We start from the raw sequence: 112441 nt of genomic DNA, 5'->3' as shown, positions 1-112441 counted from the left end.
CAGGAAGTGAACTGACCAGCGTGACCTGTCAAATCAAAATTACATTTCAACTGTGTTTAGTTAGCCCAATGGGCATGCATATATAAATACCTTGCACTAAAGTAATGGTTTTGTCTACACAGAAAGCTGTTTTTTTGCCCTTGCTTATAGTGGCATAAAAGCGGTATGTATTCTGTTAAAGACACAGTCTTATCTTATAAAACGATACAGATGCAAAAGAATGACCCCAGCAAATTTTGAGCGGTCACATGTCTCCTGTACTATTTAAGTACACAAAGAAAACAACATTTTGTTTGGGACACATTGTTGGTTGCTAGGGAGCCGCCTGGCATCTCTGGCAGGGAAGTGACCCTGACATTTTATTTTGATTAATATATATCCAATTACTTTTAATTTTAAACTGTGTTAATAATGAAGTCACAGTAGAAAATTCAGTTGTATGATCTCTCTATTGATAGTAACACAATTAAGTCTGTAACTTCTAAGATTAAAAGTAAAAAGTAAAAGTCCTACATTGTCCAAGTAAAAGTTTGTGTTATTATCCAAATGTATGTATAGTATCAAAAGTTTTATTTTTACTCATGCATTAATGTGCAAGTTGCATTTTACTGTTTTATTTGCTTTTGAGCTAATTTTAGAGATATATAAAGGGCTCATTGCTTCTTTATGTCAACGGACACACCGATATCAGCACTCTGCACTCAGCAGAGGAGAGAACAAATGGACATAAAAACCCACAACGTGTCATATACGGCCAATTTGTATCAGAATGAAATATGATGTTTACATGAAATATTGTTTTGTTTTAGAAATGTCCTGCATATTATACCTAGATTTTTTTTCTCAATAGTCCAATCGACAAAACTATTCAGTTTTAGACAAGGAAGAGCAGTGTAATCCTCACATTTAAGAAGCTGGAATCATTCAGGTCTAATTAACTGTTGGGTAATTTCATCTATAACAGTCCTCATATTTTATAAGCTCATCACAAATTTCATGTAAATATGTATGTATTAAAATAAAGTTTAAGTTTAAATTCCATGGAACTTATAACTGTAGCTGTCAAATAACTTGCTTGTTGATTGTGCTGCATTAAGGATAATATAAAAATCATGAATTTACAGAAGAGCATAGATCATAGGCAGACATGCTGTTCAACAAATGGATTTTGCGGCTAAATGTGAATCATAGTATCTTTTTATTTGTTTGAAAAAAAAATTAGACATACAGTATATGAACTAACCACCACAGACCCAAGAAAACCTCAAAATGTCCGCCAGGGTTCTCTCTGGCTTGATCTGACAACATTATCCTGCCACCAAAATCCCATATCCATCTGTGAATCACACGGGTTAAAGAGAAATTTATGGAAATCAAAAAGGTGATGATGAAAGATGGTGAAATCTCATGTGTCTTAATGTGTGTCACATGCAGAAGGTTCCTATGGCCATCGGTGAAATTGCAGCTTTACTGTCGTCCGCTGGGGGATCAACAGCTGACTGAAGAGAGAAGTGGTCGGCAGCCATGCTTAAACTGTTCTCCCCTCTCGGCTGTTTTTAGCAAACATCCTCCTGATGACTACGGCCTCAGTCTCCCCACATAAGAGCTGCACATCTTCAGACGTGTGTGTGCGCTTGTTCATACGCAGCCTCACCCCCCTACCCCCACATTACAGACCTCATCCACTTAAGCACATTTCTGATTCAAAGCACTGTACAAGCTTTTTGCACACTGCACACTACACACACACACACACCTGATATAAGTAAAACATTTACAGATCACATGCAAGCACACACAAACATGAATACACACAGGAGCATAGTTACATCCACCGAGGCGCACACACACACACACACACACACACACACACACACACACACACACACACACACACACACACACACATCACATGCGGCAGACACACACCACAGAGACTTCCAGTCCCCTCCCCCCAACTGAATAGTCTGTTCTGACAATCCACAGGACAGCCGGAGCATTGACGTCAGAGGCAGGCCCATGAAAATACAGGGTCCCTGGGGGGCTGAGCGAGTTATGCACATCTTCACAGCTTGGCTTGCAACTAGTTCAACAACCAATGAGCATATTACTGTCTTTGTTTACTCTTATTTGTTGAAAAATTAAATCATAAAAAAAGGATTCCACATTTACACAAAGCCTGGCATGCACACATTTGCATGCGACTGCAATGCGGATCATCTGAAATGTGACGTCAATGGACGTCATTGCACTGTGATCCATTAGGACAAATGTGAGATAGGTGCATAATTTAGGTTAATGGAAACACAACTCACCGCACATCATTGCCTGCCCTCTGTTGTCTTAATAGTTGCCATTTTGAATAACTGCTGTTAGATTGTTGTATATTAGACCTACCCAGAGGAAAGGTTTGTTGCTCCCTCAAACGTCCTCACAGTCCCAAGAGAGAAGATGACATCTTTGTTTACCACTCAATGTTCTGAACCTTTTTTTCTTCCGAGACATCATTAGGACATCAGAGCCATTAATCTCATTGTTTTCTCTCGTTCTCTTCCTTGCACCTTTTCTGAGATTGACTCTGTCACATTATGTAACATAGTTTATTGTTTTTTGTCTGTAACCACATACAGTATGTGCTACTGTGGTCTTCGATGTGTGCTTTTAAAAATAAAAGATTCTACACAAATCAAATAAAAAATGCTTGTGTCTAATTAATCTTGGTCTGCACAGATAAAAAGCCCTTTGGATAATTTAAGGCAATGTTAGTGATGAAGGGGGTCACTACATTAAAGGTGCATGTATATTTAGGTGTGTGTTTCACATGGGATGTATACATTTAATATAGTTACATTTTGAATAAACTCATCATAAATGAAAGTACACAAATTAGTTAATGTTGCAAAACACACTGGGGTCATCTATTGAACATACTTAATTTCAGTTTCATTAGTGTTAATCTTTTATTTCATCTTCATTTTTACTCCAAAGTAAATACATTTTCCACATGAGATTATCCAAAAATTCTAAAAATTTTAATTTCTCATTTCATGATCGCTCTTATTAAGAAAATACAATTGGCCTTATAGTTGCAGCAATTAACCTATTTATTTTAAAAAATTGATCAGCATCATCATTACATTGCTGTGACATAAATAAATTATATCAAACAATAATAACCAACAAACATAAATACCAGACATAACTTGTGCTGTGCTACTTGTGTATGTACTGTTTATGTGCATGAAATGTGGTGAGCAGAAAAAAGTGCATCTTGTCCTACTTCACTTATTCACACTTGTCACATCTATTTAGCGCTCACTATTTTTATGCTGCCAGTGCTCTTAAATTATTCTGTCATTAGCTTGTAGTAGCTTGTTGCAGCTTGTTGCTGCTGTTTCTCGCAAAAATGGCAACAAAGACCAAAAGGGAGAATACGAGAAGGCATGAATGCAATAGAGGAGAAGCTTTTCTCTGCACTACATGAGCTTATTCCTCACTCAGCCGGCCTGGGTGTATTACATGAATTGTTGTAATGTCACCACAATGCAACAAAGTCCACACAGAGGGTGTTGGATTATCAGAACCACGACCATGATCTTTATTGCCTGGTCAATGGGATCAAGTGGGTCCACTGTGAATATACAAGAAGAGAGAGGAAGGTGAGTAGAGAAAATAAAGGTTGGTCTCAGTTGACTTAACCTGTGTTTCTTATGGCCCTCTAAAGTGTGGTTCAATTGTTGGGTTAAACCAGATGATACTTGGAATGTTTCGATTGCCCAACAGATTCTTTGATGGTTTCCTCCTTGTTGCAATTAAGTCAAATCTGGATCCAAGCTCTCAATGAGATCCAAATGTACACGTTTAAGACAAAGGCATTTATAAGTGATGCTCAACCTTTTTACAGTGCTTCAGAAATTGGCCAAAATAACCCATTCTGTAGTGGTTTCTTTGAGTTTGGTAGCTGGTAGGAATCCATCTGAGCTTGAGACATGAGCATCTTCTCAGTGGAAATATATGTGGCCTGTCACATGTACTGACTCAGCTGTATCTTTGAGGACTTCCTTAAACATAGAGACAGGAAATTAAGAGCCCAGTGCAATAGAACTGTTAAAGATGATTTTGGGTCAGAATTGTCTCATCAGTGAACGCACTGTGTAATTTACACAGCACAGATTACATTTTGTGTCCCCAAGGGCCCAAGGGCAAGTGTTCACTAATAAAACTTGGCTCTTCAGTTTCCTGCATGTCCCTCCAGAAGAGGTGCAGCACTGGCTTGTCAACAGGAAACAGGCTGATCTGGTAAAGTTTCCTTTTATGGACTCCCTGACAGTAACAGCATGTTCAGGGAACCTGAGGAGGATGATGGGCCTAACTTTTTATGGATGGATCTGATTAAATAACTATTGATTTTATCAAAACATAGTCCTGTTGCTTCCATTATGGTGTATTTATACACTGTTAGCAGACAACGTGGACAACTTTGCTTTAACTGAGGCTAAATGGTATCATTCTAAATGGCTTGTACAGTATTAAAGCACACATCTTTAGACCGAAACTTGCTATGACCTTTGAGTAATTACAGCTAAGGGGGTTTCTTCTTATTAAGGAGAGACTGATACAAAATGTAAAATGTGTTTTTCAGTTTCCCTTCCCAAATTCCCTTCGAAATTAGATTATATGCTTTTAAATTATCTCTTAATTTACCTATTTTTGTTTATTTGTAAATGTGTCAATATATTTACTGTAAATGAGACCAAGAAGGATTGATTTGATGGGGGTTTTTTCCTGGCCAAATGAACAAAAGGTGCTCCAAAAGTCTGTTTATTTAAAGCTTGTTCACTACATTATTGTGTTTAACAAAAATACGCTGTGCAACTACACTGTGCAGTTGGTGGACTAAATATAATGACGTTATCCATGATGAACATATTTCATTGCACATTTTAACAGTTTAAATGCAGCAGTTGACTGAAACAGTGGAAGCCGTCGCCTGCTCTTGTGCCACATGCTGACTAATTTAATGTGGCCATATAACACCTCTTAAGCTCTCAGTGGCTCACCGTGATTTAGACCTTCACTGCACAATTAAATTCAAAAGGAAATAGGATTAGCGTGGGTAATATGGCGAGAATTGAAAGACATGTTGATAAGGTTTCTATCAATGCATGAGAGAAAACGAAGAAAGCACGGTCAACGGACAGGTGGTGCAGATTTGTAATGTGGAGCAGAGTGGAGCGCTGCAGTGGAGGGAACTGCAGAAAGCACATGAATCAAACAAAAAAAAAAACGTTTAAATGGGTGTAAAAAAAAAGAAAATGTGATGAAAGAAATGTACAGGGAGGGAGGGAGGATGGTGGTGGTGCGTGTATGTGCGTCAGAGCTGGAGCCAATGAAGTCAGAGATGGGGCCGGCTCGAGCAGGAGATGCTGTTACTGCCACTCAGAGCACCCACCTCGGCCTCATGTCGTCTACGTCACAGAGCTGGCACAAATTATGCCTGCCTGAGCGTTTGTCACACACACACACACACAAGGTAAGATGTAATTCATGTGCATTAAACACATACAGTGTACTGCACCATTCTAGGACATTTAAAATGCACCAGCAGAAGTGTATTTTATTCCCCTTCAAAACAATACAGTGCTGAAAAGGAAGGAAGCTTTTTACATTTTCTCACAAAGTGACAGTATCACATACGTTAATCTAACATCAAGTTGTTCTCCATCAAGCTAATGTTTATGTAAAGTAAATTCAGCATACGGCAAGATTGCCGTTGCCACTGCCGATATTTCCAGAGTAACCAAATGGCTTTCTTACATCAGTATCAAAGGATGCATTGCTAATCAAGCAACCAGTCCAGAATTATATTATATGTTCTATTTATGCTATACTGTTATAGCATTAAATAGTATTTCTAAGGATTAGCTCTGCAGTGTACTTAAACATGAACTGATTAATTAGGGATTTTGCTCTTTTCTTTTTTTTTTGGTATAAAATCCTAAAAAAATAAAGTGCAGTTTTAAAAAAGCCTTCACAAATTCAGAAATAAATTTATAAAACCATATATTTCCATTTTTTTTCTCTCTTATACACAATATTTACACACACACTCTCATGCATCTCTCACATTCAAATCCTGGTTATTTACATTAGCAGGCAGTTTGCAAAAATTCTGACCTAGATGATCACTTCCGTAATTCTAGAGAATGATTATGATGATGAGAATGTGGTCAGATGTCTGTGCTTAGGGAACTAAAATACAACAACAAAACAAACAGTGCTCATACGCTTTGCTGACATCACTCAGCCATGTGAAACGCTTCACTGTGCAATCTTGTAAAACATGCATAACAGGGGGTCAAATGTGTCTCCTCAGATGTGCACATGAGAGCGGGCACGTGTGATGACGTGTGGAGCTCACTCATGTATATAAAACACACAGACAGCTGCAAATATTGTCCTAAACTGAAATGAGAAGGAACAAATATGAATGCTATTGTTTTAGCTTATGATCCATTTTCTTCATCATTAAAATGTTGTATCCACAGCAGGTCTGCTGGCTGGCGTGATGATTTTTATCAACATAACAGCCAAAGCATTATTCAGATTTAGTTTTTTTGTTGCCTCTGATGCTGGAACAGTGAGAGCAGCAGCTGAAGCTCTGCTGGCAGGAGTCACATCGTATAGGTGATGACGCAAGCAGGAGACATGAGCCATGACCTCATCAGCTCCCCATCAAACCAGTTGTAGGATGTAGCTTAAGACACTCACCCAAGTGCTGTACATGAGTACTATTCTGAGGTCCTTTACAAGGGCATTTCCAGTTAATACTACTTTAGACTTCTGCTACACTACAGTTTTGCGGGAAATGTATTTTCACTCCACAACATTTATTTACTGCATGTTACTTTGCAGATTTAGATATAATCTATATTAAATCGTGTTTAGCTCCCAAGAAGTTTAAATGTTGAAATTACACCACCTTTACCAGCTGCAACATTAGTCACACATATTAATGCATCACTAATTATTATCTGTATATTATATTTAATGTGTATATTATATATAATTAGCTTTTTTTTTGGCATTTTAATCATATCTTGATGCTAATACTTATGCACTTCTACTTAATCAAGATTAAATGCCAGATTTTTTACTTATAACGGAATATATTTAAACTGCGCTATTACTACTTTTACTTAAGTAAAGGATCTTAATACTTCTCACCCGCTACATGAAGCCAGCTCTCTGCTCTCTCTCCCTCACACACACACACACACACACACACTCACTCACACACACACACACACACGATGATTTCTACTGGCTTTACAAAAGGCAAACACCTTCCCTCAGTGCTATCTGATGCTGCCACATGTATGTTGATTTCTTAGCCTAGAAGCCAACAACGTCCTGGTCGAGCGTAAGCCTTTTAACCACCAAATACACAGATCGGGTCATTACTTACAGCTGAGTGATGTCACACAGCCTGTCAGTGTATATTTCTTGTGTGACGCTGTACGGTGTGTATACAGTGACAAGCTGCTGACTGACTCCTTGTACAAGCAATATACACGGACACACCAAGAGGAAATTATCTTTAAAACAACAACACAGCTCACAACATATATAAATTATTTTTTACATTTTATAATTTTTATTCACCCTGTTTAATTTAGTCACAACCTGCCTGATGTGCCTTTTTGTCATCAGGAAAAAAGAGAATTATCACCCTAATTGCATTGTCATACAAAATGCAAGAACATCGTGATGCCCATGTAAAAATAATGATCAAATGCTTGAATTGTTATTTTTGTTCAGTTTTATTCAGTGTTAACAGAAGCTAGTTGGGAAAAAAGGCACGGTGACTGACGCAAGTATGAACTTTAATTTAATTATTGTAAATTTGAATGACATAAATAAATGTATTGCCTTAGAAAAAAAATGCTTCTAAAAGAGAGAAAGAAAGAGAGGTCCGTATTAAGCAATAAGAATCTGGGGAGTGGCTGGGGGGACGAGCGGTAGCTGGCTGCCTGCAGCCCTCATCAGAAGCCAAACAAAGTTAGTGTGATCATAGGTGAGAAATATGGGTGCTGACGTACAGGCCTGTCAATCTCTCTGCACAGCAGACTTCAGAACAGGCCAAGACGGCCGAGTAGCCAGACTTCAGGTCTGCCTGTTTACTGATAACATATGGACACAATCCATTCATGAACTTAACACACTTAAGCACGCACACACACATACACACACACACACACACACACACTCTAGCCTTGTCTAGCCCTTACTCACGAGTCGATTTGAATCTACATCATTGTTTTTCTGATTTAGAATACAAACTTGTAACAAAAAGATTTAAAGTTGTACAACACTGCCAACAAATTGGAAACCCAATAACATCAGTGTATGTACAACAATTACTCTATTGATAAAATATTTATAGGATAGATTTTATTTTTCATTATTCAGCCTTCTTCTAGTTGACATAAAAACTGTGCCAGTAAAACCTCTTTTGACAATAAAGGATAATATTAGTCTATTTTGTGGAACCTTTCAGCAGTGATTACTAAGTCTGTAAATAATTATAATAATTTGAAAGAAAATAAATATGTTAATCCAATGTTACTGGTGTTCTGCTCCGTGGTGAATTGTTCTGACACCGCTCCCTCCATGTCATCTTAATTCTTTAGCTCCACCTAGTGTCCAACTGTCTGAGGACAATGATGTAGACATCTATTAACTGCTGTCAAATAACAGAGGGCAAAGGTCAACACTTCATATTAATGTAAAAAATGTATACAATTTTAGACGTTTTGATTCTATCCTAATGCAAATCTTTGTGTGCACTACTGTGACCTGCAATACACATTATGGCCACTAAGTGGTATTCTTGCACAAATTGAGCTTGTTCCCAACCTTCTGCAGCTACGGCCCTCATATTTCAGAGAAGAACATGGATAAGAATATTCATGAGGATGTGTGAGCGTTTTGAATGTGTGTGAGTTTGCGTGCGGTTTGTACACTAAGTGCTCTGTGGCGTCACGATGGTGGCGTACAGCCCTGCTGCACTTTCAGCATCGTGGGCACAGAGCCAAGCTAAAGAGACACACATGGTACACTGCTGGAAAGCCTGGACAGTGTATGACGTCGAGCTGTTCCTCAGTTTAATCCATGAGGACAAACCAATCCACAAGATCTGGAACTATTCTCTCAACACTCTGAATTCAAAGAGAAAGAGAAATTCTAACTGGCCACAACCACGCTGATCTTCTGTCTCACAGGAACAGGGCCTTTTTGTTCCTGTGAGCCGAGGCCATTTTCTAATGTTGTTCCTGATGTACTGTCAATAATGTGGGAGCACTACTATTGTTACAATGGAGAAGAGGTATGGCAACTATTTGTTTTAAAGGATCTGTTAGAGGAAAACAAAGATTACACAGTTAAATTGTTATCCGCCTACCCATCATATAAACTTCCTTTTTAAAAGGTTTTATTGACCCAGATCAATAGAGCAATATATAAAGTTTCAAGATTTTAAAGCAACACATGGACTTTTGTGGGTTTTGGTAAAACTTGTATCATGCTCAGATCATTTTTTTATATTTATAATGGATGAAATGTCTGTCTTTAATGTGAAAGGTGTCTCTCGCAGCTCTATGAAGAGGTTTAGCGTCTTTTTGTCTGAGTTATCAACCCACAACTTTAAAGTTAAGGTTCGATTCAGGGCTCTCTTCAGAGTTCTTTTCTTTTCATTCATGTCTTTTTCTGATATAATAATTATCTTATTGTAACGTAAAGTTAAACCTGATAACTTATTGTTATAACATACAGCGGTTCATGTTATAACCAGATAAGTTGGTCTTGGCAGAGGTGGACTCTCTGTGATATGTACTCTGGTTGTGAACCTGCAGGTGGTCTTTTGCAGTGAACTGGCATCACCATGGCCCAAAACAAAATACCTTTAAGAATCTGACAATATCATCCACAGTGTTCAACAACAACCCAAAATTGCCATGTCTCAACGCAAGCATAAGGTAGAATTTAATCAAATCGTGAAAATAAGCCATTTCCCTTGCTTTATCCATTCTCTGCATTTAATTAGTCAGGCAGTTTAGTTCAGAACAAATACATAAGTTACCGCGCATCATATTATTATTTGTAGGACGGCTTTATAAAAAAAAAAACTACTGGAAATCCCCAATATTTGTAATATTTGAGGTGTAATGGTGTGCATAGAGGCAGAGCGTCCAGTCCATATTCTATGTACATTCTATATTACTTAATGCTCGTTACAGCTCTATTATCTCACATTGCCATTCCCCAGGAGCAACAACAAAAAAAAATACTACAATTAGCAATGTATTCAGACATCAAGGTTCATGCCAAGCCTTGCACGGGTATCTTCCTATAATAGAAGAGAGCTGGTCATTTGCACAGCTGAAGGCCTGCTGACCAGCTGTGGTGGTGGTTGGTGGTCAGGGGCCTGGAGGGGGCACCCAGGAGCGGCCCCGGTAATGGACAGGTCCATGCTGCAAGCCAAGAGGCAAGACAAAAAAAAGCTTTGTGGCCCTGATATGAATCTCAATGCTCCTGTTTCTATGTCTCCCCTCCTGGCCTCACCGGGGATATCTGAGCAAACAAAAACGATCTCCATGAGAAAAAAGGAGCGTGAGCCCTCAGAGGCAGTGAATGGAGTAGCGACAGAAGCAGCGACAGAAGCAGCACCATAGTGACCGGTGCTAGTTTTCAGTTCATGATGCAAAAATATATCACAGCTTTATTATATTTGTCTGCTTTTTGTACCAGCAGCAAATTAGTTTGGTCAAAAGATTGTATCACAAAAGTGTTCAAGTTGAATTTAAATATAATTTTAAGAGGTAATGATAATGGTAATGATTATGCAACGACTGCCTGATTTTTTTATTAAAAAGTTCTCCATTCTTCACAATTTACTACTTAGTTTGTATGAAAGGTTGAGTGTTCTGCTCAAAATCTACATTCGCTATGACAGTGTACTGTGTACAATGCAGTGCTGCCATCCTGCATCAAAGCATGCAGAATCTTGAGCAGGAGGGGTTCAGTGGGTGTGAACCCCCTAAGTAGTCACAGATGCCAGTCACAGTCGGAGAAGGAAGCGCCCGGCTCTCCTTCCGTGTTAGCCAAGGGAAACTCTCATTTGGGCATGGATCCAAAAAGATACAGAGCCAAAGACTGCGATGCAAACAGGTCACGTCTTCAGTGCAAACAAACAAGTGTGTGGGCCAGAGGAAGCCATAATATTTACTTTATTGCTTGCGGTGCATCTTTGAGTTCATAGTGAACTCTTAAAGGGTCAATTCACTCAAATGGAGGTGGACAAAATTCTATTTGGGATGCTCACAGCGTTGAAAAATGTAATTTAAAAATCAACTGCAATATCTCTTTCCATAATAAATGTTTTTTAGGATAATCCACAGACCTCACTGCTACAGTTTTTAATTTAACCTTCTTTGTACTAAAGAACTAGTTCTGATGAAAGCTTTTGTTCAATGCTTTTAGCACAACAGACTAAATCCCATTCACCGTTATTTTTTTGGGAAAGTGGGTGAACAGATCTTCTTTAAAAGAGATTAAAAGTAAAAGACAAGCTGAGATGAAAGGATTTGTACATGCTTAATTAAGTATTTCCCAAATCTAAACAAGACCAACACGGCTTTAAACTTGAATAATGTGATGCAAATGTGTGTTAAACGCGTCTAACACACGCACAAGCCGTTTCCGTTGCTACAGCACTATTCATGCAGGTAGGCACTACTCTCTGCTTCAAGGTGATGCTGTTCTTGGCCTTGAACTTACAACTCATGTCATGTGTTTGCCAGCATAATAGCAGCCACACTGCCCATCAAAGCATTTCAAAAGGCACCTCTTGTAAACGGGGAATGCTTGAATTTGAAAGTAAAGGATGTGCTCAACCAATGTTTTCAATGACACGGGGCACAGATCACAAGCACTTTGGGGAAGTAAGACATAACCTAAGAACGGGACTGGATTTTGTTTGTACTGGCTTATGTTTACCACCTGATTTATATTTTTCACTAAATCAATGGGATCATCCCCATGACACGATTAAGTACATTAAGTGTGTAGAGACTTTTTTTGTGTCTGCTGTTAATTGCAGAGAGCAGTAAGTAAGTAAGCAGCAGTGGAAAATAACCGTCTTCTACTCAATGCAGGATCAGAAGGTAGTGACTTGTTACTATGGATTACTGAACAGGCCTATTGATGGACTAGAGCTTCTGTATGAAGTGCGATATACGTTAGACTCCTATTATTAAAAGAAAGTAAAATTGTTGTTTTATTTTGTTTAATTTACCAATGGAAATGTTCATGGAGTACGTGGTCTGTGCTACTGGTTGCTATTTGTATCCACAACAGTTTATTATTATTTTCTCTGTACACGTAGAAGAGCGTGCTAGGAAGCCGGACCCCTGGGTGCACTCACCAGGGACACGATGATGGTTAGATCTGGCTGTTATTGTCCCTCAGAACTCACACACTGCAACACAAATAATCAACCCCACGTTTACAACTGAACTGGAAATAATAATCTAGGTAAACCACCATTCATATAATGCAGTTTCAGAATCAACAGGTCGTTCTTTGCCTGAGTGATACTGTGGCAACAACTCTGATGCCACAGTTGCCTTTTATTCCTTCTGTAGCTGCAACCAAACCTGATGAAACACAATGTGACTCCACTAAGGATTGATGAAAGATTATAAAAAAGTAATCCGCAGCAACACACAAGATTGTTTTCTGGGGATAAAAGACTTATTTTAGTGGCGAGGTGATGGCAGGGCAACAAAGTCATGTCTCTGTACAGCCAGGTTGAATACTGTATGGAGTTTATACAGCAGCTATAGTGGCTGTGAATGATGAGGATTTGACAAAGTCCTGGTGCCTTTGACTTTGTAATAAACCTGTAGTTCCAACCAAGAAATGCTCCGTAGTTTCATCAAGCAGACCCTGAAGACATCACATGCCTGCACTCTTGCAACAGCTCAACTTTCACTCGTTTCTGACCATGACTCCTACCTTGGTCGCTGCATCCTGCTGGCGGGGATTCCTCAAAGTCCTGATCGTCAGGACTTTTCCGTTTCTTCGACATTTGCTGCTCCCTGTCCGAGTGATGGATCTATCCACCGCTGAATCGATATCTGCTGATAACGTGAGACACCTTCAACCGGCAGGATATACAACACAAACAACAGTCTGGGGGGGGAAGCGAAAAGAGAAATGCGAATAAATCTCAGTCCCATTCATTCAGATGCCTTCTCATTATGTCCTCTTTTCAGCGTGCTGTGTGCGCAAAGTTACCATGTGGTGGCCAGCCGAGCACCTGGAGACGCATCGAGGCATGGAGCCGGTCAGTGTCTGCAGGGACAGTCTGGAGCTTAGATGTCTTGACATATGAGAAATACTTGCAGATGAGGTGATCTGTCGACCCCGTGTCTCGCAGGGTTTGATGCTCGGACTCTGCTCAGATGGAAGTTACGCACTGGAGGCAACTTGTTGATCCGCGTCTTAAGGTGGGTTGCGAGGTGGTGGTGTTCGTCATTTCGGACGTCTCCTGTCTTTATGAATGTCAATTTAGATTCTCAACGTTGTATGAGGTGTTTAGTTTGAATGGTGCTCGGCGACGTCAGACTGCCAGTCTAATCAGCCGTAGATGACGCACAGCCGGCACGACGGGAACGCTTGGGTATCTCGCAGCGTGTAGGCCAATGTAAACGGAGATTATCTGGACGTGTCTGAAGCACGCCAGAGCGCGTCTCCCTTTGGCAGCATTTCAGCTGCGCACTAAGTTGCTGGTAGAAAAAAAGAAAAAAAGACTCTCTGGGCAACATCTGTGACGAATGAGAGGATTCCTTCCCAGCGAAAAGAAATTGGAGACACTACAAAAGTGGGGGTGCACGCTGTACAGCAGACTCCCTTCTCTTGTACAACACCATCAGTCCAGAGTAGAGTAGAAAACACTCTGTTTGTCTGCGTTTCTTTGGCAAAACCTCCTAATCCATGTGCCAGAGTAACATCAGTCGAGCTAACACGCATTGTGTTGGTGTTGGTGCTTTCACATCAGTGAGGCCACAGAGCAACTTGAGAATAACGCTGTGAATACATGCAGCAGGAGAGTGGATGTGTTGAGCGTATAGGCCACCATAGAGGAGGCAGTGACGCCACCGGGCTGGCTTTTACAAACTGCTTGATGGTAGTGTCCCCCCCCTCCTGCGCTCCTCTTTCAACACGCAACAATGGACTGTGCGTGCAGTCAAATATCCACTTGGATAAAAAAAAACTGCACAGACCTTGTCACATTTCTTCTACTTTCACAAATTCATTTTCCCCTTCAGGAGAGTCACATATGTGTGTGTGCCTGCCACCAGTTTAGTAACACTCCTCCTCTCTTCATTTTCTCATATGCTTATTTATTTATGAACTCCCGGGTCAGGGGATCATATTCCATTCACTACATCTGGTTTAGATTTCCAGAGCAGCACCTAATACTGTTTCTGCAAAATGTGTCATTTGGATGTCAGGGCAAATAGTTTTTAAATTAAAAAGCTGGGTGTGTTTTTTGTTGTTGTTGTTGTTGTTGTTGTTGTTGTTGTTGTTGCTGGTGCGTCTATGTGCGCACATCCGCGGCGGGTTTCTTGCAAAGAGCTACAGTTGCATTCATGCCAATGACGCTGGTATTTCGTGGTATTTTCTGAAGGCAAACACGCCTCTCTCTCTTTCTCTCTCTCCCTCGCTCTCTGGCTCTCCCCCTCCCATCCCTCATTCACTGCAGCTACTGACGTCAAGACATGCTTGCGTCAATGCTCCCTGCTTTGACAGAGAGCTTTTTTTCATCGGGATCATAATGGGATTATTAGGCTTAGAGAAATACCCTGCCTTCATGGCTTTTTAGATTTTTTTTTTTGATAGATGTCCCATTATCTTTTCTCGCTTTAAACATTATTCCTTATAAGGACATAATGGCTCTTAGAGCAAATCACAAGAATGTAATGATTGTATATCATTCTACAATATGCTTTTTACTTCAGTTCTTCTATTCAATTTGCAATAGTTAACAACAGCAATTTACATGAACCTTTATAGATTTGCTGTGCATTTATTTATATAAAAGTGCACAAAAAATAAGAAATTAGACCCCTTCTTTGTTTGATATTATCTTGATTTGATATGTATTACTCCTCAGTTTACATATTTCTGTACACAGACAAACAGCCATTGGACACACACACTAGTATATGCACATGGTGACTTGTTAACTATACAGACGGAGACCATTTCATCCACTAGTTAGATTTCGCGGATTAGACATCTGTCTCTTCCTGTCATTCTGTGGTTGCTACTTGTACGAGGGGGAGGATGTCATGATGTCCTCATACACTGACCTTGATCTTCTGGGCTGAATGGGCTCTTGTGCCTGTTGACTGGCATCGTCTCACTTTGTCCATAATGCCTGTCTTTACGCTGTCTCTGCTCTTTGAGTCGCTCTATGTCTTAATATTCAAACACCTTACAGTATACTCTAAACATATTACTTTTGTTTAGTGTTCCCTATAAGTGCTCTGCTGTAAAACACACCGATATGCAGCTTAATTAAGTGCAAACCACACAAAAAGATGACACCAAAGGTCATAATGTCACAATAAAATCTCCTGTTGCACATATAGAGGTGATGAAATACTGCTTGGAGGACAAAGATTGTTCTGTACTTCATAACCAGTCGGGACTTAAAACAAGACTCAGATTGTCATCCTGACCTTGAGTGCGACACTTTAATAACATGCATGCTACTTTGCAATCTATACTATAGAGGTCATCCACAGCCAAAACAGGTTTAGTAACAATACGTCAGCAAGGTCTGATAAAATACATACACTAATTTAAAGTTGATGCTTCATTCCTACATCTTACATCAACTGAAGTATGATGCAATCAACAGCTGCTCAGCTGTATATAAAAAAATACCAACCTCATGCTCCCCCTCCTACCTGTCAATAAAGGTGGATAAATATCAGTATTACAGCATCCTGGTCGGCTTCATCGTTAGTACAATTGAGTCTACAAACAGAAAGAAGACTACCTTGTGTGCTGCCAACAAATTGGAGCCGGATTACTTGCAAATAACTGAGGTCATGGAGTCACTTCTCTAGAAATTTACTGTACCTGATGCTCACCCCTTAAAGGTCCGCTGTCAGCAACACCGTGACACATGAATATCTCCGGCATGATGCCCTTCCTTTGGCAATAGAAGTTGTCTGTGGAGACAATACAGCAGTTAACAGCAAATGAGGAATTGTGCACAATGTATCAGTCTTTATTTTGTGAATTTTATTCAGTTTTCTATACAAATCTCTATAAGGAGTATGCTTGTGGAACAGAAGACTAACTGGAAATATGGGAAGCTGGTCTGATGGACTGGTCTGAAGTTTCCCATTTTATATTGCAGGTGTGGAGGCCCACATCCAAAGTGGTGGTCCATGAAGGAAAAAGGTGAGTTTTCTTCAGGTGTATCTTGTTGGTTTTGGTCTATGATGCAGTTGAAGTCAAGCTAAGTGTGATCTGTTATCTTGCTGACAGCAGTTTTACATATTGTGCAGTCTACCTTTACAGTTAAAAATACAGTAGTATGAAAAAAACGTCATTCCATTTTGAGTTAAAATATGCTATGGGTCACCAATTATTATAAGTTACTATAGTTTTTAGTAAAATTATGTGAGATATTCCTTTGAAACTATTTAAATTTAGAAGCTTTCAGTTCAATAATGTTGCTCAAACATTAAAAAAAACCACACTGTAGTATGTGGCAAGATAATATGCATCTCATGCCAGTTCTAACAAGACTTTATACATTTTCTCACCTAATTAACACAATGCATGTTTAGGCTCGCACTATGACAGGATGGTGCTAAAAAGCTCTGTGCCTACTTAAAGGGGGATAAAACAGAGTGCCATTCTCTAGTTTTAATAAACAGTTTGTTGTTTAGCAAATTAAAATTCATCTAAGTTATCCTTGATGGAAGGCTTCAAGAAGTGATGGTCAAATTACAAGCATGCTAAAACTATCAGCAGTATTTCATATGACGTAGATAATACATAAAAAAAATAAAATAATAGTTGATTTGAATATGGGATTCAGTAAGATATAGCTCTACTGAATCACTGGATCATGCAGATACTATTTAAATGTGAAAAAAAGATGCATTATCCAACTTTACAGGTGGAAGTATATAAAAAAAATTGTGTTTAACCAAGTGGTTAAACTGAGTATGATTTAAGTTGGTCCCTTTCTGAGTAAATGCACTTTCACAACCATCACCAGATCCATGACTCAGGAAATGATGTTGTGTCACCAATATCTTTTCAGAGATTTCTGCCCTCATGTCAGGGAGATCTGAATGGAAACAGAGTGAGAGGGCTAAAGCGGAGTGTGGATCTCTCGGGTTTCTCAACCCGACATTCGTAGACCACCTATACAGTCCCAGCAGTCAAATCCTCTCCTTCAGATGTACATGGGTGTAATTCCTCACCCATGTGTGAAAAATGTTCCTTCTCTACTTCTCTACTTCCAAAACGGGACCAGGAGGGCTCGAGTTTTTAAGCTACCGTCACACTATACAGAAATTGTAATACCGATGTTGAAATGACAAATAAAAACACCAAACAACCCCAATAAAATGTTTCCTTGTCATATTCAAGTATGCCTAATATCATGATCATACAGGATGCAGCAATGTGTTGTTTTTGGAAAATCAAGTTTAGTTTAGTTTGCATTTACTATTGTTTCCTTCTATTTCAAAGCTGCTGCACCAGTACAGCTCATTTGGTCATAAACAGCTGCCTGAATGTTAATCACGAACAGAGACAAAACTAACAAACGTGCATAGGAAGTCTATTGGGATTTTAAGGGATTGGGTTTTGGGGATGTGTTTTGGAAGATCTGGTATTTTGGAGTGGGGCTTAACATGTTTAGGGAGGTAGGTTCATTATTTGATTAAACCGGTGCTCCTGTGATTTCTGTAGAAATAAAGCAAAGCTTATCAAGAAACGCTAATGAGATTTGAATTAGACCACTGACCCAATTTTACTTCCCAAGGAATCAAAGAACACTTCAAATCAAACTGTCCCTTATTTATGTGGGGACCTCCATTAATCTAAAGCAACCCTGGAGGTCCCTGGACCTGACTTTGTGAACCGACCGTGTAGATTATAATTAAAAAAAATGCTCACTGGAGGATAGTCTATAGCCAGATACTGTATATATGATGATGAAATAAATGGGCCAGAAATCTGGTTGCATCCCATTTTTCAGTGAATTAAATCCCATGGTGGGTTGTGGAATCACAATGACACAGAAAACGAAAAGGATACTTCGACCAAGTTAGATGAGTTTGGACAATTTAAGCAACAACGTAAAGCGCAGTGTAGTAAAGCACATTCAAGTTTTTATTGTCATGTAGCTAGCCTCAAAAACAGCAATTTGAGAGACCTTGACATGTTTTTAATGTTATGGTAAAGTGTGTATCGTCTGCATAGCAGAATATTGACATTAGATCCCCCTTTTCATTTCATTTTAAAAATAATCTGAAACATAATATCTCCAACGGGATCATTGCGGTACAAAGCCATTGTCTATTTACATTGTAAACCTCAAATACTTTCTCATTTACACTATAAACAATGTTTTTATATTTTTCAACTGTACATTGTTTTTACCTACTGCTTTGTTTCCATGAAGCTATGCTTAATATAAGCAGATTAAATGGATTTTGGTTTACAAACATTAAAATTTATCCTGCTTTGCTGAACAAAAACATTTGCTGAATTTAAGGGAAATCTACCAGAAATATAGGCAAACATATACATTTTGTTTCTTGAGTTGATAACACATACAACACTTGCTGATTTATTGAGACCAAAGCCCATTTTTAAAGGGTTACTTCAAAACTCAAAGCCTCTGTAGCACTTATTAGTACCAATTAAGAGGTGATGAAATCTTTGTTAATTAATTCAGGATTAGTTCAAGCGCCCCAAAAAGTACTTTGCCTGTAAAACTTGATTCAGAAACAAATAAAACCTACTTAATTTGGAATTGATTCTCTCTTTAAATCCCAGCATATCAAACAGCCTGCATACATTATTTCATGGCCGTCTCTCCAAGCTTGCAGAGACGCTTCCATCAGAGCGACGGAGGTGTCACAGGAGTCCAGGCTGAAGGCAGTCGCCCGTGTGGGGTAGTGTCATACTGAGCTGTGTCATGCACTTCTGCTGCCGTGCCGCTGTCGTACATGGGAGAGCCAGAGGAGGGCACTGTGACTGAGTGAGACAGGCTTGGATAGTGGCTGCTGGAGCCTCGAAGGAACTGGGAGCTCAGGCTGTTGTTAATCCCCCCATTCTGGGACACGGGAGTCAGGGGCGAGTTACTCGCAGACCACAGGCTGGTGTACTGACTGTAAAGAGACATAGATAGAACAGGTCTTACTCAGCTCTTCTTAGGGCGTTTTAGAAGTGCAACTCATGTAAAAGGTTAAAGGTGCAATGTGTAAGATCTGGCAAGAATTTCAGTTAAAACATTCCAAAAAATAAACATTTTCAACAGAATGTGAAGAGGTTACGGTGCACAGAATATTGCTCAAATGGATTTCTTAACCAACTCTGCCTCAAAACAAGAAATGCATAAAATAACTGGACTCATGTAGTTATTTTTCTCCATCAACGTCTGATATACTATATGCAAGCTTTATTTCATATTTTGTCTTTTCTTTTCTCAGCATAACTATTGAGTTTACTGTTCGTATGTTTATCTTATTATCTGTTTTAATATTACTTGAAAATCCATAATCCTTATTACCTGTAACTTTGCACAGTTGTCCTGCTCTGATTACTTTGCAAATTAGTTCTTCTTTCGGTCTATGTCATCTTCTTTGTGGTTGTGAGTTGTATGGTTAAGAGTTAATTTAGTGCAATGAAATAAACACAACACAAACCTAGAGGTGGTACCAGAGGTGGAGTTGTGGGACATGGGCATCATGCTGGAGTGTGTTGGCATCTGTAGACCGGACCAGTTATCGTGGCTTGAGAGCATCGACAGACAGGCGGGCGAGTTATCAGAGTAACTGACTGCAACACACGACAGAAGCACTGGGGTTTAAAAGGTTCAAAGGTCGCTGGTGATTTCAAATATATTTGTCAGAAATCATATTATATATATATATAACCCGTTGCTTTACCCAGTATGATTCAAGACTTCCTGTCCCCCTGATATCAGTATGACAGTTTAGGTGTGAATATTCTCTCCATACATTCCTCGTTTAAAGCCCAACCATTTACAGCTTTGTGGCTCCACTCACACAAAAGCCAGAGGAATGCAAGACATTCTGTGCTCAGCAACATTTGTTTGTGGTTTCTTGTTAATAGCCGGAGAGGAAGTGGTGTAATTCCTGGATGTGTATCGGTAAAAGCTGGAAGAGAACACTCACTGGGCGAGTTGGTCCGATGGGCGTACGGACTGGTGTAGGGGGAAGAGCGGTGGTTTCTCAGGGTGGAGTAGTGCTCACAGCCGTGGGACGGCGAGAGGGAGATGGGACTCCCAAACTGGCTGTGAGGACTGGCAGGAGGGCAGAGAGAGCCTGTGCCTGGAATAAACCAACCACCCACTGGTTCCAGAGATGAGAAGAGACATGATGAAACCATAAGAGCACCACATAGCTTCCAAAGTGTAACATGAAATCAGAAAGAAATAACACAATACTCACATTGAGAATAAGTCGACTGCTGATTTTCAATTGCATCTTCTCTTATGTCTTTGTGATCACTTCTAATAAAAGAAAGAAATGATTGATGATATACTTTAAATAAATACAACTAAACTTTTACACATCTTAAATTACATATTGTTGTGAGAACAATGCAGATTCTTACCTGTCTTTCGCATCCAGGAAGGCCTTTGCAAAAGGGTTATGCTTTATTTTAAGAGAAGTTATCTAAAAATCCAAACATAAATGACAAAAACCAAAGAAAGATCGTAAACGACACAAAATGCTGTGCGTAAATGTTGTGCGTAAATTACGCGCACATTTTGCGCGCATACAAGAAACATTATTGATGCTTTCGTTTGAATAATATTTGTTTTGAATCCGCTTTTAAAATACATATATTTTATTGCCAACCTCTTCGTTTTGGTATGCTGTTACTGCTATGAACTGTGTCTCTGGGAAAGAGTGGCTGGTGATCATCCTCCTCGGGCCTCCAACCCGAACTATATGGATACGTGGCTCGTACTTGTGCAAGGAATTTAACATTATCTGAAGAAAAAAAAACAGTTCAACACGAAAATGGTTATTTAATATGTCCAGAGTTATATTTTTCACGTGTATTTTATTTTGAAATTTGGGGATTTTTAAGAAAAAAATGGAAAAGACTGAAAAGATAAGTACAATTTGCGCATTTTCTCTTCTACTGACCTGACCTCCTCCGTTGAGTTTGTTTGTGAGTTTGACTTTACTAAAGCAGACGGGAGCTTTCATCCAGTGCGCCCCAAAGTTTGGAGAGTCCGGGTGGATGTACACACAGCTGGGGGTTTGAGGTTCAGGTTTGCCACCCGGGACCCACTCCCCGTTCACGTATTTCCACCTGTGATTGTCCGCAGATACGAAGTCCAGCAAGAGAGAATACATGGCGTTCGGGTCCAATCCAGACACGTTTACTCTCATTACCGGAAACATGCGCCTTGATAAAAAAAGAGATAATGATAAAAAAATAGTTAATATTTAGAATTCATATTTTATCTGATCTGGTGTTGCGTACTGTGTGTTTGTATTTAGACTCACCTGCCATTCTTTGTAACTATCATTTCATTTGTAAGATCCTTAAATTTCTGCCAAAGCTCGTTCTCATCCAGGGATAATGTCAGCTCCTTCTCCGTTGGGTCGCCCTTCTCGCTGCCGGCCTTCAGCTCACTCTCCACGGCACTGAGGAGGTGGTCCACCCGGCTCTGACTGGCCTTCCCGGGACTCTCGCTGGCGCTTGTGGCCATCCTGTCCAGCAGCTCCAGGGCTGAATAGTTTTAATCAGTGTTCAGATTGAAAACAAAACAAAACCTCTTTCCTCTTCTCGTGTCTCCACAAAGAGAAGCAGTTATCTCAGTACGCTGGACGTCACGAACAGCTCCCAAATATATAGGCCGAAGAGGAGCTCCTTCTCAGGACGGGTGTTTGGAGCAGAGATGGTTGGCTCATCTCCTCTTTGATCTTTGCGGGCTTGCCACCGATTGGCTGGGAGCAGCCATGTCATTGAAGTCCACAGGATGACAGCTTTTTGAATAACGCAGTTCAACCCATTTTATTACATCAACCTGTCAGTATTGACACTTAGATCAAAGCGACACCTGCAGAAACCAAACCACTGTGGGTGGGTGGGTGAGCATGGTAGGTCTTCAGTCCCTGAAGTCTCAGATTTAGATCCAGTATGGTTTCTTGAACTCCTATGAGAAATATTGCCTAATTTTATGATGAAATATTGTCAAAATTGCTTTATACCAGGACAGATTTGGTAAGCCAGTTGAGGCCATTTTCAATAAACCAGGGAGTTTTTTAGTTCTGTGTTTGTGGTTTAACACTGTATCCTTAAGGTGATAAAAGAAGCTCCCTAAAATGAATGAATTAGTACAGAAATTACTTTCTAAATAGACGCTAGCAAATAGATGAAAATTGCATTCAAGTGCAACAACCACATCCTTAACAGTTGTATTACAAATTTGTCCCCTTATAGATCAAACTACTGGCTTTATATCTGTATTATCACCAATTCTGATCACAGCTCAAATAGTTAAATGTTATTAAAGTATAACTTTTATTTCAGAAAATCTACACATCTATAAGGACTGTACCGTATACAGGTATATGATTAAAATCAACAATTGACAGATATTTAAAAATAATTTGATAAAGTATAAAAATGTTATTATATGACACTATAAAAGTAAGCAACAAGTGTGACAATAAACACGTTTATAAAGTAAAATTTGTAAAATGTACATTTCTCATATGTGAGACATCAATGCATCAATAAACTGTACATTGCGGATAATAAGAGATGCTATGGTGGTGATATCTTCACTCAGATGTGTTTTCTGTATAGTTTCTCCACACCTTGAACCCACGATCAATTATCTAAAGATAGAACAATAAAAAAAAGGACATTTTAAAACAAACAATGCATCTTTTTAAAAAAATGAATAAAATCAGAGAAACATTTTTACCTCTACATGCTTTTGTTGACACACATCTTCAAAGGATAAAGGATCAGGTGTTTTACGGCAGCACAACTCTGTGTCCCGAACCGGAGTCTCAAAAGATTGGTGGCTGCCAAGAAAACAGCCACACACATGCACAATGCCAAGTGACAATCAGAATTTTGTCTCCAACAAACAAAGTAAATAAATATGATTCATCTATGTCTCTGTGCACCTGGCCGAGGTCACTCTGCTCGGCTGCCGGGGACATGAAGGCCTGTCATTCCAGACACTTCTTGACTGTTTCTGAGGGCAGAGAGGCGTCTGTTTGGTTTGGCTTGTAATCCGTTGTTTGGAGTCAATGCCGGGAAGCATCTATGGAAGAGCGAGGATGGTAATAACTCAATTCATGAAACACATGATTTACATCCAGACGTGTAGTACCGCAGTGTCATGCTCACAAATAACTACTGTATTCTGGTAATTACATTCGGTGTGACCTGTTGCCATGGTTGCTTCCAGAGGAAAGACAAACAAAGGTTAAAGGCATGTAGTGTGTAGCAGCTACGTGTTAGCTTCCATAGCGCTCTGTAGTGTTGTGTTGTGTTGTGTTGTGGCTGGTATGTGTTACTAACCAAATCTTGGTTGCCTCGCTCCTCCTGCCAGCTCAGTGAGTCTATCTCCCCGTCCAGCAGTCTGGACCAGAGTTCACAGAAAGCAGAGAAAAATAAACCTCACTCAGTTTAAGGAGCAGTTGAAAGACTCCCTCAATGTTCTTCTGATCTCCTGTCTCTCCATTGGTTCTGACTTTTACTAAAAACTAAACTTATAGGAAAATTAGTGAAATTATCCATGTCAGTGCATCATTTCCTTTATGTTTCTGCCTTATTGCTGAATTACCAACCTTTTAGAGCAAGCCATGTTTGTTAAACAAAGATCATGCATTCGTCTCAGCCGTCTCAAGTAAATCTCCGCTTTCCTGCTCTTCTTGGGAATCTCAGGGATAATCTGTGATAGAGACACAGTAGTAAACATGAGCGTTTCCCTCTGTGGTGGGATACCACACACTGTAAATAAAAGATGGCTGACTTACCAAATCAGGCATCGTGTCCCGGAAACTCCTCATGAAGTGAGGCTGTAGGGTTGCAAATGTGGGAGCTTTCATCTGTGGGTGGCACATATTACATTAATCTATCATTTCCTTGTCCATCACTCATTTTGTAAATTAAAAAGGGACGTCCCCTTGTATACGAACTGAGGTTACTATGGTGTGAAAGTCATAGGTGTCATAGCCAGTGTCATTTCCCACAGTCCTAGCGTCCCGTTTGGCGCCTCACTCTCCCCCTCCAACACCCCACCCAGCGCTAAGTGTCACACTAGGCCACTTCCTGATGTGGGCCTGCAGCACTGTGATTCAATGTTATTGATCTCTATGGTGCTATATAGATCCCCCAGCCCATTCATAAAATGCAGGTGCAACTCAAATAAACTTCAGAGAAAGCCATCAAGTCTGTATTCAGTTTGCTTTGCTTTGCTAAAGCTTAAAGGACCATCAGAGTGTTTTTTTCATCTTTGCACCCATTTACTTCAAAGCACTTAAAGTTACTGCTAATCATTTTCATAAAATGTTGTCTAGTGGATTTAAACATTTTTGCATTCTCCTTCCAGGTCACTACTGATTTCCATTTCACCAAGTGGGGAATGAAAATCAACTTTATGAGACACAAAACTTGCTAAAGTTGTGATGTTACTGTCAACATCTGCTTTGATTTTACCTAAAGTTTGCCATTGCTGCATGGTAGTTTATCTGTGTAATAGATACAAAATTAAAACTTAGTATTCAATTAGTTTTGCTGCTAGCCGATTATCATAATAAAATAAAAGGAAGCCATATGGTAAACTTTAAATATCTATAGCCCTTATGGTAGTCAAATAAACTATATAATTTGAGTAAATGGGATAAAAGATGGTGAAACACTGCTATTGTCCTTTAATACGTTCTCATTAACTTATCACATACATGTAGTGGTTTAAATAATTGAAGAACATGACTGTATAATGCAATATCATTCAATTAAAACAAAACATGACCTCAAAATTACCCCAGAGTTGATCACTGGCTCCCTGATGCTGTATTATAAGGTTCATATATTATGATATCTTATATTATTCTGAGGTAAAGTAAAGTGGTGGTGGTTCCCACACATTTCTACTGTAGGTGCCTCACAGACACTCAAAGCCTGAACCCTGGATTGACTCCTTAAGGATGACATTAGGTGTGACAGGCCTCTCCGGCAGCGGAGGATCTGAGACGTCAGCACCGAGCTGCGGTGAGTAATGCTCCTGCATGCCTGCTGGCTTTCACCGGTCTCGTCTGACCGATGTTTGCCTTTCCCTGCTCTCCCTCCAGCCAGGCTCATCCTCTGTTTGCTCAGGGCCGTTTTGACACAGAGGTGAGAGAGAAATGAGTCCTACGTGCTTGTCCGTATATGCTCATCTCAGCACCTGAGCATAACCTCAGCTTCAATGTTACCAGTCTCTATCCTGATCTCTGATATCCCTGTAAAGATTTGAAATAATACTCTCTATGCCTCTATCGCCAGTTGTTTCTCAAGTTTCATGATTTAAATATTGATATATATTTAAACAATAAACTCTTCTCATCGCTTTTGCGTCATCGGCATGGTGAGCCTTTTCCTTGACAACTGCTCTGGCGCAGTATCAATATTCTCATCTAAATCTCTGCACGAAAGCAAATAAGTGTTTTGTTTGTTAAAAATATGATGTGTTAGCCACATGCACCAAACAAATGAGGGGCAGCATTTCACCCCTACAACTGGGTCCATACAATCAAAATTTGCAGTTATCGTGAAATAAAATGTTTTAAAAAGCCAACTTCTAACTAACAGCAGGGCAAGAATACTCAGAATTTGTCCAAACTGCTGAAACTTCGAAAGATGGTCAAAATAAAACTGACTATATTGTGTTTAGTGTGCCACCAACCAGGAGCTGTACGGACTGTGTAATTTATGTTAGTTTGTTTATCTGATTGAATCCAAAGTGTCAGAAATTGGATCCATTACCCTCCCTTCTCCCAGCGAAGTAGTCTCCTTGGGGATAAAAATGATAATACTAGCTATTTCGGTCACTTTGAATTTAATCCAATAAACAACTATCAAAACGCACACGGACCCTTGCGGTATTATTGACAAGCCCTCAGGGCAGCTCTTCTTCTTGGTTCTCTCATCTTTGGACTGAGGGCAAAGTGGATGCTACAGTGACTCACTATCGCCTCTCAAGGTACAAGTGGTTTTACGAGACTGGACAGGCCTGGGCTAGCTGGTTAGCATGCTCATTTATGTCATTGACATTTCTGCAATACAGTACATAGCCATCTTTGACATAACAACACTGCAACCTCTTCACATTCTGTTAGTTCCAGATGTTAGTTTATGCAACTTACACATGGTGGGAGAAAATAGACGAACTGAAAAGGAAAGGTAAGATGGACGCAAAGGGAAAGAAAAAGATATTATCAAGTCCTCAGTAATGTGTGTTGGTTTGAGGAGGCAGTGGTTGATCACTGCTCCAGGTGTATTGGCCTCTCGCTGCCCTTGTTGAGTGAGATTACTGCCCCTGTGGTTTTGTCACTAACCTTGGGAAACATTTGCTCAATTTCCTCCTTCTCCTGGGTGCCACCCAATATCTCCTCTGGAGCAGACCCTTGCTCTGATAACCTACACTCACACAGACACAGCCAGACAGACAAACAATTAGTAAATTCTACAGTTTGAAGAAAAAAAGGCCATTAACACGATATTTAACCTAATTGCTAATGATTGAGTAAAACGGCGTGAACACAGTTCTCGTCCTCACTGCTGTGATGTCTGACCTGCACACAAAATGTCGAGTTGTTAATATATTCCTAATGGTGTGCTACTTTTCAAGAGTAGCCATAGTGTGGTGCAGCTCGCACCCAATAACACTGCGCACTCAGGTGACAACACACTTTGTCTGCTGGGTGTAAACTGGCTCCAGGGAGGACTCCTGAGCAAGGCAGCGTTTACTCACAGGACAGTGAAGCAGGTAACAGATCTATACAAACACCAGGAGCTGCACTGGGGGCAGGTGGATGAATGAGGATGAGGACCTGTGCAGTCTTATATGTACAATACTAGTGCTTACACGATGACACTGCAGAAGCTTGATTATGAAAAACTCTGATAACTCATTAAATTGTTGCCTAGCGAGATCCTACAAAATAAGAGGCAACTGCACCCGCCCTGTCTTACATGCAAGTTCCACTCATTGAAGTTGATTTATAGTAATACACATGGTATGTTCTGGTGAATCTAATTTTGTAGACCTGTAATGCATACTCGTGAAATTCAACATGTTGAAGAGACCATGACCAGATGGCCACAACGATTGCAAATTAATGCCTCAACTGTCCAATAAATCATAACAGCTAATAATAAGCATATAAATAGCCACAAAGCAGAACAGATTGGATGGATTGGCTCATTACTTAAAAGCATAAACAAGGACTTTGCCGACTCCATATTTTGGCTTCAGCTCTAATTGCTTATATTTTGGGTATTTCTTATGGATGTGGGGAATGTGCCTGTGGCAGAGTGCTTGGGTTGGGGGCTGTCTCGCCATGTTTGTCTGTGGAGCGGTGAGATTTCACACTGATGGAGGACTTGTCGGCACAAGGCTTCACTCGCCCTCTTACCAAGCTCCTAATGTCCCCAAGCCAATGTGCTGTTTCACCGTGGCAGCCTTGTGTTAACATCATACATGCTCTTACTAAAGAGAGCTCGGCCCTAATTAACAACAAGGGTGACAGGGGCCGACACTGTTCCGTTATACATTCACAACATGTAAACACAAAGGACACTGACAGGGTGGTATAAACAGGTGCAAAAATGTAAAGCGGATCTGAATGACATGCCTTGGAGATGATTTTCTTTAGATTAACAGTGATACGTTACGTTAATCGCCAGTGTAATGATACAAAGAGACAATTGCAGAAAGCCCAACCAACCATGGTTAAAGTGAAGCTTTTCTTATGGTGTAAAATACTTTAATGGGCTCTCAAGATAATATTTTTTGCTCATCATCAATTACAAATACTTCAAACACTGTACTTGGAATTTATAATTTGAAATACACATAAAGCTTTAATTAAAAGGGAACTCTCCAAACAGTTCAACATCTGCTCGCAGTGCTGGCATGAAGTGACACCACTTGCCCAATTGCTATATCTCTTTTGTAGCGGACATAATTACGACATTTTACCCCCGGACGATGTTTGTCAGAGGCAAAGCAACCGTCCGAGGAGGGGGAGGCTCCACAACAGCGGGGTCAGCTTGTGTTTGGTCATCTCACTTCTACGTGAGTAATCAGCTCTGTCCTCCAGGAGGGTCCATGCTAAACAAGGCTGCAGTGGAGTCTGTGTTTGTTCTTAAAAGCAGTGCAAACAGGGATCCAGTAGACCAGAGGCCTCAACAGCTGAGTACCAAGTCTCTGCCAGCCCTCCACCAACAACAGCTGCATCTTTGACACATAAAACCTAAGACATGTAGATTCTCAAATATCCTGAATATACCTTCTTCAGTATAATTTTCCAAATTTATTCATTTATAAATAATTGGTGCCAACATTTTATGCTGCTGCATAATATTATGTTAAAAAAAACTTCTAAGTTTCAGTTTAAAGCAGAAGTGCAACATTTTGGGGAAAATGACAAACTATTGCTTTAAAAGTAATGAATTCTGCAGGCTTTATAATCAGGGCGGCCGAGATAAGGATGTTTTGAAAGTAATAATTAGTTAGGGGTTCAAGCGTACGCATACATGGCCAATAAAGCTGATTCTGATTCTGATTCTGATGCCCAGAAGAATCTAAAACAAATGCAGACTTATTACAGTGCTGGTTGTCTCCACTTGGATTGGTCCTCATCTTCAGCAGTGCAGTGATGTTCTTCTGAGATCGTGTGTTGAGACATCGAATCAGCTGCAGGTCTTCTTTCCAGCACTGTTACCGTTACATCAATACACATGCAAAGTCACATCTACTGTTTTTTCAATTATAAATCTAGTAAGCTGTTTTTTTCTTTTGATACATCAAAGTGTTACTCAACTCCTTTTCCTGACATCCTCCAGACTCTTGTGAAGTTGAGATGGCTGACAGTTATATCTGATGCACCTATAAAAGTCCTCCAAGTCATGGTGGGTCTTCAGATGTCCACGCTCAGCTAACTGTTTCTGGAGGTCAAAGATCTCAGAAAAAAAAAAAAAAACAGCGTCAGAACACTTCTATGGATATCACACAGAGAGATTAAACATCAATCAATGATTGATTAAAGTCATGTGTCATTGTGTGTCAGCGCTGGGACAAAAACCTACCAGGTAGTAGCTGGTTTTGGGGAGGGACTTCAGGTATGAGTCATTGTGCTGCAGCTTGGAGAAGGACAACTTCTTTTGTCTCTGAAGAATAAAAGAGAAAGAGGCAGACAGACAGTCGGAGCACTGAGACAGAGAGTTGTGGGTATAGAGACTTGAGGTGAACCTCCCTTCTTTTAGGGGCTGGGAAACAGAGTACACAGAACAAATGAGAAGTAAACACGCAGCCACAGGAAGCCATTAACAGCAGCAAGGACCAATTAGGCCCCAGCAGGTGTTCTTGCCTTTGCCTGCTTTGGTCCTGCCTTACCTCCGTGTCTGTGACAGAGCCTCTCGATCTGAGCTGAGGAAACAACTGGGAGTTTCATATGCTCAGCAATTTGAAGCAAAGGATTCCTACTTGAGGGCCTCTATAGGTCTTTTATTGTGCTCTTTTTGTTTCTCCCCCACCAAGAGCAAGTCATTAGAGAGAACAATTACATCCTCCTGAAGAAGCTCTGCTTTTACAGGAGGGGCAGATAAGACAGGAACTCTCTCATGTTAGACCCCCTCTATGCAGCCGCTCTCTAAAGCTTATTGCTCTTTTCACACCCTGTCAGCAGAGAGAAGAGACAGTCAAAATCAAAGCCAACCACAGCAGCTACTGCAGAGGAGGAATTATACGCAAGAACAGGTAACTACATTTGCTAAAAACAAACTAAAACAAAAGGAGAAAGAAGTGAAAAAAGTTTGGTAGTGAAAAAAGGCAGAGTCTTATAAACAACTTAATACCCAAGTGTTACATTTTACCTTTGCTTAAACCTCATTGTTGAAGTTTAAATACCATTGAATTCATAGCGTTAACATATTTTACTCTGAAAATCATATCTGAATTTTTGGTAAGAATTCCCCTCTTTCAAATTTCCACTCTCAAGTGGTGCAATTTCCAAACCTGATTTTAAGTGTTCTCAAGGGTTAACCGATTAAGAAAGAAAAATAAAGTGAGTATAATATTTTTTTGAATAATGAGAATGTATCAAATGAAAATGTGAGCAGAATGTGATGTGATTACATTTCACTATTAGGCATTCTGTTGTTTATAAGATTCAAAATGTTAAGACCTGTCTTTGCTTCCATAGAATGGAGTAACAGGCCAAAAATCACTTGCAAATGATGCGTTTCATCTGCAGCACACTAACATTTAATTAAAGCAGGTTCATACAATAGAAGTCTCATTCATCAACAGTGTTAGCAGGCTATAGTGTGCAGGATTTAAAGAATCACAGGATTGAGGTTGTAAACAGCGGCTGCAATTGTTTTCAATGATATGCATGTCACTTGAGAAGTAAGAGAGAAAGTGGAGGTGTTGTAGTGAAAACCGAGAGGCTTTGATTTGCAGGGTTGTGTATTTGAGCCCAGACAAAGTGTAGCACAGTGGTACGCAAATAGCAGCCTGTAGGCCACATCAGGCCTGCCGACACAAGTACAATCTTGACTTAAATATTTTACATTAAAACTTTTCCTCCTGTAGCTACAAATGTAAATACAAGGCTCATGTAAATCCCAATGAATATATAATTGTTAGTTATAATACTGCCCTCAATTCCACCATGTGAAAAGTGGCATGCAAACCAACTGCCCCGGGCTATTTGAACACAGCATATCCTGAGATAAAGTCCCAAAACCATCACGTTTATAAAAAAATAAACAAACAAAATAATCTGTGCCCTAATCTCCCACAATGAAAAAAAGAAAAAAAAAAAAAGATAATTTAATCGCTTAACTTTATATTTTTTCTCTCTGCACTACATACGTATGTAGTGAGAAAAATAATTTCATATATTTTTGCCCCCACAAATTGAGGCATGTAGTAATGGTGTGACGACACTCTGCAGGTAACTAGTTGAAATGGAAAAAGTTCAACACGATATCATGAACACCAATGATTAAGATATTGAATATCATGAGTTTACTATATCAAAGAATATAATCTGTAATAAATTGTAGGAAAAACTACAAGGAAAAACTTTCATTTGAAACCATTAAAAGTGAATGTCAGACAGATTTGAACATCTCACCTATACACACACATGACTCAGATAAAGCCCTCATTTTTGTCAACATTAAGATTCAATGATTTACCTGCTTAGTTTCATTCTCTGACTTTGCTCTGGCTGTCCCATCTCTCTGCTGCAGTAATTCTCTCTGTGAGTGAACCTTGTCTTTGAGCAGCGCGGCATAGCGGCGACAGAGAGCATCTTTGAGACGGTGCATGTTCCTGTAGGCCTCTAGATGGCGCTAGAGGACAATCAAAGAAACGGAAGGACACTAGTGAAAGGAAAGGAAATGACCTAAAAGTGAGCACCACCTGAATATATAGAGGTAGTGCTTCAGTATTGACTATAAATATAAGGATATGATAAAGTTATTGATTACTGATCATTGAGCAGTGGGTATTTTTTCATATAAACATCTCTCATTGCATAAGTGTGTCTTTGTATTTATCAACCTGCTCAAGCTGAGCCTGACGCTGGGCCTTGGCCTCTTGGTCCAGTTCTGGAGCGCTGTCATGCATTGCCTTCCTCCTCCTCCGGAGCTCAGCTCTGACTTCATCCCCTGCCTATCAACAGTAGAAACCCAGTTTAGATGCTGTGGGAGTGAGTCAGTCAGCTTGCCTGAAGATTAAAAAAAGAATGCATTTTTGGTAATCCCTCTCATCTGCCAAAAGCAACCTCCCACACGTCAGCTTCACATTGTGTTCTTGCAATACCCAGAAGAAAAAAAAGAAAAATACGCAGGAGGAATATGCCCACCTCCTCTCCCACAAAGCCCTCACCTTATTTCCTGCATGTCTCTAGGAAACAATTTTGTAAGGCTGTGATCAGCCCTAAACATATCATGGGCCATAGTGTCCTTATTTAATCCTGCTAAAGACGGATACCCAACAGATGTTGCAGAGGAAGGTTTTAGAGGCAGATTTAAACTACTACATCTTGAAGCAAATGTTGTCCTGCCCCAGATTATAAAGAGAAAATATAAAATGGAAAATAATGCAAAATGTGAAGCATGTTACCAAAGAATGCAAGGCTAATGGGAGTAACAGCATGAAAGTCAGAGCAGATTAACTACACAGGAAAATCATAGAGCTACATGCTCCCTTTTACAAGCTTTAAATGAAGAATGTAACAGGCTTGAAGTTTTATGGGAGGACTGTACTTTCTGATCCAAGGCTTCTCTCTGAGGTCGCCCTGTCTCTGGGAAATGCCTTGTTCTTAACAGGCTGCCACTGAATGACCACATTACTGAAGTTTATTGGCTGAGTCTGTTCAGGAAGTGTCTGTTTTGTCCTTTCTCACAAAAGCTGCTGGAAACGCGGGATTTATCTGTTCCGTTGCCACAGTAATGCTGTCGTGGCAGAGCAAAGGGACCAGCAGTTCTTTTACTCTAACTGCTGTGTGCAAAGTGTAAGTGACGGGGCGAAGGCGGCATCCATCTGCGCTCCCTGCCACTATAAATCAGAGGAGGATAATGCAGCTGTCCTGCTGAACCGCGTCACTCTGCCAGACAGTGATCATGATACTGCAGTGAGGTGGACAGAAGCCTGCAGCCATTTCTTCTTTTTTTAGTCCTGATCAATAAAGAGCAGGACAGAGACTGAGACATTGCAGATAAAAATAGAAAATAAAGACATAAGATGCTTGAGGTGTGAACAGAAGCAGTTTGTGGCAGAATGAAAAGAGGCAGAGCTGAAAAAAAAGAGGGAGTTAACAACTCCAAATGATAAAGACCTTGAGTTTGGAAAAAGTGTTTCCACTTGTAACCAAGCCAACCATCTCAACTTGTTGCCAGCTTCTTCTTCTTTAAATTCTACTTTTCCTATTGAATACAAGTATTTGAGCTACTTCAGACATAATAATGCAGCTCTCACCCCCAGGACAGACACAGTCATGAACAGCTCGGCTTCAGGCCTGAACCGGACCACGGTGAATACCAGAGAGAGGCACATAAACAAGGACACGATTGAAATGACACAATAGAGCAGGATTACACAACTTTCAGACACAGAGCCAGTGGATAATATCATCACAGGAGGCATGGAGAACCAAACGGGTCCTGGTACACACTGTGCTGGCTCAGCCATGATCTCAGTCTGCAACATGTGACAATAAAAACACTTTGTGACCCTTAACAGGAACAATTTGTCTTACTCTGGCAGTTTGTTTGTTTACTCACATTGCATAAATAAGAAATCTGTAATGTTATGTACTTGACCACATAAAAACTTTTACTAGGACAAATATTTAACACCTGATCTGTTTATCCATTTTTGTATAAAATGTCAATTAACAGGATAACAGCAGGATAAAATAGGAAACTCTCATGAGTTGATGAGTGGTTTATTTAAAATACCTTCCGGACACCAACAGGTAATAAGTGTGCAGTCAAAATAGAGGGCAGAGTGCTTGATCGGTGAAGGTCTTTGCTCTCAGATCTCATGGCAAATCCTCTATTGACCTTTAGAGAAAAGATTATTGGCATCAAACTCCAAAATATATATATATATAATATCAAACAACAATATTACCGGAGTTATGAATCATTTTTCAAAAATAGCTTACCAGTTGTTGGCGTGTGGGCTTTTCAAACACACTGTTATGTCTTAAACGTCAGTCTTCTGTCCAACTTGTGCCTTTAAAGTGTACCACACTCTGTGTAAAACTCTGGTTACCAAGTTACAGAGAACAATGGAGTTAAACCTTATTGTGGGGAACCTTCACACGCATTTCAAATATGTTTGTGACTCTGCATGAAGATTTAATTTGTGTCCAAGGCTATTGTTAGTTTTCCTTCAAAGTTTCCCTTGACTGGTTTTATGGTCAATACAGTAAAGTGAAAGGCAGCCGAAGAGAACCAACAAAGCCTTCATTTCTCTTTATTTAGTTTTTCATACTGGTTTGTTTCGAAGCCCTAAACTGGTCCCTGGCCTGCTGTTTCTCCCTGAGCAGTCCATGAAGTTTAATACCACATATAGAATTAAAACATGGTTCTTTGTAGCTCAGCGAGTACCACAAGAGAATGGGAAATCAGGATTAATCCTAAATTCAAACTTTGAATACCTTTGCTGCAAACCATGTTGTTCTGCCACTTTTCAGTGAAACTGTCCCCCAGATATTTGGTATATCAACACTGTTTATCTCTGGTAGCTACATGCATTGTTTTGTTTGATATGACAAAAGTAAAGCAGACTGGAGGTAATTTCCTGAAGGGATCATGCACCTGGGCCCCTCAGTACACTGATCAACCCCGCTTAACAGGAAATCTAAGAGGCTTAGAGCAATAATGCCCAAATGGCCTCAGGTAGCCACAGTAGCAACAAAAGATCCTTTACATAAAAAGATCCGGTAACTGGCCACAAGTCTAAATGACTGCAAATCAGCATCATGTAACAGAATTATTCAAGAGTGACAACACAAATCAGCTTTTAAAAGATTTCAAAAGGGTCATTGACACTTGCATAATTTAAAAAAAAAAAAAAGGTTTTTACTTCATATGGCATAAAGTCATCAGCTGAGAAAACGTTTGACAGTACAAATATTTAGTAAATATTAAATACTGTACATCACTGATAAATCCCTACAAAGGGATAATATCCTCTTATTAGAGGAAAACATAAACAGTCCAGTTTGGTTTCAGCAGCAGGCGCATATAAAGCCCCGTTGTTGACAGAGTATTGTTCTCCAGCACAAAGGAAGCTCTCACGTCATCCCACTGGAAACAACAACCATGTGCAAAGGACGACAATATTAAGGTATTCAGTTCAAACTGTAACAAAACACTGAACAGGCATCACATTAGCAAAGCAACGTCCCTGTGAACCATAAGAAGCACTGTCGGTTGCAATTAAGCTTTAATATCTTGTTTCTTCTGAATGCCAAAAGTCCAATGCAGTTAACTTATTTTCATTTTCTTCAATAAGTGTCGTTTTTTTGTGTGACATCTATCTTAGCAAATTACTCATGACACAAATTGGCATTCCTCTGGAGTGTTTTTTTTTTTTTTTTTTTTTGTTCCTCATTTGCGAACGTTTAATTTACACTTCGCAGCGGGCCCACATCTGTGCACAATGAGTCCTTCATTCCTTCAGTCTGCAGTAGTAAAAAAAAAAAAAAAAAAAAAAGATCAAAAGTCAGGTGTCAGCAGCCTTTAAGGTGCGGGAGTACAGAAAGTTTGTCGACTTTTCCCAAAGCAGAGGCATTTTCGACCCCTTTGAGCCACTCTTTACATTTCCTTACGACAGTCTCGTCCACGTCTCCATCCTCTTCTTCATACTCCACATCGTCGTACTTGTATTGATCGTTCAACAGAGATATCTTCACGATGGTGGTGATGTCCTGCTCGTCGCTCTCCACCTTGTTGACGGGAGTGCAGCCCTTGGTCGCTCCGTGCGGCTTTTTGGATGGAAAAACTCGTCTGTGGCGAAAGTCCGCGGAGGCGCAACACTTCTGCTGCTTTGCCATCATCTGCTTTTCTAGATTACGCTTTTGGATGACAAGAATGGCTTCAGGGGTGAGACTGAGGGTAAACTGGATCTCCTTCTTCACTTCGTCCTTACCGTTGAGGTGTCTGGCGGAGTCCATGGAGCTGGAGCGCCTGATCCTCTCGGATGAGTCCTGAGGTTTGGGGATCGTCAGCCAGGAGCTCTTTTCCTGGGTCTCCTGACCGGCACCTGCCTTCTGAGTTGAGCTTTTACGCTTCTCTTGTTGGGTTTTTCGCCCCAAATTCCTTAAATTCGCCGACGTCCAGGAAGAGGACTGCTTCTCCTTATCGGACCCCCTTTCTCTCCGCCCGGTTTGCTGGTGAGCTCAGTGTGAGGAGGCACTCCGATGGCTTTCTTTTTCCCGAATAGATCCCTGCCCGGAGAGGAGATCCGCTGGTGGAGGCTGATGGGCGGAAAAGGCATTTTGTTGTGTTGTGTTGGAAGAGATCAGGATACAAAAACATGCAAATCTTCAAGGTGCAGATGATGAGGAAGCCCTGCGCAAAGCGACGAGCTGCGGTCTGCGGGCATTATCCAGCACCGGCCGGAGGGAGGCTGTGTAGTGCACCTGTTGTCCGCAAAGACTGGAGTTCAACTGGTGCACGCACACACGGCCTGGCTGCTTTATGGTGGGGCCGGTGGGAAGGCGTGGTCACGAGAAGCACCAAACAAAGCCAGGCAAAAACTGTGGTGATGTCATTTCATAATTCCCAATTACTTCCTGAAGCGATGAAGCGACATCCACATCACGGTCCCCTCGTCTGCTTCCTCACAGCGCCTCTCTGCTGTTCCACTGGAGACCCACAGGCTCAGATTGTTCTAAAAATATGATCAGCCTGAAAAATATGACTCATCTGCGAAGAATTGTGATTTGGAGTGGATGGATACAGTTTAAAAGTGACCACATGTGAATATATATATATAGGTGGCTCTTGAATGGAACTTATATTTTGTCTAAAACAGGTAATTCAATTGTAACTTTAAAAGGAAATGAAGCAAAAAATACTGCATCTTCTTAAAACACTACTTAATGTAGCCTATATCTTTTTTTTCCTGAATTATTCCTCAACATCGAGACACTTGGTAAGACAGCTTGTTAACATGTAAAGAAGTTAAGAAACACACACACTGTGCATTCTTCAGTTTAAGCATTCCTATAGCTGTGACTATACCTCCCCAGACATACCATGTACTGTACAAGGCCATAAAGATACCGTTTGGTCCTTGTTGCTGTAAGATAACCCCGTCTGTCCTTGAAATAACAAAACATGTCATTGGCTCAATGCTTTCAGTCAGTCGATATCTAAAATATCAATTAACTGATGTATGTAGATGGTCTTTTGTTGTTCTTTCAACCATGCAGCCAATGAAAGACATCCAGAGGAATACACAGATAGTCTACAATATTGATTTCTCCTCCCTTTTGCTGTTATCTGCACTTTCACGCAGACAGTTACACAATTGATTCAATGTGATTTTGTTTCCCTCGGTGTACGGTGTAAGAGAAAAATCCATACTTCCTTCAAAATCTATAGTTTTTAGACTGTTTATTTGATATTGCCGGAGGATGTTGAGCTTTTACAGTTTGTGAAACATTTTGCCATTTATTATTTAGCTGCTCTGGTGATTACTATATCAATATGAGGGATTTAAGGGAAAGAAATCATTTACATTATAGTGTACAAATAAATTGGTTTAAAGACAGGGAATACATTGGGCCCATGATGGTTCATTACTTCAAACATTTTTTTGTGATACTTGGGTTTTGATTCTGTGGCAAAATATTTACCAACAAAATCCAAAAATCTATTTAGGTCAACTGCCAAGACTCACTATTGGAATAAAAAATAAGGCATGGAGAGTTTTTTACCAGATGAGCAGGACCATTAAGCTGAAGGGGACACAGGCTTGTTTTTAAAACCAGTGGTTGTTGTGGTTGCATGGGATCCCTCTCCTCTCTGACATAACAATGGATTAGATGTAATAAAAAGGAAACAGTTGGGAGACTAACAGATTGCTGAGGTTGCTTTCAATCCCCAAACTTCCCTGTAATCCAAAAATAGCAGGCAAAGACAACCGATCACAAAAACAACCACACTCCCTTCACTCAACAGAGTTATTTTATCCCTATGATTAATTGCTCAAGGATTTGCTGGGTCCTGGCCAAGTTGGTTGAACAAGCAGTACTGAGGGGTGATTTTGTCCCTGCTAATCCACCACCAACACGTAACATTATACCAGCGTCTAATGAAACTATGTGGGGGCTGCACAACAGGAAGTGCAGTGCTGTAATTCAGTTGCATCAAGCGGAAAGAGGAGGAGGCCTGGAGGCATGTTTGTTATACCTTGGGCAAATCCTGCAGCTAACACAAAGGAAAACGGGGAGCCCCGGGACTTTCTATAAGTAGCTATTGATGCATAAAACTAAAATATATATTTTTTCTTAATCTACAAAGAGGTCCATGAATGACTACCGGTCCAAGGTCTACTATAAAAGAAAAGAAAAAGCACACCTCCTCATCAGGATAATGTGAACATCTGCACCACAGATGGGGAGAGGGCTGAGGTTTTATGAATTTTCTGGAGGAGGTTGTCATGACAACCACATTCTCAAAGGCTATGCCATCATGCCGAAGCAATATAGGGTACTAGATGCAAGCTATTCTGGGTTATTGGGTCACATCAAAATCACAATGCTCAGAAAAGCATTATTAACGGGGTCATTGCTACATCTGGCAGGAAATCAACTTTAAGACGCAATGTTAATGTAATTTGATGAGCTAAGGGGGGCAGGTGCACACACACGCACACACAAGACAGGAGTTGCTTTTTTAATCTCTTCAGCTGGGGAAAAAAAAGACTTAAAAAAGTGGATAACATATTCCAGTGAAGCAGTGTCTTAATTTGTCTAGGGGAAAATAATCATATATATATATATATATAAATATATATATATATATATATATATATGGAATAGCATCTGAGAGCCTCATACATCAGTGCCTCACACAGAAAACTGAAAGACAATGTGTTTTAATAGTGTGTGTGTGTGTGTGTGTGTGTGTGTGTGTGTGTGTGTGTGTGTGTGTGTATATATATATATATATGAATAATGTAAAGGCACACAAAATAATTTCCCTGCACTTAAATGTATTTAAAATCATCAAACATAGGGATATGTTTAAATATATTAAGCATAAATGCACTCATTTATTCCACATAAGCAAAAGCAAAAGATGTTCTAAACTAATTATAGTTAAAGACCTTCAGCTGGACTTAAAAAGCTAGGATTCACAGTATGAAACAAGCCATAGTAAAAATCTGGAGATATAGCGTATAAACAACAAAGATGTATATTTTACAGAGATACTGTTCTTACAGTTTGCATTTTAGGACAAGTCTTCACAAATTGTGGACTAAGGCGTCCTAACTGCCCACACAGGTTGTGAAGCATTTCATCACAGCATCCCTGCAAAAAACAAACAAAAAAAACAGCCAGCATTATAAACAATGCAAAAAAGACAAGAAATAGGAGAAAAGCAATGAAAGAATGTCGCTTGAGGGATGTTCAAAAATAATAATAACACAGTGCCAAAATGTTGTCATGCGTACAAAATTAAAAGCGACATTAAAAGCACTTCCACCCTTTGTTGAGATGATTTGGGTGGGGCTCGCCATGAATAAGTGAGTGTGTTTTGGCGGGGAAGCACCACATGCTCAGAGTGATGGGGGCTCCCTTTCTCCAGGTACAATGCATTGAGGGATGATGCAATATGAGCGATCGCCATGGTAACCACAGATAGTCGTTGCCTGCTTCATTTCCCCTCACAACGTTTGCTCTTGCCATCGGTGTGTTGCTATGCAGACTTTGCCCATAGCCATCGTCAAATTTCAGAGGAGGAGGTGTGGGACCAGTCAAGGTTAAAGGGAGAAGGGGGGATCATAAGCAGTCTGAGAGGGAGGAGGGGAGGTCGGGGGACAGACAGGAGACCTGCTCCTTTAAATGCTTTGGTTCGTCCCTCTGATGTATAAACAAAAAAACGTTCAACAGCAGAATCCTTATCTTCTTCCTCCCATACAGCCGGAGGTTTCTTTTTTATATATTTACTTCAGGCTTGATGCTATTTTTTCTTCCCTAAAAAGAGCATGAATAAATGATCAGTTGAAGGGGCTTCTCCCCCCCCCCCCCATTTCTGATTAAACAGTAGCCTTAAAGCACTGTGGGAAGTGCACATGCAGCAGGTTTCAGTACCTTGGTCTTAGAGGTTATAAATAGGCAACAACGTAAAATACATTAAAGGATCAAGTTCATTGGCCATGTGGTGTTGTGGTTAGCCAGGTATCACGGTTTGTTTGACCACACGCTAGAATAGGGAAAGACTGCAGTCTAATGCTTTCTAATAATTCACTGGAGATCTGTGATCAAAATATGCTGCTTCGTTATAACATGGCAAACAATAAAGAGATTCAAGATCAAATCTAAATTAAATGAAAAATGGATTAGAGTAAGAAGCTTTAAAGAGAGAGGACAATAATGTGTTGACCCAAAAAGAACTAATATAACAACAAAGGACAGACATATAAATAGATGATCATCAGGATGTAAATATTCGGCTAAAGGTCTGGCTGTCAAATTTGCATTTCTCTGAAGGAATTTGGTTTTGGAACGGTGGCACGGCAAATGGTCTTTGTCCCAGCTTCGTATTGCTATTAGCATTTTGGTTGGGGGAGGGGGAACTCTGGGTGGTTATGGGACGTCTCTCAGTTGTCAGCATGGATTATAGGGTCGACCAAATACACAAGGCACTTGGGGTGGGAGCGGTGGGGGGGCTTTGGACCCCTCACCAAATGAGACATAACCCTTCATACAGCTGGACTGACAAAACAACATCACACCTTGTGTTTGGTTTGGGGTGGAACACCATATGGGACAATTTGAGAAGTGAACATTTGAGTACATGGGGGGTATTTTGTTTCAATTCAAATTCTTCACTGTGTCGTACTCTGAACAAATTACAAAATAAAATCGCTATAAAATGTCGATGCCGTTGGGCTCTTTATTTCACTTTATCTACAATAAAGACAAAGCAAGTGAGTAGGTGAGAAAGACTATTATGTGAGTTTTTGATCCTCTTCTCTTATGCAGGACTGGCTATTTGGGTCTTGATCTAATCAAAATGTAACATTGTGCTTTAACCCTATGGAGCTTAACATAAGCTCATCACAAGCTACATTTGGGAGAAAAATATTTATGTAAATCTGGCTGAAAGGGCATTATTGCACAATAAATGATTTCATTTAGATATTATGGATAAAGCAAATAGCATCACAGGGCTAAAGCACAGAGGAGCGTGAAACAACAAGCTGCCATTTGCTTGACACTAAGTGCCTGCACTAGTCGTTGGGGGGGATTACGGCCATATGGTGGAGGCAAAACAGTGTTTAGAGATAAATGAAAACATGTTTTCAGTGAAGGGTCACACAGAGTATTCTCTCCAGTTAGTTTGCAGCAGTATGGTGTCGTTTGTAGACAGGACGTTGTTGAGATATGTATGGTAGCTCTTAAAGACTGACTGAATTCAATAAGCAACACTTATTACTGGACATAAGATAAAACCATAAATCATATAATCAAGTTGTCTTACCTGGCAAATGGAATGTAAGAGATGCTATACCTAAGAGAGAAAAATAGAAAAAAGTCAGGATGAGGCGACAATGATGAGTTACTGCCTGTAGAAGAAGACATTATTTAGATAGATGAACATATTATAAGACTGAGCATGTCAAACTACACAGAAAGATGAGCAGAAAGATATCCTTAAATTATTATTATTATTAAAGTATTTATTTCACATATTATGTGATGAATGTGTACATTTTCCCTTAGATGGCTACAAAGTTAGATTTACAAACTAAATCTAATGTCATTTTTCAAAAGCTTCGTCATAGATGTGGATGACGGTCAACACATTTTCCATGTTTAATTCAACATGTCATCACTGGAAATCCCAGGATCCTAACTTAACATGTTTTAATAATGCTCTTCTGAATGACGTCATGTGTTTGTAATGATGTGATGTCAAAGAGATTAGAGATTAAAAGTATAAAACAACAACACAAAGAATGCAGGACTTGAAGTAGAGTTCGGTTTTATTAGCAGCATGTACGGCTTCCTTATGAGAAGAACACCAAATTATAAATTTATGTTAAATTAAAGCAGTAATCATTGGACCCAAGGGTCTTTGATGTCGCTCAGCAAGGGGATTAACAAAACATGATTGTGAATGAATTGGATCAACTGTAATCTTTGCACTAACGATTTCAGACAGATTGGTAGCCAAACACTCGGCATCACAAAAACACTATACCATGTACTGGAAATAATTACAGCTGAAGTTAAGCACAAAAAAGCCCCTGATCAAACACCTAATATATTTGAAATATGTGAGGAATCTGGTACGGTAGTTGAATGATTAACTCCAGCCCAAGCCAGAGCACGACCACCATCTTATTTTACTGCCAGTGAGCAGGAAACCTTTATCTGTGAGCTTTAATAATTGTTGTAAGTGCTTTAAGCATCTCTCACATGAATGTTCAGAATATCTAAACTAAATAGGTAAGCTAAACAAGGAAGTTAATTAAAAGCCATCAGTGCAGACTTTTTTTATTAACTTCCAACTGCCTGCCATGCTTTGTGTTGAGTCAGTGTAAGTCAGTAGTGCTTTAGTGTCATATAGTCACTTCACAGAACTCAGCCTGAGGACTGGACTTTACCTCCCTGTGTGTGTGTGTGTGTGTGTGTGTGTGTGTGTGTGTGTGTGTGTGTGTGTGTGTGTGTGTGTGTCAGTGTGTGGACTGTGGCGACTACTTATTACAGAACCACCTTCACACAGACGTCTGACTGCCTGCGTGGGAGTGCACTATGCCCCCCACCCCGTCTGTTAAGAATGAGCTTGAGATGTGTGACTCTTGGTTACCATGGCGATGCCTCTGAGAAAGCAGGCAGAGCGGAAGTGAATGGACAACGTGTAGGTGCAAAAGCAGCTTAGTTATGAGGCTGACACAGTCCTGCTCAGTGATGCAATGTAATTGTCCATCCCCCTCCTCCTGAGTTGCTGGGGGTTTGTGTGTGTTTCTATGCACATTCACAAACTGTAAAAGTATTTTGTTACTGCTGTGCAAATATGTTTAAACTAAATGAACATACAAGTGCTGACATGCCCATACACATCACTCACAGGTCTTATTATTCACTGCTATGTCTGAGCTGACCAACCCTGTTGGTCTTATTACTCTTTACTCCCAGTTATCTGCGGATTCAGAAAGCCATATTTAAAACTAGTGTGAACACTAGCAACTAAAAATGATTTAAGTTAATATTTAAGATCTTTACGGTTAATCGATTGAATTCTTAGTCTGAAAAAATATTTAAAAAACAGGGAATAAAAGGTCCAATTACGTTTTCCAACAGCCAAAGGTTATGTCGTGTTTTGTCCGACCAGTTGTTCAAAAAACCAGAAGAAATTTTACGTACAGTGTTACAAAACTGAAAAAAGGCAACAAATTCTCACAAGTTGAGAGGCAGACAAAAGATAGTGTTTTAGTATCTTTCGTCATAAATGACTTATTAATCAAAATCATTGTGGATCAAAACAATGTTGGTTTTTTTCAACTTGGTTGTTCAGTAAAGCAAAAAATGTAATATTGTGAATTATTTTTGAATAGAAGTTAAGTGCTAACATCATTAAAAAATACTATATCCTTATATACTATATCCTTACATATTATACATTAGAAAAGTTTAGGTTTTTTTTTAACGTACTTAAACATATCAAACCCATTGAGGAACCAAGGGTGCCATGTATTCTCATTGAACCTGTGACTTTAGCAGTAGTAATGACCACAGAGACAGCTGCCAGCAACTTTGTGTGTAAACAACACAGGCGGTTACAGGCGGTAAATCCACACTGGCACTACAGCTTCCTTAACAGGCCCAAAATATACTGACCTACTGTACCACAATGCCTGGCAACCTACCTACCAGTCTTCTTACAACGTGACAAGCAGATGTCACCTCAGGGAAACTAGGGCAACCAATGTGGTCAGAGGTTTTCTAGTATTTTATGACACTTCCATGGTATGATATTTACGCTTTATAGTCAAGTGAAAAAAGCTTGATACCCTGAAAATATATGTTGCTTGTGCATGTGCCAATTGCAGCAAGTCAGTTTTTAGTAGTACTCAACTCACAGATATTTCTTGTTAGGCAAAGCAGCTGGAGCAAAGTTCTCTGCCACAGAGACAGCTTCAACTGAGTAGGTGTGAGTGATGAGTAAATTAATGGCCAACTGTGCCACAGTGGAGAGATGGCTGGTCACACTTACCATGTCATTGCCAAAAACTGCAGAATACAGAAGATGATAGCAAGCCCCTTTTTATGCCACTGTAAAAGAAAGCAAAAAACGGTAATTTTAATATTGAAAACACGGCACTTAAACAATAAAGACTGTAACTGGCTTTAAAAACATGTGTTATTCACTTACCCAAAACACTGCACAAAGAGTTAAGACAAGGCAGAGCTAAAGGAAGAAGAAAGGACAGGTTATCTTCTTGTCCACTTGCAAAATGACGTTTAGTATCGACACTTGATTTTGATTTTCTTTCAGTATTTCACAGAAAATATTAAGTTCTTACAACAACAACAACAACAACAACAACAACAACAAGAAAAGGCACTTCATTTTCCAATATAAAAAATCTGTGTCGAGCAGGTGAAAGCAGATACAATGCTTTGTTGTTATGTCAACGAGGAATCGGAGAGAAAACAGCATTTTACACCTACTATAATAAGGCAAGAACTACTCTCCAATACACAGCAACATAAAACATGAGGATCAAGTAAAGCATCTGGCTCAACTTAGGGTTCAAAGTAAAGCACATGGTATTTACCAGCATGACAATGGTGGCTATCAGTCTTTTTGGATCAAACATGCGCTTCAGCTGTTTTAGTGGTCCCATTAGGAAGCAGGTGCTTTAGAGGAAACAAACAAAGAAACAAAATAATTATACTTTTTATACATCAGCAAAAAGGTACATTGACCTGTTGTGTAAAAGGTTAATCCATGCTTTTGCTTTCATGTTTTGTTTTCATTTATTTTCATGGCTCTTTCCAGAGAGTACCCAGTGCAGCCCAGACTGTGTATGTGTTTATAAGTTTCTTAAAGTGTCATATTCTTTTTTTTGTCCGTACTGCATGGTGGATGATGTGATAATTCTAGCTACCAAGGTAATGTGTTAAAAATAGCTTTTTGGATTTTTCAGTAGCACTTTTGAAAGTGATGTACTTTACAAATATCATCTGGGTGGTCAGCTGTGACAGACAAAATACACACATATCATTACCCCTCCATATATATTCCATATACAGCGGGTAAAATAAGTATTGAACACGTCACCATTTTTCTCAGTAAATATATTTCTAAAAGGTGCTATTGACATGAAATGTTCACCAGATGTTGGTAACAACCCAAGTAATCCATACATACAAAGAAAACCAACCAAATAAGTTCAGAAATTAAGTTATGTGTAATAAAATGGAATGACACAGGGAAAAAGTATTGAACACGCTTACTGAAATTTATTTAATACTTGGTACAAAAGCCTTTGTTGGTAATGACAGCTTCAAGACGCCTCCTGTATGGAGAAACTAGTCACATGCATTGCTCAGGTGTGATTTTGGGCCATTCTTCAACACAAACAGTCTTCAAATCTTGAAGGTTCCGTGGGCCTCTTCTATGAACTCTGATCTTTAGTTCTTTCCATAGATTTTCTATTGGATTCAAGTCAGGTGATTGGCTGGGCCATTCTAGCAGCTTTATTTTCTTTCTCTGAAACCAATTGAGAGTTTCCTTGGCTGTGTGTTTGGGATCATTGTCTTGCTGAAATGTCCACCCTCGTTTCATCTTCATCATCCTGGTAGATGGCAGCAGATTTTTATCCTTCCTTCAATTATATGAAGTTTGCCATTGCCGTATGCTGAAAAACAGCCCTGCACCATGATGTTCCCACCTCCAAACTTCTCTGTTGGTATGGTGTTTTTGGGGTGATGTGCAGTGCCATTTAACCTCCAAACATGGTGTGTATTATGGCATCCAAAGAGTTCAATTTTGGTCTCATCTGACCAGACTATATTCTCCCAGTATTTCACAGGCTTGTCTAAATGTTGTGCAGCAAACTTTAAACGAGCTTCAACATGCTTTTTCTTCAGTGATGGAGTCTTGCGTGGTGAGCGTGCATACAGGCCACGGCGGTTGAGTGCATTACTTATTGTTTTCTTTGAAACAATTGTACCTGCTAATTCCAGGTCTTTCTGAAGCTCTCCACAAGTGGTCCTTGGCTCTTGGACAACTCTTCTGATAATTATTTTCACTCCTCTGTCAGAAATCTTGCGAGGAGCACCTGGTCGTGGCCGGTTTATGGTGAAATGATGTTCTTTCCACTTCCGGATTATGACCCCAACAGTGCTCACTGGAACATTCAGAAGTTTAGAAATCCTTCTGTAACCAATGCCATCAGTATGTTTTGCAACAATAAGGTTGCGAAGGTCTTGAGAGAGCTCTTTGCTTTTACCCATCATGAGATGTTTCATGTGTGACACCTTGGTAATGAAACACCTTTTTATAGGCCATCAGTTGTGACTGAACCCGCTGATATTAATTTGCACTGACAAGGGGCAGGATTGCTTTCTAATCACTGATAGATTTCAGCTGGTGTCTTGGCTTTCCATGCCTTTTTGCACCTCCCTTTCTTCATGTGTTCAATACTTTTCCGTTTTTTTTTGTTTGGTTTTCTTTGTATGTATGGATTACTTGGGTTGTTACCGACATCTGGTGAAAATTTCATGTCAATAGCACCTTTAGAAATATATTTACTGAGAAAAATGGTGACGTGTTCAATACTTATTTTACCCGCTGTATATTCAACATTAAGGGTAGAAAATCTGATTTTATTCCATAAATCTTATAATATAAACTTTTGGTCGAGGTGGAATTCAGAATAGTAATCATACTGGATGTGCATACACAAACAAACAAATCTCTTCCGACTGACAGAATAGTGCCACCACCAAAATCAAATTTACACTACATGCTGCAATTAACTATATTTACTGGGGGTAAATATTTGATGCCCAACACCACAGTGACACATTTCAAACCTCCTACATGATGCATGTGTGACGTCAGTGAATGTAGCAAGACAAAGGCTATCCCTGCTGACGAGTCACGCAGCTCTGGGCTCAGCAGAGCTGAGTGCAGGGAGCCTGTGTAGCGTCACATCTGTTAGATGAGACATCAGAGTAGTCTGTGTTGACGCAGTCCCTTTAACTGGTCTGCTGAGAGGGATGGATGCTTTTTATCAACTGCTCATAAGGACGGACACTAATGATAATGCACATATTGCTACCGCTGTAGAGGGAGCAGTGTGACAGCAATGTCTTTACCAATATGAAACCAATGCTGTAGTGTTTAATGTCTAGAGAATCTGTCTATAAATGTAGCTTTGATAAACAGTCTGGTTAATGTATAAATTATTTTTGGATACAAAAGAAAACAAAACTAGGAAAGACACCCTTTTCCAGCCTGCAGTGGTAGAAATATGTTCCAAACGAAATTTATCTTATTTATTTAAGGCCAAACAATTGTATTGCTTGTCCTTATATCATGACAGAAAAAAAAAAAAAAAAAAAAACATTAGAAAATTAGTTTAACCTTTTTTTTATAACATTTGAGTCCTTGTGTTTTTTAAAATAACCTTCCACTGTGGGTGAAATGAGGTAACCGTGTAATCTTATTGCAGTCAAAGTGACATATAGATGAAAATTGCAATAGGCTCCTTCAAATATGACACTGTCTTGCTTTGAGTCGGTACCCTTGACTATGAAAGCAGAAGGTGACCCAGTTTCTTGACGCATCCTAACCCTCTGGACATATGATACCTGAAAATAGAGACTGCTCTGTCTGAAAAAAGTCCCCTCATCAATGCTTCACTGTCAAAGAAGTCAAAGACATCTTGATTAGATTTAGCCTGTGGCTTATCTAGACTAAATAATCCATAATGTTGTAAAATCCAAAAGGCTGCTGATATCTACCGATGGAAAATGTAATTCTAATATTACTTAACCCTGACGTTAAATGATAAACAATAAGGATATGTCACTAGAGCACACAGTCAGATCCTACAAATGTTGGCTGAATAAATGTCACACTATAAAAGGAAACTTTTAGACTTTTAAAGTGCTCAGCTACAAATTTAGTTTTCTGTAAATAAGAATAGTGTACAATTAAAGATCAGATATTGGTTGTGTACTGTGATGGCACTGTGATGACATATTTGAGAGCATGGCCTGTCACTGGGCTGGAATTAACCTTGTATGTAATGCTCCTATCCAAATAATAATATGAGAACAAACACTAGTGCATGGTCTGCTTGTAGAGACAGGTTGCAAAACCTCTTGCTGTTGCCACTGACTATTATCTTTCTCTAATAATCTCTCACTGACTTTCAAGAATATACAAATAAGATGCAGGGCATAATTGAGATCACAATTAAATGAACTTAATCAGAGTGCTTGTTCTGATCAATCATTTTTGGTTATGCATGTAGTGATTACAGGTGTCTGCGTCCCAAACAAAGTTGCAGCTGCAGGCTACACATACTAACCACACTTTTTATGAAGGAGATTTAAATGTTTAAGTTTACTAAGTGCCACGTGACTGCAAAGGCAGTTCTCTTTTCATTTAGACTGTAACAATACTTAAAATGTACAATTATACTAATGCTGATCTGATTAAATAATAGAGATTATCATTTTAGCTATAATCCTATAGTCTGGTGCAGAACCAGAAGTCACCACTGTTTATCAAATAAATATATCATATAAATCAACATCTCATGGTTCCTCAGGCACGGTGCTCCAAATTCAGGTGATGAGTTCACAAAGGGTAGATTACTGGCATGTTAACAGTACTTGATGTGTCTTCTTTATAAACAGCTTTCAAGCAAAAAGTTTGTAGCTGTGCCAAGGATGACCGTTACGGAGTAGTGTATCAGTCATCAAGGCAAAACAGTTTGAGAGTTTATGAGCCTGATGCTCATCATTTATTGTATTCCTGGCAGTGAGCCATACTCGTGAGAGAAGTGTATCAAGTCATTACAATTCTCTGACCTGCCAGTTTGAGCTGGACTTACCTGGAAAGTGCTGCGACGTTCCCTAGTGTGTAGAAGACGGCGAAAAGCTTGAGTCCATTTGGAAGGAACAGCAGTGCTGAACCCTGACAAAACAGCAAAAAAGTCGCTGTCAGCTACACAAAATAATGTCAACAAATGTGATATAGGGATGAATGCCAAGTATCTAAATGAATCATGGACTTTGATATGATTGAGGATTACATCTATTATCATTTTTCCTTGGAACAAACAAAAAGCATCAAGGACTTCTGTGAGCTGTCCTTTGGTTTTACTGACACATGATGGCCTCCCCCTAGTGTCAAAATACTATATGAGGCTTTGTTTGAGATTCACTGCCTGTGTGACATACATGCCCACTATCTGGACCACTTTCAGTGAAGAAGACTAATCTCACACTCATGACTGTAAACAGAATATGCGTTCCACCATGGGAGGAATAGACCCTTTTACAGCCAACGTCATCAAATAGTTGCGTGCGCAGGCCGGCAACAGAAGTGGTGTTGTTTCCCAGTCGTTCTGACTCACACACGAGGTAGCAACTGGCTAGCAAGAGTTTAAAAGTGGATAAAAAACAGTTTCCAGCATTCAAAATGTCTGGTTGTTGCGTATATGGTTGTCAGAATCGATATTCCACCGGCGGACTAAAGTTTTATAGGATTCCGACAGGATCACAACCATTTAAGAGCAACCGGCGGCGTCTGTGGCTGCAGGCGATTAAACGTGTTGACTGGAATGAGGACATAATAAAAAATGCTCGGGTCTGTAGCGCCCACTTTATATCAGGTAAGGTTATCTATCTACTCTTTGATTTTACAGAAAAGCTTGGTTTACATTAGTGATTGTATTTACAATGTAGAATAATAATCAAATGCAGCTAAAGTTTGATAAGCTGGCGTTAGATTTGCTGTTTGCATGTCCCTTGCTGTAAACTCGTGGTCATTGTAAGTGAGGGAAACTACAATGCCCTACTAGTGTAAATAAAGTTTTGAAACTAGATTAAAAGGTGTTTTATTTGCAGGTGAGGCGTCATTGGACTCTAGTAGCCCCGATTTTGTGCCTTCTGTGTTTGTGTACACAAAACAAAGCCAGAACCCCGATGCAAAGATGGACAGGTACGATTTGAGTTGCCCTCCTCTTAGTCGTTTTTTAGTTTATTTTCCTCTTGCATAAGCTTTGGTGCATACAGCTGCTGTTTGGAGATATGGATCAGTCTAACTATAATTTTTATACTGTAGGTACCATAGGAAAAGGAGGAGAGAGAGACCTAACAGACCTAACACTGCAGCAAATCCTCCGGTTCCATCTGAAACTCCAGAACAAGAATCTATGTCATGGTATTTGACGTTCTGTACATGACCACAGACAACGTATTCATAAGCATCCAGTGACTTATAGGCTCGTAATTTCTCTCTGGTGTACACGCTCGGTTTCTCTATTAAGTACGTATATATATCTGGCCACTGTATATTCGGCCACTTGTTGACGTCTTCAACCCACTCAGTAATAGTACACGGATCTGGAAGTCGGACACCATTTGTCAAAGTCAACTTGTTAAAGTAAAATTTGCGATCTTTTGTTGATAATTCCCTTGCATAGCTTGACAAGCTGTTGATCTCTGCCATACTTCTGTTGCCAGACTGCGCGCGCATGCGTTCTACGTCATCATTGTATACAAACAGTAAAAGGGTCTATAACATTTAGAGGACACATCTATGAATAAAGCTTTTGAGAAGAAGCAGCCACTTACATTTTACGTAAGTGTTGTAATTTATTGGTCGTAAGGACATTCAAATAATATTATTAATATTTCTATAGAAAAAGGAGCATGTGGCTCTGTGGTTTAGATATGTGTTTTAAAATGAATGAAAAGAGGAACAATAAGATTATGAAATTGTCATTAACAAAGATATCCCAACCTGGTGACAGTCACCACCCAGGCCTACACTGGTTCTGTTGGGGCTCTTTCAGTTTGATGCACAATGTGGTGGCTTCAAAGTGTTATCAGCAAGTGCTGCCAGTGACAAGACTTCCTGTAATTTGAACTGCAAACTACACTCAACAAACTGAAACTTTCAGCTCTTTCCAGACAGCAGGCAACCTTTATATGTTGTTCAACTACAAGTGACCTGTGTCAATCAATGTAATATAACAGCGCAAGAACACAGGAATTTCTCTTCATGGTATTAGCGCCGAGCCATGTTAATCTGATAAAATAACTTGGACCACTCCTAACAACAGTAATAGTGTTATGTATGCTCTGCATTCCTAAAGTCAGAGAGAACATATAAAAGATAACTTTTCAACATGACAGGCAGAGACACTCACGAGTATTGAACACAGGATGCCTCCAGCAAAGCATATGACAAACCATTTCACCCTGGTGCTGTAGCTGAGAGTGCTGGCATCAAGGACCTGGTGAGAACAATGGGAGGATGTCACAAGACAAGTCTAATGACCCGCAGAAAGACCCACAGGCTTTCTACTGATGATTTCACCATGTTGGCTAGAGCCAAACAGATAACACCCATGTACATTTTTATCTTAAAACACACAAACACACACACAGCACAGGTCTAGGTTATGGACAGGCAAAACAACCACACCTCAGAGTCTACCTGGTGTCACATGGTAGAAAAACCCCACCATGTGACCCAAACTGTACAGCAGAATCTGCAAGAAAATGCAGAATTGCAAACCTGGCAGATCATTGTGTGCCAGGGTGAAACTTTAACTTTAACCAAGTTACAATCACGCAATAAGTCAGCATCTTACCCAGTTTCCTCCTCATCGGGAAAGCGTGTAAAAAAAAGTGTAAATAAACAAACAATACAACTTATTGAATGCTGCACAAAACAATATCATAATTAAAGTTGGCATTAAAGCAAGCTCAAACAGACTCCGAAAAGAAACATGATAATGAAACTGCTACGTTAGCTCACTTGACAATGCTAATGCTTATCCAGTCAACGTTACACGATGTTAGCATTAGCAGCGTACACACTGTCACACAGTTAGCTGACTAGCTGACGTTACCTGATCAGTGAGACCCAACTCTTCATTGTCCTCATGGCCGCTTAACACACGACGAAGCTTGTCCATCGCTAGAAGCTGTACGCTATTAAATGTGCAGGAGAAGTCACAAAGTCTGTACTGCCGACTGTACGTCTGCTATTTATGTTTGAAAGTTTTGATCGCAGTCGCGACTTCGACTTCCTGCCTTACTGAACTGCGCTTTCCGTAACTGCTGACTTAGGATCGGTTTGATCGCAGCCAGTGCCGGCCACCGTCCACGGGGAGTTGTTTAAATAACAGACTGCAGATCAGCTCGTGAAGGCAACGCCAACAAACAGTTCGCGGAACTGTTGCTGCCTTTCCGTACTGTTGGAAATAAGGGTGTTGTACGATGAACGGGGTACAAACATAATTAACATAAATATTGTGCTTTTTTAAAACTGTATTAATAATAATAATAATAACTTTATTTATATAGCACCTTTTAAAAACAAGGTTTACAAAGTGCTTCGACAGACAAGGCAGCAAAACAGTGCAATAGAAGAAACATTAAGAACAGTCGTTAGGATAAAACTAAACTAAGAAACAAAATGAAATAACAAGTGACAATCAAATAAACGACAAAATAAATAAAATCAAGTAAAATAGGTAAACATAAAATAGTATAGTAGTAATAGTATTGATAATGTGCTGCCGCTTCGGTTTTGATTGGCTGTTGGTGCCTTGCACTATTTAGTTCAAAGTATTAGTTGAGAGAAAAGCCTTTTTATTAAACCAAAATAGGTTCACTTAATGAAATATTTGACTTTAAGTTCAATCATTTTAGGCTTAAACAGACAAATAAATATAAACTGTATAAGGGTTTTGAAAATTACCCTTTAAAATATCGTTTGCTTGGTTTGGTTTATTTATTTTTTAGTGAAAGTGAAAGCCCATAAACACTGTGTTATGCTCCTCGCTGTTCCTTATTTCTCGCTTTGTCGCCATCCAGTGGAAGTACAACAACAAGGAAAGAAACAGTTGGCACTATCAGTACTTTGAGCTGCTACTATGTCCTCCTCCTGTCAAGCCCATGCTTGATAGTTTTACTAGCTCATCTCGTACAGACTGCAGACAGTGTTATGTCTAACTCAATGCTTGTGTCTTAAGATTTAACTATCTGGCATGTTTGCTAAAAGGAAATGACACAAAGATTTGTTAATGCCTTGTTTTACCTGAGGTTTCCATAAATCGTGTAGGCTTATGTGCCATTTTTTTTAATTTTTAAAATGAAATATAGTCTTCAGCATTACGTATATGTTAAAAACATCATACTGTGTCTCAAGGCTTGCCTTGCATTTATCAACAACACAACCGGCACCAAATGACTGAAGCTTTTGACTAAGGGTCACAGTGCCCTCCTGAGGGACATAGTCATCATTGACATGACTTTTTATGTGTATGCCAGCAGATATCTTTATTGTAATTATCCTTAAATGCATTGCAATTACAGACACAAGAGCATAATCAGGAGGAAAGGGTGGCACCAAAAACACAACAAATACACATTATTCTCACAACTCTGTATTTAGGGGGATTGGAATTCACACATTTTATAGCTTTTAAAGGATTGCTGTGTATTGGAAGACTTAAACAGCTATTGCAGACACAAAACACTATTAAAACTAAACCATTAAGCATCTTACAGCTGGTGCATTTACAGAAAATGTGAAATATGTAAATACATAACCAAAATGGAAAACATCCTCAACACTGCAGTCACCTCATATATCACCTTTGTAACTGTTCACGTATGTTTCTTGTTTCTTGTAGAACCCAATCTAGAGCTTGTTCTTTGGGTAGAAACCTTCAACTTATTGATATGAAAAGTAGAAGCTAAAATCGAAATATTTACGTACCACGTACATACCAGTAATATTCAACAACCAAATGACAAAAAACAGATGTTCACAACGTCTGACACTGTTATCAGGTGTAACCGGCTACTTTGCACTCTGTTTTGAATGCAAAGCTCAGTCGACACTTTGCGAGACACGAGCCACTTGATATGTCTCTGTACTGGTAAAGGATGACGATCTGCTGCGGCAAAAAAGAGTCTTTAAGGAAGGGCCAAATATCTTAATGCGCAAAGTTCAGTAGTCAAAGTACCACAGCACATCTCCATCTGCGTGTGTGCAAATGAATAATGAGAAAAATGTTGAGTTAACGGTCAAGTACGCAGTCAGTCCTCGCAGTCTAAAGGGCTCCGTTTTACCAGACTGTCACAAACCTTGAAGGTGCAGGGGATCTTCAAATTAGGATATAACCAGCATAAAGAAGTGCTTCATTTGGTTCATCATACTGTATTAACTGAACCTGGAGTCAGGGGGTGATCAATTGAAACAGTTGATGATTTGAAGGATGCAAAACTTACTGTGTATATTACAGGCAGTGTGAAGGAGCCACAGCTTGAATGCCATTATACATCCATAGGGTGAAAAATGACCAGTGTGACTGAATATGCTTAAACTTAACCTGGAAGTCTTAGTTTTTGTTAAAGTGAATATAGTCCAACAAAGACTAACCTATTTTAAAAATGTAAGCTACAATTTCAGAATTAAAAGTTTCTTCTGAAATATTCACCATGCAGGATCTTTTAATGCTGTGTCATAAGGAAGTTCTTCAGGTTTCTCTATCACTTGTCTTTGCACACACTTTTAAGCCATTCTTTTGAGGGTTTGAAACGAGTCCAGAGGGTGTAAGTATCAATTTCCCACCAATGACAAAATCTTATTTAAATAATCTGACATTTTGTCATTTTACTGCAATGAAAGATAGTATTCTTAAATGAGTTCCAGTGTTCAGTTTGTGCTTTTTCTTCCCTCAGTTTTCAGGGAATTAGTCAACTAAGCATTGATGATAACCAATAAAGTAGGAATAAATATCTGTATATCTCTGCATATGTATACCATAGAATAGAGGAAGAACATGACTGTGCATATTATCATATAAAATACACAAACATGTGTCATGAAGTTTGACACTGCAAACAACAATCCGTCTTTTCTTTCAGTGTCACATGTATTCTGGATGAACTTAACAGCTATGTTTCTGCTCTATACTCAGTGATACCCATTGAAGCGTTGGCGTTCAATAACCTATTCAACCTCTCTGAAATGTGAGTCCTTTCTGTCATTCTTTAAATCAATAAAAACAATGTTCAAGTGAAGATTCAACTTGTGTTTTATATCCCTTTGCAGCTCAATCCAGAACGCCAGGAGTCTGATGCACATTGGCAGAAAGACATTTCATAACCTCCCCAAACTACGTTATTTGTGAGAGAACTCAAACGATACAATTCATATGTATATATTTGTTTAGTTTAAGATATATCTATTATTCTTAGATATTTTGAATCCATCATCAGATACCCACTAACTTAAACTGCACTGCCCAGAAGCCATGGATTTACATCAGGTTTACATTAAAAGTCAGAAAACATATCACAAAAGGCCACGTGATTGTTTTTGCATTAACAGGAGCATCTCAAATACTGGGATAACAACTCTTCCTGACATTACATCTATCAATTCTCTTGAATCAGAGTTTGTCTTGTAAGTATATCTGTTGCTCAAGTCTTGGCAAATGAAAACAATAAGCACCATCACATTGCATTGCTTTAAACTGTGATGCTATTGCAGGGATATCTGTGACAACCCGTATCTACTGGAAATACCTCCAAATGCCATCACTGGAATGACAAAAGAATACATCACTATGTAAGTGATGCAAGGAATTTATTTAATTGCTTTATACTTTCAGTTAGTTGGGACATTTTAAGCAAAGTAGTAATTTCTCACCTTTACTCATAAAAATTGTGACTGATTACAGGAACCTGTACAACAATGGCATCAGAGAAATACACTACCATGCCTTCAACGGGACAAGGATAAACTGTATTTTCCCATACATCCGTTTTTTCTCATAGAATGATGTAAGTAAAGTTTTCTGTTCCCACAGCATTAAGCTTTTGCTCCACAACCTCGCGTTTTATAATTCTCAGGGTGTTAAAGAATAATCGAAACCTCAGAGTGATCCATAGAGATGCTTTCAAAGGAGCCAAGGGCCCTGGAGTCTTGTAAGTGATATTTTTAAGCCTTCTGAAAGTCACTTAATGCAACAGGTATTTGTTTGGCTTTATGTGGGATTGACAGAGAGAAGAGGATATTTGTCAAAGTAATCGTTTAAATTGAAGACTAGCTTTTTATGTCTTGATAGATTAATTGCTTGAATTATGTATCCAGACTTGAGGGATGGTAACCAACATAATGCCTTGTGCCGTGCACCTCTGAGTAGTTTTTACTTCCATCATTGAGATAAATTACTCCCTATGCGTAATAAAGTATAGATTTTGATTGACCTGCCCTGAGGAAGTGCACAACCAGCACAATGGTCACAAAGAGGCCTTCACCACGCCATGCAGTCCCCGTCGTTGTCTGCGTTATTTCACAGGGACGTGTCTGCGACAGCTATCGCGAAGTTACCACCACAGGGTCTGGATACAGTTCTGGTGTTGTTAGCTCAGTCAGCGTACAACCTGAAGAGTCTGCCACCGCTGCAAGGACGAGAGGCCCATCTCACCTAATTACACTTTGACCGTTACAGGCTGATCAATGACCAAACTGCTGCTCCAGTGTACACCAAAAATAAAATCTTTATTATAAACAGTACAATATACAACTTGAGCACTAGTTTTCACAGATGTGTTTGTGTGTCTCATATGTGTTAATATTGAAGCAAAGAGCCTTTACTTCCTTTTCCTTCCTTTTCTGCAGGGACATTGCTATCAATCCTGCATGGAATAATGTCTCAGCATATTGTGATGAGAGTGACCCATCAGCAAGGTGAAGCGTTGTTATGCTTTCCAGTCTGTAATCTGCTTCTGCACTAGTTAAATCAAACTCTGTGGGTTGTTAATGAAAGGCTTTAGTGGCAGCGTTGCTGATTTCAAATGACACACCAATCTATCAGTCAGCCTGGAGTGCAATGAAAAGATATTTCTGCTGGAAAAAAAAGTGTGACATCTGATGAACAAACCAGAACCATTTCCTAGTTTTTTTTCTGTATTTTTTATAAACAGGGTTCAGCATGTGATTGGAGGTTCAGCAGACACGACTCTAGTGAAGGACTTGCCATTTTTCTCAGATGTTGATCCGCTTGTTGAGGACGAAGGCTTTGGAAACGTGAATTTCCATCCAACCTTGGTTTGCACACCTGAAGCAGATGCTTTCAATCCCTGTGAGGACATAGCAGGCTTCAGTTTTCTCAGAGTTGCCATTTGGTTCATCAACATACTGGCCATCACAGGTAACCTGACGGTGCTCCTGGTCTTCTTCACCAACCGGATCAAGCTGACAGTGCCCCGCTTCCTCATGTGCCACCTGGCTTTTGCAGACCTCTGCATTGGGATCTATCTACCTTCTGATGATAGCTACTGTAGACTTGCGCACACAAGGTCACTACAGTCACCACGCTATTGAATGGCAGACAGGACCTGGCTGTAGTGCTGCAGGCTTCCTGTCTGTGTTTGGTGGGGAGCTGTCAGTCTACACACTTTCCAGCAACACCCTGGAGCGCTGGCACACCATCACCAACGCTCTGCAGATAGAGCGCCGTCTGGCACTCACACACGCAGCGAGTATAATGGCAGCAGGCTGGCTCATCTGTCTGGGGATGGGGATGCTGCCCCTGGTCGGTGTGAGCAGTTACACCAAAGTCAGCATGTGCTTACCCATGGACATTGAGACGCCTCTGGCTCAGGCCTTCATCATAGTTATCCTGCTCTTCAACGTGGCTGCCTTCGTTGTTGTGTGCATTTGTTACGTGCTGATCTATCTGGCAGTGAAGAACCCGGAGATCCCTGGAAGAAGTGCTGACACCGAGATCGCAAAGCGCATGGCTGTGCTCATCTTCACAGATTTTCTCTGCATGGCGCCCACCTCCTTCTTTGCCATCTGTGCTGCGTTCAAGGTTCCCCTCATCACAGTTACTTACTCCAAGATTCTGCTGGTCCTCTTCTTCCCCATCAACTCGCATGCCAACCCCCTCCTTTACGCCATCTTTACCAAGGCTTTCAGGAAGGACGCATATCAGCTCATGAGCGCCATGGGGCTGCTGTAAAAGCAAGGCCAGTGTTTATCGCATAAAGGCTTACTGCTGCAAAAATAATATCAAGAGCAACCTGAGATCCAATCATTAAGGATCCCACACAGGACTGAGGCTGGCCGACATGCAACAACGGAGCCCACCCCTGAAAGAGGAGGTAGAGCTCACCTGAAAAATATATTTTTGACTGTTAGGTTAAAAATGTTTTCTCAACCTCCCTAAATACTGAATTTTCAAACTCAACATTTAAATGGATAAGCTAAATAGACAAGAAGTCCTTAAAGTGCTCCAAAATAAACTGAACATTTATCACTTGAGTGATCAGAGGGGTTACCTTCATCTCCAAGTGGTTGTTATTATCATGGCTGCCCCTGTCAATTAATCTCAATCCTGTTATTTATATGCAAGATAAATTGTTTGGTTTATTCTGAGGTTGGCCATGTATGAGATTAGCTAAATGTATTGAAATGAAGAATAGCCTATCTACAGCCATGTATGATGTGGAATGCTTAATTATACAGTAATTGACCACATGGTGGAGATGTTGGGCAGAAAACTTAAGTATGCCACTAGATTGTTTTTCTTTTCTAATGGTTTTTGAGAACATGCTATTGAAAATAAAATCTATCACATACCTTGCTATTTTATGTGTTGTTATAGGCTAACCACTTGTGTTTAATGCTTGTTGTAATATACTATGGGGATATTTGTACGGTAGCATAATCTTTCTGCCTTAAAGAAAGAGAATTAAAAAAAAGACATGGAAAAAAATGTGTGAAATTGCAATAGTTTCGTTGAGTGTCTGTTGCTCCATTGATCTGCTGTTACTTTTTTTGGTATTTTGGTGGGTTTTAGTATTTCTGTGCATCAGTCCCGCCTTCATGGGATCCCTCCTGTGACGTGGAGAAAAGTAAACTTTTTTTTTCCTCTATCCAGCTGGATGTGGGCTCGGGTCAACACATCTCCGCACAAGCTGCGTTAAAGCCACGCTAGCGGGTGATGTTGGTTATTGTCGGATACACAGTGCCTGGTCCCGCACAATCCGCCTAGGATAAAAATACGATTTCAGTCTATTGCGGGACAGAAAGCAGCAGTGAAGAGCTCAGACAGGTCATGGCAAAGAAGTCAACTCCAGGCTGGGTTGGAGTATTCCTCTCTACCACGACCATAGCCATTATTGTGGGGAGTCCGGTCAGCGGTGAGTTGTTTACTTTCTTGGAGGTTTTCATGCAGTAACTTCATGCGTCTCTCAGTGGCATCACAGTCTCAGCTGGAATAGATGTAAATACTCACCTACAGAGCTGTATATCCGCCGTTAAAAGCGTTAAAGCTCTTCATTATAGACCTGCATGCAAAGTTCCTATAACCTCCTAAAGAACATAGGCCACATTCCTGAGTTGGTTTCGTAGCGATACATGTGGAGGCTGCTGGCGCTTCTTTTTAAGTATACTCTGAGGATTATTCGGTTGTGGACTGGAATGGTGACAGTGATCACACATCAAAATAGCAATGTGTTAAAGAGCCATAGCCTACTTCATAAATGTTAAAAAGCAGTTGAAAACATTCACAAAAACGTTTTTTATTATTTTATTTTGTGGCTTAATTTCATCATTTTTTATGAATTTTTATATATATATATATATATATATATATATATATAATATATATATATATATATATATACAGTACCAGTCAAAAGTTTGGACACACCTTCTCATTCAATGTTTTTTTATTTTGTTCTACATTGTAGATTAATATTGAAGACATTCAAACTATGAAGGAACACATATGGAATTATGTGGTAAACAAACAAATGCTCAACAAACCAGAATATGTTTTATATTTTAGATTCTTCAAAGTAGTTGAATGAGAAGGTGTTACCAAACTTTTGACTGGTACTGTATATATATATCAATATATATATATATATATGTGTGTGTGTGTGTGTGTGTGTGTGTGTGTGTGTGTGTGTGTATATGTATATCAATATACAGTATATTGATTGATTGATTGATTGATTGATTGATTGATTGATTGATTGATAAAGTTATATAAAAAATATACTTTTTTAAAATTGAAAACTGCCTACTGAACTAGAGGTCAGCTTCCCTACTATCTCTGAAAAACAGTCCCAAAGAATCAACAAGGCAGGAAAAGTAATTTACCAGAAGTGCCTTTTTTTAGATACACTCTCACAGTTTATCTTAATAACAACTTATTTTGTATCAAGAAAGTTGATTGCCACCACATCTCTTTAAATAAGGTACTCATCATTTAATTTATTTTTAGCCCACAAAGTCCAAAAATGTATAAGTTTCTCAAATGCTGCCCCAACATTGTTGAGTTTCCACGACGTTTTATAATGATAAATTGATTATTAAAAAAAAAAATTGACAGATAAATCTAGTATGAAAGTTATAATTTGATGCACCCCTAAAACTGTAACACACTCATCATGTTTAAATTCAACTTGATGGTGGTTTTGTGAGCATTTTGGGTGTAACACATGCCCAGTTCTGTCACTATGGGTGTCAAATCTTTAATGGGTATCATGTCGGACCCATGCAGGTAGAACATTGTGCTGACGTAACATCTCTGTCTGTAAACAGCTCAGCATTTTAAGGGCCGGTTCCACCGTCCCACCAGGACCTCTGATCCTCTGGTGATACCGGGCCGATTTTCAAGGGTTTATCTGAGCCCGGATCAGCTCAGACAGCTGTACTTTAAGCACACCAGCAGCTCCATCCAGCTGTCAGAGGGCCATGAGGCTAAATTCAACTGCTCCATCGACATCCCCGATGCCAGGCTGGAGCCCACCATCCTCTGGGTGAAGAACGGCCAGGACCTGGCGGCAAACACACAGGTGGTGATCAACGAGCTCCAGACCATCACAGACGGGGTCATAACTCTCCTCTCCACTGTCAAGTAGGTAACACATGGAGGTGAAAAGTAGTGTGAGGGGCTGATTACACAGGTTGATAACTGTCTTCATGTACTGTGTTACAGCATTAACTCCGTGCAGCGAATGGATGCTGGAGAGTATCGCTGTAGACTAATCATCAGCAACACACTGGTAGAGTCTCAGCCCATCACCATTGAGGTGGAAGGTGAGTTTCAACATGGTGCCAGAATTGGGGGCTTCTCAGGGCGTCCACATTTTTCATGACACATCTTTAATCTGTCTATAGGTCTGCCAACATTTATCCATCAACCGGAGGACAGGAACGTAACAAGAAACGCATCTTTCACACTGTCATGTGATGCCATCGGACCTCCGGACCCTGTTCATATCCGCTGGCTCCGTGATGGATTACCTGATAGTGACTTTCATAACTCTCCCAGCAATTTCTCTTTGTCAGGTGAGACAACCAACCACAAAGTCTCTGTCTCTTTCTCACACATACCGAGAATATGAGTTTCACAGTGATCTACTTAGTAACAACTATACTCATTCCTTCTTGTTGCCTTTTCCTGTTGAGACTAAAGAGAGGTGTAATATCTTGCTGTTCCTCTTACACCAGTGAATGATCAGAATATGACTTGACATAAATCTGTATGACACCTCAAATTATACAGAAAGAAGTTGAACATAAGATTCGTACTTTATTCCCCCTATCTGTCTGACATGTGTTGAGGAGCTGAAGAAGTAAGAAGTAATATATTTGTTTAATTTAAAAGTGCTCCTTAAAAATCAGTTTCAGCTGCATCAAAGTATTGAAAGTGCCTTTTGATCAAGCTTTAGTTGTGTTTTATTCCTCTGAATTTCAAAAGGACCATTGTTTTTTTTACTATAATAACTTCTAGCTTGTATAAAAAGGTTGTAAAAGTAGTTATTAGGAAGAACACACAAGTTACAGCTTATCAAAGCAATTAATTAGTTTCACTTTGGTTAACTTGCTGCTGTGATTAAATGTGGGAACATTCAAAGGGACATTTGGCTCTGATGATGGTGACACAACGTGGTCTTACTCTGCTTGTATCACTTTGTATGTAGTTTCTACTCTGCCCTGTTTCTGCTGCCTCAGCACCTATAGCCTGCTTACTGCAATGAGATTTATCACCAGGGTCAGTGTCACTAGGGCCTCCTGCAGCACTGCTGAATGGTTAACAGCGGTCATTCATGCATGGCCAGAGCTTTCAGGCTAGTTCCACACTAAAGACAATGTGACACGTAGAAAATAACTCAAATGTAGAAATGCAACACTTGCTTTCTAATTACAGCCTTAGATTGACATTTTAGGAAATATGCTTATTCACTTTCTTGCCGAGAGTTAGATGAAAAGTTTGATATATTACTCTATGTGATATATGGTTATTTTTAATGAATATAATTACTATACTGTTTGTTGGAACATGTACATACAATTTTCTTTAAACTATATGACTGCCTTTTCAACTTGGACTCCCCTTTATGGCCTTAGCTGCCCTCTTCTAAAAACAAAACATTTGTTATTAGAAGCTTAACCTTTCCTTTCTATATATTCTAACCCTTCATTTTCAGCGCGCCGCAGGCTAAGCACTGCTGCAGTAGTCAGCCCGAAGCTGAGGGGTTAAAGGTTCAGAGCTGTACTTTGGTCCAGCATGTGCAAGGGCCTGGGCGGTAAGGGGATGGGGGGGATGCATAGGGAGTGTGTTCGGGGGTTGGCTCCGCGGACAAAGACTTCATTCACTGGACGGCCCACCAACCAGCAGGGAGGGGCTGGACTCAGAGGCTGGCAGGCTGCAAACTGCCCAAGCTCTTTGCAGGACCAAATATTGGCACAACAGAACAGTGTAAACCCACTCGTATGCACTTCATGCATGCTATGAGTCTAGGGCCCCTTTTACCACGACAGCTTGGATCCCATGGTATTATCAATGTACTGTTTTGATGTAAAGTGGTGCAGGATTGTTAGCATACACTCATTCAGATTGCTAGAAAACAGGGCACAATTCCTTCTTGGAGAGATAAGAAGTCGATAGGGATTTAATTTGGGTTAATGAAAGCCTGCTTATCCACATTAAGTTATTTAAGCAATCTCAGGTCAGCAGAGAACACAGGTTTGGCTCTTTAGCTTTGAGAAGACAAACTTTGCTGATGAACCAAATGTTGTGCACAGTAATGAGGGGTGAAAAGTAATGGGCTTACTTGTAACCTGACGGAGTAGTTTGACTCAATTTGCTGAAATAAATTACGGGCTGCTCAGTAAATTGAAGAGCTTCCCTCCATAATTTGTGATGTTTCCATTATAGTTGCCAAGCCTTCTATTTTTACAGCAGTGTTGTATCTTTTTGTTTTCATTTACTTGCCAAGTACAGTGAAAGCAGAAAAGTAGGATCAACCTTTACTCATTTCCTTTTCCAAAAGTGATATGACTTAAAATGAATTTGTTTCTTTAATGAGCCATGGGCTGATATGATTGACGCTCTACTGTAGATGCTGGATGGAGAAGCAATTTATGAAACCACTCCTTCTGCATAATCCACTTCTTTGTTGTCATATATTAGCAGAGTATTTTGGACACACTCAATTGTTTAACTAAAATACTGCTAAATACATGCAAACACAGGCTTCCACACTCCTCAAAGTTCTTTAATTTGGAACATATGTCCATATGTATGGAGCTGCAAGGAATTGGGTTATGCTAAATGTGTAATTAAAGAAGATTTTGGACCTTGTGATTATTCTTTCACCATAAAAACGTGTCACCATTGGAATCCATAGTGCTTGGCATCATTTTAACATGACCATAGCCACAAAAAACAAAGGACTGACTAAATGCAGCAATGTTTCAACCCGACACGGTCTGCTGAGTTTTTAGGACTCAAAAGATGAGTTTTGGGAATATCACTTAAAAGTAAAGGGTGATGTGACTTCCTAAACTGGTGTTTCTTGTTGTCCCTTTGCTTGCCATGCAGTTTAAAATGAAGCATGTGGTAGCAACATTTGCACAGGAAACATTTGGCTGGATGAAATGCGCTGATGTAATTGCACATTTCTCTCAGAATTTAAACATCAGTTTTGATCCATGTGATACCAAATTTGTCATGTGAATGAAAATATGAATGATTCAATCAGACCTATATTAAGTCCGGCTCTATCTTTGTGCAAACCAGCGGATTGCAGTCAGTGTTTGTGTGGAAAGTGAAGCACTCTTTACCCTGGCGCTCCAGAGCAGACACAGGCAAACTTAAGAGGACATGATATTCTGCAGAAGTAAACAAAACATCCAAAGTTGGTTCCAGTCGTCTCTCACAGGCAGTTCTGTGATAAGCTTTGTGGAAAGGTTTCCGAGATAGAGACGCTGGAAAACAGAGCACAAAAGGGACATTATTTAGCAGCTGTCCCGGTCCTATTCTAACTGAGCAGCTCTGTGGCTGTTGAAAGACAATAATTGTGCATCCAGGAAAAGGGACCCAGCAAAAGCATTGTTACCACAGTACATCACACTGGAGAGGCTCAATTTGAGCTTACTGCATGAGGTGCTACTGTGTGAACTTTGGAGGTATAATAAAGGAGTGAGTCATTCCCAAATGTGTTTTTTGTATCCGTTTCATTGCAGCTTCTCTATCGAGGCTGACATGGCACTTTTACCCCAGATTGGCCTTTGACACAGATAGTTTGTTCAAACACAGAACCAGACAGTTTCTGGCTGGCTTGTTCAGGTTTTTACCCCCAGTATTGAATTACAAAAACACCATTATCAAAATATTCAGCTCTGTATTGACCTTGATGATTGATTGCTTTAAATTCATGCAGTATTGGAGTACTACATTGTCCCCTTAAAATGTGTCAATTGCAGGTATGGACAAGTACACTCAGTTCAGCTGCGAAGCTTACAACTCGAAGGGTGTCTCCACTTCCAGAGAAGCAAATATCAACATCAAAGGTAAAACTGGGTCTTTTGGGGAGCTGTTAGACATCCCAAAAGGATTTCATACTCTACAAGCTGACCATGTGCCTCCATGTTCGAGTGTAAATATATATTTTTATGGTCTTTGTAGTGCTTCCCGGCCCTGTGTCTAATTTAACTGTGACGGAGAGGCAGTCCAATAAGTTATTGTTGAGCTGGAGCCCCGGACATGATGGTTTCTCTCCACTGACTAAATGCAACATCAGGGTAAGCTCCATATCTGCACAAGTAGTGCTGTCGCTAAATGTCTTCAGATTGATCCTCACACATTCTTTGTTCCATCCAAGGTTAAAGAGGTGAGCCGGAGGAAAGGGGAAGTGATGACTACCAGGTTTGTCAACGTCACAGTGCCGCCTTTTCTGTGCGTAGTCCCGGGCTGCAGGCCATGACGTGGTACAACGTGAGCGTTTCCTGCAGCAATGAGGTGGGAGCCTCTCCTGTCACCATGTGGATCCAGAGCAACACCACAGAGGGAGGTGTGTTACACGTTGAATCTTGTTGCAAGTTGGTGGTACACCAGCAGATTTTGGGGTGCAGGCGATACGCAACACAGTAAATGAACCAAAATCTAATTCAATCCATCCCAGCACATACACACGTTTTTGGCTGTTTGAATTCCCAATGCTGAGACTGTATTTGCTTTAAGAACCACAATGCCTATTTACTAAGGACCTCTGTGTTTTGCTCCTGCCTCCTTCTCCTCATAGCAGCTTTTCTGTTTAGGTTTAAAGAACATGGCACTGTGTAATTAGCCTACTTTCCCATCCAAAAATGTGCTTAGTATAAGCCTCCCTGCAGTAGCAGCTTGTTATACCTGGAATTTACGGAAGTTGCCAACTAGCTGCTCTGCTAGTGGCAAGTCCCCTTCTGAAAAAATGTCCTATCCTTAAAATCGCAGTTGTTTTCCTGAAAGGTCACATAGGAAATAGGAATGGTCACACAAAGTTCCTACTGGGTGGAGCTGCTTTCAATTTCCTTCCTAAAGCCACCACAGGGGATATTTTAGTTGAAAGATGTGATCTGCTGTGCCAGGAAGTGACCACATACCAAACTGTAATCAAAGATTTCAATAGAGGGGCAGTCTTACTTTCCCTTTGCCATTTTTGTTTTATAAGTTGCCATTATGTTAGTCTTTTACCACTCTTTACAGTGTCTTAAACCCTCTGTTTCCCATTTCTTTTCACTATCTCAGTGCCATCAGTTTATCCCCGAAATGTCACCGCACAGCTGAATGAGTCTTGGCTGGTGATCAAGTGGAATCCTCCTCCGGATGATAAGATAAATGGCATCCTGCGTGGTTATGATATTATTGTCAGACATGGCACACATGTGAACAAGGTAAGCTTTCCGACAACATGGTAATTAAATATTTAGCCCTTTTTGTGATTAATGTTTTTGGTTAATCCTGGTTTATGTAGCTTTAATAATAACTTTTTAAGATTATTTACAAAATAGAAATTGGAAATGGGAAGAAAAACATAGAAAGTTAGTAGCAACTTATAGAGCCTTTCCCTTTCTTTATAGATATACATTAGCACATACAAAGGCTACACGTATGCATAGTTCTCTTTTCTTTGTGAATGCTGATGTTATTTTAACATTTCTGATAACAATGACTCATTTATGACAAATATGAAAAGAATGAGTCTCGCATATTGGGAATATTTGATCCTCCCTTTGTCCTGCCTACTGAACTAGAGGTCAGCTTCCCTACTATCTCTGAAAAACAGTCCCAAAGAATCAACAAGGCAGGAAAAGTAATTTACCAGAAGTGCCTTTTTTTAGATACACTCTCACAGTTTATCTTAATAACAACTTATTTTGTATACATCAGTTATCCGGTGCTTTATTCCATGATGCCTGTTTGTGGGTGGTACCTCTTTTGTTACTGCATAAGTGCTCTCTGGTAAAATAGTGTGTTTCCCGTCATTCCTGTCTCTGTCGTGGTTAAAGGAAGCTGTTGGTGTGAAAACTGTGTTTTTCTTTGTTCGGCATGTGGCTTTGAGTCACGTTAGAGTGAATGGATAATGAATACAACGGGATGTGTAATATAGGTCCAAATATCCTCATGCGTTGTCCAGACAGTTGGTGATGTCATATTACACATAGGCTTTGTAATAGTGGCATTGACTGTAAATGAGAGCAAACGCAGCTTTATTAATCACCAATCCCACCTGCCCCTAAAACCGCCGTCTAAATTAGAAAAATAACTATTTCTTGCTCATAATTGTGTGTTTTTTGGTGCATCATATTCCTTTGAATCTGATTTTGAGTCCAGATTTGTTGAGGATTTGCATTTTTAATTAAACCATATGATGCCCTCTGTTTGGTGCCACAGACATGAATTAATTACTACACCATTAATCATGGGTTCAGTGTTCCCAGTCTGGCCGTCAGCACATTGGTAAAGAGAGGAACCCCACCGTGTGGTGTTGTGAAATACAGCACTATGTCTGTCACATGTTCCCTCCCATTACAGCACGAGCCCATCCAGAAAGTTGGTCTGCTTCCCTTTTTTGTGGGCAGTTTCATTATATATGATACTCACTCTCTGGGATTTTCCAAAAAGCTTTCATACTTCAACAGGCTAAAGGGACTCTTTTTTGTGTCATTTCTTGTTTTTCAAAGTGCTCTAAGTTGAAACGAGATAATCGAAGGTTAGAGAAAGGACATGACATGCAGCAAAGTTGTTGACCCGTATTTGAGATGTTGCACAAATGTACAAGATGTTCCTTAGCATGCTGTTCCCCAAAATATTATCTCTTTTTAAGTAGAATCGGCTTCTCTCTCAGTTTAAAGACTTACCTTACTGTATCATTAAAACCTGGTTTAGCTTGTGACCTACAGTATGTTCTTCTAACAACAGGTTGAACTCCACAGAGATAATGATTCATCTTTGAAATCTGTTTTTAAGAGGAATCGTATTATGACCCTAGACACATTTAAATTACCTCTGTTGTTATGCTGTGTGTTATTTCAGATCCACAGTTACAACACCGTGGCCTTTGTAGATGTGCAGGAATTCAACACAACCTACAGTGTGGAGGTGGCTGCATGCACGCAGGCAGGGAGCGGCATGGTCAGCCCACGAGTCTGGCTGTTTGTGCCGGAGGACAGTAAGCTGCTCTATTGATTGATCTTATTAAGTTCAGCTGATGTATTTTATTATACTAGAACAATTAGCATACTAACTAATTATTGGTATCTACTGAAGTATTTTAAACCACCGTTATTTCAGGCATCTAACCAAAAATCCATTAAAATAACACATCTACTTTGAGAAGAGGGAACCGGAAGTTCTTAAATGCTGACTAATTTCCGGCTTTTAGGACCTGCATCACTCTATTTACTGTTAAACAGTTATGGCAGAAAATTAAAAAGACTGAAGCTGCTGTCAGTTACACAATGGGATCAATCACATATCCTCATCGATTCACAGCATAACAACATATCTCTTGACTTGTTTTTTATAATCTTAATTTTAAACATGAGCTGACATATTGTAACATTGCAACAATGCTACCATTAGGTATGTAATTCAGGTAACTAATCCTGAATATTGGATTTTTTTGTTTGTCCCATTGGCTGAATGTTGTCTTCCTAAAGATTTGATCATGCATATCATTTCTTCTTCCCATCTCAGAATCAGTGGTGTCCCCATCGTCCAGCCCTGAGACCAGGGGGGTAGATTCTGTCCATGTTGTGCTGGCCGTGGTGTGTGTCTTCTGTCTTCTGCTGCTTGTCGTCTGGTTGGCTATCTTTGTACACAACAGGACTTCTTTGTTTGGGTATGCTGACAATCTTCAGTGTAAACAAAGTGTTGATTTAATTACCAACCAGTGTGATTGTCTTGCTACAGATCACTGTATTTGTGACCTATTTGTCTACATAGTTTGACTTTGCTTTGAAAATATAAAATAGTAGATGTTGTAGTTTATTATCTTGCCTGGGGAGTTGAGTAATATTCTACAATAGCACAACGTAGTAATACTTGAAAAACAGGACATTTCCGGACTCTGTTAATAAACTGCCTTTGCTTCCTATTAATCACCATTGTCTGCACCTGAGTCCTGTAATAACTGTGCAGCTGGTGAAATGGACAACAAGCAACTGCTGATTCTCTGGAATTCATTATTATGAAGTCCGTGACTCAGGATTGCCATTCAGGATACTGATAGGAATGTGTCACAGGCTGCCACTCAGATAGGAAAACAGTATGTGACCTCAAAGTCAGGAAAGCAACAACTCAGAGGGTTTCCTCGCTATGACCACCTCTTCAGTTGAATGTCAGCCTTTGTTTGCATGATTACAGCTGTCATGACGTTAGTGAGAGAGTTAGCTCACTGTTCAGCATTCCCTGTTTCCCCCTGCAGGCGTCTGTTTGGAGGCGGAGAAAAGCAGCAGCCTTGTGTGCAGTACACACCCCAGAGGTCCTACAATCGATCAGCCATAGGAATCACACGTATGTTCTTGAATATTATTCTGGAAAATTAACATGTATGCAGAGATTTATGTTGTCCTGCTAAAGACACATTTTTAGATATGCAATAACTTGAGGGGGTATTGTCTGCAGTTGTGAACCTTTGTGTTAGTGATGAACTCCAGGCCAAACTTCAGGACGTGATGGTCCTGAGGAACTTGCTCTCCATAGGGAAAGTTCTTGGAGAGGGTGAGTGAGTAATTGTGCAGCCATTATCTCTAGGTTAATACAGATAACAACACATACTGAGCAGAGTATGTATGTAAGTATTTCTGATTTCCTTTGATCAGGTGAATTTGGCTCCGTGATGGAAGGACATTTACGACAACCAGACGGAACATCAGAGAAAGTTGCTGTGAAGACGATGAAACGTGAGCTTGTTATTACTAAAGGGCATCTTTTGGTCATCTATAAACTATGAAACAGGTAGAAACAGCTAATAATTTTCATTTCTTTCTTCAAACAGTGGATAGCTTCTCTCAAAGGGAGATTGAAGAGTTCCTGAATGAGGCGGCCTGCATGAAGGATTTTAACCATCTTAATGTCATCAAACTGCGCGGTACGAGTGACGTATTATTACCTCTTATAAGTATTGTAGATTCCCACCACTCTGTTACCTGCTCCATTTTCACTTGCCCGTACTTACATTATTTCTGTGTATTGACTTGTTTACTTTAGGTGTGTGCTTGGAAGTAGGCCCAGGAAATTTTCCCAAGCCGATGGTCATCCTGCCTTTCATGAAATATGGAGATCTTCATAGCTTCCTGCTGCGCTCACGTCTGGGAGACAGTCCAATGGTAAGACTTCTGCCAAACACAGAAATATATTCTAGGCAGCTCATATGACATATTATTATTAAAAGACTAAACCTATAATTGTAATTTTGTTGTGTGTTTTTTTACACAGTTCTTGCCCACTCAGACACTCCTGAAGTTCATGGTTGACATTGCTTTGGGTATGGAGTATCTCAGTGGTCGTAACTTTCTGCATCGTGACCTGGCGGCTCGCAACTGCATGTAGGTTGAAAATACAAAAATGTATTTTTTAACTAGTAGCTTTGAGATTAAAGCTGAAACTTGTAACGGTCAGTTGGCTTCTTTAAGAGGTTTATGTATTTGCTGTTCCTCTTTTTTCTCAAGTCCATACCTTGTTTGTCTTACAGGCTTCGTGATGACATGACTGTGTGTGTAGCAGACTTCGGTTTATCTAAGAAGATATACAGTGGAGATTATTACAGGCAGGGAAGAATAGCAAAAATGCCTGTAAAATGGATTGCAGTAGAGAGTCTGGCTGACAGAGTTTTCACTATAAAGAGTGATGTGGTAAGTACCTCCATATGCATCTCTCTCTTCCAGTAACATGCATTGTCACTGAAAGAAGAACTGACCCCTCGCCAATACTCTCTGTTTTGCTCATTACTGGTTGTTGCACTACAAATTAATTTCAAAGCTATCAGTCTACGCAGAGCAGTCAGTAGAATTCACGCAGCTCTGATTACTCAGCCTTCCTGTAATGGTTGTGGTAAATTTTTTGTTTTTCTTGCATTATTTATCATTTGTGGTGTACCTTCTTTTGCAATGTTTCCCTGCTTTTGAAATGTTAGAACTCTAAAAGCAGTACATTGTAGATTTGAAACCCAGTTACCTGAAGCCATATTGTGCAGTTGGAAAACTGCACAAGTTGGAATTCATGCAATTGAATTGGGGAATGTATGTTTACCCCCCACATATTATAACATAAAACACAAACCTGTTAATGATAAATTCAAATGAAAAGAGAGGCTGAATACATAAAAAGATCACACAATTGTAGTGGACTGCAAATACAAATAAAGTGATCATTTTTAAATCATTCTCTGCACAATTTTATCTCAGCACTTTTGAGTGTAAGGGACTATCTAGAATATGAATAGTATTTCTAAATGGAAGAGAAAACAGAAAAACAGTTTTTCATGTAATGAAATATCCTTTTAAGTTGATATTCTGTGTTATGCAGTGGGCATTTGGCGTTACCATGTGGGAGATTTCTACACGAGGCATGACGCCGTACCCCGGCATCCAGAACCATGAAATTTATGACTACCTTCTTGAAGGACAGCGACTGAAGCAGCCAGGAGACTGTTTGGATGAGCTGTGAGTGTTGTCACTTCTTGACACAAATATTGACTATTGATTTGTGTTTGAGGGGATCATATCAGAGTCAAGATAAGCCAAAAAAGTAGAACAGTTTGTGTAAACCTTGCAGGATTGGGGGTAATGTGGAGGAGTCAAATTTGGGACCTAAATAAATGAACAATAAAAAACTATATATCAGACTTTTTCACACAAAAAAATCCCCCAAAATGTTATATTCATTATTTGTAGTTAAATGCACTTTCTTGCATGGGTCGGAGCTAAGGTGCCCCTATACAAACCACCTTATATCAGTCCTCCCTTATTTTGTACTTTGCATACATTTTTTACTTTAAACTACATATACCTGCTAAACGTGAGCAATTTAAGTCTTTTTGCACTTGAAATACTGATGTTGTAGTACATGTTTTCTTTTCACTTCCCCTTATTCTGGCTCACATCCAGTCCAGAAAACAATATCAGTCCCAAAAGGTTTTTAAAACTGGGCTGTTTTCTGCTCACCACTGACATGTGTAGTGAAAGTAGAAACTGAATATACAACTTTTACAGATATGAAATTTGTTATTTCCTCTATTTACCTGCGTCTAGGTATGAGATCATGTACAGCTGCTGGAGGACCGATCCGCTGGACCGTCCCTTCTTTCCCCAACTGCGGGAAATGTTGGAAAAGCTCACTGAAAAGCTGCCGGAGTCTTTCAGCAAGGACGACATCATCTATATCAACACCAGCTTTCCTGAAGAGGACCCTGATGGAGAGAGACCTGCAGAACATCCTTTGTTCAACTCGTCACCTTCCTGCAGCCATCAGGCAGCAGAAAATTCAGTAGTCATCGCGGACATTCACGGGAGCCTGGAGGATGAGGACAATGAGGAGGATGATCGTTATGTGGTGGTGGTCTCCTCTGATCCTTCCATGAGATCTCCTGCAGTGGACACTCCTCTTTTGTCAAGGGATGCTTTAAGTCAAGCAAATGGAGACATGGTTACTGATGTGACGGCTATTGATCACAGCTCAAGTGACACCTCTCTCCTTCTGTAAAGATTGGTACCCAGCAGATCAAAGCTGTAATTAAATGATCACCATGGTTCGTCAGTACTAAACCGTATGCCTCATTGCACTGCGAGCACCTTGTCGTTTCCTGATGTGGACTATCTGGATAAGCACATTGTGCTATACATGGCCAGCTTACAGGCACGTTTTAGTGAATGTTGTCCATGTGACTCAACATCCAACATGTGCATGCACGGCCCATAAGCTCAAGATAAACTGAACTGTGAAATTGTTTACTGTATTGGATATTGTATTGTAAATATAGAAATGTACAGAATATTTGTAAAGTGATCTTATATATTGTAAAGAAATAAATGATTGGATGATTTCTTCAAGAGTGCATTAAAATGAGATACATTTTACCAAGATTCACAGATTCCTTCACATTGGTGACAGTGTTTATACTATCATGTAAATCTAAATGATAATTATAAAAGTACGTGTAGTTGACGTTAAAGAAAGTGGCAGAGCAATGGGGGAAATGCACTTGAATATTTAAGTGTAAGTACGTATACATATAAATCCCAACTATAGACTGAACTAAGGGCGAGGTCCAATATTATTCAATGATAGTGCCTGGTAAAATGCATGTGTAGCAGACGCTGTAAATCGTCTATAGCAGAGTGCTTCATTGGAATTGCATAGATTAGTATTGAGAACAACTATGCAATTAATCTATACATGCATATGTATGAAATCCCCAGTAGGTATGGGTATGTCATGTACAGTACCAGTCAAAAGTTTGGACACACCTTCTCATTCAATGGTTTTTAAAAAAAACAAAAATCTACATTGTAGATTAATATTGAAGACATCCAAACTATGAAGTAACACATATGGAATTATGTGGTAAACAAACAAATGCTCAACAAACCAGAATATGTTTCATATTTTAGATTTTTCAAAGTAGTTGAATGAGAAGGTGTTACCAAACTTTTGACTGGTACTGTACATGTAGTAGACTTAAGTAATATTTTGTAGTTCTGATTTAAAAGTAAATTGTCACAAATAAGTTAATTATTCAGGTAAATAAGATAACATCAAAAACGGTGATACTGTAAACTCTACTGTTAAAAAAGAAAAACTCAGGTTGACATCATAGATTAAGTCTTCTGGTTTAGGTCACTAGGTTTGGAGTTTAGCTGACAAGCAGCACGTAGTTCATCCTTCTGTCTTCAATATAAATCAACATGCTAATAGTAAACCTGCAGACCTAGCAGGCATGTCCGCATAAGACTTTGTTCTTTATTAATCAAAAAGAGTTGTGAAGCTCCACGCTGGGACAGGTGTGTATGTGTAAACGGAGGATGCTCCTTTAGTGGTTCACAGCGCCGCCTGCTGGGAGGTGAAGTTCACTGTCACACCGACATGGCTGCTGCAGTCAAGATGAGGACGTGGAGCTGTCCGACCAGAGGAGTTTTCTATCCTTGGGCAGTGCTTTTTTTTGTTTTACTCGGTAGCATAAATGCAGTGGCTGCAGCACCGGAGACAGGGCTTTGGAAAATCACAGTTGTAAATGTGAGTATTTGACCGGAAGCACCGGATACCTGCAGCACCGGCTAGCTCACGTTAGCCACATTAGCCTTGTTATGCTCGCTCGCTATCAGCTGCGAGTGTGGGTACAGTCGTGCAATGGATCCTCAGTAATCATGTAGCGTTTAACACTCTTGACTTAGACTTGTTGTCTTTAAAATGCATGGGGAAAGTGTGCTTAGAAAAGTGAGCAGACTGTGTTAGCTAATTAGCAAAGTGCGCCTTGTGCTAACTAGCCGGCTACAGTGTAGCTCAGTTGTACAGCTGTCACTGGACTCTTTGTTATTTAACTGAGCTCCCGACATAAACTGTAATGTAAATCTCGGTCTGTGCTTCTTTATCATGAACCTTCAACATATTAGCGCTGTAATATACACGGAAACACCCTGTAAGTTGCTCTACAATCAAGTGCTTGTTCTTCTTCTTTTCTATCAGTTTTAAGACACAGCGCCCAGACTAGAAAGCCTTGATCAATAATTTAAGTATTGAGAAGCTTCAAGTTACTTCTGTTGTTGTAACTGTCTCTATTTCTAGTTGCACTATTGGGTGTCTTGATTGAGGGGAAGGGTGCAACCTGGAGAGGTCACCAGTCTGTTACAGACACAGACAGACAGACATTATGGACCATATTAAAGTTTCTGGTTCTCCTGACCCACACCTATTTCTCTGCTTCACAAACACAGAAAGGGTTGTTTTTGATCCAATGACAGTACTAACCACTGAGCCCCCACCCCGCCATTATGATGAATCAGTGCAAACTTATTTTAATATATTATCAATAAGAAGAAAATATTTTTTGCACTCCAGCTCACAAACTAAGTTATCTATCCTGCAGACCTCAAGACCACTGCTGTTAAGAAAATCCATGTATAAAGACACAGACATTGAATTAGAAGGTAAGACATGGAAAAAGTGATGATGACTTATTTAAAAAAAATGTGCCCCTTTTTTTGTCCCTTGTGTTTATCATAACTTGTGTCCTCACCTTTTAGTTATGCATTTTGGCTGTCCTGAGGAGATAACCTTCTCTATTCACTGGTATTTAAAGTACTACCCCTGTCACAATGAATTCAACAATATTGAAGTAAGTACATGACTTTAAAGTGATACTAATTATCTGACAGTCTGTCTATCTAGCCTTGATTGTTTCTGAGAGCTGAGTTGTGTTGTGTCATTGTCTGAAGGAAATGTATGGGAGAACGCCTCTGAGTCGTGGGGAGGGCCTTGATCCAAATCCCCTCGGACAAGGGGAGTTCATCGAACACCAACACGGTCCCATAACATGTATCAATGGGCTGCACTCCTTTCCAATGCTCAAAGTAGGTTTTGTTACATTACTCTCCTCAGTATAGTAACACACGCACATGCATCATGGCATTTATTATATCTCAACATCCGGTAAATTGTCTGTGTTTTTCAGAAAGCCAAGGCAGATCCACGTCCAGTCAGTCCACCTGTTGAGGGTGTAAGAAAACATAAACACTCTTTATTTTGAATAGAATAGTGTAAGAAACTAAAGATGTAAGAAATATCTTCCTGAAAAGTAACAGAGGAAACATAACAGTATTCAGTGTCTTTAATTATTTAAGTGTTTTGTTTAGTGTGTTGTTTCTTTACGCGGCTTCCACAAACATAGTATTAAAGAAATATATATATTAGTAAAAAACACTGTACCACTTTTGTAATACTGCAGGATGAAAAAGACATCAGATTAATTACTGAGGAGTATGACAGCAACTCCAACAACAGCGGTGTAAATATCCAAAACAATGTCATAGCCACGACGTGGAAGGACGGGCCGTACTTGCTGGTTGTTAAGATTGTGTCTAGTAAACCGGATGCCAACTGGAATTTAACAGGTGAGTTATGAGAACATTTTATCACATCATGTGCAACTGAAATATTGTGTAACTGGCATAGAGGAATGTAAACGCCCTGTATTATTTTTACTCTGCATTGAAATACAGTTCAAACTATGCAGTGGGGTATGGTGCATTAATGTGCAGAATTTACTTCCCTTATCAGAAGCTGACTCATGACTGCAAATTGTTTTTTTGCAGCTGAAACTGAACTATCAGTTTTCAAAACTTTTCACAACCAGAAAAATAAAATAATTTGATGTATTGTGATTATTTGTCTAATGTTTGGATTTTATTTTTCAGTTAATGTGGTGATGAAAGGCAGCCATGGTTACATTTCTATCACAGAATGGCCTCTCATGATTGTACGTAGATTACTTTTTGTGATTTATGTTGCATGAACATGAATTTAAGCATTTGCAAAATATGTACATTAATATTATGTGGCCATGATTCTTTCCTAGCTATTATGGGGGTTTGAAATAGACAGTTTTTGGTTTGTGCATGTTAGTAGCGACGCAACAGATTCAAAATAATTTGTCCGCTGCTTTAAAGGGACAGTTTACCTAAAATACAACATAAAATACAGTTAGCTCTGGTCTGCCCAGTGCAGTGCAGTCCACTCCACGGAAGTGAGAAGATTGCATACCATAGACTCAAGAGCAACATCTGAATTAAAATGTTACCAAATCACATTGAAGCTGAACAAGTAGTCTACTCTGAACAAATAAAAAAGATGTGGGATGATTGCTTCCATATGTGTTTATAGACTAACCCCTTACTGTCTGTTTGTAGTTCTACATGGTGATGTGCATAGTGTACATCTTCTACGCCCTGCTGTGGTTTATCTGGGCAGCGTGCTACTGGAAAGATCTGCTGAGAATCCAGTTCTGGATAGCGGGGGTCATATTCCTCGGCATGGTGGAGAAAGCTGTCTTCTGTGCCGAATATGAAAACACTAACGCTGTCGGCTCTGCTTGTGAGTGTCTCCAGATTATAATTACCATTGCCATAGTAAAATGTTCGGTTTTGTACATGTCATTCTTTCCCCCGTCTCTGTTGCCTTCAGCTCCCGGCTTGTTGATCTTTGCTGAGCTGGTCTCCGCCCTCAAGAGGACTTTGGCTCGATTGCTCGTCATCATCGTCAGCCTTGGATATGGCATTGTTAAGTATGTCAACATGTATTTGAACACAAACCTGCTACTTGTTTGTCAATTTAAAAACCCCAAATTATTGTTCAAACAAATCAGACAATTCCCATTTTTAATTATCTTTTTATCCGTATTGTTTCAGGCCTCGACTGGGGCAAGTAATGCACCGAGTTGTGGGGCTTGGAATCCTCTACTTTGCCTTTGCTAGCATTGAAGGTGTCCTGAGGATTACTGGGGTGAGTTGTGATTATTATTAAAAAAAAAAAAAAAAAATGGTCAACAGTCAACGCAAATCTCAACAATTACAAATGACACACAAAAGTTAAGATTCAAATTGTTTATTTAATCTGACAAACAATCTTAAAAATCCAAATATATTAACAAATATTTGAACCAGAGGAAAACAAACAAATCCAACCAGACGGTTGAGACAGAGTTTTTAAAGTCACAGAGGTGGCTCTCTTTTAACCTGGCTAGATTGCCATGGTAACAGTTTCTGTTTGAAAAGAAGGTTCTCTTCAAAGGGAGAGACTGATTAGAGACTTAATAAATCCATTCGCTTTTCCTGATGATAACCTCTATGAGCGATATAGATTCTCAGCTGAAGGAGCATGTTATAAATGCAAACCTGTTGAGCCGTAACAAAGTAAAACTGACATCACAATTTGTGTATTTTCTTGATTTGTTGTGGGTTCAAAAATCAAGGGTCGAGACAATGGCCCCGCTCTCATTACAGCAATTGTTCTAGCTGTTTTTGAAGCCTGCGCCATCTGGTTCATATCCTTTCAGTGTACTCCACAGCACCATCAATAACCAGTAATTATATTCTCATGTAACAACAAAGTGGACATATTTGTTTATTAACTTTTCCTGCCTCTTGGTTTGGATATATTGGTAGTTTCTTCTCTGCACTTTGGTGAATGATTCTATATTTTACTGGCCGTGCTGCCGGCTTTCTCCTCTTCCTTGTGCCCCCTGGTCCTGGTCTGTCCTCCCTTCTAGGCAAAAGACTCTGACTTGGCCCTGCTGGCCAACATTCCCCTGGCTCTGCTTGACTCCTCTCTATGCTGGTGGATATCCTTTTGTGCACCCACAACCTTTCCCTGTGTGGTTCCCCTCTGCTCCTCACCTCCTACACACCAGCCCAAATTAGACCAGGAGAGATTTATCTGCATCTGTCTTCCTTTCCCAGATAATAAGCAGTGAAAGAGCACTTAAAATACAAGTTGGCAGAGAGGCATACTGCACTGCATTCATCATCCATCCTCCACTGAAATTTATAACAACTTTATAACAACTTTTTTTATGGTTTAACTGCTCTTAAAATCCTCCATTCTCACCGCTTCTTTTCTTTCACAATCAATGACATTATTATGTTTCTATTAATAGACAGTCTTGGCTTGAGTTGGTAGAAGAAAAATGATTTGCATTCCTACCTACCTCCTTTACAGGTGTTCCTGTTAGAAAATATTTAAATATGTGTGCAGCTAGGGGCGGCTCTACTGTTAAATCCTAATTGCATATAGCACATTTTCTGCTCAATTGAAAATGTTTAAGTTCAAACACAGTTGTTTAAGGGGTAGTTCCCACTTTGTATTATTCATACAGCTTCACAGTATACATTGTCTTGTTTTTTAGGCAATAACAAAATGGCATGTCAAATCAAAAAATACTGAATACATATACTTCAGTTAAGACATAATTATGTAAACATAGTTAGGTCTGGGTAGACATTTATTTTATTCTAAAGGTAAAGACTTACAAAACCTGAGTCACCAGAGTGTCAACATTTTGCAGCATAGACCGTTTCTGACATCATCCACATTCATTTCACATGCATTTGCGTATTTACAAGTGATATCACCACTTATTTATATGTGACTCGGTGTCTGGAGGAATGAGATACTATATATACATACACTCAGGTAGATGTTATCAGGTCCCATTCATTTATTTGTAATACAGTTTCTTTGTAATGTCTGCAACGTGTTTACCTTGACTGCCACTAACATCTTTGTCAGCCTGGCACAAACCATCAAGACTCTGAAGCTGAGGAAAAACCCCGTCAAGTTGTCTCTGTACAGGCATTTTACAAACACACTTATATTTGCTGTCATTGGTGAGTGGGACGACTACACTTTCAATCATAATATTGAAAATCAGCCTTCATGATTTCTAGTTATTTGTATTTTCATCCATACATAACCTGTGAAAACATAAATCCTTATTAGCACAAAGAGTTGTGTCTTAAACGTTGCCCATATTTCCCTCAGCTTCCATCATTTTCATGGGTTGGATAGCAAAAAAATTCCGGCTAGCAGATTGCCAGTCTGTGAGTATGGTTTGGCACATTTATCAATAGTTGTGTTTAAAAATTAGAAAAAAAAACAAAAAACATTTTATTGACTATTGCCCCTTTTTGTTTGTGTAAAGGATTGGATTGAGCTTTGGGTGGAAGATGCTTTCTGGAGGTTCTTGTTCTCCGTCATTCTGTTCGTGATAATGTTTCTATGGAGACCGTCTGCAAACAACCAAAGGCAAGATGTACATTGGGACTGTTGAATTCACCAACATGAAATGACCTGGATGCTTTTGTTAATAATCTCTCAATCTCACATGTCCACAGGTATGCTTTCACACCTCTCATTGATGACTCTGACGATGAGGAGATTGAGGAATTCGTTGCCTCTACAAACCTTGGTACGATAACATCATGGGAGCGCTACCGTTATCTAGTACACTGCAATCATTTTGGGTGTCTAATAGTGCTTTAATACTCATTTAATATTTATTTTTTCTTCACAGCTGATGGCATAAAGTTGAGAGCATCTAAAAGTGAAACTAATGGCTCAGTGAAGCCTGCAGAAATAAACCTAGTGAGTAACTCAACTGCACTCTTGGTTTGGAATATTTCTGTGGTGATAAGTTAAATTCAGTTTGATTAATTGAAAATGAAGCATCATTGATAAGAGTAGTCGTCCAAGTTTATGAAAGGCAACTGTACAAGTGTCACGTATTTCAGCAGATGGCAGTATTTACACTTATTCACATTTTTTCATTCTTTTTTTCCCCCAATTTTACAGGAGGAAGACTTGAAGTGGGTGGAGGACAACATTCCTAGCTCTCTCACGGATGTGTAAGCATCCTATCAAATTTATATTTATTAATCCAGAAGAAGTTTTCATATAAGACATGTGTTTCTAACAGAGTCTCCCTTTGTTTCTGTTTATTACTGCAGAGCTCTACCAATCCTGCTCGACTCAGATGAGGTATGAATAACTTTAGAATCTATAAATATGTATAATAACAGGATTCACACACCTTGTTTCTTTAACCAGAGACAGCTGGTCCACATATGTGGAGATGAGTTACTTTGTCCAAAAACGACAAGAGTGAAAGCCTTGCTTGATGCTCATTTGGGACTCATTTTGAAGTTACTGTATCAGTGACGAAATGGGGACTGACTTCAGGACTCAGTCTTTTTTTGCGGCTTTTTTATGTATACGTTTTGTTCATACCTACTTACATACCTTGGAATCAAGGACATACTTACTGACTGTTCACTAAACCTCTCCCCCAAAGAGGGATTGTCCACCATAGCTTGGCAACTGTAAAAAGGCACCGCAGGCCTGTCACGCTTTGGATCTCTTCACTTGCAAAATGGTCTGCATGGTGCTGTAGTAAGAGCAATGCTCTGTACTTAAAGAGTAACTGCACCCAGTCTTAACAGATCCGCTCTCCCTTCCAACTAGTGGGGACAACATGCTCTTTCCACAGCCTGTGCTGCAGTGATGTGGCCCCTAACACTATAGCACCATGCGATATCACAGCTGGGTGTGGTCATTAGTACAAGTAACTAGCTAGCCAGCTACCATTATAATATCTGCCAACAACTGTTGTCTTTTCTTTTGGCTAGAAATGAGAAGCCTGCATTTGTCTTCCTCTTACTGAAATTAGGGACCAATTGTTTAAAAAAATACTAAGAATTTAGGTTGGTACAGTTATTCTTAAACTACACATGTGCCCTGCCAGAATGGAAAGCTTGACAGGCGTAGCAAAGGTAGCTAAGAGTGGTGAGATAAATTGTTCATTGTGTCTGAATAATAATGTAGTATAACGTTGATTTTCAGGGGTTTTCTTGATAGCCTGGACAAAGATGTTAAGCCCTTATTTGCACATTTTTTTCGCAGGAAATCATGACGACCAGATATGAGATGTCAAAGCTGGAGTGAGGCAAAACATGGAGGCAGACGGTTGCAGCTGTCCCTGACTCTGAATCTGCAGCAGGGTCTTCTCCAGGATCTCCAGTCGCGTGGTGGTGGTGGTGGTGGAGTGCCGTTTTAGTTTTTTAGGGGCATCTTCCCATACGACTTCTACTTCGCAGGACGGTGCAGGTCACAATTTATGGGGAGCTCTGCTCATTTCCTCTACTTCTGCAGAGCAAAGGACTCTACCAGAGGAAATCTGTCTTTTCACTGACCAACTGGTTCACCATTTCCCTGATTATGATCAGTTTTGAGCCTTTCTTTCCAAAGAGAATGTTTCATTTTATAATAAGTGCTGTATTTATTTCTGTTATGTTCATGAGACCTTATTTTATCGGAGAATTCAGAACAGTGGGCTCGATGCATGAACATACACTCAAACCTACGTTAAGTGTCTTTTTGCGGGTATCTAGATGTAATGGTTGGTTGTAATAAAAGAAGATGCTTATTTATGATGGGGAAATAATTAAAAAGCCCTTTTCCCCTTAATAAACACCACAAATGATTTATCTAAGACATTTTTGCAGATATTTTATTTGTTATTAATTAATCCCAAACAGGATTTTTCTTTATTTATAATTATCTGAAGCACACTTATTTTCTTTTGTTCGTATTTTTTTGGGCAACATTAACATCGGAGACAAGGAAAAGAAACTCACACATATACTTTGAATAGAACATTTTGCTCTTATGCACTTTGAAGTTCAAATCTTTGCCTACATGTAGTTTTTGTATGAGGCCTAAACTGTTCAGGTAGTTGAGAACAATATGTGTGAATGGGTTGTTCATGTCTCTGGCATCCTCAGTATCGGTGTGTGAATGATTGTGAGGGGGAGGAAGCACAAACTATTAGAATTGAAATGTAACTATGTTAAGAAGTGTAGAATTTGGGGGGTTTGCAGTCATGTTTTGAATCTTCTGTATGTGTGTGGGTGGGCAGGTTTTGTGTCTTGAAATAGGGAGCAATATACTGTATGTATGTTAAAATGGAGTTAAATAATTTCATTATTTATTTGTGTTTCAAGTGTACTTATAAGTTGTTAAGAGTGTGTTCATCCAAGTTTACTCTGAAGTGTGTTTACAATGTGTTTACCATTTTGTTAATGCATTTGGACCCTGAAAAGTTTCACAATGTGTTTGCTCAACGGCAAACTGCAGCTTGTGTCGCATTGCTTTGCATTGTTTCACAGACAAAACATTAATTTCTTGCCTAATTAATCTTAATATTATTTTTTTTCAGAAAATGACTGCCCTGGTGTTTTTGTCTGTGTCGTTTTTGGAGTATGAACACCGTTGTCGTCTTCATGTGTGTTGTCTGGAGTAAATGTAACAGCAGGATTTTGACATATTAGATCATTTATATGGTGAGCAAAAGCTGATCTCTTGGGTTTATAATGTCACTATTCTGTTTTTGCATGGTTGGAAACCTGGAATGGTTGTGCTTTTGGTGGCAAGCTGTCCTTCTGTTATATAAAACTGCAGACACCTGCAGCGGACCTCTTTTATTTGTACAGATGGGTATTGGCTGATTCCTGTTATTGCATAATTCCACAGGTAGAGCGGTGTCTGGATAATATGACTCGTCTTTTTTCTCTCGTGAGTGTTATGAAGAACTGGGCTTAAACTTTTCTTACCAGCAGTTTTCTTCACTCTTCCTTCGCAGGAAGTGTGTCCACTCAGATTAAATATGAATCTAACACAGGAAAGTGTTTGTTTCTTTGTCTATGATTTTCAGTATTAATTTCGAAATAAAAAATACATATTTTACTATGGATGTGATTTTTGCTGCCTTAGTTGAAAAATGTTTCTACACCAAAGCTGTCTTGTAAATACCAGATTCAAGAGAACATTGGAGAAGAAATGGGCTATTGTGAGGAAAATTGTAATGAATGATAATGAAACACAGACTGAAATACTGAGAGGAGAGTTTAAATGAAGCTCAGTCATTTAAAACATAAACCTTAGTTTTCACTGTGACCAAGAGGGCTGAAAGAACATTAAATCTACAAGCAATTCAATGTATTTGTCTTGGGGACAATACAAGTTGTTTTACGTAACCCAAACTGGTTCTACCTTTGACATTAGAGAGCTATTTTTAAATTTCACTAATGTCCAACATGGACAACACTTTATACAGGACTTTGGGCTTGTTTGTAGCACTTTCCATGAAAGAGGACAAACCTGCCAAAGGCCTCTGCTGCAGTATTTGGGTCTACAATACCTCAACTGCAACTATACAATTATGAAATCACTAATAAAAACCATGATTTCTTTATGGAGACAAACAGGAAAACATCGCCTCATTTACAGGAAAAAACCCTGTGGGCCCCAGAGAGACCTGGTTCCCCCATCTGAGCAACCTGCTACCTTAATTCACTCTTTTTTCTTTTTTTTTTCACCAGTTTTCTTGTCTATATATTATATATGCTTCCTGTCTACGCTGATAATAGGACTGAATCAAACAGTATGATATTTGTCCCAACCATAAAAAAATATGTGTCATTTTATTACTCTATGGTAGAATAATAGGCAACTCTAAAGTCAGAGCCATTCCTTCTGCTTTCCTATACCTTTACATAATTCTCCATTTCTTCCAAATATTTATCCCACATGAAAGATTAAGCCACAGGCGTCCCCTCTCCTGGACATTAAAAGTACAGTAAAATACTTCTACAGTGCTTTTCTTTCTGGACTAGCATACCAGCAAAACACGTGACTCTTCTGTTTTGATGGAGAGCCAATACATAGATTTATAGTGTGCCTGCTGTATCACTTCAATATGATTTCTGCTTTTGTGCTTGAATAGGCAAAAGTTGTTTCAGGAGGATACTGCATGTAGCTGCTTTACTTGAATTCATTTGTGCCCATTTCCAACAGTAGTTTAGCATTGGCACAGGAAACTTGTATTGGTCACAGACAGATCTTTACAAACTAGTTTGGCATCACTTCATAGTTTCAAAAACACAATATCATAAGCTTCATCAAATTGGTATTTACTGCTGGCCTCTTTATATTTGTGTTATCTACTATACATATGTTTCTGTTATTTTGTCCTGTCCTTATGAATGGTGCCCAAAGTCACCATAAGCACTACGAGGAAGCTTCCACAAAGCCCCAAAGTCACTATGCTTCTGTAACTCTGACGTAAAACCTGTGCAAACCACACTATGTGCTGGCTTATCTTCAAGGCCCCAACTGTATATTTGTATCGTTACTCTCCAGCAAATGGCTTGTGTTATGTAGCCCAGTGCTCTCCAATTGTCTCTGGCAATAAGTCCTGCTGCCTCAGAATGGATGAAACATGTGAACATCAAATAGGCCGAGCACAAGCCTGGAAACAAAGGCTGCAATGTGAGCCCTCCTGGTATGGTTACCGAAGGAAATGACTGCCATTAAGGCGCGTTGTCATTTTCAGAGCAGTGTGTACTGTTCGGGCATGTGTTTCGATTCTCACCGTCCACTCCCTCCTGGAAGCATGCAGCTCTTTTATTGCAATGTAAACCCCTGAATGGAGACGTGAGAGGAGGACAGAGTGAAGAGAACACATGTGGTGGACATTAGTCTCCTCTTTCTCTAACAAGTAGACACACTGAGATATGTTTTCAAAATGTGACAGTTACTGTTCCTTGTATTGAAGTCCAACAGAAACACTGTTTGTTTCTGAGACATGTGGGAAATGCTTCTTTGACTTGTATTGTCTGTGAACTTCTGCCTCAAGGGTTATATTCTAAAACACACATTCTTCCTCTCTAACCTTTCATCCATTCAGTCAGAAAACTTTTGATAGGCGTCCAGCGTTCATTCATCAACTATGCAATGGTTTGGATTTCGCTCATTAAAACTGACTCATATTGGTAGAATACTGTGGAACGAAACACAGCAGAGCCACAAGGACATTTAATAGCACACTGTTCATCGTCAAGTGAGGTAGTTTTAACAACTACTGAAATGTTAGACCGACTTTATTTCACTTATGTAGAGACAATTAAACTTCTGTAGTGCATTTGCAAGCTTGCCAAATCAACGTTGATCTGAATATAATGATTTTTGGGTAACATACAGAATATGAGTAATAGAGGAAATATGCTCAGATACAGGACTGCATCAACTGTTTAAAAAAAAAAAAAAAAAACTCCCTTAGTATAATGGATGGTGCCTTAAATAAGGCAAGCTAGTACAAAAAAACAAATATACAGTATATGATGGAAGATAAAAATGTGGCATACAGTATGTTACAATGTAAAAACCAGCAGTAATATATCCAATAAATTAGAGCCTCAGGAGCACTAATGTCTTATAGGGATTTATCATCAATAAAGCGAGGGCAGTGCATCAGCCCCGGGGCCGGACCCTGAGCTACAGACATGATCTATGATGGACATAAAAATACAAACATAAAGCAACAGCAATGACAAAAACAGTTCTCCATCCCTCCCAACCCATTTATGCTCATGTTCAGCTAGCTTCCATGCATTCAAACACACTCAGTCAAACATCAGTCAAAGCTCACACTGACTTAAAGAAGCATCTATGATGTGTTTTGCCATATATTGTTATTCATAATATAACTGTTATATAATAGTATTGGCAGGTCACTCTCTCTCTCTCTCTTTTGGTAATTTGACCACTGAACAAATGCTGGCCTGTGACTAGCTACTCAGGCAAATTAATTTCTGATATGGAAAGAATAAACAGTATCAGTAAATTTGTGCCCATTAGACACTCTTCCTCGATCCTCTTCCCCTGTCTGTCTCTGGTCTTCATCCTTTGCCAGCACGCTCTCAGAAGTTGTAAGGTGACACCAGAACGTTAACCCTAGCCACATGCTTGGCCTGAAAGGTGCGGTCGCTGTACTCAGACATGTCCACATCAACGCTGATCTCCTGCGGCCCCCGCAGCTGCTGGACCAGAATCAGCTCCCCAGTCTGCCTGTCGGAACGCTGCATGACAAAGATGCCTCGGGTGTTTCCGCCCACTATGCCAAAGCGCAGGCTGTCTGGCCCGGTGCGCCCTGGGGCGGTGGCGGTCGCCATACGGAAAAGCGTTGCAGGAGTCTGCAGGTTGGAGGTCAGGGACAGGTAGTGGAAGGACACGGTCTTGGGAGCCATGTGGCAGGATCTGCTGTCCATGGGGCAGGGGTTTCTCTCACACTGACTGCCGGACAGAAAGGCACTAAATGTTAAGCAGGGGACATTACAGGATGAAGTGGTACATGTTTTCCATTCTCTATGTGTTTGGCAGTTTGTCACATAATGCAGCCATTTTGTCACTGAGGAAACGATTACATAATAAATCTATCCCTGTGGGAGAGTGTTTATAAGTGCCTCTTTGTGACTAAAGAGAAGTGACACACATACATACAGTACATATGAGGTCATGTGCCCCGAAGTGTTGGATCGGAGAAAGTTGTGACCTTTTTTTTGGTGCAGTACTCCCAAAATTCATCTCTGTGCACAACAATCTCTAAACCTGTACAGCTTTATGAAATGGGAACAAAGCTACTGCCTTTCTTGATTCCTTGCTCTCTCCCTTGTTACAAGTGTTCTCCCAAACATTTATTTTTCCCCTTCGCTGGCAGCGGAGCATTAATTCACCACATTTATGGTTCAGTAGAAGCAAACATAGCTTTTCTTTCAAACTCTTAAATTAGGCAGCTTGCTGGTGACTGGCAAGAAGGGAGATGGAAGTTGTATTATCTCCAAACCTTTGGCCAGGACACAGACTTTTGTACATAGTTTTAAAGAAAAAGAGAAAAAAGTGAAGTTGAAGTTGTGCTGATCATCCATGTTCTTTTTTAAAAACGATTTGTTGCACCATGATGCAGTGATAACCACATCTCTTATGTTTTATTGTCATATTTCTATTGGTTACAATAACATTGCACTAAAGTACAACCTCCAGTTGTGCACCCTGGTTCACTGGCATTGATTACTGGCACACCTGAACACAGCATTGATCTGTTTTATTTCTGCTTTTCTTGCTATTCCAAGTCAAAATGTCTGCCAGGAGCCCATTAGTGCCTCATAGTCGGGTCTGATTTAGTATTCACATGGTCATTTGAAAGTTGATGACAATTTCCAGCTGGCACGAGGAAGATGTGATCCTGGTTTATTATTTTTTAAAGCTTTTCACTAACAAAACAAATGACAAAGGAGTCACATTGGATTCCATCCACTTACAGCGGAGATGTCTTGACGTAGCTGATGTTGCCATGAGAACGGGGACACTCTGGGCTGACGCACTGAAAGCCTCCCCCCGTGTTGATACAAGTTGTCCCTCGGCTACAGTTGTGCTGCTGGCTTAAACATTCGTCCACATCTGGAAGACAAAACAACGGAGGCATGTAAGAATGAGGAACGGGTAGAGAGACTTGCCAGACTGACTCCCTGCTTCCTGGTTACCACAGTCTGAGCAGGGGGTGCTGCACTGTGATTGTTTATTTGGTTTTCTAGTTTAGTCTCATGTCCTAAAGATCCCTTCTGCTGGGAAAGGGTGAGGTCATTCATTCCACTGGCAAGCTTTGTAAGCTTCAGGGGTGCAAATGAAAGTGGTAACGAGGTTTTGGGGCCGACAGACACCTCTGCAGAAGCTAAACGCTCATTGCTAAAGGCTCCTCTCTTTAAGTCACAGGTATTCCTCTCTGGAGCTACATACCCAGCAAGATCTGCAGCCAGGTCTCTGTGAATGAGCCTTTGTCCTCTGTTCCCTCTTGTCACTCACCCTCACAGCTCCTCCCGTCTGGGAGCAACTTGTAGCCGCTGGGGCAAGAGCAGTGGTACGAGCCCGGGACATTCACACACTCATGGACGCAAAGCTTCCCTCCTTGGTCCAGCCGGAAGACTTCACACTCGTTTACATCTGTCGGGAAACAGACAAAGAAATGCATTTCGTAAACATGCATTACATGGCTAATGTGCACTTAAAAGTAACTAGGAGGGAGCTTATAGGTAATTATATACCTCATACAGTTTACAACACACACCAATACCAAAATATGTTGTTTCTGTACTTCATGTAATCATCAGTATTGAGGTCCATCAGGTTTGCCCTTTCAGCATTGTGGCATCAACACATTTGAGGCAACAACATGAAAACACTCATTTTGAAATCTTACTCAACCAGTTACATCTTAAAAGCAACTGAACTGTGACCTAAATGGATGCTAATCAGCTTGTGACCTCTCAAGAGGATTATTTTGTTTGTCACAGACTGGCCTCTCAGATTTCTCTAATTTTTAACCATATTAATCACTAGAGGAGTAAAATATTTGGTTACTCTAGGATATTTTCAGCAGTAAAGTCCCTTTAACATATGCTTTTTGTCCATTGAGCAGAGCAACCAGCTTCAGGGAATTGCTCTGTAGCTGACCTTGCCTCCCTGTGAAGAGGAGCAGCGTAAGGAGAGTTTCCCCACAGGGATCAATTAAGGAACACATAATTACAGCTCACCCTGACAGATACTGTTGTCAGAGGTGCCACTCATGTGAAAGCCTGCATCACAGCTGCAGTGTTGGGCTCTGTTCACTTGGGCACAGCGAGGTCTCCGGCTGAATGCTGGATCATTCATAACACTCCACTCAGGTGGTGCTGCATTGGGGGAGACAATTTGAAAGTTGAAGATATGTCCTTACATGTGACCTCGAGCTAAATACATTGTAAACATGTACAAAAGTAGATCTCAGTCTTGACTGACAAACAAATACAAACTACAGTTTCAGACATTTGTGGAACTGACCTGTCTGGGTTTGATGCTGACAGTGAGAGCCACTCCAGCTCTGGGCGCAGGTGCATTTGTACTGGTTGACACCTTCCACACAGGTGCCTCCATTTTGGCAGGGATTACTTGCACACTCACTTATATCTGTGGGTGAAGGAGGGACTAATAACTGTGGTCAGCTTTATGAGAAACTTGCTGTTTCTTCCTTATCTCATGTTTTCATCAGACTGTTACATACAGATCAAAGGCACAACAGATGAAAGTTTTGCAGATTCTTCCTTCTGAGATACTTTATTAGAAATATTTTTTATCATCTTGATGCTACCTTTGACATTTTTTATTGTCACACTTATAATCTCTGAAAACACTATACTATTTGACTCAGGCTGAAGTTTCTTATCTGTTTGTGCAGGTATGTAAAGTGGTGAAAGGTTTATCAGTGTGCTTCTATCAACCTTGACAAAATTAAGAATACTAGGTGCTTCAGAATAAAATACATGGTCAAATGTATCAAATAGCATAAGTGAAAGTGATGGTTAGATTAGTTCCTGAAAGAAAAATAGGTCAAAAAAAATGAAAGAAACTCTGTAAACCCTTCTCATCTACAATCCATCCAAAGATTGGCAATAAGTGTCCACCCAGTTTAATAGCTGATACTTAAAAATGAGAAACTGGTACTGTCATTATGGGCACACCATGTCAACAGTAAGTCTGTGACGCCCTTTTATTTGTTCCATTTTGTGGTGCAGTAGTACTAATGTTAATAAAATCTAATGGGGAGGACTCTTAAAGTGTAAGTCAATAAAATCCATGTTGTGCTTCAAAGTTAAAATTGTTGTTGTTAACATACGGAAATATGTTTTTACTAATAACTTCAAGGCTTTGTGAAACACAGAAGAAGAATTCTAAAATGTGAAGGTTTTACCTCTCGAAGCACCTGGCATCTCAATAAGTTCTCTTTTACAAGCATTTTTATCATTTAAACCTGAACAAATTGGTTATAAATGTCCTCTACTGTGAGTATAAGTACAGTAGTGTTTTGAATGGCCAAAAGTGGGATGCAAAAGGACCTGGGTAAAATACTTGTCCCTTAGAATACATACTGGAGACATACGTAGGTATAGTACAGATCTATTCATTTACCCACTAATGTTAAGTCTTATTATCCTCGCTGGGACTTTTAGATTGATTAATCATCAAACAGTGGCCACGAAGATTACAATACTTTACGACAAATTACGACCACTCGATACAGAAGTACTACAAAACGCAAAATGTTGACAACAACAAAGAGTAAGAAAATAGATAAGAAAAATACATTATGAACTTTGTTTCTGTAGTCAGCTCTTAGAGTTGTGCAGATGTTAAAATTATGAAGCAGCCTCTGCTCTCTGAGCCCACAGTATACTGGATAACAACCAATCCCTTTAATGTTTATTTGGCTTCCCCGGGGGCCACCGCAGGACCATAACATGAGAAGGCCCACTTCACTCCGCTAGATATTTTTAAACTCTTCTTAACTTTAAAGTTTTCACACTCTGTCAATACTGCTTTTTAAGCATGACTAAATTTAGATCTCTGAAAAACATGAACAGTGATAATACTGTGCAGAGTCGAGCCCTCTCATGTTGTTTTAACCATGAATGTCAATAAACGTATGCACATGTTCCACCGAGTGCGCCACTTGGAATTTTTGGAAGCGTTCCACCAGCGCAGGCTGACCGGGCAATCAATAGCATGCTTAACATACTTCTGTGCTATCAGACCGTGGTCGGGGTATAATGTCTGGACCTAACCCCGTCCAGTGGGACTACTGTCAAAGAACCAGGGAAACATGAGCAAGAGAGGTAGGGTTTATCTTACAGTAGCCCGACCACTGCTGTTCATGCGGAGTGGAAACCTGAAGGGAAAGGCACTCCACAGTGGAATGCAGTACAGGTGTTTTTCTGTGTCCAGAGACATTTAATGCCATTTTAACGAGGGCTTCATTCAGTACGCCGAGAAGCTCCAGCCACTCTAAAGAATGCCTCTTTTCTTTGCCTGTTATCTGTGTGTGTGTGTGTGTGTGTGTGTGTGTGTGTGTGTGTGTGTGTGTGTGTGTGTGTGTGTGTGTGTGTGTGTGTGTGTGTGTGTGTGTGTGTGTGTGTGTGTGTGTGTGTGTGAGGAGCTCAGTTTGGCTTCTGGGCTGCTGTCTCTTTCAGCCTGGCATTCAGACGCCGCTGAGCCAAGGTCGCCCTGAATTGGTGTTTGGATTTCTGCTCCAGCAGTGAATAATGCGCAGGCATAGCACTTCCTGGCCCAAAAAACATTCCACCATATCAGAAAAGTAGTAGATGTGTGTTTGTATGTGGAAAAAGTCATGGGGGTGAAAAGCTCCTAATCATGTGTTGAAAACATACAGCAGCTGAAGTGAGACTTGCATTCCTCGCCTGAATTAAATGCAACATTGGTCTCACACATGGTTAAAAATGTGGCAGGATGATAGAACTGGAATTCCTGCATCTTGCTCACCTTTACAGATGGCACCTACGCTAGTCCAGGTGCCGTTGTCCCGGCAGACACGAGTGGCAGAACCAACAAGATGGTAGCCTGGGGAACAAGTGAAATGGACCTCATGTCCGACAAAATACTTTGAGCCAAACTTGGTTCCGTGAGCAGGGGCTTCCAGGGTGGGGCAGGTGGTGGGAGCTGTAAGAGAGATATAGAGAGAGAGAGAGAGAGCACGAGAGGAAGATGGTCACATGTGGAGTAAGCCTCCTGACATCCTCTGGCATTCTCTGCCTGGGGATATACACGTGTCACTGGGCAGAGGAGAGCCTTCATGGGAGAGGACGGCTCAAATGCCTCGTTTACAGTCAACCAGCACAGCACCGGCCTTTTTTATGAGTCAGAATTTCACCAGCAGCCAAATGTTATGCTATGTTGCATGCTCTGGAAAATTTAAAGCTTGTATAATATAGACGTAATTACATTACATAACATTGTGAATGGTTCAGGTTTTTGACTTATATGAGAATGTATGCCCCATCCAAGAAGGAGAAAATGTTTCCTATGCGTTCAACGCCAAGTTAAAACCACCACTTACTTTATGACAAGTCAATCCCACACAGCCAGACCTCCATCACGTCCAGCTTGTATAATGAAAGCCTAGTGTTTTTTTCTGATAACTTTAAGTTGAGCATTATGTCAAGGGTTTTGACAGATGCTTGAATAGGCTAGAACAAGATGGGGAATTATGCACATTATTCCATTATCATCAAATTATAATCTATATTATTTGTCTAATGCATTTTTTGTAAATTTATCTGAACCACAATCTATTCACTTTTTATTTAAATGTGTATTTTTTGATTTTCATCCTGATCTAAGCATTTAAAGCTGGTTTTGTAATAATTTCACTTTTGTCATTCATTTTGTTGAGCCTTAATTGGTATAAATGTAAAATATTTGCCTCCTCCTGTCTTGCCAAGTACTCTCCAGAGTTATGGACTGCACTGGTCCATCACTAACAAATTGGCCTCAGCGTCTGCAGCCAAACAACACAATTCCACAAATCCACTTCCCCTGTCAGGTACCCAGCTCTGTAACTGAGATGACCTTGCACTGTTGGATGAATATGTAATCCCATGATAGAAGAAGCCATATCTGGCTCTCTATTAACAAGAAATCTGTTTGAAGATCAACTTCTAACAATTGAATGTTCCCAAAATGTTGTAAATGTTATACTTTGGAATCTTTTGTAGCCTTTATGTGAACAATCATTCACTGGATTACCAAACCTCAGTCGTATCATGGATGCATGTGGAACTTTATGGATTTTCATTTGAATATCTACTCATTCTGTGAACAGTTTTGTGAAATAAATGTGTAAAATAATTTAAATCAAATTTTTTGTTTTGCAGCCAACAATATACTGTGTGTTCGCATGATCAGTGGAACAAATATAGACATTGATTCTGTATTTTTAGCAGTCATCATAGTATGTTGATTTTACTGTATACACCTAAATAATATGTATTAAGTTATGACTATAAATCAATAATAATACATTCAGGTGAGCAATTAGACGCATGCTTTTTAAAATATCTTTCCCAAGTTCCATTACCCAGTTAATTGTGAAATGGGCTGATGTAACAGAATGTAATACATTAGTTCAAACATACAGGATGTATGTAACATTATGATGACATTGTGTACATCCCTGCATAGCTCTGCCCAACCTCAACCTGTGCAGAGGTCTCATCAGCCAGGACAAGAGAGACTGTTGGATTTAATAATTATTAACTACTTATATAAGAATAAGTTGATGAAGATTATGATTGAGGACAAAAATACCTTTTTCAGACAAGACATTGTGACAAGTGACAGTGGCGAAAGCACGGATGTAAATATTAATTGACAGGATTATGAGGATTATGGTGGCGGTACGTGCTGTTATCCGTTTACTACTCACCAGCTGACTGGTCAGCTTGAGGTAACTTGGAGACAGAGTTCTGAAGCGTTGCCAGCTTTGACTTCATGATCCTGAGGCCCTCCGTAAATCGCATCTCCTGACCTTTCAGAAACTTCTCCATTTGACGAAGCACCCCGACCACCTGGTGCTTGTCCATGCAAGTCTGTGGATAAAGCATGAGCAGTATGAGCAGAATTAAGAAAACGAGCGCAGGAATAAAGGTTACCTCAGTTTTACGGTCATAAAATATTAAACATGAGCTGTAAATAAACAGTAGTGTCCTGCTGTGGAGCATGATGTAATTGAAACTCAACCCATCTTATTGGTGGGCATATGGTTTTTACAGTTACAAAGAGTTTTCATTGGTATTAGAATACAGTATGTGACGTTTTTACTGTATTTGCATGATGCAGTCACCATTATTTATCTTATTTGAAACTCTATTTGCTCTCCATTGGGATCTATTTTCCATTAGACCGCATTGCACTCACATGTGAGATATTTTAGGCCCACCATCTCTCTTTTTCTCCCATTTACACTTGTTTTCACAGCTCTAGTGGCAGACACAGCTGGACAAAAGCTGTCTGGCAGATGTGAATGTGACCGAAGTCCAAAATGCTGTTCTTCTGTATATTTTGCATGTGGGTAGGAAGGAAGACACATGAATCCAGAATGGGCAAAATAGCATGGGTGCCACTAGTAGTTACTTGAAGGAGAAAGCTTGACAAGCCATTACAAAGTTCTTTGGGAAAGTGCCTCTAATCCTTTCAGGAGGGTTTATTAATCACATGCTCATTGGAACAATTTCTCCGTGCAGCATACCTTAAATTCCAGCACTTGCATTTGGATGGCCTTGCACAATAACAACTCGCTTCAATACATTAAAACTCAATGTGCACATAGTTTGGACCTTTGCATTAGTTAAAACAGTGATCTGCTCCTTTTACCTCCAGGCAAATGGGAAATGCCACCATCAAAAAAGACATGAGAGGACTCATATCATGGGAAGTTTTTGTGGAAAAGCAAAAAGTATCGTGCAATTTCTCCAGTGGAAACTGTAGACTGTGATCTTAAACTTTGTAAAACTTAAAATGACACAAAAAGCTACACAATCAAATAAAGCTGGATAAAGAGCTTTGACAGAAAAAAACACAATATTATTAGTTGGGGTTACTTTCTGGGGGATAATAGGATTAAGATATTAAATGGATTACTTTTCATCAAATTTATGAATATTTCCCAAACATGTTTTGCTCAGATTTTGAGTTTTTATTAACTAACCTAGGTTACCTAACACACTTTATTGAGATAAGTTGCCCAGACGGCAGCTCTTCTTGGAGAAGTGAGTTGTTGCATTGAAGGTGAAGTACATTGCTCTTACCTGAACGGCAGCATGACCACTCTGGACAGCTGTCAAACACAGCAACAGCAAACACCTGCGTCGAAAAGACAGTGCCATCTCTTTGAGTCCAGTAATAACAAATTAATGCTGTTCCCTCTTTGTGTTCTACAAGATTTGATGCTTCGGTAAAATCCAAAAAAGCTAATATCTTTTGTGAATTTCTGTCCCCTTGGTAGAAAGGTTTGGAGGATGCTCATCAGGTGTCTGAGACAGAGATGCGCTGCGTCTCTTTATCTTCGCTCTCGAAAGGTTCAGCCTCTGAGCTCTGCACGCCACCTAACTGTTTCCTGCAGCAGGAATCCCTCCCACCGAGAAAACTCCCAAACACTTTTATGTTTCTCTCTTTACATCTCCATGTTGCTGTCAAGGGAAGTTTACCACAGAGTCAGCTATATCATGTACATTGCTCGAGTATGATATGACCTTAATTGTGTTTGTTAACTCAGCCATAAAGGGTAAAAAAAAAAAAAAAAAAATAAAAAAGTGTTTCCTTTTCCTTACACACTCAAATGACTGGATCTTTTCAGAATAAGATCTTCCTCGAAATATGATGATGCTCATTACGACACAGGTCGTTAAGCCGTTGACGTAGTCTGCTATACACACCTACAATGACCAGCTATCTATCTGTAAGATAATGTAAGCCCGACTGATAGCCAACGCTCACCGTTAAGGCCACATTGTTTTGTAGACCACAAAGAACTAAACTCATTTAGAGGCTACTGTTGTTCTATTGACAAACATTTAACGTGCAATTATCTTTATTTTTCACAGTTTTACAAGCGAGTATTTCAGGGTTTGGCTTGTAGAGCCGCAGCGACACCTGGTGGTCAGCGACGGGACTGCACACACGCGTGAAATATAGAGCTCATACAACGGTCGTGCACGTTGCGTGGACGCGCCTGGGCGTAACAAAACAAGGAAAGAAATACGTAGCTAGTAGCAACGCGATAAAGGGAACTGGCTTCAGCTGTTTAGTCTTTAAAAATGTCATGAATTCGGGTTGTTGTAACTGCGTAATACACACATTCATAATTTAAAACACTGACAAAGGACACAACTGTGCGTCGTATACGCTTTATTGTTGCAGATGTTGACCGTGACTGACGTGGCTGTCGACCAATAGGAATCGCAGCCTGCGTCGCCCGCGCAGCGCCTGACCAATAGCAGGAGAGTATCTGTTGCCGCCAGGTTAGATAGATCCTGATAGAACTATATAATAGTGGAGGGATACATGATTCAGGAATGTGCTGCAGACCTCAGAAGCCATTTTGAGATGATGTCCCTGTTGAGAAACCCTATGAAGATGCTGAAATCAACGAACATGGTTACATTTCTGTCTGTTTCTCCCTCCGTCTCCTCTGTTTCACCATGGCAGCTGTCAACCGACGGGACATTAGCAAAGCGGGGTGTCACGCCGTGCTCACAGAGTTAAAACGTCATTGATATGAAAGAGGACAGTGTCCGTTTACTGTCTCTGTCGAGACATGTAACACCGTGAGTTTTTTCCAGTCTGAAATCTTCCAGCATCTCTCACAACCCAACGTCTCCTTGAGTGACTTGAGTTAACTCACTCTTGTACCGGGGGGAGAGAGGGAGGCAGATCCGTTTTCCAATGGCTTCTGTGAGCCTTGTTTCCAGTCCCCCAGCCCCTGTTCTTGACAAAAACATGACAGACTCTGAGCTTGCAGGGGATGAAAGGTCGAGTAACATTCTTATGCAATTCTTAATACGCTCATCTGTGCGTTTGAGTGCTGTGGTGGGTCTACGTGCTTGTGTTACTGTTTTCTTTATTTAACCATGAATTTCAGGGTTTTCATAATTTCCCCCCACAAAAAAAAAAAAAAAAAAAAAAGAAAAAAAAAATGCATGCCTCTTTGGTGCAATTTAATATCCGCTGTCCAAATAGACAAGAGTCCCCGTCACCGTGTCGACACTACTCCTCCATGATCATTTCCATGCAGGATAGCGGGACCTCATCGTTTGTGTTGTTGTGGTTCTCGGCTGAATTCATGGCTTCATTGTTTCAAACCGCAGGGGGGGCTATGCAAATGAGTATGACGTCACGCCACAGCCACGCCCACCCTCTAACTGTGCTTCCCCCCCCCTACTGGCCACCTGGCAGTACTGCTGAGAGTGAGACGGTTCACGCAGGGTTGGGGAGATTATGTGCTTCTGCTGGATGCAGGCTTGTGTTCCTGGGGTTGGTCTGTAGTCCCTTTGCAGGGTTGTCAGAACAGGTTAACAAAGAGGGTCAAGAGTTTGCTGGTGTCAAAGCAAATATTTCACCAGGTGATTTCACCGTCTAACACAAGTTCAAGTAAAGAGGAAGAAACAGCAGGTGTAGTGTTGGTTGGAACACAATCTAAAAAGCTTAAAGCGTACTGCTTTAGGTTCCTAAATGGGTCTGAACAGTTGATAGTATTCCAATAGGGACTTTAAATATAATACTAAGTGCTCACTAAGGAGAATCTTTTTTCTTTTTTTTTTTGCACCTACCAGTTGAATAGGTTTGCTGGGATATTCGTAAACCTTCCTTAAACACAGTAATCTACCAGTGATGCTAATATTCAGTGTTTTCCTACATTTGTTGTCACTCTTGGTTCACATGATTTTGGTCAAATGTGACAAAAAGGAAAGATTACTTTCATGGCAGTTTTCCCCAAAGATGTACACATTGGCAAGTGTTTCATATTGAATCTTTAGGTCTCTGCTGTTTAACAGGATTCAAAAATAAATGAAGGTATTAGGTGGCTTTGTGAAGGGTGTCCAGTTGAAGCCTGAACTGTACTGGTTTCAGAGGTAGAGGTATCTGGTGTCTGTGAAATCGGACCTGGATCGGTTGTTGAAACATTCTTCCCCATTGCAAGGTGTTTTTGTTTCATGCTTCATCTTTCATGCTATATAGTTTAAAGCAGCCAACATTACATGTTACAAAAATAATATTAACACAGGAATGATTGATATATATCAGCTGGTACAGGCATGATTTTAAATGTGAACCTGGTGTTATAAAAGCTTGCTTTTAACTGCCAAAGGGTTGTGTCATAAATTAACCATCTAAATATATCCTTAACAATCCTGCTTGAGACCTGACGTGACCACACGCTGCATGGATGTGAAGTACTCGCCTGGTCAACAGCTCAGTATTGTTTCAGTAACAACTCCTCTGCAGACACACAGAGAACGCCCAACAGTAGTTGACGTTTGTGCCTTTAAACATTAACTTCACTGTCTTCAAGTGTCCAGCATTGGATGCTCAGGCCTTTCAGCAAGATAGTGTTTTTCGACATCCCATCAAAATATTTTCCATTCTGCTAAGAATAACTTCCTTTTACTATGCAGTATATTTGGGCCTTAATCATACATAACTCATCTCAGATCCAGGCTTGTCATTAAATAATTATACTGAATAATCTTTCTTGGAGAAATCACAGGTTTTCATGGATGTTACGCAACCTGAGGTTGAATTTAATTTGGCTTTCATGAATTAACTACACACTGGTTCACAATCACACACTCAAAACTAAGCCTTTAATTATTGACAGGATGTTTCCGTGCATGAGAGGTTAAGGGCGTATTGGAAACTGTCTGGCATGATATTTAGTAGTTTGCTCCAAAATAAAGGCAAAATAAATGATGACAGTTCAGTGTAATTTCATTTTTATTGTTTATTATATCATTACAGCAGGTGATTCTGGTGTATTTGCTCATCAGATGTTATGCTCATGATGTGAACAACATTTGAATTAGGCCTCAGGCTGACAAATACAATATATAAAGCCCTACACTTATACTCATTCTACTGATTGTTTTCCTCTTTTTAGAGAGGATGGCGAACTGGAAGATGGAGAAATAGATGATGAAGGGATTGGAATTGAAGAGGAAAACAAAGAAGCTGCAGCTGTGAATGAAGACAAAGAGAAGGAAAAAGTTAAAGAGAAAGAAGAGAAGACTCACAGGCACTCCAGGAAAAGATACAAAAAGACTAAAGAGAAGAGGAGGTCCAAAAGGAGGAGGCGCGACCGACAGAAAGTAAGATATAATACTGCAATAAAGGCAAGAGTCTGAACTACTCAATTATTCACTTTAATGTTGTGGGTTTATTTCTGTTCCCTCTGCACTCTCCTCAGCACCACTCCCCCTCCAGCAGCTCCAGCTCGGACAGTTATGACAGTGACTACGACCGACCAGAAAGACCCAAAAACCGGAAGAACCAGGGATCTGATGGCCAGTCCTCTCAGGTGAGTTCACCACTGCTGGCATGCTGACGCTTACTAATTCATAAAGGAACTATTGGGTGACATTTTTCTGTTTGACATTTGACCCGCCAGCATGGACGGGAGTCAAAGGGAGGCCACGGCAACTCACAGAAGTCCCCGCAGCACAAGAGCAGTGATTTTGACAAATACAGCGACTACAGTGATGACAAGTATGACTATGATGAAGAAGAGGAGGATTATGAAGATGACATGTCAGAGTATCGGCAGTCAAAAGATTCAGTTTCCCAGAATCGGGGAAGGGGGCGCCATGCCAAAGACCAGATGAAGAGAGGAAGCATGAGGGGGATGAAACAACAGCAGTGTATGAAGGATTTTCAGATTCAACCACGTTTCATATCAGATCATTCATGTAATAATTTATCTAGATGTACCTGCGCTTTATGTTTAATCTCTTCTTCCAACAATTGTTTTCATTTTCAGTTTGCCAGAGAGGGCGGGGCAGAGGGAGTGGCCCAGGAAGAGGACGCGGGATGCTCTACAAGAACAAGAAGCTGAAGGGCAAACCGTGGGGAGGACGTGGACGAGGTCGAGGAGGAGACCAGTGCATGGAAGACATGATGCCAGTGAGTGTCCCTGAAAAATCAGCCAGATGTATTAGTGATATATATTATTATTTTAGTAGAATACAAGCCACAACTGCCCCCTAATATTTAAAGAAATAAAATGTAAGACATGAGAAATCAAGCTAAAGTATTGTATACATTGTCAGTGTTTGCATCAATGTGTAAAATGCATTTTTAGAAAACTGACCAACAGTTAAAACAAAATGTGTCATTCTTTTATTTTTGGAGGGTGTCAGCTTTTTGACTGTTCAGATTTGTACCATACAGTTTGTATTGAACATTAATATGTTAGTTGAGAAAAAGTCAAAACTAATACAGCACTTTGTTGTTTAGTTTGTGTCACAGGAAGGAAAGAATTCCTCTGGATTTCAGAAGAAACGGCCGATTATGAGCAAGGAGTTTATCAATCAGCACACAGTAGAACACAACGGTAGATACATCTGCAAGTATTTCCTGGAGGGTCGCTGCATCAAGGTATAGTAGCGCTAATGTTGGCTCAAATTACTTTGAAACATAAACCCTTTCCTATCTGAAAGTAGAATTCATTTTTCTTCATACAGGGGGAACAGTGCAAGTTTGAACATGAGCTCGTCATACCAGATAAGAAAAAGGAACTTTGTAAATTTTACCTCCAAGGATACTGCAGTAAAGGAGAGAATTGCATTTACATGCACAATATCCTTCACTATGCACAACAAGTGTTTTAATTACATTTGTGTAATCGCATCCCATAATTAAGTGAAATCTCATTATACCATTTCATTAGTCCTATTCCTTAACCTGTGATTGCACATGAATACCCATGCAAGTTCTTTCATACTGGAGCCAAATGTTATCAAGGGGACAACTGCAAGTTCTCCCACGAGGCTTTGAACGACGTGACCAAAGAGTTGCTTGACAAGGTAAATCCCCCCCAAAACATTTTTAAACTTCTATGCCAGGAGATACTCAGCTGTAACGGTCAACATCTGTCTTATTTCTGCTTTCTGACTCATTTATCAGATAATTAACACTGAGGAGGAGAACGCCCGGGAGGACGAGTTGGAGCTGGAGGATCTGAGGAAGCAGGGTATCGCCCCGCTTCCCAAGCCTCCTCCTGGGGTGGGGTTGCTGCCCACTCCTGGTCAGAGCAGTCCTACGGACGGCCAAGGAGGGAAGAAGATCCCCTCGCTGTTTGAAATCAAGGTTCAACCTACTGTAGACTTGGCACAAAAAATTGCTCTGAGGTAACCAAAATCATCTGTAATCAAACTCAAATCAAACTCTAAAGCTCTTCTTCTAAAACCTAATTGTGCACATTATTTTTCAGCGGAACCAACTACTCCCAGAATCAGGATGAAGGCACCAATCAGTTTAGCGGAGCGTCAGAGGACACGCAGAGTGGAAGTATGGTGCCTTCAGGCTCCTCTGCTCTTCCTGTTCCTCCCTCTGGGTCACCTGTTCCCATGGGTCACTCCACTGGACCACCACCCATGCCACAGAGTCCCCCAGGACAGCAGCCACCACCCGGATTTCTAATGCAGCCACCAATCCCCCCGGGTCCACCCCCACCCTTCCATGGAAACCGACCCAATCTAAATATGCAGAGGCCTCCGTTCCCTCCTATTCCAGATCTACAGATGCTGCAGAGTCTCTTCCCTTTTCCACCGTTGGGTCAGAACCCAGTAGAGTTCTTCAGCAACTTTCTCCAAAACCAGGCCATGGGTCCACAAGGAGGTCAATGCAATATTAATATTGTTATCCAAAGAGGTAATTATCTTTTAAGCTTAACTGAAATTGCTAAATTGTATTTCTTTGTTTTGTTTTCAATGTAGTAGACCCTGGTCTGGCCTTCATGCAGAACCTCCAGCAGCAGATGGGTGCAGAGTCACAGTTGCAGTCTTTACCACCAGCTGTACAGAAGGCCATTTTATTACACCTGACACAGCAGCAGCAACAACAACAACAACAAGAGTCACATCCAAATGAGGCACAGAGAGCAGAGGGCCAGGATGATAACAATGCAAACAGAGGTAAATGCCTCTGGGCAAGAAGCAGGTTTGCTGATTTAATTAAGATACAATAAAACTCAGTAAAGCCAGAACCTGCTCCGAAATGGAGCAAGGACTGAAGTAAAAAGATTATTACCAAGGGAAATGATCCAATGACGTCAGTAATCAATGTGCTTGTACACAGACAATTTACAAACATGCTCGGAGAGAACAAACATTTAAATACATATTTTTTTGTTTTTTGCAGATGAAACTACAAACTGGTACTCAAGCGATGAGGAGGATGGGAGTTGTGTTTCCTCCATCCTTAAATCCCTCAAGAAGCAGAGTGAGATGCAGCAGTCTCAGTGCAAGCTCCCCCAGACTGCCCCAGTGGCTCCAGCACCGGGTGACCCTCGGCTTGTGAAGGAGAGGGCCCCACCCAGCGACCCCCGTGTGAAGACAGACCCTCGGCAGCGACCCCCTGATACGAAAAAGGATTCCGATGGAGTTGCAGACCCACGGTTCTCCAGAGACCCCAGGAAGGTGAGACCAATGGAGCAGAGTTCCTATCGGCAACAGAGCCACGCTGTTCCTCAGAAGCCTCCTACAGGAGATGAGGATGATGAAGGGGAGAGAGAACTCAAGGACAAAGCTGTTCTCATCCCTCTAGATGCGATCCCTGATGTGGTGCTGCGAGACCCTCGTTGCCAGTTAAAGCAGTTTAGCCACATACGGGTGGACATCCTGCTCCAGCGCCCTGCCTTTGCACAGACAGTGGTGTGGGGCCCTGAGGACCTCATCCCTTCCCTAGTGCCCAAACAGGAACACTCAATCAACCTGCCACTTCCACCTCTTATTGCGGATGCTCAGATGAACCGGACAAGCCTGCCTGACCATCCCCCGGTCTCCAGCCCTCCCTCTATTGACCCCAGACTGGTAGCTGCACGTTTGAAGGAACGTATGAGTCGATTGCCCTCAGGATCTCTAGAGTCCCGATCCTCCGCTGAAAGACCTGTAGATCCTCGCCAGCAGAAGGCTCTGGACCCCAGAATCAAGCGCACAGGGAGTCTGGACTCCAAGCTGCTGTGCCAGAAAGTGCCCTTCTCTGGGGGAGGAGTGGTGGACCCGAGGTTACAGAAGGCCAGTGTTAGCTCCTCGCCTCATGCTGTCCAAGTGAAGCCAGAGCCTGAGAAGCTGCCACCCTATGCCCCTCGTCTGGCATCCTCTGGTGGAGGGCTAGAGAGTCCCACTACGATCCTTGGGGGCATCAGTCTGTACGACCCTCGTAATCAAACCGAGCAGGGTCAGAAGGAGAAAGCAGAGCCTCCCAAAAAGACGCCGATTCTGAAACTCCAAGCTAAGAAAGACAATACTCCGCCGCTCTCCCCGACCCAACGGAGTGGCTCTTTTGAAGAGGCCAAAAGCACAGACGTTGCCTCCGATCAGCCTCCACCTTGCAGTTCTCCCACAGTGCCTCCTGCCTCACCTGTCAAACCCCCTGCAGTTCACAACCTCCCAATCCAGGCGCTGGCCGGGCTAATCAGACCCCAGTACACTGACCCGAGGCAGACCAAACTAGGAGGGCAGGGCTCTACAGGAGCACAAGAGGAAGCGGAAGAAAAAAAGCAAGAGGAAAAGAAGGAGCAGGAGAAGGAGAAGGAGGAGGCCATGGAGGAAGAACCAAAACAGGAAGATCCAGAAGACGAGGAAGACGACAGGACACTTAAAGATGTGTTCAAGACTTTTGATCCCACTGCTTCCCCTTTCTGCCAGTAAACAACCCAGTGGGGAAATATACTGTATAAGGTCACAGAATATTTGTATTTTGATGAGACGTGTCTATTCATCTTTATTTAGCTTTACATAAACTTATTTATTTCTGTATATAAATGATCCTGTATAGATTAACATACTATCTAGTGCGCCACACATCTGTCGGTATGGAGATGAATTGTGCACAGACACATTGTATAGTTACCTTTAACCTAACCATTATATTGTTATGTGTGTTTTGAAAGTGTGTTTTTATCATAATGTAATTTTCATGTACGTTTCTAAATGATCAGAAAAAATAAATTAAATGAACCTGAATAGTTTTCACTAAAAACTGACCTATGAGGGTCATCTCACAACCTGTACGATAGATTGTCTGGTCACTATACATTCAGAGAGATGAAATCATCAAACAGTAATTGTAAGAATGCCCTTGAGATTTTTATGTGTTTCCTTATTTCAAGGCACTTTATATTATGAGATCTTTCTGTTTATGTTCACTTTTATGATAAGGGTTTTTTCACAATAAGTCAACAGATGTGTTCTTGAATATTTACATTTTTATTAACCTGACACCCTGGTTGGAGTTTTTCGATTTGTCAACCTCTGACATGACCAAGTCAGATAATCATAATATGAGAAGATTCCTGCTCAGCTGAAAAGAAATGTGTGATTTTGCAACATTGCAGCCATTTAACTGTGTGTTTTGTACATTGTCAGACCTTTTTCATTTTAAGTGGCCTAAATGCTTTGTGGATGTAAAGTTACTGTGGTGGGCTTTTCTCACTAGTTAACCTAGCAGTAATGACGGTTAATTAAGTAAATGAATATCGGTTACTTAATTGAATTTGTCATTGTCATTCCTCAAAACACTCACTGCTCACAAACTTGTAAATAGCGAGTAAACAGTTTTTCACTGTTTTCATCTGAATAAGAAAGAAGTTTACTATACAAAGTAAGTAAATATTTTCTTGGTCACATTGCATTGTGTTGAGATGATAAATATGACTTTCATTTTCATGTTGAATTTTGTTGGATCTTAGTGTAGATGAGGATTATGTGTCCTACAAAAGACGAATACATAAGGTGGCATAATGCTCCGTGGTTTGTATTATTTGACAGTCCTGTCTCTGTTAAGATGAGCTGTGTTGGACTAAAACTAAGCTATGTGTTTTTTTTTATCATTTTCATAATTCACATTGTAAATACCTATTTTTTATCACATGTACAGCCTGTTTTCGAGTGTTTTAAAGAAAAATGCTTTTTTGTCATTTTGGTGGTTATGGTTGTGATAATACTATATGACATTTTAACAACACATATGCCTGTCACATTTCAGTGATTTTATTATGAATAACTGAAATAAAGACATAAAACATAATACTTTATTTCAGAAGCACACATCAAGTTGCATTGTCTCATTTTAGTTTGTATACAATCAGTAACATGTCCAGCATTATATAAAATCTAAGGTTTAATACACAATGTGTTATACTTCCTTGCTATAGTGTCCTTGAGCATATGAGTCTGTGAAAAGCTCCGTCTAAGGATTAAGGGGGTTTCACATTATAATATCAAATAGAAAACAAAAGCTATAATTTATGTTGTGCTTCTTATTTCTGGAGACACAAATAATACTTGTGCTTTGAAGGCTTAGTGGTCACTTGAAGCCAACTGGCGAGGCAAGACTGGGTGCTACTGGGTGGGTTGAGGTCTTCCTCAAACCCAGCTCGTCAGTCTCTGGGTTGGAGGTCTGCTGGGCTCGATGGATCTCCAGTTTCCTCCTCCACTGGAAACACAAGGCCGTAGCCTCTGCACCATCTGAGTTTGGCTCAGGCTGCTTCAAACCCTGGAACAAAAGAGTAATTGTGCCGTTTGAATTGCCCATGAGACAGTTTACATAAGAGTTTGGGCTGTATTTTATATATCTACAGTACATGGGAAAGATTTGATTTTGATGTTATATTTACTGTGATGCAGGCTGTCTCTGCAGCGTGGACCCCACGCAGCACCGTCTGCAGTAGATTCTGTGCGTTCTTCACCAGAATCTCATCAGATGATTTGCACCCAGGTGTTACAGAATTGACACTAATTAGAGATGAAGAAAAATTGTCTCATTAACTTTCTTCATTATTATTTTCTAGCTTAGTTCAGTGTGTGATTTATCTCTATATTTTTTTAATTCTTATTCACCTGGAGATGATGCTGAGCTGGTTGGTGATGGTGAGAAGCTGCTCAACTATGAGGGAGAGCTCAACTGTACACTGTTTATCCAGGCAGTGGTTGGCAATAACTCTGATGAACTGAGTTACTGACTGGCAGTTTGAGATCACATCTTTGGCTGCAGCGACAAAAGCCTCTTTATTCTGAAAAAAAAAAAGAAAAGTGAAATGATTGTTGATAAGGGTGCCTGCAAATATATAGACCAAGGCAGTAAAGTGCCATCTGGTGGTTGTTACCAGTATTGGGCCTTTCTTCCTCAGGTACTGAGTCATGTAACATAGTGTGTCAGCCATCTTCCTGGTGATCTGGACAATTCTGTTGTCCTTGGGATCCCAGCTGTCACTTTCTTTCTTTAGAAAAAGGGATGTGAAGGTCAGCGAAGGAGCGTCTTTGTATGTGGCAGATCCGACACCAACCTATAGAGAAATATACGGACATCATTTACTGTGATAGAAAGGAATCATTGAATTAAAAATCGTGTTAATTGTGAGTTACCTACATTTTTTTCAATATTCCTAGGTCCATATTTTGCCACACTTGCCACGTGAATATTTGGTATAGCAGCATCTATGCTTTCTGTGTTGCCTCTCTGCCATGATGTCATTGTCATGTCAGAGCGAAATTCCACTTCTTTGACTTTAGATGGTGTTGTAAACGAAACTTCTTTAGTATCCTCAGGTGTTCTGCCCTGTAGACCCGCCCTGATGTGCTCTTTAGCCTCTTGGTGAATCCCATCCTGCTTCCTGATCTCCTCCGCCACATAGTGAGCTTTGGCTGACCAGCACTGTATCTGCACCTCCAGAGTGAGGGTGTCACAGATGTAGTGGGTCTCTACCACGAGCCTCGCCCTGCTTATTATATCTGAGATCTGAAAATTCAGGCGGTCGTTGATGGACCTCAGGTTAGAACGAGCACGTGGGTCGCGGATGAAGTGAAGGCAGTCCTCCACTCTCAGGGTCGCAGCTTTAACATTTTCAAACAGCGTCTGAGCTGCGTTGTCAAACTTTTGCTCGGCATCCTCCGTGTTGTTCTCCCTAAAGTGTTCAGCAGCAAAATAAGCAATGCTGACGATATTTTGAAGTGCTGTGTCATAATCCTTATTTGCTTTGCTTAAATGAGAAGAAAGCGATCTAATTTTAATCAAAAGATGTCTCTGGAAGAATTCTGATCTTGCAAGTTGCATGACACTTGGCATTATGTCGAGCTCTTCGGCGGCTTTGAGATAGGCGTCACTCAGGGTTTTTAGTTCGTCCTGGTATCCTGTTATCTGTTTTGATTTGCAAACACTTCTACAATTCAGGCTGGTTAGCCTCGCTGCCTCTTGGATTCGAAGCGAGTTCTCAGACAACACTGAAAGCTGTTTCTGAGGGTTCAACTGGTTGGTTGCAGTTGATGTTCCTAAAATCTTATCAAGAGAATTCAGCAAAACCTGAATAGACAGGCCCCAGAGGATACAGAGTCCCTCTAGTTGATCGACCTGTCCTACTAATGAGGTGGAAAACTCTACCAGATACTTTGTGTTGTTTTGGGCTTTGTTCAGCTTGTTGTGTAAAGCGCTAAATGTTTCTTGACCGTCGCTTTTGGAGGTTAAATCAGACGATGTCAACAGCTGGACTACTTCAGCACATAGAGTCATCACTTCATTTAGCTGCTGCGTAACGGTGCCTGCCGTTATTGACAGGTTTCCTTGCAGCTCAGTGTAAACAGCATTATACCAGGTTCCAGCTACTGGCAGTAAAACCTTTCGGGTGTTGTTAATGAGGTCAGTAAACTGTGTGCTGTGCTTGTAGACGCTCTCCGTGCTCATCGCTGAGCTCATCGCTGTCTCTTGAGCTGTCTGGACGAGCAGCGGAGTAAGTGACACCAGCTCTGCTCTAAAACATTCCAACGTCTGACAATCAATGGCATCGACGATGGCCAAGGCTTCCTTTGCAGCTTGTGCGTAACAGTTTGACAGCTCAAAAACACCAGTGCAGGCCCGGTTGAGTACTGTCACATCTTTCCCTTTAGTCACAGTCAGAACTTCATACAATAGGGGTAAAAGGTCAAATTCAAGAGGTTTGTGGATCAGTCTGGGCACAGCTGGGATCTGTAAATCATCAATGTCATATTTATGAGCCAGCTCTGCTTCTATGCTTTCCTCATGTGAGTGTTTCTCCTCATGTTCGGTTTGGGAATCCCTCTCCATAACATCTAAAACAGGACAGCCTCTTATCATATGATCCAGGATCAGTTCACAGGTGTCTTTGCGTGGCTCACATGTTAATGATATTTCAGGCTGACGTGCGTCTTTCCGCAGCGGGCTCAGGAGATGTGGATGCTGTTGGCCGTCCAGTCCATTTCTGAGCACTTTAAAATGCTGAATAGCCACGGAGACATTATCTGAAAAAGTGGAATATACCTCCACATTTAGACTAGAACCTAAAAGCATGTCTCTGACTGACTCACTCACTTTGGTTAAAGATGACTGAACCTGTTTCAGCAGGACAAGGAGGCCATTCCTGTGGATGGGGTTATCGCTGCTGTCCAAGTGCCTCCTCACTGAGTGAACCACCAGCTTCATGTGACAAATAAGGTTTCCAGCATGTTCTTTAAACAGTTTATATCTTTGCTCTCTGTACGCCGAGTCACATCCACGCTGATCATTGACCATCTCCTCAATAGCAATACTGGTGAACTCCCTCACATCCATTAGATCACTGAGAGCATCCTGAAGCTGACTCGTCTCCTCCTCCCATTTTTCACACGCCTCATGAATCTTTTGGACAGTTTGCATTGAGTTATCTGCCAGCTCCAGTGACAGAGGTGCGAGCCTAGCTCTGAGTCTTGTGAGGCATACTCGGGAGTTCTCAATGCTCTCCAAACTCTTTGCATCAACAGCAACAGCTGAAATGAAATTTGCCACTTGGATTATTCTATCAGTGGACGATATGAAATCCTCAACTTGTGGCTGAATAAAGGTCAGATCCATCTCTGTAGAAGAATGTGCAACCAGGATCGCTCTCGTCACGCTTATGAGTTCCTCAACTGTAGACGATGCTGTTACAAATGTGTCCAAGACTTGATAAAGAAGTGTAGTCATCAAAGCTTTGTCAAGCATTTGTATTTGCTGCACCAACAAAGTGCAGGAACTCTCAAGGCTCTGCTCCGAATCATCCTCTGTGGACTTTAAAATCCTCTTCATGTCTGACCAGAACTGCAGGATCTGACGAGAATGACCAACTACGCTGTGTTGAAACTCTCTACGAGAAGAGTTTGCCACAAAAATACAGTGAAACACAAGATCTCTCACCACACTGTCAAAGCCACTGCCTCGTATTGAGGATGTGGGAGAACTAGTGAGCAGCTGCAACAGACTGTTCCTCCTACCTGTGTAATACCCACAAGGACCAAGTGATCCACTATGGCACTCACTTTTCAGGGTTATAACAATGTCATTCACTGTGCATTGCACCTTGTCCAGAATGTACCTCTTGGCTTCCTGTGTCTGCTCGCTAGCAGGGTGTTTGATGGTTGTGCACATGGCCGTGTGGAGCATGGAGATGCACCTCCTCAGGGTGTCCAAGGAATCAAGAAGCTGTTTGGTTTGTCTGGGGTCCTGCAAGGCATTCGCTCTCTCCACTGTCAGATGGTTGAGGAGAAGCAAATCCTCAGAAAACACCTGGAAACATCTGAGTAGAGACTTGATGTCTGAGGCGGAGCCGAGCTCAAAGAGGGACTCCAAAACTCGATCCGCAGCAGCTACCACTCTCCTGACGATAGCATCGTCGTCCACTAACAGAACCTAAGAGGAAAGACAGATAAGGGGACTTGTTACTGCTTTGCCTTTTTAGCCATGCTAGCTCCATGGAACTGTGGAGGGCAATATTGGCCTGTCAGTCTACCATTTGACTGAATGTTAGCATTGTCATATTCATATTTCACACACATGATTGTATGACTGTTGACTGTATTCCTGTGAGCATACTTTTATTACCTAGTCAGGCCATAATGTCACTGATCAAATTAAATGACTGAGGTAAAACCTAGAAATTAAAACTAGGGTTGTGTGCACATACATTTAACACTGATGAACTGAAAGAGTTTTACATAGGCGTGCAGAGGTACTTTATATATAAAGCGACTTGCATTGCAGTATGAGTGCATTGTATTATATAAAATAGTAATTATGGGGTAAGACAGAAGTCTCAGATCATTTTGCAATCTCCCTAAACGATGGACATTGATGGGGAAAGAAAGCTTGCCTGTGATGGTTATGGCTATTGTTTGCAAAAAATGTTCTAAACTTTTCAGGATCATGAAAATGAAAATTTAAAAGAGACAGCAGTTTGGCCTCTTGGTGCATTAAGTAGTATTACCATACTTCCCATACTTCCACAACCTCTGGGAAAGTATAAATCAGATGCAGCTGTGGAAGATGAATCAACTGGAACCTTTCTTTGCTTTTAATCAGGAAGTGTCTTCAGCCTTTCCTTCCTCCCTGTGTCTGTGAATGTGTAAGTTCTTATATAATTGTAGGCCTATTAAGTAACATAATGGCAGCCAGATTTTAAATTAGGAGAAGAAAATCCTACTTTACTTTGGCTATTCCCAGGAACACGTTTTGTGTTGCAGTGATGAGTTCCTCTCTGTGCTCAGTCAAACCGGGTTGAATGCTGAGTTTCTGGGCTGCCAGCAGCACATGTTTTCCAGACACAGTGACTGACTCCAACAGGGACGACATCTCCATTTGCAAAATTTCATCCTCTGTGTCACTTATTTGCCTGGAAGTAAAGGTCCTGGTGTTAATCCGATAATACAATACACATATCAGTCTCTTCTTTACCTCAGGAAACTCCTCAAAGTACGCACCTGGAGGCCACTGCTGCCATGTTCCCTGTAGCTTTAGCCACAGCCTGAGCTGCACCCTCCAGTTGACTGAACTGCTCAGGTTCCTCTACACTGTCACACAGCAGCACCAAGAGGCACAAATGACTTGCGAATGGGGCGACCACCTGCTCCACAACCGCAGTCCTGATCAACCCATGATCAAATAAAGAGGACATGGTTATCAGAAGGGTTCTCTCTAGTCATAAGAAAGTTAGGTGTGTTCCCTGTGGTAGCTGAATTAATAATGAATGTGTTCCACAGTGCTTGGTATCAGTGTTTCATAGCAACTGGGGTCACCTGACCAAACACACATATTGCAACTGTTTCTTTGCTGTAACCTGACCAGCTTGAGTATCTCCCTTTCTTTCTTGACATATTGTTTATACATCATATAAATACATATGATTTGAATTATATCTGTGTATTTTCTCTCTTGATCTATTTTGGAATAGTCTGAATGAAAACGTATGTTTTGAATAAACATAATAGTACTGTATATTACAACATGGCCCGAGTCTTCAGTGGCAGGATCCTATACCTGCCAGGAGGGGGCGCTAATCGACCAAATATTTGATAACTTGTCCTCACTCACAGCATAGCATAGTTTAAGATATTATTTAATAATAAATGCACATACATGTACAATTATATAAAGTGTGCATGCATATGCCCACACAGTCCACGCCTAGACCAACCAACTTTTTATTATTAGAAAATAGTACATTACGATTGCATGACCAAATTATCAATGTATTATACCTACCTGTGTTTTGTGTTGTGCACAAGGTTTTGATCTATCTTCCATGAAAACTGATGACAAAAGTCTGTTTAGAAAATGGTGAACCAGGGTCTGTTACTGGAGCAGGAGAGACTTCATATGGTTTGTTAATATTGGTGTATATGTGTCTTTTGTCTGTCGAGACTGCTAAATGAATAAGGGGACTTCAATAGGCCTAGAGGGGATGAGACCTGGAGCACATGGAACAAACATTTGGTGACAATCAAGTCAACTAGTTGTAATGGATCTTGTAGTTGTGGCAATAGCTGAAGTTGTTGCAGTTGTAGTTGTTGTTGTTTTAATTGTATTAGTATTAGTAATATTTGCTTTTGAAACAGGAGTAGTAGTTGTTGTAGTAGTCATAAAAAATGTCGTAGTATAGTGTCAATTAAAAAAAATACCACATATGACATACAATAAAAAAGTAATATA

The 112441-nt window shown here is 40.3% G+C and overlaps 8 protein-coding genes across 8 annotated transcripts; 4 read left to right on the top strand and 4 right to left on the bottom strand.

Annotated features, from left to right (window-relative positions):
* Window positions 1–19134: 19134 nt before the first annotated feature.
* On the bottom strand, window positions 19135–22087 carry tbxtb (T-box transcription factor Tb). Its single transcript, XM_054600605.1, has 8 exons — window positions 21882–22087; window positions 21516–21780; window positions 21222–21356; window positions 20974–21035; window positions 20808–20869; window positions 20532–20708; window positions 20040–20172; window positions 19135–19502 (listed from the first exon to the last, which is right to left on the bottom strand). Exons 1-8 carry the CDS (start codon window positions 22085–22087, stop codon window positions 19232–19234), a joined length of 1311 nt encoding a protein of 436 aa, XP_054456580.1. The 3' UTR covers window positions 19135–19231.
* A 13751-nt stretch (window positions 22088–35838) lies between these two features.
* prr18 (proline rich 18) lies at window positions 35839–36916 on the bottom strand. Its single transcript, XM_054600672.1, is given in 2 exon segments — window positions 35839–36503; window positions 36506–36916. Coding segments are annotated over 2 exon segments (765 nt in total). The 5' UTR covers window positions 36632–36916; the 3' UTR covers window positions 35839–35864.
* A 2629-nt stretch (window positions 36917–39545) lies between these two features.
* Window positions 39546–52754, bottom strand: sft2d1 (SFT2 domain containing 1). Its single transcript, XM_054600611.1, has 8 exons — window positions 52490–52754; window positions 51782–51868; window positions 49457–49539; window positions 45158–45239; window positions 44752–44787; window positions 44593–44651; window positions 41854–41883; window positions 39546–39677 (listed from the first exon to the last, which is right to left on the bottom strand). The coding sequence occupies exons 1-8, from the start codon at window positions 52553–52555 to the stop codon at window positions 39635–39637; spliced, it is 486 nt and encodes a 161-aa protein (XP_054456586.1). The 5' UTR covers window positions 52556–52754; the 3' UTR covers window positions 39546–39634.
* A 1761-nt stretch (window positions 52755–54515) lies between these two features.
* Window positions 54516–58784, top strand: lhcgr (luteinizing hormone/choriogonadotropin receptor). Its single transcript, XM_054600764.1, is given in 15 exon segments — window positions 54516–54529; window positions 55122–55205; window positions 55551–55625; window positions 55708–55782; window positions 55987–56061; window positions 56149–56226; window positions 56339–56391; window positions 56394–56403; window positions 56511–56585; window positions 56960–57091; window positions 57197–57229; window positions 57283–57351; window positions 57588–57918; window positions 57920–58615; window positions 58617–58784. Coding segments are annotated over 15 exon segments (1968 nt in total).
* A 789-nt stretch (window positions 58785–59573) lies between these two features.
* On the top strand, window positions 59574–73515 carry mertka (c-mer proto-oncogene tyrosine kinase a). Its single transcript, XM_054600610.1, is given in 20 exon segments — window positions 59574–59810; window positions 61222–61537; window positions 61619–61719; window positions 61801–61971; window positions 65395–65481; window positions 65597–65712; window positions 65793–65862; window positions 65865–65981; window positions 66698–66843; window positions 68486–68621; window positions 69149–69293; window positions 69879–69967; window positions 70079–70174; window positions 70276–70356; window positions 70452–70544; window positions 70664–70782; window positions 70892–71001; window positions 71148–71307; window positions 71981–72117; window positions 72706–73515. Coding segments are annotated over 20 exon segments (2826 nt in total). The 5' UTR covers window positions 59574–59725; the 3' UTR covers window positions 73157–73515.
* Window positions 73516–74508: 993 nt separating this feature from the next.
* On the top strand, window positions 74509–83725 carry tmem87b (transmembrane protein 87B). The gene is made up of 19 exons (XM_054599911.1): window positions 74509–74686; window positions 75537–75597; window positions 75694–75785; window positions 75886–76020; window positions 76122–76166; window positions 76395–76560; window positions 76864–76925; window positions 77356–77539; window positions 77630–77729; window positions 77854–77947; window positions 78714–78787; window positions 79724–79830; window positions 79985–80043; window positions 80145–80248; window positions 80338–80411; window positions 80517–80587; window positions 80795–80847; window positions 80950–80980; window positions 81902–83725. Exons 1-19 carry the CDS (start codon window positions 74537–74539, stop codon window positions 81941–81943), a joined length of 1704 nt encoding a protein of 567 aa, XP_054455886.1. The 5' UTR covers window positions 74509–74536; the 3' UTR covers window positions 81944–83725.
* A 2212-nt stretch (window positions 83726–85937) lies between these two features.
* Window positions 85938–95803, bottom strand: LOC129092474 (fibulin-7). The gene is made up of 8 exons (XM_054600440.1): window positions 95527–95803; window positions 94146–94308; window positions 92204–92380; window positions 89711–89836; window positions 89425–89562; window positions 88697–88834; window positions 88156–88294; window positions 85938–87130 (listed from the first exon to the last, which is right to left on the bottom strand). The coding sequence occupies exons 1-8, from the start codon at window positions 95602–95604 to the stop codon at window positions 86758–86760; spliced, it is 1332 nt and encodes a 443-aa protein (XP_054456415.1). The 5' UTR covers window positions 95605–95803; the 3' UTR covers window positions 85938–86757.
* An 885-nt stretch (window positions 95804–96688) lies between these two features.
* LOC129092169 (zinc finger CCCH domain-containing protein 6) lies at window positions 96689–105508 on the top strand. Its single transcript, XM_054599994.1, has 12 exons — window positions 96689–97248; window positions 99375–99582; window positions 99681–99791; window positions 99882–100131; window positions 100251–100393; window positions 100727–100867; window positions 100954–101070; window positions 101188–101295; window positions 101396–101619; window positions 101703–102109; window positions 102208–102405; window positions 102632–105508. The coding sequence occupies exons 1-12, from the start codon at window positions 97163–97165 to the stop codon at window positions 104140–104142; spliced, it is 3504 nt and encodes a 1167-aa protein (XP_054455969.1). The 5' UTR covers window positions 96689–97162; the 3' UTR covers window positions 104143–105508.
* Window positions 105509–112441: the final 6933 nt, after the last annotated feature.

Source organism: Anoplopoma fimbria, chromosome 6, assembly GCF_027596085.1.
Source record: "Anoplopoma fimbria isolate UVic2021 breed Golden Eagle Sablefish chromosome 6, Afim_UVic_2022, whole genome shotgun sequence".
In the NCBI taxonomy this organism is placed as follows: Eukaryota; Metazoa; Chordata; class Actinopteri; order Perciformes; family Anoplopomatidae; genus Anoplopoma; species Anoplopoma fimbria.
This window is presented reverse-complemented; position numbering and strand designations above follow the sequence as displayed.

Coding starts and splice junctions, on each gene's coding strand:
- LOC129092169 (XM_054599994.1), top strand. CDS start 97,163: ATGGCTTCTGTGAGCCTTGTTTCCAGTCCCCCAGCCCCTGTTCTTGAC. Junction 101,071..101,187: donor ATTGCATTTACATGCACAAT/ATCCTTCACTAT, acceptor GTGATTGCACAT/GAATACCCATGCAAGTTCTT. Junction 101,296..101,395: donor CCAAAGAGTTGCTTGACAAG/GTAAATCCCCCC, acceptor CTCATTTATCAG/ATAATTAACACTGAGGAGGA.
- LOC129092474 (XM_054600440.1), bottom strand. CDS start 95,604: ATGGCACTGTCTTTTCGACGCAGGTGTTTGCTGTTGCTGTGTTTGACA. Junction 94,309..95,526: donor GTGGTCATGCTGCCGTTCAG/GTAAGAGCAATG, acceptor CTTTATCCACAG/ACTTGCATGGACAAGCACCA. Junction 92,381..94,145: donor TCAAGCTGACCAGTCAGCTG/GTGAGTAGTAAA, acceptor TCTCTCTTACAG/CTCCCACCACCTGCCCCACC.
- tbxtb (XM_054600605.1), bottom strand. CDS start 22,087: ATGGCCACAAGCGCCAGCGAGAGTCCCGGGAAGGCCAGTCAGAGCCGG. Junction 21,357..21,515: donor AACTCAACGGAGGAGGTCAG/GTCAGTAGAAGA, acceptor TTTTTTCTTCAG/ATAATGTTAAATTCCTTGCA. Junction 21,036..21,221: donor CAGCATACCAAAACGAAGAG/GTTGGCAATAAA, acceptor TTGGATTTTTAG/ATAACTTCTCTTAAAATAAA.
- tmem87b (XM_054599911.1), top strand. CDS start 74,537: ATGGCTGCTGCAGTCAAGATGAGGACGTGGAGCTGTCCGACCAGAGGA. Junction 75,598..75,693: donor CACAGACATTGAATTAGAAG/GTAAGACATGGA, acceptor CTCACCTTTTAG/TTATGCATTTTGGCTGTCCT. Junction 76,926..77,355: donor CAGAATGGCCTCTCATGATT/GTACGTAGATTA, acceptor GTCTGTTTGTAG/TTCTACATGGTGATGTGCAT.
- sft2d1 (XM_054600611.1), bottom strand. CDS start 52,555: ATGGACAAGCTTCGTCGTGTGTTAAGCGGCCATGAGGACAATGAAGAG. Junction 44,652..44,751: donor CTCTTTGTGCAGTGTTTTGG/GTAAGTGAATAA, acceptor TTTCTTTTACAG/TGGCATAAAAAGGGGCTTGC. Junction 41,884..44,592: donor CAGTTTTTGGCAATGACATG/GTAAGTGTGACC, acceptor TTTCTCTCTTAG/GTATAGCATCTCTTACATTC.